This window comes from Pinus tabuliformis, chromosome J (assembly GCF_031772625.1).
Source record: "Pinus tabuliformis cultivar Carrire ecotype Pingquan chromosome J, CPIR1, whole genome shotgun sequence".
Taxonomy (NCBI): Eukaryota; Viridiplantae; Streptophyta; class Pinopsida; order Pinales; family Pinaceae; genus Pinus; species Pinus tabuliformis.
Window position 1 is genome coordinate 823,913,532 of NC_142295.1, and position 144,179 is coordinate 824,057,710.

General features: G+C 34.1%; 1 pseudogene; it reads left to right on the forward strand.

The window, feature by feature from the left end:
* Positions 1–10,391: 10,391 nt before the first annotated feature.
* Positions 10,392–102,176, forward strand: LOC149229243 (putative beta-D-xylosidase 7; annotated as a pseudogene).
* The last annotated feature ends 42,003 nt before the right edge of the window (positions 102,177–144,179 follow it).

Below are 144,179 nucleotides of genomic sequence, written 5' to 3' on the forward strand. Positions count from 1 at the left end.
TTAAGACTCTTCGACATGCCATGCCACTTCATAACATGTGTATCACTCCCTAACACACATTGACACTTGGCATGTGTTGGCACTTGGCAAGTCTTAGCATGTCTAGCATTCATTGAGATGCCTTGGTATGCTTTGGCATGGTTTAATATTAAATTTATTTGAGATCAATTATTGGAAAGTAGATGAGAAGTAACAAAGGAAGATTTGGCACTTGGCACCTATTGGCACCTAGTGTTGGTGTGCCTAGCATGCCCCTCTTCGAAAAGGTAAATTGATGACTTATTAACTCTCTTATGTGTTCATTTCATTTTAGTTTAACTTGTTTCTCCTTTTTGTTGCCTTGACAGTCCATGGTACATATTTTCATACCCTTTCACATCTTGGCATGCCTTGGCACTTGACACGTATTAACATATTAGACATGCCTTTGAATTATATGGCACATGTTAGCATTCCCTAGTATGCCTTAACACTCATGCCCTCACAACTAGCCTTACATTTTTTCACACTTGGGAACCCAATCAAGTCCTTAGCTACTACAGTTCATGTGACATTAACCTACTTTAGCCACAACAACTTGACCAATTATACCTACTACAAGTAGATTGTGCCTTGTTCACCTAAGAACTGCCTATAACTCATCTTAGGCCACTCATGTCCAATCTCAACTTGTCCCACTTAAGAAATTACCAAGACAAGGATCACATCTAGCCATGTCCATAAAACAACTAAGCAACATAGCTTACACAAGCAATATTTCACATGTATGTCCAGTTCATATAAACAGTAGAGAATTAACTAAGTGTTTGCAAGAACCACAAGATGCACAAGACACACAAGATATAAGTCGGCACAAGTCGAGTGCCCCAAAACTTATACACAACAATGTACAATATGAAATTGTCTAAAATAGTTTAAAACATGAGCATTTGGCCAAAGTGTGCCACATGTCATATAAAAATATTAGATAAAGGAAAAATAGTGTTGTGCTGAGCATAAAGCTTTCCTTTTTCTAAAACTGCTATGTCGAGCCCCTTATCGCAACCCTAGGCTTGCCTCCTGCAATCCTATTATGAACTTCTTCTAACACACTTCGTCCTTGGAACACTTGAATTCACTGACACTCCCTGGCACACTCTCTTATTTTTTCATTTCCATACATTTTGACCTAGTTCTCCCTTGTGATGCCTCAACACTCCTGAACACTCCTCATCATGCATTGAAATTTCCTAGCATGTGTTAGCATGCCTTTTCATTCCTTGGCATGCCCTGACCCTCCTTGGATATCAGGCCCTCACAACTACCCTTACATAATTTGCAACTTTCTAACCCAACCAAGTCCTCGCTTGACTACAAGAGCTTGATCAAGTTACGGTTACCACAGCTAGTCTATGTTGTTGAATTGTGTAGCTTGGTAGGTACTCCATAAGCCTAGTGAGATGGGTTTGTCAATTTGGTCACAAAAGAATTTGTGGTTAAAGAACCCAAGCGAAGGGGTTTTGGACCCAAGATAGGGTTTCAAATCTAAAATAAAATTAAAAAGGAAAATTAATATTTCCTAAGGTCTAAGTGGATAAAACCCATAAGTTCTAGAGGGTTCCTAAGATGCCTAGCTAGGAAAACATATTTAAGGAGGCCTTAGTATGAAGGCAAGAAAATCAAGTGAGAAGGACCTCATTTTATCAAGGAGGCGAGGAGAGATGTAGTCCTAAAGTAGGTCGAGTTAGAGGGTTGAGTAAGGGTTGCTAAAGGGAGGCCATGATCATCCACCAAGAGCAAGATCATCATGTGAGGGTTCACAAGAATGTTGCATACCTTAATGGGTTCAAGCTAGGAAGTAGGATGGAATATTGTTGGTTCTCTTTTGGAAAATCAAGCTCAAGAGAGGTGGCTCATGAGAATTTGGGCATGTGATTTCAGTGGTGTTTCTATGTGAAGGCCACATCAAATTATGAAATAGTAGAGAGGGTTGAGACCCTGTCTTGTGGTGGTTAGTAGGCTGCAAGTTTTGTGATAAAGACCAACACAAATGGAGGAGTACCTGCACTATAATTTAGGGCCATAATAGAAGTAACCGTATGTGTAATATTGACTAAGGTAATCATAGTTTAAGGGTCGTATAGATCTAAAGTTCAGGTCAAGATTCAATAAAAGAAATGCCCAGAATCTATGGATCCATATGAGCTAGGTCGAGTCCGTTATGGAGGTAAGAGTTATTTTTTCTATAGGTTGATAGGGTTTGTTCTAAAGAAATTAGAACAAAATTATAATGCCCTAGTTACGGTGGTTTCCTAGCATGTTCAGTCCATAAGGTATGACCTTAAGACTATGACAAATCTGCATATAATAAGAGGGGTCATGACCCTTAGAGTGAGGTTTATCTTTGCAATATAAACCACAAATCTCGAAGATGGTTTGCATGAGTATGTGTGGAGATAATAGACCTAAAGGAGGGTGGAACCAGAGTAGAATATTGAGCAGAAGAAATGTGCCATATGAGAAATGGATTGACATGAAGAGGAGTTGATTTTGGTGGATTATCCATAGAGTTTTGGATAGAGATCTAAAGAAAACTATAAGTAGTTAGTCAATGGACTATTATTGGATAATTTGTTACCCTAGTTCAGTCACCTACAGATTTTTAGAATGATGATAAGAGGAGTAGTTAATATTTTTTCATAGATTGGACAATAGAAATTTATACACAAGAATAGTGATTTTGAGAGGACTCAAATCACTATTAGGTGGCATATTTGAAGAGCCCTAGATGAGGGTAGTGTTGTGGGCCCTAGATCAATAAAATAATTGACTGTGGTTGGGAAAATTGATGGCAGTCCAAATACAATTGAATGGTTGTTAGGTCTCTATCAAAGAAGAGCCCTAAGTCCTGTACTTGTGAAGGACAACAAGTCTAGAAGAAAGGTAGGTGTATTGAGCCTAAGGAAGTGTATACTTTGAAGGACTAAATTAGTATTCAAGTGGGCTATAAAACTAGCCCTAGTTTAGTGTATTGTAGAGGATTGAGTTAGTGATAAGAAGGGTAGCCTCCATAGCCCTAGACTTTTCATCTTGGAGAAATAGTATGGAAAAAGTGGGCAGACCAAAGAATTGTCACAAATGGAGTTGTGAAAAACTGTTCAAAGACCCTAAGTTTTGCATGCCTTGGAGGAAAAAGGAGGTAACTATAGGGTAATGTTTGTTGAGCCGAGTTCAGTAACCTAAAGGATTTGAGTTCATTTGTAGAGGAATATTGAGGAATTGTAGAATGGGAGGCAATAGGACTTTCCAAATGTGTTCAATAAATGTGGATTGAAAGGGTTGTGTGTGGGCACTATCAGCAAGTAGGTCAAGTGTTGTCCTTTTCAAGGTAGATTGGTTGTCAAAGGACTAACACCAAGTCCAAGTTGTATCCCTTGTATCAGTGTGATTGTAAACAGGCATGATCCCTGGTATGGTAGCTCTAGCCTATTCTATTATAATTTGTAATATAATGAATAAGGTTTTGAAAAAGTTAAAAATTATCATGTGCACTAGTTGATTCCCTATGTGTGTAGATTTTGTTCTGCAAAGTAGATGTGTTGTGGCACTTGAGTGTGTTTGCATCAAAGATTCTTCGATCAAACCTAGATTCTCATGTGTCATGGAAATTCAATATATGCCTTGTTCACCTAAGAACTACCTATAACTCATCATAGGCTACTCATGTCCAATCTCAACTCGTCCCACTTAACAAGTTACCAAGGCAAGGCTCATCACATCCAACCATGGTCGTAAAACAATTAAGAAACACAATTTACATCTTGACATGCCATAGCACCTGGCATGGCTTAGAATTCCTTAGCACCATGTGGCATGTGTTAACATCCCCTGCCTTCCTTGGCATGCTTTGACACTCCCTAGCACACCGTAGCACTTCCTGACACGCCTTGGTATTTTAACATACCTTGGTACTACCTAGCATATAACCTTGTCATCCATCCTTAACATAGGTAGAAATCATTGAAAATCCCTATCACATACATTTATTCAATCATTTCCATGCATTTTGACCTAGTGCTTCCTTATGTTTCCCTAACACTCCCTTATAACACTCCCTAGCATGCATTGGCACACCCTACCACCTACCACATCTTAGCCCACCACCCTAGCACTCTATCATTCCTTGGCACTACCTAGCATACTTTGTCATTCTCTCCTTAGCACACCTATAGCTCACTAACACTCCGAATCACAAACTCTTATTCAATCCTTTCCATGTATTTTGACCAAGTTCTCCCTTGTGTTTCCCTAGCACTCCTTAGCACTCTTTGGCATGTGTTGGTACATCCTAGCACCTATGACATCTTGGCATGTTGCCATGGTCTCTAGCATGATTTAACACTGCCTAGCATACCTTGTCACTCCTTCATTATCACACTTGCAACTCACTAACACTTATAATCACAAACTCTTATTTTTTCATTTCCATCCATTTTGACGTAGTGCTCACTTGTGTTTCCCTGACACTCCCAGCTAACGCTTCCTTGCATGCGTTGGCACATATTGGCCACATGTCGCCCTAGCACTCTAACATTCTTCAGCATTGCCAAGCATGGATTGTCACTCCTCCTTAGAACACTTGGAACTCACTGACACTCCTTGTCACACACTCTTATTCATCCATTTCCATGCATTATGACCTAGTGCTCCCTTATGTTTCCCTAACACTCGCTAACACTCCTTGGAACATAATGGCACACCCTGGCACTTGGCACATCTTATCATGCTTTCATGGCACTCTTTCATGCCTTGGCACTACCTAACATACCTTGTCAATCCTTCCTTAGCACACCTATAACTTTCTAACACTCCCTATCACATACTCTTATTCATTCATTTCCATGCAATTGAAACTAGTCCTCCCTTGTGTTTCCCTGGAAATCCCTAGCATGCATTGGCACCACATCCTAGAACCTAGCACATCTTGGCATGCCTAACATGCCTTAGAATTTCTAGCATGTGTTATAACTTCCTGTAATTCCATGCGCACCTTGGCACTCCCTAGTTGTCATGCCCTCATAGATAGCCTTACTTTTTTTGTGACTTGGGAACCCAACCAGGTCATTTAAAAAATAGTGTTGTGCCTAGCCCAAAGCCTCCCTTTTTTTGAAACTACTTCATCCATCCCCTTATCACAATCTTAGGCTTTCTTCCTACAATTCATATTCTTAAATTCTCCTAACACACTTCATCCATGAGGCACCTAGAATTCACTAACACTGCCTCTCAAAATCTCTTATTCATTCATTTCTGTGCACTTTGACCTGGATCTCCCTCGTGATGCCCTGACACTCCCAAACACTCCTCGAAATACATTAACACTATATGGCATGCGTTAGCATGACTTTTCATTCCTTGGAATGCCCTGACACTCCTTATATTTCATGCCCTCATAACTACCATTGTTTTTTTTAGACTTGGAAACCCAACCAAGTCCTACCTTGACTACAACAACTTGACCAAGTTACATTTACTACAACTAGACTATGCCTTTTTCACCTAATAATGGCGTATAACTCATCTTAGGCTTATCATGTCCAATCTTAACTCATCCCACTTAACAAGTTACCAAGCCAAGGCTCACATCCAACCATGCTTATAAAACAACTAAGAAACACAATTTACATCCTCACATGCCATAAAACCTGACATGTCTAACAATCCCTTGGAACTACATGTAGCTATTAGCATCCCCTACATTCTTTGGCATGCTTTCACACTCCTTGGCACACCCTATCACTCCCTGGAATGCCCTGGCACTCTAGCATGCCTTGGCACTGCCTAGGCTATAACCTTGTCACTCCCTCCTTAACACAATTGGAACTCGTTGACACTCCATATCACGCACTCTTATACGTTCATTGAATTTTTAGCTAGTTATCCCTTGTGTTCCCATGGAATTCCCTAACACTCCTTGACACATATTAGCACACCTTGGGACTTGGCACATCTTAGCATGTCACCTTAACACTCTAGCATTCCTTAGAACTACCTAGCATACATTGTCACTCTCTCCTTAGCATGCCTAGAACTCATTGACAATCCCTATCACACACTCTTATTTGTTTATTTCCATGCGTTTGAAACTAGTGTTACCTTGTTTTTCCCTAGCACTCCATAACTCTCCCTATCATGCATTGGCACACCCTAGCACCTGACACATCTTGGCATGTTTCCATGGCCTCTAGCATGCCTTAGCACTACCTAACATACCTTGGATCATTCCCTCCTTAGCACACCTGGAACTCACTAACACTTCCTGTCACAAACTCTTAATCATTCATTTGCATGCATTATTTTCACCTAGTGCTCCCTTGTGTTTCCCTAGCACTCCCTAACACTTCCTAGCACATCTTGGCACACCTTAGCACCTAGCACATCTTGGCCGCATGATACCCTGGTACGTTAGCATGACTTACCATTGCTTAGCATACCATGTCACTCCCCTCTTACCATACCTGGAACTCATTGAATCTCCCTTATCACACACTCTTATTCATTCATTTACATGCATTTTCATGGCCTAGTGCTCCCTTGTGTTTCCCTAGAATTCGCTAAAACTCAATATGCATTGTCACACCTTGGCACTTGGAACATCTTGGTATGCTTCCCTAGCACTCTAGCATGCCTTGGAACTACCTAACATATCTTTTCACTCCCTCCTTATCACACTTGGAACTCATTGACACTTCATTTCCATCAATTTGAAACTAGTGCTCCCTTATGCTTCCATGACACCCGGCCCTAACACTCCCTAGCATGTGTTCAAGCCACATGTTGGCACTTGGCACATCTTGGCATACCTTAGCACTTGGCATGACTTAGCATGCCTAAAATTCCTTGTAACTATCTAGCATGTGTTAGTACTTCCAATAATTCCATGGCACACAATGGCATTCCTCAACCATCATGCCCTCATAGATAACCTTACTTTTTTTGTGGCTTGGGAAGCCAACCAAGGCATTAGAAAAACAATGTTGTACCCAACCCAAAGTCTCCCTTTGTTTGAAACTAATTTCTCTAGCCCCTTATCACAACCATAGGCTTGCCTCATGCAAGTCCTATTATGAACATCTCCTAGCACACTTCATCCTTAGGACACCTAGAATTCGCTGACACTCCTTGGCACACACTCTTATTCATTCATTTCCATGAATTTTGACCTAGTTCTCCCTTGTGATTCCCTGGAACTCCCTAACAATCCTTAGTATGCATTGACATTTTCTGGCATGTGTTAGCATGCCTTTTCATTCCTTGGCATGCCCTGACACTCCTTAGTTATCATGCCCACATAACTACCCTTTCTTTTTTGGGACTTGGGAACCCAACCAATTCCTTCCTCGACTACAACAACTTGACCAAGTTATAATTACTACAACTATATTATACCTTGTTCACCTAAGAAATGACTATAACTCATCTTAGACTACTCATGTACAATTTCAACTTATCCCACTTAACAAGTTACAAGTTTCCAAGTCAAGGCTCACGTCCAATTGTGGCCATAAAACAACTAAGAACCATAGTTTACATCTTGACATGCCATAACACCTTGCACGTATAACAATCCCTTGGAACTATGTGGCATGTGTTAACACCCCCTACATTCCTTGGCATGCTTTGGCACTCCCTATCACACCCTACCACTCCCTGACATGCCCTAACAAGTACAATCCCTCGTCTCCCAAGGTGAAAGAGAAAGGTTTTGTCCCAACGGTGACGACTCCTCCTATCCTTTCTGCAACTATCTCGACTGCCCCTACTATCTTGATGACTCCGACTCTAGACCTCACTATTATTGTTTGTATGATCGTTGATGGGGCTTCCAAATATCATAGATCTGATCAACCACTACTCGATGATGCCGCCCTTAGGTACTCTCTCTTCATTTGTTTCTTTATCTTCTATTGTTAGCTTCATTTTGGATTTGGGGAAAGATTGGAATACAACAAAACATGCACTCCCTGTATATATGTTATTGAAAGCAATTATAAGTTTGTGTGGCTAGGGTCATGTGGTAGATATCAACTTCTTCAATGAATCCTAGAAGTCACATCCCTTGGGTAGGTGACTTCAAGAACAAATCGAATCTACTTTCCATTGCAGCTAATAATTGGCCATGGTTAGCTTGATAGGAAAAAGGGTATTGTAGGAAAGTCTTATGCATTTTTTATAGAATGATTATATCCATAGATCAAATTCCATTTGTACATGTTGATGTAGAACTTTGATGGTGATGATAAAAATGTCTTGAAGTCAAAACTTAAAAAGTGTATTGAGCTTAGTTAACCCAATATGGGAGTGCCATAATTTTGCTAAAGTTCATGATTCTAACAAATAAAAGACAACATATGAATATCCAAGATGAATGTTGAATCCATAATTTGAAGATGTATATGAAGACACCAAGTATGTTCATGAATTTGAAAATAAGATTGCAGAAGTTTACAATTCTAAATGGATTGTAGGATAACCATTTTTGAGATTGAATATTGCATTTATAAGCAGTGAAATCATCATAAATTTCCCCAGGAGTTCCAATATTGTCCATGGTAATCTGCTGAAGCTTCTCATCAATATTGAATGTTATATAATGATGGGATCTCTTGCTCTTCAGCTCCAAAAATGCGCTATTGTTCAATGTTTATAGTTAGGTTGATGTCAAACCCTATAGTACAATAAGTTCCTGATTATTTTGTGTGGTCCCAATGTTTGGCCAAAATGTTTGATTGGTCTCCAATTCATATGTTGTTTGAGATGACAATCCTATAATTAAATCATAATGGAGAAGAATATATGAATAATTTGTTGTATAGATGCTAGAATGTTTCTACAATGAATAACTAGTGGTTGGTTATTATAGTGGTGAAAGATGAATTGAAGCAATATTCTTTTACGCCTAGTGTTAATGGTAGATATTTCTTAGTTGGAATTATGAGTTTTCAACATGGAGGACATAATGATGTTGTAGACATAATAGAGAGTTTTTGGAATTTCATCCAAAAGCATGGTAATGATATTCCTTGTGGTAGCAATGGAGATTGGTTGGAGATGGATAAACAAGGTACACCTTTTATTATATTGAATCAAAACCAAGACCATGTGGAAAGATGAATCACATATTATATTTGGAGGAAGTCTAACATGTTGTGTGTAGATTATGTATATTGTTCATTGATGTTTTTGAGCTTGATATTAGCTAGATTTGGTACTTAGGAGGAGTATTGTAATAACATGTGACATTATAAAAGCTTGTACTTATTGCATGCATGATATGGAGCATGTAAATAATATGTAACCATATCTATCTATGTATTATGTAAAGGGCATATCATTGTATGACTCTTGTAATAAGGCATACCCATTATCCATGTGTCCTTGATGATCAAGATAGCTTGTTTAATATAGTGCAAAACCTCTGATAGAGTATGGGCCATGTGTCAGTTGAATTCTCTATGAGTGGATTATGTTGGTTATAAACTCTATAGGGCATGATAGGTCTAAAAACCTGAAGTTTCCTATACATTTAGGTGGAGTTCATTGAGAACATGAATGAACCATGTATTCGAAGGAGTTCTTAGTGGGTTAGTAGTTGCAATATTTATGTACCCATGTATTTTGGTGGATTGTCGCTCCCACCAAGCATTGTGGTCCTGTAAATTGTCTGGAAAGCATTGTATTTTAATTTTGAAGCATTGTATTTATTTACTCCCCAAGAGTATGATTGTACCACACAAGCTTGCATTAATGTGGGATGGAAATAAGATAATAATGAGAATAGTTAGAGGTTGTAGGATATAATGTCTTTTAAATTTATTGTAAAACTATATAGATGGCGAATATATAACATTGTTGTTGTATTAATACAATTCAAGTGCATGAGAAATATATTAGTTGGCAGTGGTGAGGTAATAAGGACGTTTCAAATCTCTTAAATCCTTTTGCATGAAGGAGCAAAGGTACCCACTCACTCGTATCTCCAAACACATACCTCTAAACTATTTCTATTCATTTCTTGTATGATTTATCTGATCAGTAAAGTTAGAAAGTACCACCTGAACAGAATGCCTACTGCATATACTAATCCTAGATATTTTCATTTTATTCTTCAATTTTTGTCATGGCAGTGAATCTGGTAGCGGAGAAGTTTTGGGGCAATTAAACTCTGTCCGTTTGCAATGTCATGACAACTGACACATCTCCATGGGTTGTTTGATAGATTGGAATGAGAAGAAAGTCATAAGTATGATTGTTGGGAGTTAGCTTATGAGAAACCACAATAAGTAACTGAGGTGTATTCATAAATAAGCATGATATGAGCTTGAAAGTGCTCTCTATGTTGTCATCACAAGATGGACGTGTATGCACGTTTCCACACAGCCTTGCAAGGAACGGCTCTTGGCTTCATCTACAAGCTTCATTATGTTTTCAAGAAGTGTTGGGGTTCTCTCATTTCCCATTATCCAGGTTGGTTTCTGCTTCCTTGGATGAAATTTAAAATTAATTTGTTTTCATTGCTTCCACTTTTAGAAAATGTGAGGGCTGAGTGAAGTTCAAAATTTTCTAAACCTGTTATCCCCACCTAACTATGTCTTACTGTTGATTGCATCTTCAAACTAGTGGCAGTCCAGCCTAAAACTTATTGACATCCTTCTCTGCACTTTAGTAACAAACAATTTGCAATAATATTCATTTTACAAGTTATATGTTGTTGTATATGATAAGAGGTTAAGTATATTCAGAAGTGCAATGTTAATGTAAGTCTTCAATGTTGTCAACAATGGATCTTGTAAGATAAGTGGCAGGGTTGGTGATATTTTCCCACCGAGGTTGGAATCCCCTCACACATATTTTACCTTCGTAGATTGCATCGTTGTGGTAGTGGGTCCTCTTAAGAGTTTGTAGACATAAGCATAAATCCTTGGTAACTTTGGAAGAAGTGATACCCTCATTCAAGGTTGACCGTTTAGCAGTCACCAATGTTGGTCATGATTTAGTTGTAGAAATAAGAGGGGAAACAATGTTTAATTTGATAGGTGATGTTGTCTCTGCATCGATGTGGGTCGCACTATTCTCCATATGTGTTGTTGGTTTTCTCCATACTTATTTACCACCAATTTCACTTTCAGGCTATTGTATTAGAATTTATAAACATATAAACACATAATATGAATTTATAAGGACATTTTGATGGTCAAAGGAAATTCCAGACTTCTGCAATAAGTTTTCAATGTGATATTCTCCTCTCTCCCATGGTTCGAATCCCTAAGGACATATTTCACCCCTTGTGGGTTGCCTCGTTGTCTCATTTGTGGTAGAGGCCATCTCAAGACATTGGGGACACGTGCAAGCCTTTGGTTACTTTGGTAGAGTACATAGCTCCATCCATTCCTGAAATTTGGTGGGTACCCTAGCTTTACTTGGTCAAATACAAGAGTGATTTGTCCATATTTGTTTTAAATGGTGTTCTTATCATGTCACTTATTTTATTGTGTCACATTTTCTTCTTTGCCCCAAGCCAATTTTAAGGATAGGGTAATTTCTATGGTGGTTAATATTGACTTAATGCTACATTAATGTCATTTATAGGTGATTATTTAGTTTAATATGTTGGTGGTTATTGTTAGTGTTATGAAAATTTCAAGCCCTAGGTGATTAATGTCATTATGATCTCAAGCAAACACATATGTTAACTTAGGAAAAAATAAGGCACTCTCACAAAAAGATTAATGAATAAAATTTGAAATGAAAAAATAGTTGAAAGAAAGTTTCCACATTAGAGGAGGTTAGAAAAGGTTGACACTTACCAATTTTAAGTAAAACGTATAACAAAAGGCATGAAAAATCCAAAACTTTGTCAAATAAAAATAGGGAAGTATAATGAAGAGCATGAAAAAATAAAAACTTTGAAGAGAGAGAAGTATAATGAAGAGCATGAAAAAATAAAAACTTTGAAGAGAGAGAAGTATAATGAAGAGCATGAAAAATAAAAAAATTCATCAAAATTTCATTTGACAGGCAGAGGGAATTTGAAATTGTAGGTGTTCTACATGGAGTTTCCCACTGGCATCGTGCCATTCAATTCAATGGTCTCATTCATACAGCTACCAGTTTTCCTCAAGTCATACTAACCGCTGCATCCTTTAATGTCAAACTCTGGTATCGCATTGCCCAGGTTTGGATCTTGCCATTTTATTTCTATAATGTAATGAGTGCCTATATCTCATCTCAGTTGGTTTGAATCTTTCCATTTTATTTCTATAATGTAATGAGTGCCTATATCTCATCTCAGTTACCAGTAGAGGAAGGAACCCTTGCCATTTCCATTGTATTCTATAATGCTATGAATACCTATAACTCATCTCACTTAAACAAGGACATATGATTTGTGGTTGTGCAGGCGATTGGCATTGAAGCTAGAGTGATATACAATGCAGGGCAGGTGTCAAGGCTTACGTTCTAGGTGCCCAATATCAATATATTCAGAGATCCTCGATGGGTCTAGGGTCAAGAAACTCTAGGAGAATATCCCCTACTATCTAGCAGGTACTATGTTTCCTACGTTAAGGGATTACAGGGCGATCCCCTTTCTTCCTCTTCTAAGACAAATGTTCGCTCTTCTACTCATTTGAGAGCTTTTGCTTGCTGCAATCATTTCACAGCTTATGACATGGATAACTAGGAGGGCCATACTCGCTTCTCTTTCGATGCTCTGGTAAAAATCTATTACCAACTCTACATTTCCATATTTTCTCTGTTTTTTCATGTGAGGAGGTAGTAGCCTTCAGGGCGAGGATAGATATAGTCTCCGATGGCCTCCAAGTTGTAGGGTTTTATGTTGATCAGTACACCTAGTGTGCACCATTACCCACTTAGGTCAGTCGTACTGTGATCAGCCATTACAGTCCTCCACACGCAGGCATACATCTCTCTCACTGTGGATTGCACCTCCATTGTTTACATGTCTGCATGTTCAGTGGTATGGAGGACTATATTTATCCTCCTTAAACTTTTACCGACATAATGGTTTATTTGTTATAGTTTTCAAATTTAGTGCATTCACTTGGAAACACCAGCATCATTCCCTCTAACCCTAAGTGACAAGGAACTAGTGACCTTGTTTTCTGGCCTTGGACCTACAACAATCAAAATTGTTTATAGTATCCTTACCAGATCATTTTATACAGTCCACTGGAATTGTTTTTACCACTGTAAAATCCTCCTATTAAGTGATGGTGGGGATTAAAATACAGATTGCAAACTACAATTTTTAGCTTTACCCAGTGTTGAAAATCTCCCCAAATACTTGCTTCTCTATACACAACCAGGTTTAATGGTAAAGTTCCACTATGCATATCTGGGTTCACACAAATTGCTAAGGTTAGCAACTGGAAGTTGGATTTGAATGGGTTTGTGCTAATTCAAGAGAGTTTTTTAATTTAATGTTTTTGAGCAGGTGAGAAAATAAGACTTGTTGGATACATATCAACCGTTGTTCAAGAGTTGTGTGGAGCAAGGGCGTGCCAGTGGTATCATGTGCTCTTTCAACAGCCTTAATGGAGTCCCAATGTGTGGTGATTCCAACCTTCTCACCAGCACTGCGAGACGTGACTGGGGATTTCAAGGGTAATGTTTCCTCAGATGTGTTAGATGCAAAGTATAATTGTTTGGGGTGAATGCCACTTCTTTGATATGAATTTTGTCTTTAAATTACACCATAGCATACTCTTAAGTTGTTGGCATTATTTACACTTCTGATCGGTATACACCAACTGCAGAAGATGTTGTAGCAGACATTCTGAAAGAAGGTAACTACTCATATAAACATTGAAGCATACAAATTCATATAAACTAACATACTTGTTTTTATTCTGAAAGCAGGCAAATACATACAAGTTAGTTTAATAGACACCCATCTTATATTCTGAAAGCAGGCAAATACATACAAGTTAGTTTAATAGACACCCATCTTATATTATGAAAGCATCAAGACAGATATATCTTAACTCAGGAGTCAGATTTGATATACACTTGGAGATTCTGAAGTTAGAGGTTGCATATTGTCAATCCCAATCTACGACCACTATGTTTTAAAGAGTTGTTTGTGTAACTCAAGGTATGCACCCTTGAGCTTCACAGCCTCCAGCAATATACATAAAATTACAGAAAACAGGTAAGTGCATATACATCAGGACGGACCCATTTTAACTTAGGTTTGATATACACTTCGAGGTTGTGAAGCTAAAGCTTTCATATATACAACCCCATGGGCCACACTGATTTAATAAGATTTTTCTGTCAACTCAAGATACGCATCTTCGAGCTTCCAAACCTCATGCTGCATATCGCACTTGGGTTTATGTCGTGGCTATATTTCAATACACCCAATAAACATTTAAAACAATGCACCTTTATAAGCCCAAAAAATAGTGGTAAAGAACCTATCTCTAGTTGCAATCATCCATCAATTTTATTTTAGAAAGCCTTGTCTTCAGTTGAATTGTTTTCTCTATAGTAGGAGTACCATGCGGTTATTGATAAAACAACAACTGCTTCTTCTTCTTATTGTAGTATTACCACATGTTTTTTTGTCAGGAATGGATGTCGACTGTGGAAGTTATTTGCGAAAATACACAATGTCAGCAATAGAGAAAGGAAAAGTGAATGAATCAAATATCGACAGGGCCCTTCTGAATTTGTTCTTTGTACACATGTGTCTTGGGATTTTTTATGGTGATCTCAACCATCAATTGGAGGGAAAACTTAAAATGCAGGTTGTGTGCTCTGTTGAACATCAAATATTGGCATTGCAAGCTACAAGACAGGGTATTGTGCTTCTCAAGAATAGCAGAAAACATTTTCCCTTGTCGAAAACACGGACCAAGTAATTGGCTGTCATTGGGCCTAATGCCAACAATGCAACTACTCTCCTAGGAAACTACTATGGTCAGTCTTCCTAGAAAAAAAATCGTTCATAAATACCTGTTTCATTCTGCAATCTACACGTGAATCATTCATAAATAGTTATTTCATTCTGCAATCTACACACATGTGACCGTATGTATAGGTAGTGAAAAGTACTTATCCTCTCTCCTACTGCTTGTGAATGTCCAGGTCTTCCATGTCACACCATAACACCGATTCAAGGCCTGCAGAGATATGTTAGGGACACTCTGTATTACTCCGAGTGTGAGGACCTGGCATGCATTTCTAAAAATTTGTTCGGTGAAGCTGTAGAGACTGCAAAGAAAGTGGATGAAGTGGTTGTAGTTGTTGGCTTAGACCAAACCCAAGAAAAGGAGGAACAAGACCGAATAAAATTGACTCTACCAGGCCAACAAGAGAAATTAGTGTATCAAGTTTCTCATGCTTCCAAAAGACCTGTGGTGCTTGTCATCCTCTCTGGTAGGCTAGTGGATGTGTCGTTTGCAATAAATGATCCTCAAATCTCTAGCATTATTTGGGCAGCCTACCCTGGTCAAGCACTTGTAGAGATTATTTTTGGTGACTACAATCCAGGTATTTTATCATCCCATCCATTTATTGTTGTTTCAAAGCATACTATTGGGATTTTATACTTCAACACTATTTTTTTTCCCATCATTCACATGGTTTGGCTATTATTTTTTGTTATATCTTTGATTTGATAAGTTAAATTTGTTATGAGAGACATCATCATACATAAACAGAGAAGGCCATGGTAGCAATGAAAGCGTTTGGTTTTCATTTCTATCATAAAGGTAGCTCTCCAAAGGGTCTCTAAGTTCTTAAATTTAGTCCTCCCCATTTGTTGCGGTTTTAATTAGAGTGGTTTGTTGATCTGTGTGCTAAAGGATGTTATTTTTACAAAACAATGCTACATGTACTCACAGGATCCTACCAGTGGAAATTAAAGTTCTCTCAAAAATAGGGGCAACATATTATTTTTGGAAACCCATCTATTCACACACGGTATTCCACTTTTCTAAATAGTAGCCATCCCATTTACCACCAGCAATCCAGGTTTTCCATAAAATTTGATGAGACTATAACCTTTTGTTAAATTGTCTAAATTTCTTGGCAAGAAGAGTCGATAAACTTTAAAAACATAGATTTAGGCCCTCATGGGCTTTTTTATAGTAGCCATTATACTATTTTTTCGTATGGTCTTACTGGCCAAACCTTGTTCTTTTTCTGAAATTTAAACAAAAAGAGAACCAAAATGCTAGTGACATACTACCATGGTTAACAATTGCAACAAAAAATTCTGATCCAATATCCTACAATTGGCATCAAAGAATAGTAAAGTAACAAAAAATTCTGACCCAATATCCTACAATTGGTATTTCAATTTGCTTGATCATGGACTGCTTCTTCTTGTGCTTGGTGCTCTTCTTTAATAGGACCAAGGCCTGATTGGATCTTCCAACAAAAAGATTGAGCTATTGGTTCCATTTGACCTCCACATTGGCGATAGTTGCATTATTTCTGAAGATTCCATTCAGAGTGATTATGAGTTGTTCCTTAATTTTGGAAAACATGGTTCCGGAATCCATCAAATATGTTGGGAGTTAACCAACGATTATGTCGTGGCCTTTTCGCCATCCAAAGATTGATGCTAAAATTGGAAGGCTCTTGAAGGCTAGAATTTCATCCCTTCTCTCCTTGTCCTTGATGTAGGAATGTCTCTAAGGTAGGTCGTTTCATGTAGGATTTTCATTCTTGACATGTTGTTTTGTGCTATTTAGTAGTGCTTATCCAATTTTGTTTTAAAATTTGAGTGTGATTTATTTTACTTAATTTACAGGGAATGGAAATGAGCTATTGGTTCCATTTCACCTCCACATTGGCGATAGTTGCATTGTTTCTAAAGAAGCCATTCAGAGTGATTACGAATTGTTCCTTAATTTTGGAAATCATGGTTCCGGAATCCATCAAATCTTTTGGGAGTTAACCAACGATTACGTTGTGGCCTTTTGGCCATCCAAAGATTGATGCTAGAATTGGAAGCCTCTCGGAGGCTAGAATTTCATCCCTTCTCTCCTTGTCCTTGATGTAGGAATGTCTCTAAAGTAGGTTGTTTCATGTAGGATTTTCGTCTTGACATGTTGTTTTCTGTTATTTAGTAGTGCTTATCCAATTTTGTTTTAAAATTCAAGTGTGATTTATTTTACTTAGTTTACAGGGAATGGCAATGATTATACTTCGTTTACAGGCAATTGTAGTGATTTTTTGCTTAGTTTATAGGCAATGTTAGTGATTTTTTTAATGATTTTAAGAATTGTTTAGTTCATGTAAGTAGAAATTGTCGGCTATATTAGAATTTGTTTGGTTTCCTTGTGAATACAATATATGGAGAAGGTGGACTACTCAAACATTTAAAGTGATTAATTCGATATTAATTCTAAATTCAGAGTCAAATGCATCTTTTACAACAAAATTATGAGTTGTTGCAGCAATTGAAAGAAGTTTATACTAGGATATTTTAGTGTTATTGCAACAATCTGTAAGAAAATATCTAGAAAAATTGTTTGAATAATAACTATTTTCTATATCTCTAATGTCCTTGAAATCCAGGGACACCTCATGACTGCACATCTCCTTGTTGGCATGCTGATATTTTTTTTAATCAATTTATTTTGTTGATTATTTTTTAGTTCCAAAGCCGAGTAAAGAAAAAACTAGTGTAAAATGAAATATACTACCAATGGTAATATGGAACAAAGCATCAAAATTCTCTTGTCCCTTTGGCACTGGCCTGTATTTTTGTTGTTATCTTTTTGTGAATTTGGGATTTGTATACTGTCAGTTTCTTTTGATGAAAGGAAAAACATACTACAGAAAAATTGAAGTACTTGGATGAGATGTGTATGTTTGTACTGTTTAGGTGGGAGATTTCCTGTGACATGGTACCCTCAAGACTTTGTGAAGATACCAATGACAAACATGAACATGTGTCCTAATCGACATACAGGCTATATAGGTTGTACATATAGATTTTACATGGGGAAGAAAGTGTTTGACTTTGGTCAGGGATTGAGTTACTCAGCATACTCATATGAGTTCTCTTCCACAACCATCAAGAATATTGATTTGAATGTGACAATGGAGCATGTTGAAGCCCTTGGTGACACAGGAAAATCTCATGTCAGAGTGGAGAACACCCCTTGCAGTAAGTTAAAATTTAGATCCTCCATACTTGTGTGGAACCATGATAACATGGATGGGAGGCATGCTTGTTTTTGTATTCCAAGTCCCCTGCAACCCACAAAGGAGCCCCATAAAAGCAGCTAATTGGATTTCACAGTGTTCATGTCCCAGGTAAACAGACAGCCAAAATTATGTTTGTGGTTAAACCTTATGATCACTTTAGTACTGTTGAAGAGAATGGGCAAATACTTTTGGCCATTGGTTCCCATTCCCTAATTGTTGGTGATACCTAGTATCCAGTTTCACACTTCAACATAAATCCATAATAATACTACCACCTATAATGGTGATCTAATTAGATTTAGGACAATACTCACATTGTCTTCCATCTCTGGGAAGTAAAATGGCTTCATGACAATATTTTCATTGTCCTCTGGGAAGTAAAATAACAGTGGCGTTTATGGTTTTGAGTAGGCTGGATCCTTGTGTAATATTGAGACATCTACAGGCTGTGTAACTGCTATTTTTGTGCAATTTTCTCCACACTTGGGACTTGTGCACCCTTCCCATAAATGTTATAAATAGGAAGCTGACAATCCTTGACCACACTAACTGACATGCCCTCCAGTCTGTACGTGTCTAATCTTCAAAGAAAGGCATTGAATTTGGTAGTCTTTCCATGATCTCATTCTTGAACATAGAAAATTGGTAAACAATTGATACCCAATGCTTGTTTATTTCATCAAACTTATTGATGAAGTGTCCTATATTATCATCATCACTATTCTCCTCAGCGAGTATTTCTTCCATAAGTATATCTCAGTTACTTTTTTTCCCATGAATTTTTTTTATGAAAAGGTTGGAAGGATCTAGGCTGAACCGCACCCCAAATCGATATGGGAAACGAGTAGAGTATACTAGAGAGAGCGCTTATTTCAAGAGGAAATAAAAATAGACATTTTCATAGCCTTTTGGCCAAAATAGGTGCTGAACCTGTCTACAGACTGCCCTAGAAGATACCTTTTACAGTCTTCCATAAGGATTTATCTGGGAATTTCATTCAAATCATCAAAAATGTATCTTGGACTCTTGGACATACAGGTCCCTAAGTATCATGGTTGTCTTATTCAAGAAATAAACAAGAATTTTATCATCTTTTTGAAAAATTAAAAAAAAAAAAAAAATTGATTCTGAGACAAGAGTTCCTTCTCTAAATTGTTTCTCTATCAGGACTCCCTCTTGCAAAAACAAAGCATCTTTTGAGAATTGGTTTTCCTTTGTATCACTCCTTGTAAATGTTGGTAAACAAAATTACTTGAAAATTTATTTTTATCTATAAAACTTTGATCCTGATTGTATTCAGTACCAAATTTGTTATCATCTTATGTCCACTAGCCCAATCAATCAGCAATTTTGGATCCCTTAGAATTTGCATTGTTCCATCACCTCTTTATAGAACTACTCTTAGTAATAGCCACACCGCATACAACTCAGTTTTGTGGTCAATGCGTTGCCCAGCTCCAAATTTTATAGAAAAATAATGAGTTATTTCAAAATAAAATACATCGAAAGCCACACTTACCTAGGGGTTTCTTGACATGCACCATCAAAGTAACCCCAAGCTGTAGAATGATCTATGTTGGATATTTCAGAACTCTCTGAGCTTTTGGAGATTTTGGCTTCCAGCATCCCCCATAGCCAGTTCTTATTTAATGAGCCACCAATCTTGGATGAGGTTCTTTACCTTGAAATAATGCATTGTTTCTAGCTAACCACAATCCCCCACAAAACAAAGCATGGAAAATATCTATGAATGGAAATATGTTTATCAAGATGTCAATGCTCAAAACAGCTCACTAAAGAGTCTTTGTCCCACTTGTTCTTGCCATTTGTTATTTGCAAAATTTCTTTCCACACCAGCTTTGAGAAAGGACAAACGAGTGATTCACTGATTCACTTTCTGCCTTATATAAAACATACCATCTGGTCCATTCCAATTTATTTTTCCCTATTGTCCCATGTAATAATTTTGTTTGCCAATGCTAAATAATTTTTTTTTCTTGTTTTAAGTGGATTTTCAAGTTTCCAAACTGCCTTCCACCACTTTGGTCTTCAAGAATTCTTACCTCATTTCCAAATTTTAATGTGTAAAACAGATGCTTTATTTTTTGACCACTTAAGCCCATCTTCCTAATATGACAAAGTTATGGTGTTGTGATTTAGACTGTTGACAAACAAATTCCATTAAACAACCTTTTCCCCCTATGTGTAGCTCCTCTTCTTCCTTCCACCTTTGAAACCATATTTCTCTTGAATTTGAAGCTATATCCCTAATCTTAAATACCCTTAAGTCATGAAGATCTGACAGAAAAGGTTTTGACATCCTGAAATCACCATTGCACCCTTTCCATGGATCCTGCCCAACTCTTACTTTATTTCATTTTCCTATTTTTCATGCAATCCATCTTTCATCTTAAGGGAAATATTTAACTAATGTTTTGCAAACAATTAATGCTCTGTAAGAGATTTTTTGTGTACCCTTATTCATTCTTCAGTGGACCCTTCCTTCGTGTATATCCACTTCATGACTTTGCCTCCCAGTCCTTCATTAGAGAACAACCTCCAAAGGCTCTTTGCTACCAAGGCTTGGCTAAAAACATAGATTTCTTGAGACCCCATCCCTCTTTTTTCTTTTAAGTTAGCTATCTTTGACCACTTCATCAAGGGAGTGCCTTCAGTTTCCTTCTTTTCAATCCACTGAAAGCTAAAACATATTTTCTTGTTCTTGTCTAGATGAGAATACAAGATTAGTTCAGCAGAAAGAATGGTGTAATTTCAGCGATAACTTAGCCATATGCATAGGTCAGAGAAGCTCAGGTCAGACAGATCTCGAGAAGTGAAGTTGTTGATGATGTTGCTTCTGAAACAAATCCAAATCAACAAAGAAGAAAAGACAAACAATGGGTATATTATGCATTATTTGTTGTAACTGATGAGAAGAAGATCACATGGAGGGTGAAGATGAAGTTGTTACATGAGGTGGTGCTTCCTTAGAGAAGCAAACAAAAAATTATGTTGTGTTGTATAGGCAAGATATGGAGGAAATGAGTTTAGTGAACAAGCCAAGTCCTATGTGCATGGTAGAAAGGATAAATTTTCAGCTAACAGTGGCTCTTATATGGCTGGTGAGTCAGTGGTAAGACAGAGGGATGGTGATGTGATGTGTACTTCGTCAACTTTGTTGGATACAGTGCAGTTCCAGTTGTTTGAAGAGCTTATTTTGGAGCGTATTGCAAACATCTAGCTTGTCTAAAGGTTTGATTTTTTCGGTGTTTGAACAAACATGTAACATGACCATTATGGAAGCGTTATTTATAATGGTCATAATTATAACTTGGGCCTAATAAAGGCTTCCTGAGCAACAAGGTCATCACCATCAAATAGTGCTAAACCAGTAGAACTTAACTTTGTTATAGAGTCAAGATTTTCATCAAATACTTCATCATGGGTTTGATCCAGTGCGGCTACTTGACCAACTTCAAATATCCCTTCTTGATCTGGAATATTAGTGTAGTCATATTTAGATCTCTGTTCCTTGCCCTCTTCTGGGAAACCATGCACATCATCATAGTGAAGAACTTCAAGGTTCTCTTTCAAATTTGGCATACGGTTATCTTCAAGACGATCCAAAACATCTAAAAATGCATCATATTCTTAAGTGGCCTTGAATACCTTCCTATTGCAAGGTTTTTAATAGGTCTTCATAAGTGTCTTCAAAACACTGAAATCTTAGACCCCAACGGTTGATAAGTTCTGGAATGAAAACCTTGAGAGATGATATGCATTTTTTATTGTAGAAGTACCTGGCCCAGTCCATTTTCTTTTTCCCTGAAGAGTATCAAAATAATATTAGTAAAAGATCCTCATGTATTTCACTAAATGTGATAACTGGTCACTTTTTACCCTCTGCAAAATATTCTGAACAAAAAAAAAAGGTGTGTTACATATGACTTCAACTCATTCACAATCCTTTCTATATCTTTCTTGAATGCATTGCTCTGCAAATGCTGACACATAACACTTTTGTCGATGAAGAAGGCCAGGTACACTTTGTGCGCAGAATCATCTAATCCCTTAAGACAGTTGAGCATAAGAGTTGAAGTGGCACACTATTAAAGTGGGTGCCTTCCATATTGTCTCTAAAAGTAGTCAGACATACCATGCGAGTCTTGATTTCTTCTCTTCATCATGCATGATATGTTTGCAACTGAAAAACAATTCCCTTTATTGCATGGATATGGATTGTTTGCATGATCTCCAGGAAAGTATTCCCTTAATTAACAGAATAATCCATAATGTCATCCCTTGCCCTTCCTATCTCGTACATAAATATATAAAAGCTTAGTTAAATTGAAATAATTTTATGTATTTGTTTTGGTATATACAGAACCTTCCAAGGAACAAGTTCAATATAGGCATTGTTATGTTCCAGAATGTGATTATGTCCTTAATAATGTAAGAATGTATTGTTCTCATTGTCTTTGTTTTTGAGGCTACATAATGTATTGGGGCAACGAAATGGAAATTTTTTCTCCCCAAAAGGTATGATTATGAATATTTACTATCATGTTTTAGAATTATCAAGTCTTGGGTGTTCCTTCTGGGCCCCTCACACTACTATTACACTCCAAGGTGTGCTCTCTAAAAGGCTATAGTCTATAAGATTCCTCTAGGAGACCTACAAATTGACTTAGAAGGTAAGAAAAATAATCTTCCACCACTCATTTTACAATGCACAAATATTTTTTACCTTATCTCAAGAGTATTTCCCAACAATTATTTAAAAGACATTAGGTTCTTTGAGCTCAATATTCATTTCATTAATTTTTTGCAGACTTGCACAATGATATTCTCATTGAACTATTTGGAAAGGGAAGCTTGTAAGTTGTGACCGTGGAAAGTAATTCTATTTATTTGATTCCTTTCATGTTTAAATTAGGAAAAAATAACCATGAAACCAACCAAATGTAGTTCACTGTGACTTCACTACATACTGCTAACGATTAAAATGTATGAAGCATTTGTGTACATGCTTACAAAATATAGATAGAGACCAGCCATCTTGATAATGCGGATAATCATTATCATGATTGTAGAGTATTCCAAGTTGAGATGGGTCCTGCACAAATCCCTGAACTTTAGAATTAATGAAGAAGTCACCATCAAGGTTTGATATTATCTAGTACAACTTTTCTGTGAGATTCTTTGATGTCAGATAAAATTCATGAACTTGGCAATCAAATGTATCAAAAGATGGATTCAAGCCACTACTTATGTACCAGTTTCCACTAAAATCTGCTTCCAATGAACCATGCTTTAATTGCTAGCAAAAAGATCAACCTTCGAAAGCTTAAGTGGTTATTTTGAGCATCATATAAAACATATGTAAGTGGTTAATACCAGATTGTTGTCAAGCAATGACCTAAGCAATTAGTGTTGTCAACTCTGTTAATGAAAATAAATAGTCCACTTGGTGTTTGAATGTGCAACAACAAATTCCAAATTGCACGTATAGAAGTTATAATACATCGTGGGTTGAAATTTCACATGCATCACTCTACTTGTTTTGGAAGCACATGGAACCATTTGTAATTTTTCCCATCCATACATTTTTTTCATAATCCTAGTGGATAAGATGCATGATGCTTTTTCTATCCTCATTAGCAAAAACAAATTTCCACTTTAGCCTCCAAAAGGTGAACAATGGCATAACTCCAAGGCAATTCCAAATCCTTGAGAGGGCCAAGAGCACAAGATACCAGGAATTTCCAAAGTTTGCAGTATCCAATGCACCTTTTCTTGGAAGAAAATTTAGTGTTGATCCTCAATGTCTTGCTAGTAGTCTCTTGCAGACAAGCAGTCCAAAAAGATGTGTTTCACTTGTCTCTAGTTTAATCACAAATTTAGCAAAGCCCATTTGTCAACATGCTCTTATCCAAATAGGTCTTGGATGGCCTTGGATGGTTGATGACCAACCATGCAAGGACCCAGAGCCAAAAACTATGAAGCCTGTGAATCCACTTATCCTCGAGATTGAAGGGTTGAGAACAATTCAGAATCCACTCAAACCCAAAACCACTGACAAAAGCACAACATAAAAGTGAAAATGACCCCATAAATGATAAGAAATAAGGAACCACTAAATAATACCCCTAATGGTTTCCAAAAATGTGTATTTATACTATAGAAGTATGGTAGAACTAACCAATGAGAAAGATAGGATTCTTATAGTAGTACTTTGCAACACACTGGATAGTCAACTTTGATGCCTTGTTTGACACTACTCCAAGGTAACTTAATGTCTGTGAATTCTTTAACCCACATGTTGGCATGCTTTCTAATCATCTGAGACCTTGCTTCCCAATGAGACATTCTTATACCCAATTGCAACCAATCATTGAATCAATGACAATTTTTTTCTTAATTGTGGCCCCACGCCTCATCTTGACTAAATTATGGCTCCTTTTGTCTGTATACTTGATCATAATATTTAAATATAATTATATTTCCACCATAGCTAAATAAAAGTAGTTACCATAGATTCGAAATAAATATTTATTTTTAGTTCTCTACGTGTGTGGATAATTGATTATTTTGCATGATAGGTTGTCAGAGCTTTGCCAAAAGTAAAAGGCCTAGTTAGTTTATGTTAGAACTTAGAACCTAGAAATTCCTTGGAAAACTGGGATGCCTAATAGTGTTCTTAGGGAACTTTTTATTATACCTAAAAATAAATTGCAAAACTCTGTTTCTTTTGTTTCAAAGTGATAACTAGACTCTAGAAGCACACTACTTTTGAATTAGAAAAGAAGAGTGTAGAGGTCACAACGATCAAAACAATTCCTTGAGAATCACATGTAACTTTACTAGATGTATTCCATTCTTGAAGTGGAAGGAGCCAAGTATGAAATCTTCTAAAAACATCTATACAAGTACTTTTGTAAATTATTTCTTAGTTTAGATAAAAGTTACTACCAATATTCCAAATCCGTAGTGATTAAAAACTGTCTTGTTATGTTGCATGGCTTATGTAATGGAACTAAGAAAAACTAGGGATATATGATGTAAAGATTTGTCAACCTGTGATCATCTTGGCAACAGATTTATAGGTAATATATTTTTGGTTTGACATAGTCAAACATTTTGATATAGAGATTTAAATAGTATTTTACTAAAAATGTACTGTAATTTACAGGTTGGGAACTACTGAACAAAGTGGTGATATTATTCGGAGGCCTACCTCTTCTCCAATTTTTCCAAGGTTAATGATTTCAAATGTATATATTCTAATGAATTTGAAAGAAATGTGATTGAAATTTAGAACGAGATCTTTGCTTTTCTTCTTTAGTTAAATATTGTGTTGTTTCACAACACTGGAATTTCTGGCATTTGTTTCTTGAAGATATCATCTCTCTTCTGAGTTTCATAAATTATAGTTGCATATTTTTATTGGTTTCTTTCTCTCAATTAAATAGTGAAGCAAATGTTATTCCTTGTCCTTTGTTATTCTTTATAGAATTCACATCAGCCATGGATGTTTTGAGGCTTTTTGCAGATCAACATGAGAGTAGATATGTGACTGTTTGGAAGGAGTAGCATTGATGTTTTTGAAAATATGACGACATTGGTCATACAATTAAGTGTCTATAAGGCTATGACATTGCATGATAAAGGCTAGGGTTGAAACACAATGGGCACACATAAATTGTGGTCAGAGCAAACATACAAAATCTTGTGGCATGGCATGATTGAGGTAAATGTAGGAAAAGTGATGCAGACACAAAATTATGGCCAAAAGCAAGCACATTGATGGATACACAAAATTGTGGACAAAAGAAAGCACACAGAACATCAAGGTAGAACAAGTATTACTACAAAGTTGGTGTCATTGAGAATATTTACCGGGTGGGCAAAGAGAGGTATGCATTCGAGTTCTGTTGCACGTGAATTTTGGAAAATCTTAAGCATGTGTTGGTTTTGGTTACAAGGTTTATTAATTATTTACTATGAAATTGAGCTTGACAATGGCTCCAAGTTTTGGTGGTGAGAATGATGCTGTCAGCACTAGGAAATGAATACACCCTCTTGTTTGGTTGACCTTTTTTGGCTTATATTTCAGATTGTAGACTGAGCTTTGACAATGGCTACAAGTTTTTGTGTTGAAAATGGTGGTCTCAACACTAGGAAATGAATACCCTCTTGTTTGGTCAACCTTTTTTGGCCTATAGTCAAATTGTAGACTAAGTTGTAGGAATGCAATTCAAAAACCTTTTCTGGAAATTTAATGTCATTAATGGTAAAATTCTTTATTAGATCTCATGTGATGAAGGATATTAGAGGTGCAAACAAGAAGCCTGAATTTACTGACAATAGTAATGCATTATTTATCAAGGTTAGCATCTAATATATAAGTAATATAACATAACATTAAAGTTGATAATAATTACCATTAAGAATAGTTAAGTTAAAGTGTTAAATTTCAGACAATGTTAAGCAAATTATGGACTTAGACATAATCTAACCTATGCCTAGGTGGTTGAAAAAAAAAAATCGATCATGAGAACAAATTTTAGAATTTACAAACTTCAAATTCATATTGTCGGATTTTATGAACAACGAAAGCACATGAATTAAAACCACTCAAAATTGCATTTGCATTCTATTTGTGAACTATAAATAAGAAATGTATAATGCATAAGGCCTAAATACAATCTCAACAACCTACACAATGGTGCACCCTAGGTTTCCTTCATAGAATGAGGAAGACAAAGAAGTACAATGCATCTAGACAACCATTTATGTACATAATTGAAGGTGAGAAAGCTAGTGCGTGCATGCATTAAACCCTTAAACTAATGATCAATTGTGGCATTATTTTCTTGGGACATATTTTTTAGACCCCATAGCCAGTAGGATTCAAGCATGTAGCTCATTATTAATAATTGCATCATAATATTCAATGTTTTTCACTTTTTTGCATGCAAATTAGTTTTTTAGAGAGATTTTTATGCTGTCACAACAGATTTGCATGATTCCCAAGGTGAGAAATCAATCTTTGGTGAAATTGCATATTTTAGGTTTGATAATTATAGGTCATTTATAAGCTATAAATGTCTTCAAAGTTTCACTTCTAATTGAGTTTTCAACTGAACATATTGAGTATTTTATATATAACTATTTTTCCTTCCACCCACTTTTCATAACTTCGATAACCATTAGGTAGATATCTATAGCTTCGATGTTATTTCACTTGTCTAGTAAAAGATTGCTAAGACCAAAAAAGTTTTATAGTTTATTGAAAGTTGTAGAATTTACAATTTATAAAACTTCAAGGTCTGATTTTCTAAATTATTATTCTTTAAAGGGTGCTAGCCCAACGGAAGAGTGTAGAATTTTTCCTACAAATCAGCTAGTTTTGATACCATGTATAACTTTTTCTACAAATAAGCTAGCTCTGATACCATGTAGAAATTTCCCACCTATAGATCAACCTGGTAATGCAATGTACTAAAGTAAAACACTTGATCTACTTCTACAAACAATTTAGCGGAAGCTTAATCAACCATGAACAACATCAATAAGAACACATATAACTAACAAGAAAGAATCAATCACACATAACACAGAAGAATTTACCTGGGGAAAGCACCTACCTAAAACCCCATCTTTGTATTATCATACAAGTGGAAATATAGTCTATATTACATAAAGCCTTAGCTCAGAAGCTATCCAGCTCTAAGTACAATCCCTCTGCTACTCATAGACAGTGAATGGCTTCTCACAAATCTTCTCCTCTGCCCTCCAAGCCTCATATTTCCTTGTGCAGTTTCCTTGAGGTCCAGTGTTGTCACCTGTGTGAATTGGCCTCTTCACACACTCACTAACCTCTGATCTAACTGCACAAACTTGAAGGACATAAATCCTCATCATGGATGAAATTCCTTTATAGGAAAAATATTCATCCAACTGATAGTACACTGTCCCTTCTCTAATCTCAACTGGGTCTCTGTCTGAACTGCCTTGCATCAGTTATCCATGAGATAATACTCAATTATCTAAAAATAATAGTTGTCACATGCATGCAAGCATCAACAAATTGTATCTCATTAATTTAACAACTTGTTAAATTAATCTAACTAAACTTGACTAAGTTAAACTAAGTCAACTAATCCTCTCAATATAGAACTCATCCTTAATCCATTAATCAGTGGAGCAAATCAAGGACACATTCCCCAATCAGTGGAGAAATTATTGCATGTTCTCACAAAGACTTCAAGTTTGATTTTCCTTAACTAATTAACTCATGGAGAATTAATTAATTAATATTCAAACTGTTGGTAAGACCAAATTCGAATTTTACTTCCTATTTTAGACCAGGGACTGTCTAAAAATAGGAATCCAACTTGAACTGCTAAAAATAGAACTTCTAATTTTAACACTTCCATTTTTCATTCTCTGTTGCCCAACCCAGTACTGATGCCCAAACTGCTATTTTTAGCACTTCTACTTTTAGCAATTTCTTGTTGCCAATTTTCAACACTCCCTCTCAACAAGAAAGGCTTCCTCTCGAACCCGATCTTGTACCTTCGGGATGTTTTGCATGCAACACTTCTACCAAGTGTGCTTGCTCCAGCAACTCTCGGAACAAAACAACTCCCAACTAAAATCTCTGTTGGGATAGAAACATACTCTGATGTTGAAGCTCTACCTATTGCTGACTAGTGCTTCCTCTTTGACCTCTGCACTACTGCAACATCTCCATGTATCTCGCACCATTGCACCCTTCTATATGCTACCCTGCACTGTGCAACACACGTGTGCCTTTCGCATTGTTGCAGCCTACATGTTCTACGTTGTCCTGGGATTCCCTGCACTGTAGCTCTCTCTGCCACTCCATGTGCATCTATCTCTACCCAATCAGTCAGTTCCTGCTACTCTTCATCGGGGCTCCCGTAGCAAGGTCTCATCCAAGAGGTTGGGTACCTCAAATATGTTGCCTCTCCTCCTTGGGACAATCACTCCACATCGCCCCACCTCCTACTTGGAGGTATGGATGCATGTGATCCCTCTGCCCACTTGGATCAAAGTTTCCCCATACTGGAGGTCTCTACATGAGTAGATGTCTCTACGTAATCTCCTCTCAGCTTCGCCTGTTGTGGCTGCTCCACAACCTCCTGAAGTTATTGCACCAATCGTGGCTACTCCACAATTGTCTAAGACTTCTTTTGGCGTTGCATGTTAAAAGGTAATATACTCTCCCTCTCAACCACCAAGTCTCTAACCTTTGCCTTGCTCCTCAAGGCTTTGCTTTCATCCTGTACCTCAAGTGCATACAGGTTCTTGGCTAGCACACCAATCTATTTCCACTTTCCCGCCGTCATGAAATTTTCTAGAAAAAAGAGATAATTTTAAATCAGTGATATCTCCCTCATCCGAACTCCGATTCAGCCGATTTTTTTTTTTTTTGGGGCATTTTTCTGCAAGGAATCCAAATCTTCTATTTGTTTCTAAAAATTTTGTATAGAAATTTTCATATCTACTCTACAAACTCTCAGCCCAAAACTCAAAACTTTGAAATCTCCTCTTCTTATATATTATTCTTCCTTGATCACCTGTGCTCTAATACCATGTAGAACTTTTGTAGAATTTTCCTACAATTAAGCTAGTTTTGATACCATGTAGAACTTTTTCTACAAATTAGCTAACTCTGATACCATGTAGAAATTTCCCACCTGTAGGTAAACCTGGTAATGCAATGTACTAAAGCAAAACACTTGATCTACTTCTACAAACAATTTAGCAGAAGCTTAATCAACCATTAGAAACATCAATAAGAACACATATAACCAATAAGAAGGAATCAATCACACATAACACAGAAGAATTTACATGGGGAAAGCATCTACCTAAAACCCCATCTTTGTATTATCATACAAGTGGAAATATAGTCCGGATTACGCAAAGCCTTAGCTCAGAAGCTATCCAGCTCTCAATACAATCCCTCTGTTGTTCATAGACAGTCAAAGGCTTCTCACAAACCTTCTCCTCTACCCTCCAAGCCTCCTATTTCTTAGTGCAGTTTCCTTGAGGTCCAGTGCTGTCACTTGTGTGAATTGGCCTCTTCACAAACTCGCTAACCTCTAATCTAACTGCACAAACCTGAAGGGCATAAATCCTCATCATGGATGAGCTTCCTTTATAGGAAAAATATTCATCCAACTGATAGTACATTGTCCCTTCTCTGATATCAACTGGGTCTCTGTCTCAACTGCCATGCATTAGTTATCCGTGAGAGAATACTCAGTTATATGAAAATAACAGTTGTCACATGCATGCAAACATCAACAAACTATATCTCATTACTTTAACAACTTGTTAAATTAATCTAACTGAACTTGACTACGTTAAACTAAGTCAACTAATCCTTTCAATATAGAACTCATCTTTAATTCATCAATCAGTGGAACAAATCAAGGACACATTCCCCACTTAGTGGAGAAATTATTGCATGTTCTCACAAAGACTTCAAGTTTGACTTTCCTTAACTAATTAACTCATGGAGAATGAATTAATTAATATTCAAACTACTGGTAAGACCAAATTCGAATTTTACTTTCTATTTTAAACCAAGGACTATCTAAAAATAGGAATCCAACTTGAACTGCTAAAAATAGAACTTCTATTTTTAGCACTTTCATTTTTCATTCCCTGTTGCCCAATCTAGCACTGATGCCCAAACTACTATTTTTAGCACTTCTATTTTTAGCAATTTCTTGTTGCCAATTTTCAACACTCCCTCTCAACAAGAAAGGCTTCCTCTCAAACCCAATCTTGTACCTTCGGAATGTTTTGCATGCAACACTTCTACCAAGTGTGGTTTCTCCAACAACTCTTGGAACAAGAAAACTCCCAACTAAAATCTCTGTTGAGCTAGAAACATACTCTGATGCTAAAGCTCTACCTACTACTGACAAGTTCTCCTTCTCTGACCTCTGTACTACTACAACATCTCCATGCATCTTGCACTGTTGCACCCTTCTCTGTGCTACCCTGCACTGTGCAACACACTTGTGCCTCTCACATTGTTGCAGCCTGCATGCTCTGCATTGTCTTAGGATTCCCTGCACTGTAGCTCTCTCTGCCGCTCCATCCGCATCTGTCTCTACCTAATCAGTCAGTTCCTTCTACTCCTCATCAGGGCTCTTGTAGCAAGGTCTCATTCAAGAGGTTGGGTACCTCAAGGATCTTGCCCCTCCTCCTTGGGACGATCTCTCCACATCGCCCCACCTCCTACCTAGAGGTATGGCTACATGTGATCCCTCTGCCCACCTGGCTCGAAGTTTCCCCCTACTGGAGGTCTCTACATGACTAGATGTCTCTACTCGATCTCCTCTCAACATCGTTTGTTGTGGCTACTCCACAACCTCCTGAAGATGCTACACCAATCGTTGCTCCTCCACAATTGTCTGCGACTTCTTTTGGCACTGCATGTTGAGAGGTAATATACTCTCCCTCTCAACCAACTTGTCTCTAACCTTTGCCTTGCTCCTCAAGACTTTGCATGCATCTTGTACCTCAAGTGCATACAGGTTCTTGGCTAGCACACCAATCTATTTCCACTTTCCCGTCGTCACAAAATTTTCTAGAAAAAGAGCTAATTTTTAATCAATGGTATCTCCCTCATCCGAACTCCGATTCAGCTAATTTTTTTTTTTGGGGGGTATTTGTCTACAAGGAATCCAAATCTGCTATTTTTTCTGAAAATTTTGTATATAAATTTTCATATCCACTCTGCAAACTCTCAGCCCAAAACTCAAAACTCTGAAATCTCCTCTTCTTATATATTGTTCTTCCTTGATCACCTGTGCTCATAGAATTTTTGTAGAATTTTCCTACAAATTAGCTAGTTTTGATACCATGTAGAACTTTCTCTACAAATCAGCTAGCTCTGATACCATGTAGAAATTTCCCACCTATAGATCAACCTGGTAATGGAATGTATTAAAGCAAAACACTTGATCTACTTCTACAAACAATTTAGCAGAAGCTTAATCAACCATGAGCAACATCAATAAGAACGCATATAACTGATAAGAAGGAATCAATTACACATAACACAAAATAATTTACTCAGAGAAAGCACCTGCCTAAAACCCCATCTTTGTATTATCATACAAGTGGAAATATAGTCCGAATTACACAAAGCCTTAGCTCTGAAGCTATCCAGCTCTATGTACAATCACTTTACTGCTCCTAGACAGTGAAAGGCTTCTCACAAACCTTCTCCTCTGCCCTCCAAGCCTCATATTTCCTTGTGCAGTTTCCTTGAGGTCTAGTGTTGTCACCTGTGTGAATTGGCCTCTTCACACACTCACTAACCTCTGATCTAACTGCACAAACTTGAAGGAGATAAATCCTCATTATGGATGAGCTTCCTTTATAAGAAAAATGTTCATCCAACTGATAGTACATTGTCCCTTCTCTAATCTCAACTGGGTTTCTGTCTGAACTGCCATGGATCAGTTATCCATGAGAGAATACTCAGTTATCTGAAAATAACAGTTGTCACATGCATGCAAGCATCAACAAACTGTATCTCTTTAATTTAACAACTTGTTAAATTAATCTAACTGAACTTGACTAAGTTAAACTAAGTCAACTGATCCTCTCAATATAGAACTCATCCTTAATTCCTCAATCAGTGGAGCAAATCAAGGACACCTTCCCCAATCAGTGGAGAAATTATTGCATGTTCTCACAAAGACTTCAAGTTTGATTTTCCTTAACTAATTAACTCATGGAGCATAAATTAATTAATATTCAAACTGCTGGTAAGACCAAATTCGAATTTTACTTCCTATTTTAGACCATGGACTATCTAAAAATAGGAATCCAACTTGAACTGCTAAAAATAGAACTATTTTTAGCACTTCCATTTTTCATTCCCTATTTCCCAATCCAACACTGATGCCCAAACTGCTATTTTTAGCACTTCTATTTTTAGCAATTTTTTGTTGCCAATTTTCAACAAAGAGCACTTGTATTACAAGCAAGGGGTTGGTGGTTCGATTCCATCGTGCCCTTATATTGATATAGAATGATGACAATTAATTTTTTTTGGTGATGAAATCTCTTTTGACCATCACCAATGAGCTTATGGTGACATTTTTTTGAGCCTCACCAAAATATGAAATGGTGACGGTCAATGAATGCCACGATATATATGCATCAATAGTGACAACCATGAAAGGTCCATCACTATAAATCATTATTGTTCATATGAAATGGTGAGGGTCAGTGTCTATCATTATAATCATTATTTGTGACAAATTTTGAATGTCACGACAACACCTATATTTTTGGTGATGCCACCTTTGGTGACATTCATTTTTTTGGTGACGGGGGCTAAGGTCCGTCACCATTGCTCATATGAAATGGTGATGGTCACTATCTGTTACTATAAATGATTATTGGTGACGAACCTTGAATGTCACCACAACACCTAGACTTTTGGCGACGCCACCTTTGGTGACGTTTAGTTTTTTGTGATAGAAACTCTTTTGACTGTCACCAATGAGCTTATGGTGACATTTTTTGACCCTCACCAATGTCTTTTTTTCTTGTAGTGTATTATCCTCTTGGAAATTTTGATTCAACTTATTTAACTCAATGAGCACATATGCAAGTAGATGGATGTAAAATTGCACTTGAATATTGTTTCTGACTCATACATTTTTTTCTCCCCCAAATATGAATCCTTTAACAAAGCATATGTGATTTTAAGAAGTCTTTCCATTACCTTGCATCTAGATAGCCACCTAATTTGATGAATTTATAAGACCTATAACTTAATGATTTGAAACGATTCCATTCTCTCTTTTAATTCTCCATGTCTTTTAGTTGATTTCCCAAGCCATGAATAAATTGTATTTGCAAATTTGTCAATATATTGAAACTCTGGAAAATGAGATGAAGTATATTTGGTTGTTAACGCTTACCTATTGGCTATGTATTGGATATATAATAAATGAGGAGCATATTGATGAAGCTTAGAAGATAAACATTTATGAATACTTAGTCATGGCAGATGCACCATCCAAGCCAAAACTAGCTAACTTCATCAAAGATAGATCCATTTTTTCTAAAAGAGTTCTCACTGCATCATACATGCACTGAGTTGTTCCATCCTTTATTTCAAGCAAACATATAAACTTTGTTACACATTGACCTCTTTTTCCATTTGTCAAATATGTAATAATATACAATTAAATGGTGTTACATAGTTCGATCAATGCTTTCATCAACTAAAATTGTGTAAAATGGTCTATGTAAAATCTCATCTTTTAGTTTGTTCCAATACACCTCTTTATAAGCTTGAAGAAATTATTTTCCTGTTGTTGTATTTGTGTATTCAAAATATTCATCTATTAGAGGCATGTGTGGAGTGTATTTATACATATTCAAGTCACATATTGACTTATACATTTCTAAATATAAATCATGTATGGCAACAAAATACATTTTTTCAATCACTGATATAATTCTCTCCTTCTCAACATCTACCATTAGTTCGACATGTTTAGTAATTGGAATATTACTTTGTTTTCTTTCTCCCTCCAAAAGTTGTAAAGAGAATTTATGAGTTTTTGATTCTGCATGGCCACTTAGACCACTAACTTGAAGAGTGGTACTTCCCTCTTTTGCAAATGGAGTGTCTCTTTTAAATTTAACACACCAAGAACATTTTATCCTTTCATTATCATTACAATATTTTACAACATAAGCCCATGGAAATCTTGTCTTCCATTTAGATTTGAATATTCTTTTGCATTTCTTTGATGGGTTTTCTCTTTCAACAAGCTCTACACTATTTGATTCATCATCTTCATGTAGATGAGCATCAACTTCATTTTGAAGATTACATGGTTGATTAGAATGTTGTGGGAGACCAAACGCATCAACAATTGATAAAAAATAATTAACCTTCGACCAACAGGATACATTTTTCAAAATTTGCACATATTCAATCAATAAAAGTAATAGAATAAGTAAATACATATTTATTAGCGAAATAAATAAAAATAAATTCATATCAAAACAAAACAAAACAATTATAACTTTTTTAATATAATAGATTATTTATTGGATAATCTTATATATATGAATAAAACTTTTGATTTTTTTTCAAAATTTAGGATTACAAAGATTTTATGGTTTTCCAATTATGTTGTTTTGTAAAACACAACTTAGAATTTCATGTTAAACTTCGAAAAATTGTAAACACATCTTAGAACTTCATTTAGTCAAACACATTTTAGAGCTTTATGTCAAATGAAAATAGATTCGTCCACCCTCCCTAATCTCTCAAACTTAGTCATGTTTATTAGGTTTATATCGCCATTTGAAACTCAATAATAGAATGAGTTTTTTTTATATTTAAATTTATATGGCTAATAATGAATTGAGAATTTTGAATGGAGAAAAATACCAAATCTTAAATGTTAGAGTGATAAATCTAAATATTAAATGCTAGAGATATAAATTTAAATACAAATCTAATTCTTAATTCTCACTACACCATATTTAATAAAGAAAACCAACAGTCTGACTCAAAACAATAATGAATTTCAAACCTCACGAATTAAAAACATAAATTTCAAACATCAAGACTTGTTTTAAATAAATAATAATAAATTTCATTTTAAAGCGAGATTGAAGAAAATATTGCAGAGGATTTAGAAGAAATTTTCATTACAAAACAAGTTTGAAGAAAAAATGCAAAGGATAAATACAATATCTCTCTCTCTCTCTCTATAATTGTATGTAAATTTTCCTCAGTATTATTAATAAAATTGGTTGGGTTTTGTTGTGGCGTATTCAATAAAAAAAAATTGATTACTGATTGTCCAAATTTGTTGGGTTTTGTTATATTTTTTAGAAACTTATTTTTGGGAATTTTTTTAAGAGGTTTTGGCAGAAAAAAATTTAACTAAATTAAAATGGATGTTTTGGTGGTTTCAGAGCTAGCTTTCATTCCAGCTTGAGGGTTTACATCCCTGGACGAACCCTACATGGAGACATAGCTTGGGCTACAGAATGCTTAGTGAAAACATAATAACCTTCCAATGGAAATAAGAATTACGCAGGGAACATCCAAGCATTATTGAGAAAGCATTAGGTATTTGGAGAGATCCTGACAAGGGATTTTATAGAACTAGAGGAAAGAGTGAAGTTAGTTATAATAACTCCTTACAAGCACCCTAAGAAATTTAAGGAAGATATTGAAAACACTATATAGGATCTATTGGATATGGAGCACATAAGGCCTAGCTCAAGCCCATTTTCTCTTCTTTAGTTGTGCTAGTCAAAAATAAGGATGGGTCCATGTGGTTGTGCATAGAATACAATTCCTTTAACAATAAAATGATCTAAAAAAGTACCTTATACCTACAATTGACAAGCTATCAAACAATCTACATGGGCTAGTTTATGTTTCAAAAATTGATCTAAAGTCAAGTTATCAGTAAATCAGGGTACGTGAGCAAGATGTACATAAAACCACTTTCAAATGTTGTTATGAACATTATGAATTTTTATTCATGCCAATTTTTATTGACCAAAGAACTTATAACTTTATAGTCATGCCATTTGGCTTGACCCACGCACTTGCAACTTTCCAGTCACGCATGGGCCATGTTTTCAAGAATTAGTTGTGGAAGTTTCTACTAGTATTTTTATTATCTCTTCATATAACAAAACTTGGGAAGAACACCTAAGACACTTGGAGGAAGTGTTGTGTATATAGGAGGAATAATCCATTTTTCGCAAAGGAGTCCAAATGTGAATTTGGAATGACATAGATTCTATATCTAGGACATATTATCAATGAGCAAGGGGTACAAGTGCATGAAGAAAATATCCAAGTTATAATTGATTAGCCCACAATTATGGGCTTATGCAACTATTATAGGTGTTTTTCCAAAGGATATTCACAAATGGTGGTAGCTTTAACAAATTTAACCAAAAAGAGGGCTTTTAGATGGTCTAAAGAGGCACAACAAACTTCTGAGTGGTGTAAGGAGGTGTTGAGCACTTGTCTAGTCTTAGCACCTCCTGACTTCTCACACTCTTTTGTACCGTAGTGTGATGCATTGATGGAAGACATGGAGCCATGTTGATGTAGGATAAGCACCCAATAGCCTTCAAGAGCTAGAAACTTGGGGAAATTGAAAAACTTTATTCCATCTATGTTAAAGTATTGTTCGTTTTCATGCATGCATTGGTGAAATTTAGGCAATACTTGGTGGAAGGAAGGTCCATGGTCAAAACCGACCACAACAGTTTGAGGTACTTCCTACAGCAAAAAGATATGAATGAGAGGATACAAAAAAAGGTTAATGAGATACAGGTGCATGATTTTTATATTGAATATGTAAAAGGGAAGAAAATGCAATATTGAATGCCCTCTCCAGGAGATCAGCAACATGTTCTCTCATGGAGACCAGTAACATGTTCTCTCAAGAAGATCACTACCAATTGGAAGGCACTTTTGCTAGTGGAGTATTCCAAAAATTAATTTTCCATGCAAATCAATTGATAGATTAGTCCAGGATGATAGGTATAGGGTATTATATGACGTCATTTTATACAAAGGCGAGATTTATCTAGTCCCTGAATCGACACTCAAAAGAAAATTCTTAAAGGTTATCCGTAATTCACCTCTAGTTGATCATCAGGGATACTTCAAAACATATCGACAGATAAGGGAAAGGTTCTCTTAGGATGGACTCAAAGAATATGTATGGAGACATGTAACAAAGCGTAGTACCTATCAGTAGAATAAGGAAGAACATACTCATCAAGTAGGATTGTTGTAGCCATTACCCACCATAAATAAAAGATGGAAAAGTATTTCCATGGATTTCATTACAAGGCTTCTAAGGGTACAAGGCAGAGATTGCATTCCAATTGTATTTGGTAGATTGACCTAGTTTGCACACTTTATGGTAATCCCATTAGATTACAATGAAGGGCAAGTAGCAGATTTATTTTTCAAGGAGATCATTAGACTACATGGAGTACCCAAATATATAGTCAATGACAAGGATAGTTGATTTCTCAATGCCTTCTAGAAATAAATTGTATATATTGCAATGTATAGAATTAACCTCAAGCACTAGTTATCACCTATAGAAATATGTTTAGACATAAATCATAACCAAATGGGTGGAAAGTTATCTGTGAAATTATATGATCAGGCAATAGAAGACCTAGATCTGGTGATTGCATTTCGGGGAATACTACTACAATACTACTCACCATATGTTTACTAGTATGACACCAATATAAACACTATACAAGTATGACACTCCTTCATTTGCTGAGATGGAATTCAAGCATAACAAGGCTCCAAAAGAAAAGCATTGCTTGCAGGAAAAGCAAGGCATCTTCGAAGTCCTTGAGGAGAACTTACAAGTTGCATAGAATTAGTAGAAGATGAATGCATATCACAACAGGATTGAGTGCAATTTCCAAGATGGATATTTACTTTTCTTGTGATTATAACCATATAGGAAATCCTCCCTAAAGAGGAATGGAGTAGAAAAAATGAATTCTTGGTTTTATGGAACCTACAAAGTCATACGAAGGATTGGGGAAGTAGATTATGAACTACAGCCAAAGAAGAGAAAGATTGACAATGTATTCTACATTTTGTGTCTCAATAAGGTGTTAGGGAAGCTAATAACAAGTTCAATTGAATTACTTTAATTGGACAAGGAAGGGAAATTGATCCTAATCCCATAGGAAATTTTGGATACTAGGGATAGAAGATTGATGATTAGAACCATCATGGAATATCTAGTTCGATGGAAATACCTAACCATAGAAAATGTTGCATGGGAAGGGAAAGAGGTATTGCAGCATCCCAATTTACAGTTGCTTGAAGACAAACAATTTTGGGAAGGGAGGACTGCAATTTCCCTTTCCAAACAATAATAGCAAAATTGATTGAGTTAGTATCCTACCCAAATTCATGTAGGTTATAATCTAGAGAAAAGAGGATCGGTTGGTTTAATTGTTTAATCAAAGGTAACATTTTAATAATTAAATAAAAGTGGTAAGTCACTTAATAAAAATAAAGTGAACCATGGTATTTCCAGCCACCCATGGTATTTCAAGAGGAGGAAATGATTATAAAAAAAATGAAGGAGGCTCAAGGGGGATTATGTGTGGATGTTTTGAGAATTGAATTTGGAGCTCTAGTAGCTTATAAAGTGAGGCAAAATCCTCATGGAAATCTCAGTTTGGTGATGAAACTATCCACCCTAGTTGGTGGTGATTAGTTTAGGTGGTGAAAAACCCACCCTAGCTAGACAAGACGGAGAACCACTTCAGGTTCTCCATTGGTGTTCATCAAAAAAGAAGAATCAAATATTGGGGACCAAAAGAAGAGATGAGATGCAACAATGTGCATCTCTTCAAGGAGGGCGAGTTAGTAGAAAATTGCACCACTTGAAAGAGGGCCAATTTACTTGGCAAAAAATAAGGCTAAATTGTTTGTCAAAGATTGAATTTTCTAATGGTCGAATTGTGGAGGATGAATTATCCTAGAGTTGTGGAGGACGAGTTAAGAGGGTCGAGTTGCTTTTCTAAGGGCGCAGTCACCTATGGAGACAAACAAAAAAATAGAGTACTGAAAATCCTTGAACTGGTTTGATTCATTTTAGAATAAAGAAAAGCAATTTTCAAGAGGTTGGCTTACTAAGGTAATTTATGAGAAAGGTTGAGTTGTTCCAACCATATTGTAACTTTTGAAGAGGTTGAATTTGAGCTAGTCGAATTTCCCAAAGGATTTGCAACCAAGGTTCAAGCTAGAGAATTTCTAACTTCTGAAGAGGTTGAATTCGAGTCAGTCGAATTTGCCAGAGGATTTGCAAGCAAGGTTCAAGCTAGAGAATTTCTAAAGGGAGGTTGAGTTATCTCCAATGGTTAGTTTTTCCAAAAATAAATTGATGTAAATTTTCCTCAATATTATTATTATTATTATTATTATATGTGTGTGTGTGTATGTGTATGTGTAAATTTTATTATATTTTTTGGAAAGGTTGTTTTTTTCTTGAAAAAAATGGTAGAAAAATATAAATTAAAATAAATAAATAAAATATTTCCTAATGTATAGCTCAATTAGTGATCCTCATGATATTAAGTATTTGCTCTGAGATGCTCTCTACATCCCAATGTGATGGAGATGTCGTCGAGTCACGCCTTAAATAAAATAATTCAATTCGCACCTTAATTTTGCATAAACTTTATATAGAGAGATAAAGTATTTAAAAGAAAAAAGAAAGTTAATTTACTTTTTTAGAAAGAGGGAGATATGTAATTTCTTCCACTTAATAAGGAGTTGATAGATATCATTGAAAAGTAATATCATAATATTTCATGATGTGTAATTCTTGACATATATATATAACAATAAAATCTAAATTATTTGAAATCTATATATAACCAGAATATTATACCACAGGAAAAAACTATTTATCTAACAACATGATGTTGTCAACAATGTAAACTTTGAAACGGGAACTATAAACTCAAAACGAGAACTCTACCCAAAAAACCCTAAAAAACAACAATGTAAACTTTGAAATGGGAACTATAAACTCAAAACGAGAACTCTGCCCAAAAAACCCTAAAAAAACATGAAAAATAGTGCTGAAAACGAAAAGTGTGTATACTAGAACAATGGTTTTTTTGAGGGTCAATTTTGAACATATTTTAAAAATGGTAGTGAGAACGAATTTTTTGTGCAAAAATTGTGCAAAACCAGCTTGAAAATGAAAAGTGCTAATAATGTAACGATGGCTTTTTTTTTTTAGGGTTAATTTTCAACATTTTAAAAAAAATGCCAATAAAACCGAATTTTTATATGCAAAAAACACCCTCAAAATGAAAAGTGTTGATGCTCGAATAACACTTTTTTTTATGGTAAATTTTCAACATTTTGAAATAATGGTGTAAAAAATTTTGTTATGACTCTGAAAAACATTAAAATTTCAAAAAAATAATGAAAACATAAAATAAAAACAATAAAAACAATAAAAAAAAACACAAAAAAATAAAAAAAAAATATCAAAATGAAAATAAAAATATATATTAAAAAAATTTTAAAAAAATCAATCATAAAAATGTGAAAAAAAAAAAAAAAAAAAAAAAAAAAAAAATTCAAGAAATAAATAATAAGAAAATCATATTTTCAAAAAAATAACATTTTTTTTAATGTGGTAAATCATAAAAAAATTTGGAAATTTAATAAAAATAATAATAACTATAAAATTAAGTAAAAAGGGGAAATTTTAAAAAAGCATTAAGAAAAACTAAAAAAAATAAATTAAATTAAAAACAAACTAGATTTTAAAAAAAAGAAAAATAACAAAAAAAAACGAAAAAAAAAAAATTTAAAAACTACAAAAATTAAGATTATAAACATTTTCAAAAAACCCTAAAAAACAAAAATATGTTGAAACTAAAAATAAAATAAAAACCCGAAAAACAATTAAAATTTAAAAAAAAATACATATTTTCAAATAAAACATCATTTTCACAAAAACATTAAAATTAAAAAAAGTTAAATATATTTTTTATATTTTTTAAAATAACATTCAAAATATATATATATATATATATATAATTAAAAAAAAAAAATTAAATATATATATATATATATATAATAAACATATTTATCAAAATTTATTTTTTATTAAAAAAAAACAATTTTATTGGCCTCCGCCCCCACTTGCGGCAGGGCGGTGGCTATTCGGTTCCGAAAATCAAATAGCCACTTCCCGGCCACCCCCACGGGCGATACCACTCAACCGCCTGTAGGGGTGGTCCGGTGGTGGTTATCTGATTCTCAGAATCAGATAGCCACCGCTCGGCCGCCCCCAGCGGTGGCTATCCGATTCTCAGAATCAGATATCCACCTCAAGGGCAGTGAGGGGGTGGTTATCTGATTCCAAGAATCAGATAGCCATCACTTGACCGTCGGTGGGGGTGGTTATCTTATTCACGGAATCCAATTCTCAAAATCGAATAGCGATCACTCGGTTGCACATGGGGGTGGCTATCCGATTCTCGGAATCGGATAGCCTGTGGCTGGGCGGTGGCTATCTGATTTTCAAAATCAGATAGCCACTGTCCAACCACCCCTACGGGTGGCTGGGCAGTGGCTATCCGATTCTCGAAATCAGATAGCCACCGCCCGGCCACCCGTGAGGGTGCCTGGGTGGTGGCTATCTGATTCTCAGAATCAAATGGCCACTTCTCGGCCGCCCGTAGGGGTGGCCGAGCGGTGGCTATTCGATTCCAAGAATCGGATAGCCATCCCCATGGGCAGTCGGGTGGTAGTTATTCGATTCCAATTACCGGAACTAATACTGTTATCCGTTCAATATTTGCAATATGTGATTTTCACATTAATTTTTAAGTTAATCATTATTTTTTGAAGAAAAAAAAATGATTATTATTCTTTTGACATAAAATTCATAAAATAAATAAATAAATAGCCCGTCGAGGTGGCTATCGAGGTGGCTATAAAAATGATTATTAGCCCGTCGAGGTGGCTATCCAATTCTCAAAATCGAATAGCAATCACTCGGTTGCACATGGGGGTGGCTATCCGATTCTCGGAATCGGATAGCCACCGCCCAACCACCTGTGGCTGGGCGGTGGCTATCTGATTTTCAAAATCAGATAGCCACTGTCCAACCACCCCTACGGGTGGCTGGGCAGTGGCTATCCGATTCTCGAAATCAGATAGCCACCGCCCGGCCACCCGTGAGGGTGCCTGGGTGGTGGCTATCTGATTCTCAGAATCAAATGGCCACTGCTCGGCCGCCCGTAGGGGTGGCCGAGCGGTGGCTATTCGATTCCAAGAATCGGATAGCCATCCCCATGGGCAGTCGGGTGGTAGTTATTCGATTCCAATTACCGGAACTAATACTGTTATCCGTTCAATATTTGCAATATGTGATTTTCACATTAATTTTTAAGTTAATCATTATTTTTTGAAAAAAAAAAATGATTATTATTCTTTTGACATAAAATTCATAAAATAAATAAATAAATATATATATATATATATATATTATTTAACCATTTTTAGTTAAAATTTTCATATAAAAATTGTGATTTTAACATGTCAATTCTAGCAAAAAATTATCAAAACGTGTAGTTTTTTTAGTTATATCTATGTTAAAAATTGTTATTTTTATGTCCATTGTTAAAAAATATTGTTTTTTATAAACAATTATTTCATGTGGATTGAAAAATTAATTAAGAATGTATAAATACCTAGAATATCGAAAATTCAAAATATCGACCTTCTAATTTAAAAATGCAAAACAATAAAACCCTCACTACAAAAAAAAATTAAAACTAAAATAAAAATAAGACCACTTCAAAAATTATTAAATTTACAAAATAATTATTTAAAATGCAAAACAATAAAACCGTCACTACAAAAAAATTAAAATTAAAATAAAAACAAGACCACTTCAAAAATTATTAAATTTACAAAATAATTATTTACATTTAAAATAAAAAAATAGATTTTTTAAAAAAATCTGATGCAGAATTGCCACTTTTTTAAATCAGCATGAAAATCAATACCATTCTAAAACACAATATACATAAAAAAAAAATTAAAGCGCCAAAACTATTGTACATCACCCCTTTTCAAATCATGTCCTTTTTTTTCTCTCTCTACAAAACGAGTAACATTATCAATTCTCGTTTCAAATTTTACATTCTTTATCTATCAAACAAAATATAATATAATCTATAACAGTCTGTCAGCTGTCCTTTCTGGCTGCAATTACATCATTTGCTACTCTAGCCCATTGGAAATGGGCGACAGGCAAAACTCAACCTGTGAATGATTTGCAAGGTGGTCAATGGGAGCAGGTTTGAAAAGACAACGCAACGCAACCTAAAAGCTCAAAAGTAGATATGACGAATCCAAATTTCACAAGTCACGGTTTTGGTTTTGGTTTTGCGTTGCCATTCACATTAAGTAAAACAGCACAAGTGACGGGGTCGCACAGAGATCAGAGAACCGAAATGATTGCGTGTCAAATGAGACCCGAGAGGTCGGAAAAATAGTATATAAAACTATGAGTGTACATTCATTTTATGTAGACCATGAGTATAAGTTACATGACAAATATTTAATCGGAAAGATTTTAATTTTTATGATGATTTTAGAATATTTGTTTGTTTCAGAGTTACTTTAATATAAAAAAAGATACATTAACCAGAAGTAAAGCATTTTTCATGATTAAAATCTTACTTCTTTACACATCAACCAATATAATTTCGAGTGATCTGAATGTATTTTTAAGTGATAATATATATAAATATATAATTAATATCCAATAAATAATAATTATTTATATTGTTAATTTAAGAATTGAATTATAATAATTTTTGGGTTATATATATTGTTAATTTAACAATTGAATTAGAATAATTTTTTGGGATATATATATAGTTTAATTTATAAAAAAAATGTTTTTTTTCCAAATATATTTTCTGGTTAAGTTTTAATCAAAATTTAACACAGATTTTTAGAAACTTAAATTTAAATTATTTAATCTATATAATTTGAGTATTCAAAAGTTTTTTAGAGTGTTGAATCATTTATGCATTCAAAAATGTATTTTTTGATTAATTCCTATGAAAAAGGGTTATTGTTAAACTACTCCTATATATATATATATATATATATATATATATATATATATATCATCCAAATTATCACAATCAAACTCACATCAAGCTCCTTGGTTAAGATGAGTGATCCTTTCATGTAAATCCCCTAGACTCCACAGAATCTAACCAGCCATATGAAACAAGCAAAACATTAAAAGAGATGAATCATTTTCTTACTCTTAAGATGTTGATATAAATAATGCATTGTCTCAACTAATTGATTTAAGCTCATTCTGATAATTTAATAAAATGAATGTGCAATAAAGTTAATAATTATAATTTAATTTTAGGGTTATGGATCCATCTCTATGTAATAATTTTTGAAGGCATATTATTTTTATATATTTTTTTAATTTAAATTTTATAAAAAAAAAAACATATTTTTAATTCTTGTTTTTAGACTATTGTGATTTATATTAATTTTGATAAATTCTTTCCGATTAATCACATCATAAAATCCACTTAAATAATATAAAAAATAATCCAAAATAAATTACATACATCATATAAATAATAACAAAATAAAATATAAAAAATACAAAATAAATTGTATACATAATATAAATAATAAGAAAATTACATTTAAAAACTATATTATTAATTACATTTAAAAACTATATAAATAATATATAGAATATTATTTTTAGAATTAATATTTTAAAATAGTGTCCACACTTCAAGTAAACAGGTGCAGTTCATGGTTTCACTAAAGTAACAAGTCACTTCACACCTCATTATAAAAAAATGTTATCATATAATATTAAATAATAATATACATATATATATCAAATATTAGTTAAAAAGGGAAATTAATTTAATGCTTTTAATTATTTAATATATAAATTAGAATTCAATAATAAAATAAATGTATATCTTAAAAATTTAAGCCCTATCCATATTTAAGGAAATTTCAATTTAAAATACATTTAAACCCGTGGAACATGGATGCAATATTTCCCATAATAATATATTTAAAATTTATCCGATGACTCTAAAAAAGATTCCTCTCTTTATATTTATTTCTTCAAATTGACTTGCGCAACTTAGACAACAACAGAGATGGTTCTACCGGGGTTGTGACCTCTGCCACAACATATTCCTAAATTGATAACAGTGGGTGTATGCGCTTTCTTCGGTCTCCCATGTGGACTGGAATGTGGGGGCTCTCTCCTCTTAATTTTATTAATGGTAACACCAATTTCAATTACTTTTTTTATTTTTGACAACGCGTACTTATTAGGCAACCAGAGTCAGAACGCATTATACGCCTAACTACTTTATATGATTAAACACAGTTTTTATGATGCTGCCTATGACAATGTCAATACTTTATTTCTGCATGTATTTTTGGATTCAAATTATACCTTTCGTGAGAAATTGAAATCAATGATGTTTCCTTTGCCTATCTCTATAGTTTATCTTTTAGCCTCTATTTTCAAAAACAAACCTTCCTTTCTTGAAATTGTTGCAGCCTACAAATTTAACTAAATAAAGCAGCTTTTATAAAAGGCCTCTTCCTATGTCAATGGTATATTTCTGACTCTTTTAAATTCAACCTTCATCTCTATTGAAATTGTAATTGGCTTTACAATTAGTCCCGGTAAATTTAACTTTTACCTTTCTTGAAATTGTGGTTCGATTTATAATTGATTATGACAACATTTATGTGTTTGTTTAAGAATTTCATATCAAAATCGTAATTGGATTTATAATTAGTACTGGTCAATTTAACTTTTACCTTTTTTGAAATTGTGGTTGGATTTATAATGGATTATGATTAACTTTTACCTTTCTTGAAATTGTGGTTGGATTTATAATGGATTATGATAACATTTAAGTGTTTGTTTACGAATTTCATATCAATTTAAGAAAATTACAATCTTTATTATTATTTTTCTAAATTGATATATATCTCTTTTAATGTTTTTTTAAGTTATCAAAAAACCTTTTTGTTGTTTATTTTATTTTTGAAAGTCAGAGGGTTAAGTGCTTCACTCTAAATGCTTTTGTAATATTCCTTTATACTTCAATCCAGATGTGAATTCTTTGGTATTTATTTCAAAATAGGGTTTGAGTTCCCACTCTCAATGATTTTGCATATGCATTTTTGTGTAAGTGTTGTAGATTTTAAATTTTGGACCATGACCTTTTTTGTTTACCTGGTTTTGAAAAGGAGTTGTCTTTAGTATGATTTTTTGGATTTTTCAGTGTTGGAATCCGGTGAAAAAAATTGAGGTGAATTCTTGATTTGTGTTATTTAAACTAGTTTTTTGATTGTATATATAGATTCAACACCATGAAAAACCATTAGGGCACTTCAATTGTGCAAGGATTACCCATCAAACTTGTGATTTCAATAAATTTCTGCCGGATTTTAGAGAAATTAGACCAAAAAAAACCCATCGGAAAAACTTCCAAAAAGTTGCACTAAAGACAACTCGGTTTTGAAAATGTTCACGTGCATGTGCTTTTGAAGACAATAATTATGCAAATGGACTTTTCTTGAGAGTATGTTTGCATTTTAAAAGTATTTAAAAGACATTAGGTTCTTTGAGCTCAGTATGCATTTCATTAATTTTTTGCAGACTTGCACAATGATATTCTCATTGAACTATTTGGAAAGGGAAGCTTCTAAGTTGTGACCACGGAAAGTAATTCTATTTATTTGATTCCTTTCATATTTAAATTAGGAAATTAGGAAAAAATAACCATGAAACCAACCAAATGTAGTTCACTATGACTTCACTACATACTGCTAACAATTAAAATGTATGATGCATTTGTGTACATGCTTACAAGATACAGATAGAGACCAGTCATCTCAATAATGTGGATAATCATTATCATGATTGTAGAGTATTCCAAGTTGAGATGAGTCCTGCACAAATCGTTGAACTTTAGAATTAATGAAGAAGCCACCATCAGGGGTTGATATTATCTAGTACAAATTTTCTATGAGATTCTTTGATGTCAAATAAAATTCATGAACTTGGCAATCAAATGTATCAAAAGATGGATTCAAGCCACTACTTATGTACTAGTTTCCACTAAAATCTGCTTCCAATGAACCATGCTTTAATTGCTAGCAAAAAGATCAACCTTCGAAAGCTTAAGTGGTTATTTTGAGCATCATATAAAACATATGTAAGTGGTAATACCATATTGTTGTCAAGCAGTGACCTAAGAAATTAGTGTTGTCAACTCTGTTAATGAAAATAAATAGTCCACTTGGTGTTTAAATGTGCAATAACAAATTCCAAATTGCACATATATAAGTTATAATACACCATGGGTTGAAAGTTCATATGCATCACTCTACTTTGTTTTGGAAGCACATGGAACCATTTGTAATTTTTCCCATCCATACATCTTTTTCATAATCCTAGTGGATAAGATGCATGATGCTTTTTCTATCCTCGTTAGCAAAAATAAATTTCCACTTTAGCCTCCAAAAGGTGAACAATGGCATAACTCCGAGGAAATTCCAAATCCCTGACAGGGACAAGAGAACAAGATACCAGGAATTTCCATAGTTTGCAGTATCCAATGCACCTTTTCTTGGAAGAAAATTGAGTGTTGATCCTCAATGTCCTGCTAGTAGTCTCTTGCAGACAGGTAGTCCAAAAAGATGTGTTTCACTTGTCTCTAGTTTAATCACAAATTTAGCAAAGCCCATTTGTCAACATGCTCTTAGCCAGATAGGTCTTGGATGGCCTTGGATGGTTGATGACCAACCATGCAAGGACCCAGAGTGAAAAACTATGAAGCCTATGAATCCACTCATCCTCGAGATTGAAGGGTTGAGAACAACTCAGAATCCACTCAAACCCAAAACCACTGACAAAAGCACAACGTAAAAGTGAAAATGACCCCATAAATGATAAGAAATAAGGAACCACTAAATAATACCCCTAATGGTTGCCAAAAATGCATAGTTATACTATAGAAGTACGATAGAACTAACCAATGAGAAAGATAGGATTCTTATAGTAGTACTTTACAACACACTGAGTAGTCACCTTTGATGCCTTGTTTGACACTACTCCAAGGCAACTTAATGTCTGTGAATTCTTTAACCTACATGTTGGCATGCTTTCTAATCACCTGAGACCTTGCTTCATAGTGACACATTCCCCTTGCTTCATAGTGACACAGTCCTATACCCAATTGCAACCAATCGTTGAATCAATGGAAATTGTTTTCTTAATTGTGGTCCCACACCTCATATTGACTAAATTATGGCTTCTTTTGTCTCTATACTTGATCATAATATTTAAATATAATTATATTTCCACCATAGCTAAATAAAAGTAGTTACCATAGATTCCAAATAGACATTTATTTTTAGTTTTCTAAGCGTGTGGATAATTGATTATTTTGCATGGTAGGTTGTCAGAGCTTTGCCAAAAGTAAAAAGCCTAGTTAGTTTATGTTAGAACTTAGAACCTAGAAATTTCATGGAACACTGGGATGCCTAACAGTGTTCTTAGGGAACTTTTTATTATACCTAAAAAGAAATTTCAAAACTCTGTTACTTTTGTTTCAGAGTGATAACTAGACTCTAGAAGCACACTACTTTTGAATTAGAAAAGAAGAGTGTAGAGGTCACACCGATCAAAATAATTCCTTGAGAATCACATGTAACTTTACTAAATGTATTCCTTTCTTGAAGATGAAGGAGCCAAGTATGAAATCTTCTAAAAACATCTATAGAAGTACTTTTGTAAATTATTCCTTATTTTATATAAAAATGACTATTGATATTCCAAATCCGTAATGATTAAAAACTGTCATGTTATGTTGCATGGATTATGTAATGTAACTAAGAAAAACTAGGGATATATGATGTAAAGATTTATCAACCTGTGGTCAGCTTGGCAATGGATTTATAGGTAATATATTTTTGGTTTTGTTATCACTCTGATAATTATTTTGAAGTAAAAAGAAAGAAAAACCAAAGGTAACCACAAACCACTTTTGGAGATCAGGACCTAGCCTTCCTGATGCTCAGAGAGGGCTCTCTCTTTAAAATTTAACTTTGTTTTAGTTAAGATGTTTTTAGGCTAGTTATGATTGTTCAAGGGGTTTTTGATTTGTATTTGAGATTGGGTGGTGGGATCTGCTTAGACAGATGGATAAAATGATGTCTTTTAGACCATTGGGCTATGGAGTCAAACAATAAGGAAGCAAAACTGGATTAACTCACTAAAGGGAATGTTCTAAGGGAAAGATAGAAGAGTGTTTTTTCAGATATTTGAGACAGAGGGGTGAAAGGGTTTCACTCAGGGTGAGAGAGCAGTTAAGGGTTCTCAGACCTGGATAATGAATGAGGAATGAAGGGATAATCAAGATCAAAGGGCAATTAAGAATCCTTTAACCTGGATATTTAAGAAATCAATCTAAACCAAAGAGAAATTAAGAATTCTTTAATTTAAATATCAGAAGAAAACATTTAAATGCATAATTGTTAGGATGGACTGTAATTAAACAAGTTCTGAAGTATTATTCCATTTATAACATTTAGATTTAGAAACACATTAAAGATTATGAATAAATTTGAGAAAAATAACAATAACACATGAAAATACTTGTCTGAAATTCACTCAACAAATGAATCCTTGGAAATATCTGATCTTTATTTATCAATCCAATTTGTTGGCTCAGCAAATGATACAATAACCTTCTGGGTCTTCTGATCAAAGTCTATAGAAATGTCTAATAGAATCCACCCTTAATACTTCAAATTATGAAGTATTTATACAAAAGGATTTACAAAAATATCTCAAACTGTATTGAGAATTAATTTAGGAGAAAGAAATATCTTCATGCAAGAAGATAGAGATAGCTATTGAACTGTTTCATGTTGTCCCTTTTATTTTGGTTCTACTGGCTTTGATCTTTTTCCCTTTAATCTGCTTTTTTTTTGATCTTTCACGCTAGATGCTTCATTTACTTTAGCCTTTCATCTAATACACTTTCATCTGATACACTTTGACTCTGCTGATCTGTCCACATCCTTTTACCATGTTGTTTTACTTTTACTGTACATTAACCTTTTTACTGCATATTTCTATAGTAAATCAGTTAATTTTTCCCATGTTTCAGCTTCAGGTAATTTTACTTTTAGCATATTTCTATATGTTTGATCTGCCTCTTTGTATTTGGAAAAAGTAGTCTTATTGATAAACAAGTGTTTTACCTCATGCTGGAGGTAAAACAAGTTTTCAAATGTTTAGTAGAGTACTTTTCCTGTTGGCAATGCCTTCATTGATGATGTATTTACCTGATCTTTTGCTACCTCTCTGATTTTCTTGTTGTAATCCTCATGTGTCATCAACTTATCATTTATCACTAAGGGATTGGGTAATCCCTTTTCTCTCAAAATCTGGAACTTAGCCATAAATCTGTCAATGGCTAGCTGCATATTTTGACACTTATCCTCCAAGTTTTGCATCAAGTTCCTCTTGGAGAGGCCCTTTTGACCTCCAAAATTGTCTATGTTATGTCCTCTATTTCCAATTCCTGCAACTCATACTTATTCTTGGTGTTAAGGAATTGGATAATTCTGGTAGCCTCTTCTGGCATTTTTCCTAATTCTGCTTTTACTTTCTGGATGGCCTCTATAGCCAGCTTTATCAAATCTATTTGCTCAAAAATCACCTAAATAGATGGCCAAATATCATTGACAGAGTCAATGATATTGGCCCATAGTTGTTCCTTAGCCTGCCCAAGGGGTTCTTTCAGTGTTAAGTCCTTTTCCAGGGCTTTCAATCTTTCACTCATCCTGGTAGCCTTTTGCACTTCTTCTTTGTGCATGATTTTGGCAAGCTTGTAATCAGTTTCCAAGCTTGTCACTTTCTCTTTGAGCTTATTCATCTATGTTGTTTGTATGGACATTTCTTCCATAGCTTTAACCAATTTTCTTGCTTCTTCACCTGATGTACCTGTTGCTGATGTAGATGATGTAGAAGCTAGTAGTGTTGTGGCCATTGGAGTTATGGGAGCAAATGTGGAAGGAAAAGCCGTGGTAACTATTGGGATGAAATTTACCGAGGTAGTGCCAAGATCAGTTTGTTTTAATTGGATTAAGTTGTCCAATTCCTTTTTTGTCTCCCTCAACTAATCATTGAGTTTAAGGACTAAGTCCATCAACTCTTCATGCTTTGTTTGGCTTTCCAAGACTTCTTGTGTCTGGGGGTGCTGTAGTTGAGGTATCTTCAACTATTTCTTGAGGGCTGCAATGTCATCATTCTTCTTTTTGATTAATTGTTCAGTAGCCTTGATGTCTTTGGGATCATGTCCCAATTCAATTACCAAGTTTTCCAAAGACTTGATTCTGGTGTCTTTGGCCTGTGAGGAGGCCTTTTCCAACTGATATTGGGCCAAAATGTTATTCAGTGAATTCTGCAACTAATGAGTAACCATGGCCTTTCCTATAAGGGTGGAGTAAATCATTTCTCCAGCCTGCTTGTGAAATTCAATTTGGTCAATGGGATGAATATCCCTTTCCAATACTTCAAAGTCTATCTTCTTGAAATCTGTTGATGTTCTCGGTTGTTGTACAATTGGCTTTATGAAGGACATTTGCATCTTTCCTTCCTTGATGTCAAAAGCTGACATCAACCTACTTTGATTAGGGGGTGTAAGCTTGAAATATTGTGCATAGGATTCCGCCTTCAGTTTCTCATTTCTCATTTTAATCTCCTTGAACCTGTCCTTAATGTCCCTATCTCTATCAGCAGGCTTATTGAATGAGGAGACTTCTACACTGAGTTGCCTTTCTAAAATTTGAGTTTTTGATGTAGATGGCTCCTGTGTTTCTCTAGATGGAGTTGTGCCTTTGCTCATGTCTAACTCAGCATCAGTTATTTCTACTGAGCCTTCTGTGTCTTCCTGTTCTGAAACAGGATTGAGCCTAGGCCTTTTGCTCTGGCTAGCTTCATACTGTACATTGGAAGTGTCCATACCTGAGTTGGAGCCTTCCTCTCTATTCCTTTTGGGATTCTTTTCCTCATTCTAAGGAGTTTGCAAAATAGGAGGGGTACTCATGGTTCCTTCTTGCTCTGGTACCTGCAGGAATGAGCTTTCATCAAGTTGTTTCTCTAAATCAAGCAAGGTATTTTCAACATCTACCTTTGTACTATCCCTGTCTATGAGAGTGTTTTCCAACCACTCAGATTGGTTGGCATATCTCTCTATTTCTAGTATAGGGTGATGAATGTAAGGTCCCAATTTGACCTTTTGTCTTAGTTTGGTTATAAACCCTTGAGGGTCATACCTCCACATGAAACTGTTCTTAAACTTCATTTGTTGCAAAATTTGATCTGCTTCCTCTCCTGCCTCTCTAGTATTGCAAATGAAAGGGCCTAACTGGTTCTTGATCTTGAACTGAGTCCTTTTCTTGGCTGAGACAAAGTTGATATCATCAGAGTTCATTATCTACCTATAATACTCTAGAGAAAATAACATCATGGGGAGGTATTTAGGCAGTTTCTACAAGGCAAGCTGGAAACCATAGATTCTTATTTCGATGTGATTTTGGTAAAGGTACCGATCTCCCACCTTACTTTGTTTTGATAACTGGAGCACTCTTTTGATTTCCTGGCTTATTCTGGGTGGAGGGCTTCCTTTCAACATGGTCATGAATGGATGGAAAAAAGAGTCAATGAAGTCTGTGTAGGTGTATGGTGATAAATACCTGTGGAATAGTGGTGTCCAAAATATAACAGGCTGGGGTTGGCCTTTGGTATCCAGCTTCTGGATGGTGAAGGGAAATCTGTCTGACTGATAATACAAAAACATGTGGTAAATTACAGATGAGTACTTGAATACTCTCTTATTGTGCATTCTGGTAAATTGTTCATGCATCCTTTCAACTATGAACTGGGCATAATTGTACAAAGTAGTAGGAGGCTTTCCTGGGGTGAAAATGGACATGAAGGCCAGGATGAGCTCATCAATGTATTCATCTGTGGTATAGCCCAAAATACATGATATCATGGTTACAATTTGCTTTCCCCTTTCAGAGAAAATGGCAGAAACATATGGAGGGGCATCTGTAGGAATGTGTTGCTCCTCTACAATGAAAGTTTGGAATATTTGGGCCAGTCTAGATGGACTCAATTTGGTGTACTGGTCTAACAAATCCCCAATGGAGAGTGGGGTCAGGTTTGGACCTGGTTGGACTTGCAACATTTCATTGATTGACTCAGTTGTAATAGTAAACAAGACTTTTTGGTCTGGGGACATTATAGCTCTCTGGCTGGGAATGTAACAAGCATGGCACAGATGAACAATCTCAGGAAAGACATGTACTTGTGGAAACTGGTATTTGGGAAAATTGGACTCCCAAAGGCCAATGTCATCAATATGGTTTAGATATTTGTCCTTACTCCAACAATGAATTTTGAGCAGGAGTGTATAGGCACTTGTGTCTTTGATTTGAAAATCCTTGTCTGCTAAGGGAAGGTGGTCAAGGTCCAAATGGGGGGTTGTCACTGGTCTGACATCCATGGCAACGGGGGCAGCCATAATTCAGTTCTTGTGGATTTGAATTTGACTTATACAAGTTTATATCAGAGGTTTGAAGGTAATTTGGAAGCTTTCAAAAGGGTTTTGGTATTTTAGTCAAGCACACACTTTAATTTTAAAGTAATTTCAATTAATTTTACTTAATTAAAACACTTTAAAGATTGAACGTTTTCAAATTGAAAGGGTGTCTGGTAATTTCTCTTCAAATACCTAGAATTTGGGTGAATTAACTTCAAATTGGTGTTCTCGGCAACTGCAGAAGTTTGAATGGGCTCTGGTATGGATTGAGAGCTTGATTGGGGTCTCTGCAACTTCTTCAGGAGTGAAATTGAGGTCAATTGGTAATTTCAACGTTTGAAGGTGTCACAATGGCTTGCAGAGGTTTTACAAAGAAATTGATCGAAAAAGGCCAAATAGGGCTTCTCGGCCTTTTTATTGAACAACGGTTATTTTTTGGTGGGTGAATTATGAATGAATAGTGGGCGGTTTTTCAGGTTGGGCAGGGAGGTAGTTTTTCCAAGCCATCACACCGCTTTATCGAGGAGGCAGTATTTTGGCGAGGTCACCCGATCTACCTTAACGCTTGACATGTAGCAGATGGGGGCCTAGGCAATACCACTTTATCGGGCGGGTAAAGGTCAGATATTGGGTGAACCTGATATGGATGTGAACCATTGGATTTGGGCGCTGACGGTCGAATGGCATTCGCATGACAGATTAGCACAGATGAAATGGGCAAAGGTTTTGGGGGGGGCGGGGCTTTAATCCATGGTGGTTTGTGATTATTTACGAGTTAAACATGGGATTAAATGATCGGACGAGGTTAATGAAGAGATTATCTTAACTTTACCAAGAAATGGTGAGTTAAGAGGGTTTTGTCAAGGGCATCGGATAAAAATATAGTTTATATCTAAACTAAGGGTTGGGGTATTATATATGGGAAAAGGTATATTGGGAGCTATATTATTAAGTTAGAAATTAATATGAACTGAAATGAGCGGAGTGAAAATACTACTAAGCATAATGTAATATTTGCATATTTTCTTCACATACACTTATACTTAGGATAAAAAAAAATTGTGGGTATTTTGAGTGAGATAGAATTTAACATGGGGTTTTTTACTTTTCATAGGCAAATGGTGTTTAACCTTAGGAAAAGGGGTTTTATTAGGGTAATGAAGGGAAATGACTTTTATGAAGGGAATTCTAACACTTGATGTCCATAAGTCATTAAGCCGAGGGTCCGGTCCCACCAAAAGTCAGAGAAATGCTTTGAGCCTTTATGACTTGAAGGATTTTTAGTACTAGAACATACTTGTGGATGGGGAAATTAGTAAGTATAGGGATGAAATGAATGAGGGGGAGTCAATTAAATCAACTTGTAAACCTTTGTTTTTGCTTTCTTAATTGCTCATGCATATTGAAACATATGATTAAGCATGATAAATGTGCTTTTGTCCAATCAAATTTATACTTCAACAACCTTTCTTCTACTTACCCATTACTTACCCTAACATTTTTTCTTCACTTATTTGGGTGCATTTAGGCTAGCAGACCCTTATCATTATTTTTTCTTTTGAAAAGTAAACTATCTAATTCTAACCTTATATCTTCCAAGGGCTCAGATTAAGCTGATGAGCCCCTTTTATTTTCTCTACCTATCTAATGATCTACCAAGATTACACTATTTGGTTAGATTTTATTCTCTAACTATAAACATAAAATTCAAAGCATGAAATAGTCAAGATTAAGCAGTTTGACTACCATGGGTTGTGGCATGTATGACAAGCTGCACACAACCATTATTTAAGACAGTAAAGTAGTAAAATAGTAGTGGCATTTAGACTTTCACACTTTCATGATCTGTTTTTGTGTTTGGGGTTCATATATTTTCATTTTTTGATCTTTTCTTATTCTTTTTGTCCTTTGATATTTCTTTTAGGACACACCCTCTTTACATTTTTTAATTTTTAATATGGAAAACATTTGCAGAAAGCAAAGGTATGTACAATATTACAAAGCTTAGCCAATTCAAAATTATTAATCCTATCACTATAGGACTCTAACAGGTTTGACATAGTCAGACATTTTGATCTAGAGATTTAAATAGTATTTTACTAAAAATGCACTGTAATTTACAGGTTGGGAACTAGTGAACAAAGTGGTGATATTATTCGGAGGCCTACATTTTCTCCAATTTTTCCAAGGTCAATGATATCAAATGTATATATTCTAATGAATTTGAAAGAAATGTGATTGAAAATTAGAACGAGATCTTTGCTTTTCTTCTTTAGTTAAATATTGTGTTATTTCACAACACTAGAATTTTTTACATTTGTTTCTTGAAGATATCGTCTCTCTACTGAGTTTCATAAATTATAGTCACATATTCTTATTGATTTCATTCTCTCAATTAAACAGTGAAGAAGATGTTATTCCTTATCCTTTGTTATTCTTTATAGAATTGCTTTTTACAGATCAACATGAGAACAGAAATGTGACTGTTTGGAAGGAGTATCATTGATGTTTTTGGAAATATGACAACATTGGTCATGCAATTAAGTGTCTATAAGGTTATGACATTGCATGATAAAGGCTGGGGTTGAAACACAATGGGCACACATAAATTGTGGTCAGAGCAAACATACAAAAGCTTGTGGCATGGCATGATTGAGGTAAATGTAGGAAAAGTGATGCAGACACAAAACTATGGCCAAAAGCAGGCACATTGATGGATACACAAAATTGTGGACAAAAGAAAGCACACAGAAATCACATGGAACATCAAGGTAGAACAAGTATTACTACAAAGTTGGTGTCATTGAGAATATTTACTGGGTGGGCAAAGAGAGGTATGCATTCAAGTTTTGGTGCACATGAATTTTGGAAAATCTTAAGCATGTGTTGGTTTTGGTTACAAGGTTTATTAAGTATTTACTATGAAATTGAGCTTGACAATGGCTCCAAGTTTTGGTGGTGAGAATGGTGGTCTCAACACTAGGAAATGAATACACCCTCTTGTTTGGTCAACCTTTTTTGGCTTATATTTCAGATTGTAGACTGAGTTTTGACAATGGCTACAAGTTTTGGTGGTGAAAATGGTGGTCTCAGCACTAGGAAATGAATACACCCTCTTGTTTGGTCAACCTTTTTTGGCTTATATGTCAGATTGTAGACTGAGTTGCAGGAATCTATGTGGAAATTAAATTAGAACCCATGGTCGGTGGTTAGGGGTAATCTAGTCTAAAACCCATCATAGTTGATTTTGGGCAATGCAATTCAAAAACCTATGCTGGAAATTTAATGTGATTAATGGTTTAAATTCTTTATTAGATCTCATGTGATGAGGGATATTAGAGGTGTAAACAAGAAGCTTCAATTTACTGACAATAGTAATGCATTATTTATTAAGGTGAGCATGTAACATATAAGTAATATAACATAACATTAAAGTTGATAATAATTACTATTAAGACTAGTTAAGTTAAAGTGTTAAATTTCAGACCATGTTAAGCAAATTATGGACTTAGACATAATATAACCTAAGCCTAGGTGGCTGAAAACAAAATTCCGATCATGACAACAAATTTGAGAATTTACAAACTTCAAACTCATATTGTTGGATTTTATGAACAACGAAAGCACATGAATCAAAACCGCTCAAAATTGCATTTGTATTCTATTTGTGAACTATAAAGAATAAATGTATAATGCATAAGGCCTAAATACAATCTCAACAACCAACACAATGGTGCACCCTAGGTTTCCTTCATAGAATGAGGAAGACAGAGAAGTACAATGCATCTAGATAACCATTTATGCACCCTAGAAATAACATCAAAACACTAACTCTAAAATCATATGGTAGTGCCCCTTCATACATGGAAACTACTACCAAGGATAATGTGCACAATCGAAGGTGAGAAATCTAGTGTGTGCATGCATTAAACCCTTAAAATAATGATCAATTGTGGCATTGTTTTCTTGTGACCTATTTTTTAGACCCAATAGCAAGTAGGATTCAAGCATGTAGCTCATTATTAATAATTGCATCATAATATTCATTGTTTTTCACTTTTTGGTATGCAAATTAGTTTTTTAGAGATATTTTTATGTTGTCACAACAGATTTGCAGGTTATCCAAGGTGAGACAACAATCTTTGGTGAAATTTCATATTTTAGGTTCAATAATTATAGGTCATTTATAAGCTATAAATGTCTTCAAAGTTTCACTTCTAATTGAGTATTCAACTGAACATATTGAGTATTTTATATATAACTATTTTTCCTTCCACCCACTTTTCATAACTTCCATAACCATTAGGTAGATACCTGCAACTTCGATGTTATTTCACTTGTTTAGTAAAATATTGCCAAGACTTTAAAAAGTTTTATAATTTATTGAAAGTTGTAGAATTTATAATTTATAAAACTTCAAGGTCTAATTTTCTAAATTCTAATTCTTTAAAGGGTGCTAGCTCAATGGAAGAGCACCTGCTTTACAAGCAGGAGGTTGGTGGTTCGATTCCATCGTGCCCTGATATTGATATGGAATGATGACAATTATTTTTTGGTGACGAAAGCTCTTTTGACCATCACCAATGAGCTTATGGTGACATTTTTCGAACCTCACCAAAATATGAAATGGTGATGGTCAATGAATACCACGATATATATGCATCAATAGTGACAACCATGAAAGGTCCATCACTATAAATCGTTGTTGTTCATATGAAATGGTGAGGGTCAGTGTCTGTCATTATAATCATTATTCGTGATGGATTTTGAATGTCACCACAACACCTATACTTTTGGTGACGCCACCTTTGGTGACGTTCAATTTTTTGGTGACGGAGGCCAAGGTTCGTCACCATTGCTCATATGAAATGGTGATGGTCACTATCTGTCATTATAAATCATTATTGGTGACAGACCTTGAATGTCACCACAACACCTAGACTTTTGGCAATGCCACCTTTGGTGATGTTCAGTTTTTTGTGACATAAGCTCTTTTGATCGTCACCAATGAGCTTATGGTAACATTTTTTGACCCTCACCAATGTCTTTTCTTCTTGTAGGGCATTATCTTATTGGAAATTTTGATTCAACTTATTTAATTCAATGAGCACATATGCAAGTAGATGGACGTAAAATTGCACTTGAAATATTGTTTTTTACTCATACATTTTTTTCTCCCCCAACTATGAATCCTTTAACAAAGCATATGTGACTTTAGCAAGTCTTTCCATTACCTTGCATCTATATAGCCACCTAATTTGATGAATTTATAAGACCTATAACTTAGTGATTTGAAATTATTCCATTATCTCTTTTAATTCTCCATGTATTTTAGTTGATTTCCCAAGCCATGAATAAATTGTATTTGCAAATTTGTCAATATATTGAAACTCTAGAAAATGAGATGAAGCATATTTGGTTGTTAATGCTTACCTATTAGCTATGTGATGGATATATAATAAATGAGGAGCATATTGATGAAGCTTAGAAGATAAAAATTTATGAATACTTAGTCATGGAAGATGCACCATCCAAGCAAAAACCAGCTAACTTCATCAAAGATAGATCCATTTCTACTAAAAGAGTTCTCACTGCATCATACATACACTGAGTTGTTCCATCCTTTATTTGAAGCAAACATATAAACTTTGTTACACATTGACCTCTTCCTCCATTTGTCAAATATGTAATATAAACAATCAAATGGTGTTCCATAGTTCGATCAATGCTTTCATCAACTAAAATTGAGTAAAATGGGCTATGTAAAATCTCCTCTTTTAGTTTGTTCCAATACACCTCTTTAGAAGCTTGAAGAAACTATTTTCCTGATGTTGTATTTGTGTATGCAAAATATTCATCTGTTAGAGGCATGTGTGGAGTGCATTTATACATATTCAAGTCACATATTTACTTATACATTTCTAAATATAAATCATGTATGGCAATAAAATACATTTTTTTAATCACTTGTATAATTCTCTCCTTCTCGACATCTACCATTAGTTCGACATGTTTAGTAATTAGAATATTATTTTGTTTTCTTTCTCCCTCCAAAAGTTGTAAAGAGAATTTATGAGCTTTTGATTCTGCATAGCCACTTAGACCACTAACTTGAAGAGTGGTACTTCCCTCTTTTGCAAATGGAGTGTCTCTTTTAAATTTAACACACCAAGAACATTTTATCCTTTCATTATCATTAAAATATTTTACTACTTAAACCCATGGAAATCTTGTCTTCCACTTAGATTTGAATATTCTTTTGCATTTCTTTAATGGGTTTTCTCTTTCAACAAACTCTACACTATTTGATTCATCATCTTCATGTAGATGAGCATCAACTTCATTTTGAAGATTACATGGTTGATTAGAATGTTGTGGGAGACCAAATGCATCAACAATTGACAAAAAAAAAATATCCTTCAACCAATAGGATACATTTTTCAAAATTTACACATATTCAATCAATAAAAATAATAGAATAAGTAAATACATATTTATTAGCGAAATAAATAAAAACAAATTCATATCGAAACAAAACAATTATAACTTTTTTAATATAATATATTATTTATTGCATACTCTTATATATATTAATAAAACTTTTGATTTTTTTTTCAAAATTTAGAATTACAAAGATTTTATGATTTTCCAATTATGTTGTTTTGTAAAACACAACTTAGAATTTCATGTTAATTAAACACATCTTAGAACTTTATTTAGTTAAACACATTTTAGAGCTTTATGTCAAATGAAAATAGATTCATCCACCCTCCCTAATCTCTCAAACTTAGTCATGTTTATTAGGTTTATATGGCCATTTGAAACTCAATAATGCATTGAGAAATTTTTGTATTTAAATTTATATGGCTAATAATGAATTGAGAATTTTGAATGGAGAAAAATATCAAATCTTAAATGTTAGAGTGATAAATCTAAATCTTAAATGTTAGAAATATAAATCTAAATACAAATCTAATTCTTAATTCTCACTGCACCATATTTGATAAAGAAAACCAACAGTCTGACTCAAAACAATAATGAATTTCAAACCTCACGAATTAAAAACATAAATTTCAAACCTCACGACTTGTTTTAAATAAATAATAATAAATTTCATTTTAAAGCAAGATTGAAGAAAATATTGCAAAGGATTTAGAAGAAATTTTCATTAAAAAACAAGTTTGAAGAAAAAAGCAAAGGATAAATAAAGGTGTATGGCTGCAATATTAAATACTCTATCGTAAGGTGAGAACAAAGGTAAAGTCCTCACATCAAAACAAATTTGTCTACCTACATCTCAAAGAGCATGAGGGCCATATCATTTTTAATTTTCATTGATAAAATTTTATATTTCTATATGCAACTATGTTAAAACTCTTACTGTACATGTGCTACCTATATCTCAAAAGGGCATAAGCGGCGCATCATATTTTAGTAATGATAAATTATTTTTCTAAAAGTTTCTCATTAATAAAAAATTAGGTTTCTAAATCTGACTCTATTAAAAGTCCACACTGTACATGCAGCATAATGAACAAGCCCGAAATAGCATGGACATAACCTACGAAGGAAACTTCATTCTGAATGTTACGTGCTCAACATTTCAATCATTTTTGTGGTATCATCATCAAAATTTGAGTCTCCTAATGATGATCCCACAAAAAGGATCAAAACATCGAGCATGTAGCATTCAGAATATACTTTCCTCCTCACAAATATTTACCACTACCTATGGCTCTCTTCACAATGTACATAAATACGAATGTTAAATATTAATAATAACACATTCATAATTGATTGCTTTTGTTTATAGGTGGTACTATGCGTGAAAAACATGAACCAAAATTCACGCCCTTGTCTTTGGAGGAGTGGGATGCATACCATTGATAGAAAGGATGAAGCAAACCCTTTTCCTAAGCTACCGGAAGGTTGATACTAGGAATTGAATGAATTATATATCTCTCTTATTAAAAAGTAAATGACTTTTTTTTTATTTCAGTTAATTTTAACTAAATGGATATTGAAGTATTTTATTATTATCAACATTAGAATAATTTGTTTTTACTTTCTTTGAATTGAGACTTGAGTTTGGCATTGAGATGTATTAACCTTGCAAAAGCTAGGAATGAAAATATTGAAAGTCCTTTCTTTCGGGTCCCTATATATACATATATATTTACTAAGTTAATATTGAAACATATTAGTTAACATGGATACTCAAATATCTTATTGAAATCCTATATTGAAATATTTTCTTAAAAAGTAAAAGAATTTTACATTTTTTACACTAGAAAGTGAAAATATAAGATTTTTGTTGTCCCTTTTTACTTTTAAGTACTTTATCTATTTCTAAAGTTGAGGTAAAATTATGTTAACATGGACATCTAAATATTTTACTTATGGTTGAGTGAGAGTGAGATATTTTTACCACATCTTTTTATTTGGTATTAATATCAACAAAGAACCTAGTGAGAACAGTGAGAGTGGGATTATTGATATTTAATAATGATTTTAATTAAAATTAACTAAATATGTATATTTGTTTTCTTATTATACCCCACATTGTTTTTTAATTTAGATATTTGTTTTAAGGGACATGCCTCAACTCAAGGTTGAGCAAGGAAAGAACTACACATATTCCTCATAGTGTGTTGGAAAGAGATAGAAAAAATAACTAAAAATAAAAAAGGTTTTTAATATCCTCATTCATTCATATATATATATATATATATATCTGTGTGAGGGAAACGTGTAATTCCTTCGATGCTTAATATTCAGTGTATATATAGAGAGATATATTATATTCCATGGATATATATTTAGATTAATATGTAATGTATAAAGAAAGAGGGAGAGAGAGAGAGATTGTATTAAATGGATATATGTTTTCTATTTCTTATATTTAAAAAGTATTATTAATATGTTACTCAAAATGAAGAGTCTTGTAATTATTTCTATACTTAGCAAGGATTGGACACATGGTGTAGGCACATAGACATATATAAAACAAGCATAGATCCATATTAATCATAAATATATCAAGTGTTAGAGGGATCAAAGTCTAGAGGTACAAACCTTTCTTCAAGTTTTGCAGCATAAAAGAAGTTTGCACCTCACAAGATTTGATCCCTCTAGGCGCTTGATAAATTGAAGCTTAAGATTGATCTATAAAGGAAATTTGCAGATCAAATGATTTTATCCCTCTATAGATCTGGACTTAAGTTGGATTTATCCTCGTAAATAACATAACATTAAGTTAAATTAAATATATATGTGTTGGAGTGATAACATTTAAAAGAAGGTATTGATTTAAATATATTTAAAATTCAAATTTAAGAGAGATAAAATTTATTAATATATATATAAAAAAATGTGAAATAATTAAAGCATAATATAAAATTAAATGATAATACACTAAAAAAAAAATCAAACATGAACTGTGAGTAGCTAATATATTAAAATACATTGAGCTAAAGCTCAGTTTAGATACATGATTTACATAAGAAAATTGAAACAAGTGGACATGGTCGGAATGATGTATCAATGAACATCTACAGAATTATGACCTTGAATCTTTTGAACAAAATGCTACAATATCTACAATATTCGAATTGTACATTCACTAATATTGACCAAGCAAAAACTATAATTTACAAAGCATCCAACTATTACATTAAACCATGAAGAATTATTCCTTAGATTTGATTTATGAGTCTCCTGATTAACCATTAAGGGAGGGAGACATACACCATTTTCCCCTCCCAGCAAAGTTCACCTTGATTTAGCTTTGACCCAAAATTAGCCATGGCATCAGCCTTAGAGTTGTTTGATCTAAGAATGTGCAAATATTTTTTCTTGGTGATAGACTAATACAACTGATAAATCCACTTGAAAATATGGCTTAAATTTGTATCTTAGAGGGAGGAGATCATGATATAAATGGTGAATTATATTCAAAGAAGCACCAAAAACAATCACCTCTTGAATTTCCAGATTCACAATTTGCCTTAAACCCTGATATAAGGCATATGTTTTAGATATGTTGTTGGAAGTGCTACCTAAACCCTAAGTATACCTATGTTCTTATTTATTCTTAGGGAAGAAAATCACCCCCTCTTCCATCTCTTAAACTTCTATATTTTTAAATACTCAATAAATTCAAAATTAAAATATATTTAAATTGTAATTTCCCTTTCCAAACCATAATAGAAAAAGGGATAAACTTATTATCCTACCCTTTCTTAGCCTATAGTCGAGAGAAAAGTTGATTAGTTGGTTTAATTGTTTAATGAAAGATAACAATTAACAATTAAATAAAAGTGGTAATTCACGTAATAAAAATAAAGTGACCCATGGTATTTCCACCCACCCATGGTATTTCCACCCACCCATGGTATTTCAAGAGGAGCAAATGATTATTAAAAGAAGGAGGCTCAAGGCGGATTATGTGTGGATGATTTGAGAATCGAATTTTGGATTTCTAGTAGCTTATAGTGTGAGGGGAAACCCTTCTGGGTATCCTAGTTTTGATGGTCAAACTATCCACCCTAGCTAGTGGTGATTAGTTTCGAGGGTGAAAAATACACCCTAGCTAGTGAAGAGGGAGAACCACTTTAGGTTCTTCATTGATCTTCATCATAAAATCAGGTTTGAATATTGGATATTGGAAGAAGTGTCCAGTTGCAATAATGTGCATCTCTTCAAGGAGGTCAAATTAGAAGCAAATCGCACCACTTGAAGGAGGGTTGAATTGACAAAAAAAGGAGGGTCAATTTACTTTGTAGAAAATAAGGCCAAATTATTTCTCATAGATTTAATTTGTAGAGGGTCAAATTCTAGAGTTGTGGAGGATGATTTAAGAGGGCCAAGTTTCTTTTCTGAGGGTGCAGTCACCTACGAAGAAAAATAAAATATTGGAGTACTGAAAATCCTTGCACTAAGTCTATTCATTGCAGCATAAAGAAGAGTGATTTTCCATATGTTGACTTCCTAGGGTAATTTCCAAAGAAGGCCAAGTTATTCCAATCAGATCGTAATTTTTGAATAGGTGGAATTGGAACAAACCAAATTTTCTAGAGTATTTGTAGGAAAGGTTCAAGCTAGATAATTTTTAGAGGGAGGTCAGGTTATCTCTAGTGGTTAATTTTTCATGCTTTTCCAAAAATAAATTGTATGTAAATTTCCTTAGTATTATTAATAAAATTGGTTGGGTTTTGTTGTGGCATATTCAGTAAAAAAAATTGTGATTACTAATCGTCCAAATTTTTTGGGTTTTGTTATATTTTTTAGAAAACTTATTTTTGGGAAATTTTTTAAGAGGTTTTGGTAGAAATAAATTAAATTAAATTAAAATGGATGTTTTGGTGGTTTCAGAGCTAGCTTTCTTTCCAACTTGGAGACATAGCTTGGGCTACAGAATGCTTAGTGAAAACATAATAACCTCCAAATGGAAATAAGAATTATGCAGGGAACATCCAAGCATTAGGTATTTGGAGAGATCCCATCGAGAAGGCCTCATGACAGGGGATTTTATAGAACTAGAGGAAGGAGTGAAGTTAGTTATAATAACTCCTTACAAGTACCCTAAGAAAGTTAAGGAAGATATTGAAAACACTATATAGGATCTATTGGATATGGGGCACATAAGGCCTAGCTCAAGCCCATTCTCTTCTTTAGTTGTGCTAGTAAAAAATAAGGATGGGTCCATGCGGTTGTGCATAGAATACATTGCCTTTAACAATAAGAAGATCTCAAAAAAGTACCCTATACCTAGGATTGACAAGCTATCAGACAATCTACATGGGCTAGTTTATTTTTCAAAAATGATCTAAGGTCAGGTTATCACTAAATCAGGGTACGTGAGCAAGATGTAAATAAAACCACTTTCAAATGTTGTTATGAACATTATGAATTTTTATTCATGCCATTTTTGATTGACCAAGGAACTTACAACTTTCTATTCATGCCATTTGGCTTGACCAACACACTTGCAACTTTCTAGTCACGCATGGGCCATATTTTCAAGAATTAGTTGTGGAAGTTTCTACTGGTATTTTTTATTATCTCTTCATATAACGAAACTTGGGAAGAACACCTAAAACACTTGGAGGAAGTTTTGTGTATATAGGAGGAATAATCCATTTTTTGCAAAGGAGTCCAAATGTGAATTTGGAATGACATAGATTCTATATCTAGGGTATATTATCAGTGCGCAAGGGGTACAGGTGCATGAAGAAAATATCCAAGTTATAATTGATTAGCCCACAACTACATGGATTTATGGGCATATGCAACTATTATAGGTGTTTTTCAAAAGGATATTCACAAATGGTGGTAGCTTTAACAAATTTAACCAAAAAGAGGGCTTTCAGATGGTCTAAACAGGCACAACAAACTTCTGAGTGGTGTAAGGAGGTGTTGAGCACTTCTCTAGTCTTAACACCTCCTGAATTCTCCCACTCTTTTGTACTATAGTGTGATGCATTGATGGAAGACATGGGAACCATGTTGATGTAGGATAAGTACCAAATAGTCTTCAATAGCTAGAAACTCAAGGAAATAGAAAAAATTTATTCCATCTATGTTAAAGTATTTTTCATTTTCATGCATGCATTGGTGAAATTTAGGCAATACTTGGTGGAAGGAATGTCCATGGTAAAAACCGACCACAACAGTTTGAGGTACTTCCTAGAGAAAAAAAGATATGAATGAGAGGAAACAAAAAAAGGTTAATGAGATACAGGCATATGATTTTGATATTGAATATGTAAAAGGGAAGAAAATGCAATATTGAATGCCCTCTCTAGGAGACCAACAACATGTTCTCTCAAGGAGATCACTACCAATTGGAAGGCACTTTTGCTAGTGGAGTATTCCAAAAATAAATTTTCCATGCAAATCAATTGATATATTAGTCCAAGATGATAGCTATAGGGTATTATATGACATCATTTTATACAAATGAAAGATTTATGTATTCCCTGAATCAACTCTCGAAAGAAAATTCTTAAATGTTATCCATGATTCACCTCTAGTTGAGCATCCGGGATACTTCAAAACATATCGGCAGATAAGGGAAAGGTTCTCTTAGGAGGGACTCAAAGAATATGTATGGAGACATGTAACAAAGTGTAGTACCTATCAATAGAATAAGAAAAAACATACTCATCAAGCAAGATTGTTGTATCCATTACCCACCGTAAATCAAAAATGGAAAAGTATTTCCATGGATTTCATTACAAGGCTTCTAAGGGTACAAGGCAGATATTGCATTCCAATTGTAGATTGACCAAGTTTTCACACTTTATGGTAATCCCATTAGATTACAAGGAAGGGCGGGTAGCAGATTTATTTTTCAAGGAGATCATTAGACTACATGGAGTACCCAAATATATAGTCAACAACAAGGATAGTTGATTTCTCAGTGCCTTCTAGAAATAAATTGTATATATTGCAAGGTATAGAATTAACCTCGAGCACTAGTTATCACCCATAGAAATATGTCTAGACATAAATTTTAAGCAAATGGGTGGAAGGTTATCTGTGAATTATATGATCGGGCAATATAAGACCTAGATCCAGTGATTGCATTTGAGGGAATACTACTACAATACTACTCACCATATGCTTACTAGTATGACACCATTATAAACACTATACAGGTATGACACTTCATTTTTTGAGATGGAATTCGGGGATAGCGGGGCTCCAAAAGAAAAGCATTGCTTGCAGGAAAACCAGGGCATCTTCAAAGTCCTTAAGGAGAACATACAAGTTGCATAGAATTAGTAGAAGATGAATGCATATCACAACAGGATTGAGTGCAATTTCCAGGATGGAGATTTAGTTTTCTTTTGATTATAACCATATAGGAAATCCTCCCTAAAGAGGAATGGAGTAGAAAAATTGAAGCCTTGGTTTTATGGAACCTACAAAGTCATATGAAGGATTGGGGAAGTAGATTATGAAATATAGCTACCAAAGGAGAGAAAGATTCACAATGTATTCCACATTTTGTGTCTCAATAAGGTGTTAGGGAAGCTAATCACAACTTCAATTGAATTACTTTCATTGGACGAGGAAGGGAAATCGATCCTAATCCCATAGGAAATTTTGGATACTAAGGATAGAAGATCGATTATTAGAACCATCAAGGAATATCTAGTTCGATGGAAATACCTAACCATAGAAAATGTTGCATGGGAAGTGAAAGAGGTATTGTAGCATCCCAATTTACAGTTGCTTGAAGACAAACAATTTTGGGAAGGGGGGACTGCAATTTCCCTTTCCAAACAATAATAGCAACAACGGTTGACTTAGTATCCTACCCAAATTCATGTAGGCTATAGTCTAGAGAAAAGAGGATCAGTTGGTTTAATTGTTTAATCAAACGTAACATTTTAATAATTAAATAAAAGTGGTAAGTCACTTAATAAAAATAAAGTGAACCATGGTATTTCCAGCCACCCATGGTATTTCAAGAGGAGGAAATGATTATAAAAAAAATGAAGGAGGCTCAAGGGGGATTATGTGTGGATGTTTTGAGAATTGAATTTGGAGCTCTAGTGGCTTATAAAGTGAGGCGAAATCCTCATGGAAATCTCAGTTTGGTGATGAAACTATCCACCCTGGTGGCAATTAGTTTCGGTGGTGAAAACCCCACCCTAGCTAGACAAGATGGAGAACCACTTCAGGTTCTCCGTTGGTGTTCATCAAAAAAGAAGAATCAAATATTGGGGACCAAAAGAAGAGACGAGATGCAACAATGTGGATCTCTTCAAAGAGGGTGAATTAGTAGAAAATTGCACCACTTGAAGGAGGGCCAATTTACTTGGCAGAAAATAAGGCTGAATTGTTTGTCAAAGATTGAATTTGCTAATGGTCGAATTGTGGACGATGAATTATCCTAGAGTTGTGGAGGACGAGTTAAGAGGGTCGAGTTGCTTTTCTAAGGGTGCGATCACCTACGGAGACAAACCAAAAAAATAGTGTACTGAAAATCCTTGAATTGGCTTGATTCATTTTGGAAGAAAGAAGAGCAATTTTTGAGAGGTCGGCTTACTAGGGTAATTTATGAAAAAGGTTGAGTTGTTCTAGCCATATTGTAACTTCTAAAGAGGTTGAATTTGACCTAGTCGAATTTGCCAAAGGATTTGCAACGAAGGTTCAAGCTAGAGAATTTTTAACTTCTGAAGAGGTTGAATTCAAGTCAGTTGAATTTTCCAGAGGATTTGCAACCAACGTTCAAGCTAGAGAATTTCTAAAGGGAGATTGAGTTTTATCCAATGGTTAATTTGCCAAGTTTTTCCGATGTAAATTTTCCTTAGTATTATTATTTTTTGTGTGTGTGTGTGTGAATTTTGTTAAATTTTTTGGAAAATTTGTTTTTTTTTTTCTGAAAAAAAAGGGTAGAAAAATATAAATTAAAATAAATAAATAAAATATTTCCTAATGTATAGCTCAATTAGTGATCCTCATGATATTAAGTATTTGCTCTGAGAGGCTCTCTACATCCCAATGTCACGGAGATGTTGTCGAGGCCTTAAATAAAATAATTCAATCCCCAACTTAATTTTGCATGAACTTTATATAGAGAGATAAAGTATTTAAAAGTAAAAAAAAGGTTAATTTACTTTTTAAGAAGAGGGAGATATGTAATTTCTTCAACTTAATAGGGAGTTGATAGATATCACTGAAAAACAATATCATAATATTCCATGATATGTAATTCTTGACATGTAATATTTAAAACAAAAAATATATTAATAAGAAAAAATATTTTACTAGCCATGAATAAAATAATTCAATGTCCATATTAAAATAATTTTATATCAACTTTATAAAAAAAAATCAATTAAAAAATTTATGAACTTTATATAGGAAAAAAATATATCAAATATTTCAATATGCATCTTGAGCAATATATATATATATATATATAGAGAGAGAGAGAGAGAGAGAGAGAGAGAGAGAGAGAGAGAAATATTTTAACATCATATATATAGAGAGAAAAAGAAGGAGATATCTTATTATTATAATAATAGACGCTTTATAATTCAGAATATGAGGTAAATTTGTATTTACTTCAATATTTAATATGGATTTGATATGTAACATTTTAAAAATTAGTAATAATAAAAATAATTCAATCTGCGTAGACAGAAAGACACATACCATAGATAAATAAACACGTAACATTTCATAAAATATTAATAATGAAGATAATCGAATGTAAGAAGAATATATATGTGTGTGTGTGTGACGATCTGTCATGTCACTGTGAATTGAATCTGGGTGGGGAGGATTCCATTTCCTTGTCACCACCTAGGATAATCTGAATTGACTATATATATATATATATATATATATTCCAAACATGAGGGGGCATGTATTGACATTTTAATATGGATAATGTTAATCATAAATAAAATATTTCAATGTCAACTATGTATATAATACATTAAAAATGTGAAAACAAAAAGGTTCTTATAGGTAAAACAGTTTTTAGTGTGCTGGTCAAAACCAACATAGATCCATCTTAACTTTGGATCAAACAAGCATTGAGAGGAATCAAATCTCTAAAGGTGCAAATCTTTCCTCAAATTTTGCACTTAGAAAATATTTGCATCTTGAGAGGTTTCATCACTCTTAAATGCTTGGTAAATCAAAAATTAAAATGAATCTATAGTAATATATAAACAATGAAACTTAAAATTCAAATTTCAATAAACCAAACCAATATATATATATATATATAAAACAATAAAATCTAAATTATTTGAAGTGGGCATGGGCACTCATATAATCTAAACTGCAATCTACCCGAATACCACAGGGAAAAACTATTTATCCAACATCATGCTGGTGTCTATCAAAAAAATATAATATATTCTATAGCAATCTCTCCGCTTTCCTTTCTGGCTGCAATTACATCATTTGCTACTCTAGCCCAATGGGAATGGCCGAGAGGCAAAACTCAACCGGTGAATGATTTGCAAGGTGGTCAATGGGAGCAGGTTTGAAAAGACAACGCAACGCAACCTACAAGCTCAAAAGTAGATATCACGAATCCAAATTCCACAAGTCACGGTTTTGGTTTTGGTTTTGCGTTGCCATTTGCATTAAGTAAAACAGCACAAGTGACGGGGTCGCACAGAGACCAGAGAACCGAAATGATTGCGTGTCAAATGAGACCCGAGAGGTCGTGAAACTAGTATATAAAACTATGAGTGTACATTCATTGTATTGAGACAATGAGTAATAGTTACATGACAAATATTTAATCGGCAAGATTTTATTTTTATGATTTTCTTAAAATATTTGTTTGTTTAAGAGTAACTCTAATATAAAAAAAATAGATTAACCAAAAGTAGAAGCATTTTTCAGGATTAAAATCTTACTTCTTTACACATCAACCAATATAATTTCGAGTGATCTGAATATATATATATATTCAATAATAATTATTTATGTGTTTAATTTAACAATTGATTTTTTTGGGTTATGTATATTGTTAATTTAACCATTGAATTATTTATATTTATATATATTATAGTTTAATTTATAAAAGAAATGGTTTTTTTTCAAAATATATTTTCTGGTTAATTTTAATCAAAATCTAACACATATTTAAGTTTAAATTGTTTAATCTACATTGTTTGAGTGCTCAAAAATTTTCTAGAATGATGTATCCATTTATGCATTCAAAAATGTATTTTTTGATGAATTCCTGTGAAAAAAAGACTATTGTTAAACTACGCCTTTATATATATATATATATATATATATATATATATATATATATATATATATATATATATATATATCACAATCAAGCTCGTAGGGTTACATTAATTGGTGGAGTCACTTTGACTATTGAGAAGTCACATCAAGCTCCTTGGTTAAGATGGGTGATCCTTTCATGTAAATCCCTTGCACTCCACAGAATTTGACCAGCCATATGAAACAAGCAAAAACATTAAAAGAGATGAATCATTGTCTTACTCTGAAGATGTTCATATGAATAATGCATTGTCTCAACTAACAAAATCAATAAGTAAATTTGATTTAAGCTCATTGATAATTTATAATTTAATAAAATGAATGTGCAATAAAGTTAATAATTATAATTTAATTTTAGGGTTATGGATCCATCTCTGTGTAATCATTTTTGAAGGTATATTATTTTTATATTTTTTTTTTTAATTTAAATTTTATAAAAACCTTTTTTTAATTCTTGTTTTTAGACTTTTATGATTTATACTGATTTTGATAAATTCTTTCAAATTAATCGCATCATAAAATCTACTTAAATAATATAAAAATTAATCCAAAATAAATTATATACATCATATAAATAATAACAAAGTAAAATATACAAAATAAATGGTATACATAATATAAATAATAACAAAATTACATTTTAAAACTATATAAAACTATATAAATAATACAGAATATTCCTTTTAGAATTAATATTTTAAAATAGTGTCCACACTTCAAGTAAACAGGTGCGGTTCATGGTTTCACTAAAGTAACAAGTCACTTCACACCTCATTATAAAAAATGTTATCATATAATATTAAATAATAATATACGTATATATCAAATATTAGTTAAAAGAGAGAAATTAATTTAATGTTTAATATATAAATTGGAATTTAATAATAAAATAAATGTATATCTTAAAAATTTAATCCCTATCCATATTTAAGGAAATTTCAATTTAAAATACATTTAAACCCGTGGACCATGGATGCAATATTTCCCATAATAATATATTTAAAATTTATCGTTCTACCGGGGTTGTGACCTCTGCCACAACATATTCCTAAATTGATAACAGTGGGTGTATGCGCTTTGTTCGGTCTCCCATGTGGACTGGATTGTGGGGCTCTCTCCTCTTAATTTTATTAATGGTAACACCAATTTCAATTACTTTTTTATTTTTGACAACGCGTACTTATTAGGCAACCAGAGTCAGAACTTTATTTCTGACTCTATGATTAAACACAGTTTTTATGATGCTGCCTATGACAATGTCAATACTTTATTTCTGCATGTATTTTTGGATTCAAATTATACCTTTCGTGAGAAATTGAAATCAATGATGTTTCCTTTGCCTATCTCTATAGTTTATCTTTTAGCCTCTATTTTCAAAAACAAACCTTCCTTTCTTGAAATTGTTGCAGCCTACAAATTTAACTAAATAAAGCAGCTTTTATAATCTGCCTCTTCCTATGTCAATGGTATATTTCTGACTCTTTTAAATTCAACCTTCATCTCTATTGAAATTGTAATTGGATTTATAATGAGTCCTGGTAAATTTAACTTTTACCTTTCTTGAAATTGTGGTTTGATTTATAATTGATTATGACAACTTAAAGTTTAAGAATTTCATATCAAAATCGTAATTGGATTTATAATTAGTACTAGTAAATTTAACTTTTACCTTTCTTGAAATTGTGGTTGGATTTATAATTTATTATGATAACATTTGAGTGTTTGTTTACAAATTTCATATCAATTTAAGAAAATTACAATCTTTATCATTATTTTTCTAAATTGATATATATTTTTTTTAATGTTTTTTTAAGTTATCAAAAAACCTCTTTGTTGTTTGTGTTATTTTTGAAAGTAAGAGGGTTAAGTGCTTCACTCTAAATGCTCTTGTAATATTCTTTTATACTTAAATTCGGATGTGAATTCTTTGGTATTTATTTCAAAATAGGGTTTGAGTTCCCACCCTCAATGATTTTGCATATGCATTTTTGTGTGTAAGTGTTGTAGATTTTAAATTTTGGACCATGACTTTTTTGTTTAATTGGTTTTGAAAAAAGAGTTGTCTTTAGTGTGATTTTTTGGATTGGAATCTGGCGAAAAAAATTGAGGTGAATTCTTGATTTGTGTTATTTAAACTAGTTTTTTGATTGTATATATAGATTCAACACCCTGAAAAACCCTTAGGGCACTTCAATTGTGCAAGGATTACCCATCAAACTTGTGATTTCAATAAATTTCTGCCAGATTTTAGAGAAATTAGACCAGAAAAAACCCATCGGAAAAACTTCCCAAAAGTCGCACTAAAGACAACTCGGTTTTGAAAATGTTCACGTGCATGTGCTTTTGAAGACAATAATTATGCAAATGGACTTTTCTTGAGAGTATGTTTGCATTTTGTCATGGTTAAGTTGTTTTCAACAATCATTATGTATTTTTTATATAATTAAACATAAAGGGGAATTATTGTAATGTTTAGTTGACTTCGTCTTTTTACTATTTTGTTGACACTGTTGGAAATCCACCAACCAAAGGGGTCTCCCCAATGTGAATTCTCAATTAGACCTCATGCTATTTGGAGTAGGAGTTACATCTGGAGTATCGATCTGGCCAACATAACTCAAACATTTGTCTTAGCTGTAGTTAATAACATAAAAGAGTATGTGCATAACCTTTAAAATCGGCAAGTAAGTTGACAATGTGAAACACCAATTGTAATGTGTAAAAATATACCTTCATGAGAGGGAAGAGTGAGTCTCTAGAAGGAAAGTAATAGTACTATCCTAAGAAAAGCACACAAGAGAAAGACAAAATGTGTCCGTTATCTAGCGAAATAGTTCACAGAGACACAACGAACATTAAAGAAAATACAAGATACATTCAACAAGATAAGTACCAAAGCCAATGAAGTAGTTCAAATTTCTTAGTACATGAACAAAACATATACCTTAAACATCCAAAGAATATTCTTACAATATTCACGATACATGCATAAAAATGTGTCAGCTCGGCAAGCTTTTGATTATTAGGTGAAAGATCCAAGTACATAGTTACAATGGCAAGCCACTAGCTCCAATAGTGGAACATTAAGTCACTTATTGCTTCTCCAAAGAATGATCTTCTCTCCTATGCTACGCTAGAGAAGTCAAGTCTAGCTCTCCAAAGGCGAAGCCTCCAAAATCCATTTGTTTGAGTTATGGGGTTTCTTTTATAACAAGAATAATGACCTTGCATATCCCCTATGACTCATGAGTTACCCTCATGACTCTTTAACTTCTAATGTGAACTTTGGACTTCTATATGACTTTTAGACTTTTCCTAAAGACTCTTTTCTCCATATATGACTATGTGACTTTTCATATTCCACATATGACTCTTGGACTTCCACACATTACATTTTGTCCTTTCCTTTTGATAATTACATCATTACATCCACAAATTATGTGGCAAGACACATGGACATGCATGACACTATGATGACACTTGCATAAGTCACAACTTGACAATGATGACATGGAATTCATGATGAGGTGGCAATGCCAAGTTATTCTTCTTTTTGCTTTGTCTTTAATATTCATAAGAGGTCTACTCAGCACTTGATCTTCATGAAATAATTTCTTTGTTCTTCATCTTCACCCTCCAAGGGGCTAAATGATATGGAGTCTTCATGTGGTCTTGATCTTTGGTCTTCTGTCATAAACTAGTGTCCCTTCATCATCTTGTTTGATGACTTCTTCATTGTTCCGGCTTCACAAGGGTCTTCTAGCATAGTCTCCTTCTCCTCCTTTCCAAGAATCATAATTTCATGTCACAATACAGTACCTACAAATTAAATTCACTCATGACAAGACGACATCAGCCCATAAATCTCCTAGTCTAACCTTCTTCGTGAAAACCACTAAGTTACCTGGAACTAAGTACTGAACATGGAGGAAGGCTCAGGGATTGCGCATTGTGCAGTTCTAGAGGCCAGGAGTGAGGTATTGATGCTTGGAACTAGGCAATGCATAGTTCTAGAGGCTTAAGAAATAGGATTGTGTAGGTGAGGGTCAAAGTGAGGCAGGCTTTCCCATTATGACTACACAATGTGTAGTTTTGGAGGGAGATTGGTCAGTGGATTGCACAATTGCGTATCTCAGAGAAACATAGATACTGACTACTAACAAAGAGTGTGTAATGCACAATGAAGGACTAACTATGGGAGTTGATTGAGCAGTTTCTGAGGGTAGGAGGCAGTAGTTTAACATTTTGATTGTGCAATGCATAGTCCTTGGAGGCAAAGATTGTGCATTGTGAAGTTCCAAGAGGAAAGGGTGCATGCTTGAAGCTTGCAACTGTGCAATGTGCAGTTCAATAGGGCAGAGTGAGCTCAAGTTGGTCAAACATGAGATCTTCTGGAATTTGACTAAGTCTGGGATCAATGAGGTATAAATGAAACCAAAGTCAGACTTGAACATGATCACAACCTTAGAATAATCGACAACACAAAATTGAGCACTTATTACTCAAATTCAACATGATCCCCTTGATGCGACAACAAAACAATACTCTACTCCAAGTGTGACACTTAGGATACACTTTGCGAAAACAGTGACGACACTAGTGAAATAATGATCAATACTTGGTGAATACATATAATGGATGCATTTATGATGGATAGAACATATTATTGCAGGAGAATGCATTAGAACTACACTTCAAGAATGTACTAATGACTCCGTTTGACTGGATATGACACTTCCCTAAGCACAAGATGACACTTGCAAAAGTAAGAGAAAAGTGCAAACGACATTTGCAAAGGCTTAAAGAAATTGAAAGTGACACATGCCAGAGTGAATAAAACCTGAAAATGACACTTGTTAAAGTAAAAGCAAGCAAAAATGACAATCGCAAACATGAAAGCGACTCGTATGAAAACAAAGGTGCGTCAAAGCAGAAGTTGAGAAAACTCACTGATATAGAAGTATAATCGTAATTGAAGTGAGGAATACTATCAATAGAGGGTGTGCATTGATTATTGACATGTGTTGTAAAGTACATTGTGCTTATCCCAGTGAAAGATATAGTCTATTTTATTCCTTGCTTAGCTTCAAACACAATAACACAAGACTAGTCATACCTTAACTTTTCGATAGGGGAGAAGGATAATAATTATACCGATATTTTTAAGCACATTCCTCAATGTCGATCCACCATCAGTAAGCTTGGAAATTACCCCGGAGGAGTTGCCTCAAAGATACACAAGCATCACTTTTCTGCCACCAAGCCTCAACAGTACCACGATGAAGTTGCTTGCTTCACCTTTCTCCGCATGAAGCCTTTCTATTCTTCACCCTTTTTTTCATTTTCTTAAAGATATGCTTGAAGAACTTATTGAACATTTATATCATGGGTGGAAGAGGGATCCCAACTTATTGAATGCAGGGAAGCTTGTTCCTTTTTTAAGGGATTTGAAATATAACCGAAGTTAATATGCTTGATTTAAATTTTTCTCTAAGGGATTTAGAAGAAATATTCATTAAAAAACAAGTTTGAAGAAAAAAAGAAAAGTATAAATAATGGTGTATGGCTGCAATTTTAAATACTCTATAGTTAGGTGAGGATAAAGGTAAAGTCCTCACATTAAGACAACTTTTTCTGCCTACATCTCTAAGGGCCTTTTTAATTTTCATTGATAAAATTTTAGATTCTATATGAAACTATGTTAAAATTCTTATTGTACATGTGCTACCTATATCTCAAAAGGGCATGAGGGGCGCATCATATTTTAGTAATGATAAATTATTTTTCTAAAGGTTTCTCTTTAATAAAAATTTAGGTTTCTAAATCTGACTCTATTAAAACTCTCCACTGTACATGCAGCATAATGAACAAACCTAAAATAGCATGGACATAACCTAAGAAAGAAACTTCATTCTGAATGTTACGTGATCAACATTTCAATCACTTTTGTGATATCATCATCAAGATTTGAGTCTCCTGGTGATGATCCCACAAAAGGGATCGAAACGTCGAGCATGTAACATTCAGAATATAATTTCCTCCTCACAAATATTTACCACTACATATGGCTCTCTTCACAATGGACATAAACATTGGCATATTCTATTTAGTGCTACTTTCATATTCCATTTAGTGTTTCTTTCTATTTTATAACTATTTACAACTATGAGAATATTTTAAAATTCAATAAGAATTTTAAATATTTAAAAATAACAAATTCATAATTCATTGTTTTTGTTTATAGGTGGTACTATGCACGAAAAATACAAGACCAAAATTTCATGCCCTTGTCTTTGGAGGAGTGGGATGGATACCATCGATAGAAGGAATGAAGCATACCCTTTTCCTAAGCTGCCTAAATGTGTGATGAATCTTACCAGATTATGAAATCAAACTAATAATTAAGCAAACTAAACATAAAGAGATATGTAGCAAGCGGAACCAAGCATTACATTAATAGGTGGACATTTGACATAAAATATTTTTTTGAATTCTTGAATTCGTCACTTGGAAGTTGAAGTTGAAACTTGAAGGTACTAGCACCAACTACAATCTTCTCCATACACAAGAAAAACCAAGTTTAAGAAAAACCAAGTTGAAACTGAGAAAAAATCATTGAAGTGTTGGCTTTAAATAAAATTGCAATTGTGTGAAGTAAGAAAATAAATTAATGAGCACAAGGCTCAAATATAGAGTAGCCTTACTTCATCATTAATTTCCCACGTTACTTCATAATATTTTAGAAGTTGAAATGAATATACGAATCAGAAGTTAGAATGATCATTTGGTCTTCAGACATAGGGTTTGTGGAATGATCTCTCAACAACCTCCATATATATTACATTTTTATAATTTTTAATGTTTGTAATAGAAATTGGCACTCTGTTTCCCATCAAAATATTGAATTTTATGAATAGTTTCACTGCAGTTTGTGAATCACCTACCTAAAGGGCACAATCATCTCTCTACTTAAATAATGTTTTATTTGACTTTGATTGGGATTCAATGACATAACTTGTATGAGGTCATCCAACTAGTCTCTTTTATGAAGTTGTCAGAGTGATTTATATGTTGATCTGGACTCTAGACTCTCTTAAACTTAAAAAATATTGACGAGATATTAAAAATATTTCCCTTCTTTTGAAATAAAAATTTAATCTAACCTTTGCAATTTACTAGTGTTTTTGATATTTTAAAATTTTTTCTAAGGGTAAATTTCTTTTAGCCCTTCCGTAAGGAAGGCCTGAGATGGGTACAATTTTGAACGTTGATACTAGGTATTGAATGAATTATATATCTCTCTTATTAAAAAGTAAATGAATTTTTTTAAAATTTCAACCGTTAATTTTAACTAAATGGATATTGAAGTATTTTATTATTATCAACATTAAAATAATTTGTTTTTTACTTTCTTTGAATTGAGACTAGAGTTTGGCGTTGAGATGTATTAACCTTGCAAAAGCTAGGAATGGAAATATTGAAAGTCCTTTCTTTAGAGGTCCTATATGTACATATATATTTACTAAGTTATTGAAACATGTTAGTTAACATAGATACTCAAATACCTTATTTAAATCTTAAATTGAAATATATTTTTAAAAAGTAAAATAATTTTACATTTTTTCACACTAGAAAGTGAAAATATAAGATTTTTGTTGTCCCTTTTTACTTTTAAGTACTGTATCTCTCTCTAAAGTTGATGTAAAATTATGTTAACATGGACATCTAAATATTTTACTTATGGTTGAGTGAGAGTGAAATATTTTTACCACATTTTTATTTGGTATTAATATCAACAAAGAACCTGGTGAGAATAGTGAGAGTGGGATTATTGATATGTCCCTTTTTATTTTTAAGTACTTTATCTCTCTCTAAAGTTGATGTAAAATTATGATAACATGGACATCTAAATATTTTACTTATGGTTGACTGAAAGTGAAATATTTTTACCACATCTTTATATTTGATATTAATATCAACAAAACACCTAGTGAGAAGAGTGAGAGTGGGATTATTGATATTTAATAATGATTTTAATTAAAATTAACTAAATATGTATATATTTTTTTCTTATTATACCCCACATTGTTTTTTAATTTAAATATTTTACTAAGGAATAGGCGTGAATTCAAGGTTGAGCACGGAAATAATTACACATATTCCTCATAGTGTGTTTGAAAGAGATAGAAAAAATAACGAAAATAAAAAAGGTTTTAAATATCCTCATTCATTCATTCATTCATATATATATATATATATATATATATATGAGGGAAATTTGTAATTCCTTCCATGATTAATATTCAGTGTATATATAGAGAGAGATATTATATTCCATGGATATTTATTTAGATTAATATGCAATGTGTAAATAGAGGGGGAGAGAGAGAGTGTGTGTGTGTGAGAGAGAGATTGTATCAGATGGATATATGTTTTCTATTTCTTATAATTAAAAAGTATTATTGATATGTTACTCAAAATGAAGAGTCTTGCATTATTTCTATACTTAACAAGGATTTGACACATGGTGTAGGCACACAGACATATATAAAACAAGCATAGATCCATATTAATCATAAATATATCAATTGTCAGAGGGATCAAAACTCTAGAGCTACAAACCTTTTTTCAAGTTTTGCAGCATAAAAGATGTTTGCACCTCACAAGATTTGATCCCTCTGGTCCCTTGATAAATTGAAGCTTAAGATTAATCTATAAAGGAAATTTGCACATCAAATGATTTGATCCCTCTAAGCATGCTTGATAGATCTGGACTTAAGATGGATTTATCCTGGCAAATAAGATAAAATTAAGTTAAATTAAATATATATGTGTTGGAGTGATAACATTTAAAAGAAGGTATTGATTTAAATCTATTTAAAATTCAAATTTAAGAGAGATCAAATTTATTAATATATAAAAAAAAACAACAAATGTGAACGAATTAAAGCATAATATAAAATTAAATGATAATACATTAAAATAAAAAAATCTAACAAGAATTGTGAATAGATAATATATTAAAATACATTGAGCTAAAGCTCAGTTTAGATATATGATTTACACAAGAAAATTGAAACTAGTGGACATGGTCGGAATGGAGTATGTATCAATGAACATCTACAGAATTCTTGAAGCTTTTGAACAAAATGCTACAATATCTACAATATTCCACTTGTACATTTTCTAATATTGACCAAGCAAAAACTAAAATTTGCAATGCATCCAAATATTACATTAAGCCATGAAGAATTATTCCTTAGATTTGATTTATGAGTCTCTTGATTAACCATTAAGGAAGGGGGACATACACCATTTTCCCCTATCACCAAATTTGACCTAGATTTAGCCTTGACCCAAAATTAACCATGGCATTAGCCTTGGAGTTGTTTGATCTAAGAACGTGCGGATATTTCTTCTTAGGGATAGACTAATACAACTGATAAATCCACTTGAAAACATGACTTAAATTTGTATCTTAGAGGGAAGAGATCATGATATAAATGGTGAATTATATTCAAAGAATCACCAAAAACAATCACTTCCTGAATTTCTAGAATCACAATTTGCCTTAAACCCTGATATAAGGCATAGGTTTTAGATATGTTGTTGGAAGTTCTACCTAAACCTCAAGTATTCTTATGTTCTCCTTTATTTTAGCGAAAAAATTCCGCACCCCCCCCCCCCCATCTCTTAAAAATTTAGATTTTTAAATATTCGATAAATTCAAAATTAAAATATATTTAAATTGTAATGTCACTTTCCAAACCATAATAGAAAAAGGGATAAACTTATTATCCTACCCAGATTTTCGTGGGCTATAGTCGAGAGAAAATTTGATTAGTCGGTTTAATTGTTTAATGAAAGATGACATTTAACAATTAAATAAAAGTGGCAATTCACATAATAAAAATAAAGTGACCCGTGGTATTTCCACCCACCCATGGTATTTCAAGAGGAGGAAATGATTATAAAAAGGAAGCTCAAGGGGGATTATGTGTGGATGATTTGAGAATCGAATTTTGGATTTCTAGTAGCTTATAGTGTAAGGGGAAACCCTTCTGGATATCCTAGTTTTGATGGTGAAACTATCCACCCTATTTAGCGGTGATTAGTTTCGATGGTGAAAAATCCACTCTTGCTAGTTAAGAGGGAGAACCAATTTAGGTTCTTCATTGGTCTTCATCATAAAATAAGGTTTGAATATTGGATATTGGAAGAAGAGTCTAGTTACAGTAGTGTGCATCTTTTCAAGGAGGTCAAATTAGCAATAAATCACACCACTTGAAGGAGGGTTGAATTGACAGAAAAAGGAGTGTCGATTTACTTTGTAGAAAATAAGGCCAAATTATTTCTCATAGATTGAATTTGTAGAGGGTCAAATTCTAGAGTTGTGGAGAATGACTTAAGAGGGCCAAGTTTATTTTCTAAGGGTGCAGTCACCTACGAAGACAAATAAAAAATTGGAGTCCCGAAAATCCTTGCACTAAGTCTATTCATTGCAACATAAAGAAGAGTGATTTTCCATACATTGACTTGCTAGAGTAATTTCCGAAGAAGGCCAAGTTATTCCAATCATATCGTAATTTTTGAATAGGTTGAATTGGAACAAACCAAATTTGCCAGAGTATTTGTGGGAAAGGTTCAAGCTAGATAATTTTCAGAGGGAGATCAAGTTATCTCCAGTGGTCAATTTTCCATGCATTTCCAAAATAAATTGTGTTTAAATTTTCCTCAGTATTATTAATAAAATTGGTTGGGTTTTGTTGTAGCGTATTCAGTAAAAAAAAAAAAATTGTGATTACTGATTGTCCAAATTTGTTGGGTTTTCTAATAACTTTTAGAAAACTTATTTTTTGGAATTTTTTTAAGAGGGTTTGGTATAAAAAAATTAAATTAAATTAAAATGGATGTTTTGTTGGTTTCAGAGCTAGCTTTATTTCCAACTTGAGGGTTTACATCCCTGGATGAACCCAAAGGATAGGAATTATGTGACATGCAAAAGGAGAAGTAAAGGATGATATCTCTTCCACTCTAGTTCAAAAATAAAAATGGGTGATGAAAAAAATCAGTAGTTTAGGAGCATCTTAAATGCCCTAAATGATTTGGAAAGAGAAAAACAAGAGTTGGTGCAAACTATGAGAAGAGGGAGGCAATATTTGGTGTAGTTTTTCATTGAGGTTACTGCCAATATTCATGGAAATCAACAAAATGTCAACAATAGTGGCACAGGAGGGTTGAATGGTCACCATGGGAAGCATGAGGTGAGAAACACTTTTAGTCCCATGCAACATATTCATTATTCATAGAGGTCCCTCTTACCTAAATGTTTAGAAGAAAAACCATCAAAGGACCAAGGGCAACAAAGGTGAGGAAAAGTTTTTATTGATTACCTAAGGGAGTACTGGGCATTAGGAAAGGTGCAACAATGTCCCTCCAAGATTTTTGAGCTATGAAAAATAGGAACAAGCCTAGAGATTATAATTGAGGATCACAAAATTATGATCTTCCAAAGAAATCAAGGAAGATAACCATTCCTTCTTTTGATGGATCATCTAGTTGCACAGCCAAAGTGTGGGGGCAGAAGTTGGATACATACTTCCAACTTAACCCTATGATAGAAAAAAAATCCATACAGTACGCTACACTACATAAAGAAGTTGAAGCTCATGAATGGTGGAAACAAGGATTAACCATTTTGGATCACTCCATTATCACTTCCTACTTGGAATTCATGAAGAGATTTATCAAGTTCCTTGACAAGAAGAATCTCAAATTGCATTTTAGTGGGTTGGCACAACTACGACCAAAAGGTACTCCATATATGTATATTTCATAATTTTAAAAATTGGCAGTGATGGTTATAGATATATTTGAAAGAAAGTTGGTAATGTTGTTCCTGGAAGGATTATCTAAGCCACTACATGAATGAGTTAAGGCTTTCAACCCAAACACAATATAGGATGCTATATCATGAACCAAAGACATGGAAGATGTGGTTTTAAAAGCCCCCTAGCTAAATTCACTCCCCCTTAGAAAAACAAGGAGAACAAATCGTGGCAAGGTAAGAGCAAAGTAGAAGATACCATAGACTAATTAAAGAGGAAATAACTTTGTTATAGCTACAAGGAACCATGGGAACTATTATCACTCCAGGAAACTCATCTAGGTTGCAGCTCGGAGATGCTTGGTAACATATAATCAAGTCAATATTGTTCTCTGAACTATTGGAATGGATGATGGTTTGGATCAAGCCAGATAATCATTTCAACTATGTTTTTACTCAAGACATGCATGAACACCCTCAGCTTACAAGGCGTTAGACCACTAATGCTCAATAGTTTGTAGATTCAATGAATGGATGGAGAATACTGACCATACCGGCAGATGCATATATAAACACATATGAATGACTAGCTACAGGCAGCAAATGAGAATACTGACTGTACCAGCATATGCATATATAACCACATATGAATGGCTAGCTACAGGCAATAAAGAAGCTTGCAAATCTAATTTATCAACACTGAGATAAGATGACAGTTATCTGGCATTAGATACATAAGAAACATGAACAAATTGTTCAAGTGCAACCTTAGAACAGAAGAGAAGATGAACATTGAACATATAACAAAAAAGAAGCTCGTATTTCTAATGAATGCAGATGAGAAGCTTGAATACAAAAGTCTCAATAGTCTCCAGAAGTTGAACCCTTGTTACATATAGTTTCCAGCCTTTTATAGGCCTTTTACAGTGCTCCTAAGCTCTCAAAGGCTTGAAGTTTTAATCTATCCTCTCTGTCCCTTAATTATTTGATTCCTTGAATCAGCAAGCATGGCTCGGAGGTTTTCTCCTTCTGACAGAGAAATAACCACCTTCAGGTAGTTTGATGCACTATCTGGGAGCTCTCTCATGCCAGAGATGCCCCATAATCAATTCTGTTGTGTTGCGTTGTCTGCTCCATGATCGTTTCAGTTTGTTTTGGCTGTGTCGTGTTGTGCTGTCCATGATTACTTTCCGGCCTCTATCCCTGTCTCCCGGCCTCTGTTAGGTAATGGAAAGGGTCTGCGTGCCTATGTGATCTTTTAAACATTTATAATGATCGTTTTCTATTTAATACAAAAAACACAGCAACCTTGTAAAAATACTACCAATGCTTTGTTCTTCTAGACTTGAAAAGTCCTTAATCATGGCCTATCTTCCTATTGGGTTTGCCTTTGCAGTGATATCACATCTTCATCGTTGATTTGGGTGCTCTAGATCCAACGGTTTTGATCTATTTCGAGCGGCTCTTTTGTCCTAGAGTTAACTGCCCAAGGAGGGTGGTTTTCTCTCTCCTCATCTTGGACACGTGGCAGTCGTTGTATGGCATCAGGTGGAGCTCAACCTAAACCACTTATCACCTTTGGCTCTCCTGAAATCCTGTCGGTTTTGTGATTTTCCTTTGTATTGTAAAATACATTAAAATGTGAAAATCTCGCTTTATCAGACTTGAAATGGTGTTCAACTGCCTTAATAAACCCCTTCGGGTCTGTAATGTCGCATTTGCGCTGCTCCCATGTTCCCTTTGTATTTCGTTAAATAACAAAATACATTGAAAATGCGTTAAAAAATGACTTCCTAATGGACCTGAAATATTATATTATAATTCATTTCCAAATACTTTCGGGTCCGAGCTTCATCGCAATCGCAAAACCAAGCTTCCCTGTGTATTTCGTTATATAATGAAAACACATGAAAATACATTGAAAATGGCCAATATGAGGACTTCAAATATTATGAAACATCATATATAATGTCGTTGAGTCCGCATCATTGCATCGCACACATGAAGGTGTAAAGGCTCTGCCCCTTGGTTTCCCCAATTATGGTCCGTCAATGTGATGTGGGCCGTCAATCTTCGTGCTTGATCAACGGTCCACATTTAATCGTTGATCGCAAGCACAATGCCCCTATTGTCTATGTCGATACCTCGGCCGATGCGACCCGCCAATAGTGACCTACCGATCTGATCATTGGTGATCGTTGATTGGCAGTGTCTTGCACCGATTTCCGCTGCCTACTTGTGTCAATTACAATTTTCCACTTAGATCTGGGCCATTGATTGGCCAAATCTAATGGCTACTATGTGTTAGATTGTTTTTCGTGGTTTTGGAGTGTTTTTGCCTCCTGATAGTGTATTTTCACCCTTGCAAGGGCTCTCCTCCTGCACTTATTTTGATCTTTGGATTATTTTAAGCAACTTTGGAAGACTTCAAGAGCATACATGGATCCATTGGCATGGTTTTAAGAAAATTTGGAGACTTTGGGGCATATTTGGATCCATTTTTAGGCCATTTTCCAACAAAGCTAACACTGGCTCCTTCTGGGGATGAAAGCCTCCCTGTGACGTTTCAAGAACTACAGAACAATGTCTTTCCTGTAAAAAACAAGATCAAATCTTCCTCCTAGTGTTGCATTGGGCACGAAGTCTATTTAGCATGAAATAGAAAACTTGATAAACATATTTACAATACCAAGGCTTGAAAGCCTTAACTAAAATAAAGTTTGAAGAATATCCCATTTACTGGGCCATCAAAAGCATCTCCTCCTTCCTTTAATGCATCCCTTTTGAGAACGCAGTGACCAAACTTAAAATTGACCCTTTTTACCTTTATATCAAAGGTTTCTTTCTCTTGGTCAATGTGCATATCAGCAAAATCATCAAAGACTTGCCAAAGCTTATTAATTTGATCATCTACTTCAAAAACTTTCCAGCATTTGACATTATCAGGCAGAGATGGTCTATATTTCACCTCATCTATGTATGCTTTCAGCCTTGGATGTTTTGTTTGGAAGGTTTTGTACACCTGTTGAATGATAAGGTCTATTGCATACTCTGTTATGTCATTTGTGAAATAAAAAGTTAATATAAAATATGAATCAATGTATTCCTCTGTGGGGGACACAAGGACTACACTTGCTCCTGCAGCTTCTTTAGAGCAAGCTCCTTCAAAGAACATGTCTCAGATCTGTGGGCGTTCTTCCTCTGTGATCTGGCAAACTAGTTTTTCAAGCTATGTAGAGGCCAACTGAGATTCTTCAATCTGAAGAAAACAAGCTCAAAAATTAGTGTCAACAACATAGATGGGATAATTAGTGGGATTCCTCTCATCACTGTTGGTACAAGCCAGCTGAGCTTCTTTGTATAACCTCTTATTTTCACCTCCAAAAACTAGGACAGTAGCATAGGATAAATCATTTTGCAATGTTCCACCCAATATCTTGATCTAACTTCTAGAAAATAACATGCCAAACTTGTGGGGTACATCTGCTACCACAATATCCATCATCATGCTCTTCATGGGCAGCTCTATGGCTAGAGTTTTGAGGATGGTAGGATCAACTACTGGTTGCTTCTGCTTATTAGCTTGTTGTTTTGCAGGAACAACAGCTTTATGAACAGGAGTTTCCTTGACATTATTCTTCTTTGACTTCAGATTATATCTTTGCTAATCCTCAGTTTGTAGAACAGCTTCACTATCCCTCTTGGCTGATCTGGTCATTAAATAATAGCCTTTCATAGGCAGCTAAGGTCAAAAAATGGGCACTACCTTTGTCTTCCATACAATGGATCTCATCCTCTTCTTCAAACTAATTTTCTTCCATGACTGCATTCTGAAAAGGGGTCTTCACCCTTTGGTCTTCATTGGCATCTTTGTTTCTTTGCAAGATCTGCAACTGGTCATTTGCCCTTCTATATGGATTTGGATTTGGAGGAGAAAAGGTATTAGGAACCCTTCCTTTCCCAGAATGCTTCTCAACCTTTAATTTGGAAACTTCAGAGGCTAATGACTCTATCATCTTGGCCATTTTATCGATCTTGGGATCTGAAGATGATGAAGGCTCACCCCTCTATCTCCTTCTATCAGCATTACCTTTGAGATTTTATGCAGCCATGATGTTTGATTCTACTTCTAGGGCTGCATCTTGCATATCAGCCAAAGAAGCACATCGCCTCTCCCTCAACAGTAAGCAGAAGTCAGAATCAAAGGCACTGGCATAGATGAGTCTAGTAGAGGTAGTGGTGGGTTTTACTTTAGCTGGTATCTTGCTGTACATGCGGTTAAATCTCTTATTAAAATCAAACAGCAGCTCACCATTTTCCCTCTTTAAGTTCCCAAACTCAGTGTGGTAGTAGAGGAGATCCTTCTTATCCCCCCAATTCTTTAGAAATGCATCATCTACAGCCTCAATATCTGTTATACATATTGAGGTCAGTTATATGAACCATTTTCTAGCCTCTCCATCTAGACTTTGGACAAAGACTCTCATCCAAACATCATCTTCACTAATGTCTAGGTTATCAGCATGGCTATAGAATGACTCAAGGTGTTCTTCAGCTGTAACGCCTTCAGTCCCAGTGAACTTAAGCATATACTTCTGATATTCTCCAGTAGGCATAGCATTCAAAGGAGTAGGAAGTATTAGAGGTCCATACCTAGTAGCTATGATTCTTTCCATTTTGGTAGGTGCTTGTGGGCCTGCCATAGTTGTGGTGGCTATGGGGGTACTGGAAATCTGAACAATATAGGGTTGAGGAGTGACTGATAAGACTAAATGAGTATGATGGATAGGAGGTGAGGTTTCCTTTGGGCTTACAACAAAAGAGAAACCTAAAGAATAAGGAGATTTATGAATCTCTAAGATTTTTTCTTCGCTGCTAGTATTAGAAGCTATACTCTCAACATGTATTTGTTCTATTACAGGCCTTTCTTGAAGAGATATAGGAGATTCTTTAGGTTTACCTAAACATGATGCTCCTTTCTGCAATACCTTTCTTTCTTTGATGATATTTTCAGGGTTAGGTACTGGGTTAGCTTGTGGCTTCTGGGGATTTCTCCAAGTATGCCTCACAAACTGAGCCAGAACTATGAAGTGGAGTCTCCAAGAGGTTCGGCCTCCAGTAGAGTCGCCAGATAGATGGTTACAACCAAAAATGTGCCCAGAATTTGTTTATCATCAAAGCTGGATCTCTATCATTTCCCAGGGAAGCTGAGCTTCAGTTTCCTCTCCCCGGCAACGGCGCCAATTATGTTATCACTCCAGGAAACCTCCTAGGTTGCAACTCGGAGGTAACATATAATATTAAATATTTTTCTCTGAACTATTGGAATGGATGATGGTTTGGATCAAGCCAGATAACCATTTCAACTATGCTTTTATTCAAGACATGCATGAACACCCTCAGCTTATAATACTTTAGACCATTAATGCTCAATAGCTTGTAGATTTAATGAATGGATGGAGAATACTAACCATACCGCTAGATGCATATATAACCACATATGAATGGCTAGCTACAGGTAGTAAAGAAGCTTGCAAATCTAATTTATCAACGCAAAGATAAGATGACAGTTATCTAGCATTAGATACAGAAGAACATGAACAAATTGTTCAAGTGCAAGCTTAGAACAGAAGAGAAGATGAACATTGAGCATATAACAACAAAAGAAGCTTGTATTGCTAATGAATGCAGATGAGAAGCTTGAGTAGCAAGGTCTCAATAGTCTCCAGAAGATGAACCCTTGTTACATTTAGTTTCCAGCCTTTGTAGGCCTTTTACAATGCTCCTGAGCTCTCAAAGGCTCGAAGATTTAATCTATCCTCTCTGTCCCTTAACTGTTTGATTCCTTAATGGGCAAGCATGGCTCAGAGGTTTTCTCCTTCTGACAAAGAAATAACCACCTTCAGGTAGTTTGATGCGCTATCTAGGAGCTCTCTCGTGCCAGAGATGCCCCATAATTAATTTTGTTGTGTTGCGCTATCTGCTCCATGATCGTTTCAGTTTTTTTTGGTTGTGTCATGTTGTGTTGTCCATGATTACTTTCTAGCCTTTGTCCCTATCTCCCGGCCTCTGTTAGGTAATGGAAGGGGTCTGCGTGCCTCCGTGATCTTTTAAACATTTATAATGATTGTTTTTTGTTTAATACAGAAAACACAACAACCTTGTAAAAATCTTGCCAATGCTCTGTTCTTCCAGACTTGAAAAGTCCTTAGTCATGGCCTATCTTCCTATTGGTTCTGCCTTTGCAGTGATATCACATCTCCACCATTGATTTGGGTGTTCTAGATCCAACGGTTGTGATCTATTTCGGGCGGCTCTAGTTTTCTCTCTCTTCATCCTAGACACGTGGTAGCCGCTATATGGCATCGGGCGGAGCTCAGCCTAAACCACTTATCGCCTTTGGCTCTCCTGAAATCCTGCCAGTTTTGTGATTTTCCCTTTGTATTGGAAAATACATTAAAATGTGAAAATTTTGTTTTATCGGTTTTGAAATGGTGTTCAACCACCTTAATAAACCCCTTCGAGTCCATAATGTCGCATTGGCGCTCCTCCCATGTTCCCTTTGTATTTCGTTAAATAATGAAATACATTGAAAATGCATTAAAAAATGACTTTGTTATGGACTTGAAATATTATATAATTCATTTCCTAACCCTTTTGGGTTCGGGCTTCATTACAATCGCAAAACCAAGCTTCCCTGTGTATTTTGTTATATAACGAAAATACTCGAAAATACGTTGAAAATGGCCAATCTGCGGACTTCAAATATTATGAAACATCATATATAATGTCATTGGGTCCACATCATCACATCGAACACATGAAGGTGTAAAGGCTTCGCCCCTTGGTTTCCCCGATTTCGATCTGCCGATGCAATGTAGGTCATCAATCTGCACTCTTGATCTACATTCCATAGTTAATCATCGATCACAATCGCAATGCCCCTATTGTCCACGCTGATACCTCCACTGATGCTACCCGTCGATAGCGACCTGCCAATCCAATCATCAGCGATCACTGATCGGCAGTGTCTTGCACCGATTTTCGCTACCTACTTGTGCCGATTATGATTTTCCACTTAGATCTAGGTCATTGATCGGCGAGATCTAATGGTTGTTGTGCATTGGACTGTTTTTCATAGTTTTGGAGTGTTTTTTCCTCCTAATAGTGTATTTTCGCCCTTCCAAGGGCTCTCCTCCCACAGTTATTTCGATCTTTGGATGATTTTAAGCAACTTTGGAAGACTTAAAGAGCATACATGGATACATTGGCATGATTTTAAGCAAATTTGGAGACTTTGGGGCATATTTGGATCCATTTTTGGGCCATTTTCCAACAAAGCTAACACTGGCTCCTTCTAGGGATGAAAGCCTCCCTGTGACGTTTCAAGAACTATAGAACAATGCCTTTCCTATAAAAAACAAGATCAAATCTTCCTCCTAGTGTTGCATTGGGCATGGAGTCTATTTAGCATGAAATAAAAAAACTTGAAAAAACATATTTACAATAACAAGGCTTGAAAGCCTTAACTAAAATAAAGTTTGAAGAACAGCCCATTGACTGGGCCATCAAAAACATCTCCTCCTTCCTTTAATGCATCCCTTTTGAGAAAACAGTCACCAAACTGAAAATTGACCCTTTTTACCTTTCTATCAAAGGTTTCTTTCTCTTGGTCAATGTGCATATCAGAAAAATCATCAAAGACTTGCAAAAGCCTATTAATTTGATCATCTACTTCAAAAAATTTCCAGCATTTGACATTATCAGGTAGAGATGGTCTATATTTCACCTCATCTCTATATGCTTTCAGCCTTGGATGTTTTGTTTGGAAGGTTTTGTACACCTATTGAATGATAAGGTTTGCTTCATACTCTATTGTGCCATTTGTGACCTGAAAAGTTAATATAAAAGATGAATCAATGTATTCCTCTGTGGGGGACACAAGGACTACACCTACTCCTGCAGCTTCTTTAGAGCAAGCTCCTTCAAACAACATGTCCTAGATCTGTGGGCCTTCTTCCTCTGTGATCTGGCAAATTGGTTTAATTAAGCTACGTAGAGGCCAACTAAGATTCTTCAATCTAAATAAAACAAGCTCCAAAATTAGTGTCAACAGCATAGATGGGATGATTAGTAGGATTCCTCTCATCACTGTTGGTACAAGCCAGCTGAACTTATCTATATAACCTCATGTTTTCACCTCCAAAAACTGGGACAGTAGCATAGGATAAATCATTTTGCAATGTTCCACCTAATCTCTTGATCCAACCTCTGGAAAGTAACATGCCAAACTTGGGGGGTACATTTGCTACCATAATATCCATTATCATGCTCTTCATGGGTAGCTCTATGGCTGGAGTTTTGAGGATGATAGGATCAACTGCTGGTTTCTTCTGCTTATTAGCTTTCTATTCTACAAGGACAGCAGCTTTATGAACAGGAGTTTCCTTGACATTATTCTTCTTTGACTTCAGATTATATCTTTGTTGATCTTCAGTTTGTAGAACAACTTCACTGTCCCACTCTTGGCTGATCTGGTCATTGAATAATGACCTTTCATAGGCAGCTAAGGTAAAAAAAGGGGCACTGCCTTTGTCTTCCATACAATGGATCTCATCCTCTTCTTCAAACTTCTCTTCTTCCATGACTGCATTCTGAAAAGGGGTAATCACCTTTTGGTCTTCATTGGCATCTTTGTTTCTTTGCAAGATCTGCAACTAGTCATTTTCCCTTCTATATGGATTTGGATTTGGAGGAGCAGAGGTATTAGGAACCCTTCCTTTCCCAAAATGTTGCTCAAACTTTAATTTGGAAACTTCAGAGGCTAATGACTCTATCATCTTGGCCATTTTATTGATCTTGGGATCTAAAGATGATGAAGGCTCACCCCTCTATCTCCTTCTATCAGCATTACCTTTGAGATTTTATGCAGCCATGATGTTTGATTCTACTTCTAGGGTTTCATCTTGCATATTAGCCAAAGATGCACATTTCCTCTCCCTCAACAGTAATTAGAAGTCAGAATCAAAGGCACTGGCATAGATGAGTCTAGCAGAGGTAGTGGTGGGTTTTTTCTTGAGCTAGTATCTTGTTGTACATGTTGTTAAATCTCTTATTAAAATCAGACAACAACTCACCATTTTCCCTCTTTAAGTTCCCAAACTCAGTGTGGTAGTAGAGGAGATCCTTCTTATTCCCCCAATTCTTTAGAAATGCATCATCTACAACCTCAATATCTGTTATACATCTTGAGGTCAGTTATATGAACCATTTTCTAGCCTCTCCATCTAGACTTTGGACAAAGACTCTCATCCAAACATCATCTTCACTAATGTCCAAGTTATCAACATGGCTATAGAATGACTCAAGGTGTTCTTTAGCTGTAACGCCTTCAATCCCAGTGAACTTAAGAATATACTTCTAATATTCTCCAGTAGGCATAGCATTCAAAGGACTAGGAAGTATTAGAGGTCCATACCTAGCAGCTGTGATTCTTTCCATTTTGGTAGGTGCTTGTGAGTCTACCATAGTTTTGGTGGCTATGGGGGTTACTGGAAATCTAAATGACAGAGGGCTAAGGAGTGACTAATAATACTAAAAGAGTATGATGGATAGTAGGTGAGGTTTCCTTTGGGATTACAACAAAAGGGAAACCTAAAGAATAAGGAGCTTTATGAATCTCTAAGACTTTTTCTTCACTACTAGTATTATAAGCTATACTCTGAACATGTATATCTTTTATTACAGGCCTTTCTTGAAGAGATATAGGAGATTGTTTAGGTTTACCTGAACCTGATGCTCCTTTCTATAATACCTTTCTTTCTTTGATGATCTTTTCATGGTCAGGTACTGGGTCAACTTGTGGCTTCTGGGGATTTCTCCGAGTATGCCTCACAAACTGATCCAAAACTATGAAGTGGAGTCGTCAAGAGGTTCGGCATCTGGTAGAGTCACTAGATTGATGGTTACAACCAAAAATGTGCCCAGACTTTGTCTATCATCAAAGCTATATCTCTGTCATTTCCTAGGGAAGCTGAGCTTCAGTTTCCTCTCCCCGGCAACAGCGCCAATTATGTTATCACTCCAGGAAACTCTCCTAGGTTGCAACTCATAGATGCCTGGTAAAATATAATCTTCAATATTGTTCTCTGAACTATTAGAATGGATGATGGTTTGGATCAATCCAAATAACCATTTCAACTATGCTTTTACTCAATACATGCATGAACACCCTCAGCTTACAAGACTTTAGACCACTAATGCTCAATAGTTTGTAGATTCAATGAATCGATGGAGAATACTAACCATATCGCTAGATGCATATATAAACACATATGAATGGCTAGCTAGAGGAAGCAAATGAGAATACTAATTGTACCAGAATATGCATATATAACCACATATGAATGGCTAGCTACAGGCAGTAAAGAAGCTTGCAAATTTAATTTATCAACGCAGAGATAAGATGACAGTTATCTAACATTAGATACAGAAGAAACATGAACAAACTGTTCAAGTGCAAGCTTAGAACAGAAGAGAAGATGAACATTGAACATATAATAGCAAAAGAAGCTTGTATTGCTAATGAATGTAGATGAGAAGCTTGAGTAGCAAAGTCTCAATAGTCTCCAGAAGTTGAACCCTTGTTACATTTAGTTTCCAGCCTTTTATAGGCCCTTCACAATGTTGCTAAGCTCTCAAAGGCTCGGAGTTTTAATCTATCCTCTCTGTCCCTCAACTGTTTGATTCCCTAAATGGACAATCATGTCTCGAAGGTTTTCTCCTTCTGACAGAGGAATAACCACCTTCAGGTAGTTTGATGCGTTGTTTGGGAGCTCTCTTGTTCCAGAGATGCCCCATAATCGATTTTGTTGTGTTGCGTTGTCTGCTCCATGATCGTTTCGGTTTGTTTTGGCTGTGTCATGCTATGTTGTCCATGATTACTTTCTAGCATCTGTCCCTATCTCCCAGCCTTTGTTAGGTAATGGAAAGGGTCTACATGCCTCATGATCTTTTAAATGTTTATAATGATTATTTTCTGTTTAATACAAAAAACAAAGCAACCTTGTAAAAATCCCACCAATTCTCTATTCTTCCAGACTTGAAAATTCCTTAATCATGGCCTATATTCCTATTGGGTCCGCCTTTGTAGTGATATCATATCTCCATTGTTGATCTAGGTGCTCTAGATCCAACGATTGTGCTCTATTTCAGGCGACTCTTTTGTCCTCGAGTTAACCGCCCGATGAGGGGGTTTTCTCTCTCCTCATCCTGGACACATGGCAGCTTCTATATGGCATCGGGTGAAGCTCAACCTAAACCACTTATCACCTTTGTCTCTCCTGAAATCCTGTCGGTTTTGTGATTTTCCCTTTGTATTGGAAAATACATTAAAATGTGAAAATCTCGCTTTATCGGACTTGAAATGGTGCTCAACCGCCTTAATAAACCCCTTCGGGTCCGTAATGTTGCATTGGCGCTTCTCCCATGTTCCCTTTGTATTTCATTAAATAACAAAATACATTGAAAATTCATTAAAAACAAATTCCTTACGAACCTGAAATATTATATAATTCATTTCCGAACCCTTTCGGGTCTGGGCTTCATCGCAACCACAAAACTAAGCTTCCCTTTGTATTTTGTTATATAATGAAAATGCTCTAAAATACATTGCAAATGGCCAAACCGCGAACTTCAAATATTATGAAACATCATATATAATTCTGTCGGGTCCGCATCATCGCATCGCACACATGAAGGTGTAAAGGCTCCGCCCCTTGGTTTCCCCAATTGTGATCTGCCGATGCGATGTGGGCCATCAATCTACGCGCTTGATCGACGGTCCACATTTAATCGTCGATCACAATCATAATGCCCCTACTGTCTGCACTGATACCTCCGTCGATGCGACCCGCCAATCCAATCATCGGTGATCGCTGATCAGCAGTGTCTTGCGCCAATTGCCACTCCCTGCTTATGCTGATTGGGATTTGTCACTTAGATCTAGGCCGTTGATCAGCCAGATCTAACGGTTGCTATGTGTTCGACTGTTTTTCATAGTTTTTGAGTGTTTTTGCCTCCCGATAGTGTATTTCTGCCCTTCCAAGGGCTCTCCTCCCGCACTTATTTCAATCTTTTGATGATTTTAATCAACTTTGGAAGACTTCAAGAGCATACATGGATCCATTGACATGATTTTAAGCAAATTTGGAGACTTTGGGGCATATTTGGATCCATTTTTGGGCCATTTTCCATCAAAGCTAACAGGAACCAGGATATAGATGTATGGGGAAACGTAAGGCTCATTTTATAAAGGTACTATCTAATAATGAAGAAGAAGAGGAACCAAGAGAAATTCTAGAAGATGGATAATATTGAAATGGCAATGAAGAACCACTGTGGGTGGATATGAAGGGAGTTACTATAGCCAAGCTTTATTGTGTTCCCAGGTATAACACTTTTAGAGTTAAAGGGGTTATGTAGGGTCAGAAAGTCACTATTATTATTACACCCACAATTTCATAAATGCAACCTTGGTAGCCAAAAGGCAGATGACTACGAAATAGTTTGAGGGATTTGACATTGAAGTAGCAAGTGGTTGTCATCCATTGTGTACAAGGAAGGTCTCATTATTAGAGCTCAATATGGGGAATTATTCCCTTACTAATGAATTCTATGTGGTGGAATTAGCCGACACCAATCTCTTTTTGGGAGTCGAGTGGATTATTTATATAGGAATGCATTAGAAAGACTGTCAAACTATGGAGATGGAGTTTTCATGGTTGATGAACAAAGAGGGTTATTGAGGGGAATGACCAATGGTGCTCTAAGGGTTTTCATGGAAAAAAATATGGAGGCCATAATTCAACATGGTGACATAGCTTGGGCTACAAAACTCTTAGTGAAAACATAATAACCTCCAAATGGAAATAAGAATTACACAGGGAACATCCAAGCATTATTGAGAAAGCATTAGGTATTTGGAAATATCCCTTCGGGAAGGCCTCTTGACAAGGGATTTTATAGAACTATAGGAAGGAGTGAAGCTAGTTATAATAACTCCTTACAAGCACCCTAAGAAATTTTAGGAAGAGATTGAAAATACTATATTGGATCTATTGGATATGGGGCACATAAGGCCTAGCTCAAGCCCATTCTCTTCTTTAGTTGTGCTAGTAAAAAACAAGGATGGGTCCATGCGGTTGTGCATAGAATATAGGGCCTTTAACAATAAGAAGATCTAAAAAAAGTACCCTATACCTAGGATTAACAAGCTATCACACAATCCACATGGGCTAGTTTATTTTTCAAAAATTGATCTAGGGTCAAGTTATCACTAAATTAGGGTATGTGAGCAAGATGTACATAAAACCACTTTCAAATGTTGTTATGAACATTGTGAATTTTTATTCATGTCATTTTGGATTGACCAAAGAACTTACAACCTTCTAGTCATGCCATTTGGCTTGACCAACACACTTGCAACTTTCTAGTCACACATGGGCCATATTTTCAAGAATTAGTTGCGGAAGTTTCTACTAGTATTTTTTATTATCTCTTCATATAACAAAACTTGGGAAGAACACCTAAGACAATTGGAGGAAGTGTTGTGTATATAGGAGGAATAATCCATTTTTCGCAAAGGAGTCCAAATGTAAATTTGGAATGACATAGATTCTATATCTAGGGCATATTATCAGTGCACAAGCGGTATAGGTGCATGAAGAAAATATCCAAGTTATACTTGATTAGCCCACGACTACATGGATTTATGGGCATATGCAACTATTATAGGCACTAGTACAAAATGACTAATTAGTTACTAAAAAAACAACTAAAATTTGCATATAAATGACCATTTTTCAATCGGTGACCAAAAGTAGCTAATTTACAACATCTTATAATGCGACCAACTTTTAGTCATTTTTAGCTTAGTCATTAATTGGTTTCCTCAATTTCACCATCTAGTAGTATATTTAGTCATAAATTTGGTCATTAATTTTTCCTTGGTTTAGTCATTAATTATCGCAATTAATGACCAAATATATAACAAAATATATTACTATATGGATCCTCGAGAAAACCAATTAATGACAAAAGAAATATGACCAAAACGTTGGTCGTGTTATAAGATAGTGTAAAGTAGCTACTAATAGTCATATATATGCAAATTTTAGTCATCATTTAAAATCAATTAATGGTCAAAGAAATATGACTAAATTTTAGTCGTGTTATAAGATGTTGTAAATTAGCTACTAATAGTCGTATAAATGCAAAATTTAGTCATCATTTAATAATAAAAAATTATCATTTTCAATATTCATTTATCTTTTTTTGGTATTTTCATATTCATTATATAAACCACTGATTTAGTAGTTTCTATTCATTTCATTTATTCATGTTCATCATTAATTAATATAAACTACTAATTTAGCAGTTTATATTGATTTTATGTGTTTATTATTGATCACCATAAATTAATTAATATGATTTTGCGACTAAATTTTAAGAAAATGTCCTACAATGTGCATGTTTATCTAATATGATAACGCAAGTTACATATGTTAATTACAATACAAAATAATATCAAGTGTAAATAAAAATAATTTCAACCATATAAATTGTACTATATAAAATATCAAGTATTATGAGTTTCCAATTTAATATGGATTAGACTACAATTTACACATAAAATATTGGTTCATCATTTCAAAACATTATCACTATGTTGCCAAAGCATTGCAAGTGAATTCACCAACTCTGAAGGCTTGACCATCGGTCTCTATGAGTGTGTCTTATTCAAGATATTCGCTCTAAGGGTATCACTAGACAGATTATCTTCTCTCTCTCATTTTTCATTTGTCGCTCCAGTGTTATTGTTCTCCTCTTTCTTCAATTGTTGCTTCTTACCATCAATATTGATTTCCTCTCCTAAAAATGAAAGAAGATACAATGCAGAGTATAAGACATGAAATACGATGAATAATTGAATATAAAATAAAGTAGACTATAAAATATTTACATGGCATAGACCTCAACATTTGATAGTGGCCACTATGTGGCTAGATGACCTATATAAACAAAGAAAATAAAATGTCACCATAGAAAATGGAATTGGAGGGGGATTCATCATGCATGCTAGGATTTTTTGTGTGTGCACACATCATATTGCTCACTTCTAATTGTATAAAAAACAAAGAGTATGCACAATGACATGTAGTGACATGTGGGTGTCTATTTGACTCAATGATATGCTTGATTTTTTAACCCATTCCAATCCTACCACAATGAAATTAAGAGAGACAAGGACACAAGAAGGACTATCAATAAATGAAATTAGAGACTTTAGAATGCAACTCAATTGTACCTAAATGTAACGATAAGTATTTGCATCTTCCTGGTCACCGATGAGCATCAAATCACATTGTGAAAAATTCCTTGCATTATGATAATTTGGTTTCACCTGCACTAATCCTCTGTAGTAGTCCCTTGACTTTCCTATAGATATAATTTTAGAAACAATCCTGCTCCTGCAATTCTTTCTTATATGGATCATCTTTGTTCCCCCCTATTGATATTTATTTTTCAAGGCAGTAGAATAGAACTCTCCAATTTCATCATTGCCTTTAAAAACAATGCTTGATTATTTCCAGGTGATTGTTGAACCAATCTCTACTTAGGTCCATGAAATCCTTGATTTGTCTCCATCACAAAAACCTCTTTTCATAATAAAATTATAAATCCCACATATGCATTCCTCGTCCCCGACATACCAATTCTTTAAATTGGAATACTTTATCATTGCTCCCTCGGTGCAATAGAGATCCACTACTGTGGCATGGAGATGTCATAAAATGGTATAATTTATCCTTTAATATATGTCACAGAACTCCTCTCACCTCACAGAACTCCTCTCATCTACAAAAATAAGAGTCCTCTCAAAATTCTTGGTCTCCATATCATTCATCCTGAAATAAGTGGATATTTCCATGGGTGAAAAAGTGTGCTTGGAGATTTAATAGAAGGAGCTATCACTAAAAAAATAAAAATACAATGCAGCATAATAGTTATCAGCAAGAGCAACAACCCTGCCAAGCTACTTCCTAACTAGATAAAGATACTCTTAAATTACCTCTTATAACGAACAGAAGATAACCTCAACTACCTATAGAGTCTACCTATGCATGGTAGCAATGAAAACATTGTCGAAAACAACATCTACAACAACGTTGGTCAATCTCTTCTTCTAGTCAAGGGCATGCCCAACTTTTGAAAAGTATCAAGTAGGTCAAGGTCCACCTGATCTCATCTCCTGTTCTTGTTCTACTCTCTCTCTGTTTAGGTTCAGAATAATACCAAAGGTCTTCGAAATTGATGGGTGGGTAAAAGTTGTCAGACCATTGATTTCTTCCATTTTTAATCATTGTCTGTAAGAATTGAATCTAAATTACAAAAGTCATTCAGGTTCCTTGTTTTTAGCTAAAATTAACCTAATCTTTAGAGAGTTGTAAGGTTTAATGGATCTAAGTATATTCGACTTAAAATATAGTAACATGGTTTAAAATTGTAGGCATTGAGATCAGAATCTAAGGATGAAATAGAAAAGATTTTATGTTCATGATTACAAGAAATTTTAATTTCATGTAACAAAGTTTGAAGAAGGTCTAGTATTTGCATCCTACTAGAAAATTTTCTTACATCACTTGCCCTTTTAATTTGGGCATGGTAGAGTCCATTACACAAACAATCAACCACAAAAAAATGTGAAAAGAAAAAATAAAATTTCATGCATTCTAACCCTAGAAAAGTTAGGGAGGAACGAACTGATATGTACAATAAGGACATGCAAAATGCTTACTTGTCCATTGTCTTTTGATGAATTGTTGGCTGCAATCAAGACCTGCATTATCATAATCATTAAACTCTCAACTCTAGATAAAATTTATGATTTTATCATATAAATCCTCAAAATTATTTACCCATAAGAACAAAAATCCTCTTTAGTAAAAAGGAAGAAGAGAGTCCAAATTCATACCCACGTACAAATTATCAAAATATCATAATCATTAAACCCTCAACTCTAAATAAAATTTATGCTTTGATCATATAAACCCTTGAAATTATTTACCCATAAGAACAAAAATCCTCTTTAGTAAAAGGGAAGAACAGAGTCCAAATTATACCCATGTACAAATTACCAAAATATCCACGCCCAATGAACTTGCACTTATCATAATCATTAAACCTTCAACTCTAGATAAAATGTATGCTTTGATCATATAAGCCCTCCAAATTATTTACCCATACAAATAAAAATCATCTTTAGTAAAAAGGAAGAACAGAGTCCAAATTCATACCCTTGTACAAATTACCAAAATATCCACGCCCTGTGACCTTGCCTTTGCTCCATCTAATAGTTGATGCTCTCCCAAGGTGTTTCCCATGCAAACTCCATCTGGGGTTTGAATCCCATGAAATCCATAGATCACATTGATGGTCTTCCTTCTTCTGGACTCCTAAGGTGTTTCCCATGCAAACTCCATCTAGGGTTCAAATCTCATGAAATCCATAGATCACGTTGATGGTCTTCCTTCTTCTGGAATTTCCACACATATATAGACAAGGCAAAGAAAAATACAGTGCTACAATGTGATGTTGTAATTTGTGAATATTTTATTTGAACCCAGAGCTAAACTGGAAATGAAAAAGAAAATAAATATTTATAATAGAAAAAATAAAAAGAAATATTTATAATATAAAATAAAATATATAAATTGCAATTGGGTTAAATGATTTATTTTTAATAAGAATTTGTTATTTTTTCGTAAGAAGCTAAATTAAAAAGAAGAAGAAGTTAAAAATGATATTGGGATGACTATCCCGAATGCAGGTGATTAATCGCGCTGGTACAGTGCAACAAATCTGGGCTGGCAAGTGGCGCGGCCACATGGCCACCCACGCTTCCAGCCAGAAGCCCACCGCCATAATTAATGGCGTTTTAATGCTGTGTGAAAGCTGAGGAAACCTCACTTTGATCCATAAGATGGAGATTTCGGACCGCCTTCCCCCTATTACGCCTCCTTTGAACTGTAACTGCCTCCCTGCTACTGCAGAGCCGAGCTTGCGCACGACAACAGGGAGAAGGTGCCAAATCCTCTATTGTATTGAAATGGTTGAAGGTGCCCACTTCTCACATAATCTGCTTTGCTGCTTCGACCCTGAATTCTGCTTCTGAACTTCGAATTCCCCATTCTCCTGCTCCCACTGGCCATTCTATCCCTCGTCCTGCTCCTCCTAGCACCCGTCGAACCATCTCCAGCCAGGCAAATATGCCTCGTTTGCGGCACAGGATGCGATGTAGAAGGGGCAGCAGTAGAGGCAGAGCAACTTGCCCTCCCTCGTTGTCCCTCCCTGACTCTATTCCTTCGGATTCCTCCTCTCCCTCGACAGAGGCTCACTTCACGGATCGGTATCCCGCCACCCGCAGTGGTAGGGGGCGTGCTCAGACGACTGGCTCTAGGCATGTTGCAGATGCTCATCAACCTCCTAATGCCTCTGTCCCGACGATGCAACCCTGCCATTCTACCCAGTTCTAGTTTCGTTGCACGCTGGAGCGCCCGTGCATTATTGCTACCATTTCTGTTGCTTTCAGAGAGGAGCCACAGAGCTCTGTCATCCCGGCTCGCATCATTCAGGAAAGGACCGACACCAGCAGAAGGAAAACTCCTGGTAGCAGCTCTGGGACTTGCAGAACACATGGTGAAGCTCTAAACCAAACAGACGCAGCTCCGGGACACAATACTCCAGGCGGAAATACGAATATGGAAGCAACGACGAGTGAGAAACAGCACAACGAAGATGACTTAGAGGCTTACAGGTGTCTAATTGTGGAGGAACCTCTGCCACCTAATGACACCTAGCAGGCCAAGGTTTATTTCAGGTTTCTTTGAGCACCCGGTCACCAACTTAGGGGTCTTTTCTGATGTTTGTTGTTGTAATTGTTGTCAATTTTGTTGTTTTGTTCAAAAAACTATTCCACAATGCTATTACAGGCTGGTTCCCCTGCGTGGGCAGCACACTTCTCGAGTTTTGGACTGGTTTCCCCAATGAGGGCAGTCATTTTCAGTTATTGTTTGTTAAAACATGGTAAAATCTGAGACAGGTTCTGCAGAGGCCGGTGCCTCCATGTATTATTTTTTGTTACATTAATAGAATTAGTCATATTTAGAAAGAAAAAAAAAAAAGATATTGGTATGACTGTAAACAGTTAAATATGACCTCAATTAATAATAAAAAGTTATCAATTCAAAAGAGTGAAGGGAACTCTACTTGAATGGTTCATGAGGCACAATACTTGCTAAGGTTTTGCAAATGGGGTAGCAAGCTAAGTGGGCTTGATTGTGGTGAAAACTCCACACTTAAGCATGCTTGAGCCAGAGGCGATCTAGGATGGGTGACCTCTCGAGAAGTCCTGGTTATTGGGTGCAAGCCCCGGAAGTGATAATTGATGCTATGTGATTCATTTCACTAGTTTCAATCCCACTTCTTCACCCCTGTGAGCATCACCCGATGCAATGAGTGCTAAGTGGACTATTCAAAAATCATTTAGTCAGTTACGACTACCTCTCATGAAAATGGTCATACATTAATGACTTACTTAACGCAGTTGAATCCGAAAAAATGATATCTAATATAATGCACTACGAAAACCCCTTAATACTTAAAACCTCTCATGAAAATGGTCATACATTAATGACCTAATTAACGCAGTTGAATCTCAAAAAATGATATCTAATATAATGCACTACGAAAACCCCTTAATACTTAATATATATATATATATATATATATATATATATATATATATATATATATATATATATATATATATATATATATATATATATATATATATATATATATATATAATAAAATTTAATTTGTTATGTTTTGATTTTTTATTAACTTGTGAATAGGCTTTGTTACAATACCATGGGCCAATACCATGGCTTATCAATACTACAGGTCCAAAAACACAACTTATTTCACAACCAAAATATTTTACAACAATATGACAAGATTCTTACGATAGATATTATTAACTTGTGAAAAATAGCCTTTGTTACAATACCATGGATTATCAATACCACATGCCCAAAAAACATGAATTATTTCACAATCAAATATTTTATAACAATATGACAAGATTTTTAACCGAAAATATTTCTATAAACTCAAATTATGGATCACAAAAGCTTAAATTCAAATATGACAAGATTTTTAACCATGGATATTCACCCTCACTTTACCATGGATATTAACTTGTAAATCCACTTTGTTACAATACCATGGGCCAATACCATGGCTTATCAATGCCACATGTCAAAAAACCATAACTTATTTCATAGTAAAAATATTTTATTTTAATTTAATTTTACAATATTTTTAAACTGATTCTAAAAGGGAAATGTTACAATTTGAGATATATCTAAACCCTCTATCCTCACGACTACTAAATTAAGGTTTTAATAAAATTAAGCTAAGATGGTTCTATGTCAATTCTTTATATATATATATATATATATATATATATATATATATATATATATATATATATATATAGAATCAACATAGATTCATGTTAGCTAAGGATAATATATTAAATATAGTGCGTGATTTTTTTTTAAGTTTTTTATTATTTTATTTTCTTTGACATGATTGATCCAAAATATAGGTTTAATATTTTACAACCAATACCATGAGCCAATTCCATGGCTTAATACTATAAGTCCAAAAACCATTAACTTATTTCACAACTAAAATATTTTACAACAATATGACAAGATTTTTAACCATGGATATTCACCCCACATTAGGGTACATATTATTAACTTGTAAAAAATAGCCTTTTTTACAATACCATGGGTCAATACCATGGACTATCAATACCACATGCCCAAAAAACATAAATTATTTCACAATCAAAATATTTTATAACAATACCACATGCCCAAAAAACATAAATTATTTCACAATCAAATATTTTATAACAATATGACAAGATTGTTAACCATGGATATTCACCCTCACTTTACCATGGACATTAACTTGTAAATCTACTTTGTTACAATACCATGGGCCAATACCATGGCTTATCAATACCACATGCCAAAAAACCATAACTTATTTCATTGTAAAAATATTTTATTTTATTTTAATTTCACAACATTTTTTTAATTGAATCTAAAAGGGAAAATGTTACAATTTGAGATATATCTAAACCCTCTATCCTCACGACTACTAAAAATATTCTCATAGAAATTAAAATAAGGTTTCAATAAAATTAAGCTAAGATGGATCTATGTCGTTTATATATATATAAAGAACGAACATTGTTCAATCATAGCTAAGGATCCAAGGGATGAGAGCAAGCAAATTGACTAATTATAATAGATTAAATATAGTGCACGATTTATAAAAAATTTTCATTATTTTATTTTCTTTGACATGATTGATCCAAAATATAGGTTTAATATTTTACAACCAATTAATTTTTTCTAATTTAGATAATTACTTAAACACAATACAATGTGATCAAATTCAAGAGAGAGTTGGAGAGGGGGTGGAAAGAGGGAGCGAGATGGTGAAAAAGTTGGAGGATAGAGAGAGAGAAAAAGAGAGTGATGGGGGCAAGAGAGAGTGAGGTGGGAGAAAGGGAGCGGGAGGAAGGAAGAGAGAGGAGAGAGAGAGAGATGGAGTTGGAGTGGGAGAGAGAGGGAGGAAAGAACAAACACATAGAGAGATAGAGGTGGAGAGAGAGAGAGAGAGGAGTGATAAGGGAGAGATGGAGAGAGAGTGAGTGAGAGAGGAGTGGAGGGAAGAGAAAGAAGAGGAGAGTATAGAGATAGGGAGAGAAGGGGAAGGGAGAGAGATGGAGAAGGACAGGGAGGAGGGGAGACAGTGATAGAGTTGGATGGAAGAGAGAGAGAGGGGGGAGTGATTTGGGGGGGAGATATAGAAGGAGGTGGGAGATAAGGGATAGAGAGGAAGGAAGATAAATATGAGGAGAGAGAGATGGAATTGGAGGGGGTGGGAGGAGGAGGGAACAAGAAAAACATAGAAAGAAAGGTGGAGAGAGAGATGTGTTAACAAGGGAGTCATGGAGAGAGAGTGAGGGAGAGAGGAGAGCGGCAGGGAATAGAGAGAAGGATATAGATAGAGAGGGAGAGAAGGGGAAGAGAGAGATAGACAGAGAAGGGGAAGGGAGAGAGAGAGTGTGTGTGTATGTTTGTGGGGTGAGATAGAGACAAGGAATAACAAAGAGACACAAATACAAATATAGATATTATATAGCATTATATAACCAACCTAGATCCATATTAACCCTATAACTATCAAGTGCCAAGAGAGATCCAATCTCTCGAGGTGAAAACATTTCCTCAAGTTTTGCACTAGAAAAAAAAGTTTGCACCTCAAGAGATTGGACCCCTCTCAACACTTGATAGATCCGAGAATAAGATGGTCGATTTACGTCGGTTAATATGAAATTAAAGTAGTTTTTATTTGATATTATAGTCTTAAAAATTAAAATTTCCCTTCAAATTAATTTCAAATTAGAACTAGATCCAATTAGATTCAACGAATAGATTTTTAAAAAATACATAAAATATTTTTTTTACTAAAAAATATATTTTTAAAATTACAAATTATTAGAGATACATAGTGCAAAGTTGGCTCACCTTTACACCATGTGAGGATGAAGAAGTGTTTAAGGAGGGATAATGTTTCAACCAATCCTTAACAACCTTTCAATCCCCTATCACTTGTAAGTTTAGTTTGCTTGACACAATTAAGATGACTAACATAAAAAAATGATTCATATTATTGTAGTACTTGTTAGGTAGTTGTATTTTTTTCTTAGACTAAGTTAGTCATTAATATTAGCCATTTTTAATTGTATTACTTATTAGCTAGTCACATATCTTAACCGTGACTAAATTAGTGATTTGTGTTAGTCATTTTTAGTTCGATCACTTAATATTGTTCATTTTTTGTAGTATTTCACACGGAAAAGCTATGGTGACTAACTTTTTTATTCACCTAGTCACTAATTGCTCATTTTGTACTAGTGAGGTGTTTTTCCAAAGGATATTCACAAATGGTTGTAGATTTAACAAATTTAACCAAAAAGAGGGCTTTCAGATGGTCTAAAGAGGCACAAGAAACTTTTGAGTGGTGTAAGGAGGTGATGAGCACTTGTCTAGTCTTAGCACCTCCTGAATTCTCACACTCTTTTGTATTGTAGTGTGATGCATTGATGGAAGACATGGGAGCCATGTTGATGTAGGATAAGCACCCAATAGTCTTCAAGAGCTATAAACTCAGGGAAATAGAAAAATTTTATTCCATCTATGTTAAAGTATTGTTCGTTATCATGCATGCATTGGTGAAATTTAGGCAATACTTGGTGGAAGGAAGGTATGTGGTCAAAACTGACCACAATAGTTTGAGGTACTTCATAGAGCAAAAAGATGTGAATGAGAGGCAACAAAAAAGGTTAATGAGATGCAAGCGTATGATTTTGTTATTGAATATGTAAAAGGGAAGAAAATGCAATATTGAATGCCCTCTCCAGGAGACCAGCAACATGTTCTCTCAAGGAGATCACTACCAATTGGAAGGCACTTTTACTAGTCCAAGATGATAGGTATAGGGTAGTATATGACATCATTTTCGACAAAGGCAAGATTTATCTAGTCCCTAAATCGACTCTCAAAAGAAAATTCTTAAAGGTTATCCATGATTAACCTATAGTCGATCATGAGGGATACTTCAAAACATATTGGCAGATAAGGGAAATGTTCTCTTAGGAGGGCCTCAAAGAATATGTATGGAGACATGTAACAAAGCGTAGTACCTGTCAGTAGAATAAGGAAGAACATACTCATCAAGTAGGATTGTTGTAGCCATTACCCACCATAAACCAAAAATGGAAAAGTATTTCCATGTATTTCATTACAAGGCTTCTAAGGGTACAACACAGAGATTGCATTCCAATTGTATTTGATATATTGACCAAGTTTGCACACTTTATGGTAATCCCATTAGATTACAAGGAAGAGCAAGTAGCAGATTTTTCAAGGAGATCATTAGACTACATGGAGTACCCAAATATATAGTCAATGACAACGATAGTTTATTTCTTAGTACCTTCTAGAAAGAAATTGTTTATATTGCAAGGTACAGAATTAACCTCGAGCACTAGTTATCACCCATAGAAATATGTCTAGACATAAATCGTAAGCAAATGCATGGAAGGTTATCTGTGAAATTATATGATCGAGCAATAGAAGACCTAGATCTGGTGATTGCATTTGGGGGAATACTACTACAATACTACTCATCATATGTTTACTAGTATGACACCATTATAAACACTATACATGTATGACACTCCTTCATTTGTTGAGATGGAATTCAGGGATAGCAAGGCTCCAAAAGAAAAGCATTGCTTGCAAGAAAACCAGGGCATCTTCAAAGTCCTTAAGGAGAACTTACAAGTTGCATAGAATTAGTAGAAGATGAATGCATATCACAACAGGATTGAGTGCAATTTCCAGGATGGAGACTTAGTTTTCTTGTGATTATAACCATATAGGAAATCCTCCCTAAAGAGGAATGGAGTATAAAAAATGAAGCCTTGGTTTTATGGAACCTACAAAGTCGTACGAAGGATTGGGGAAGTAGATTATGAACTACAAGTACCAAAGGAGAGAAATATTCACAATGTATTCCACGTATTGTGTCTCAATAAGCTGTTAGGGAAGCTAATCACAACTTCAATTGAATTACTTTCATTGGACAAGAAGGGAAATTGATCCTAATCCCATAGGAAATTTTGGATACTAGGGATATAACCATCAAGGAATATATAGTTCAATGGAAATACCTAACCATAGAAAATGTCGCATGAGAAGGGAAAGAGGTATTGCAGCATCCCAATTTACAGTTGCTTGAAGATAAACAATTTTGATAAGGGAGGACTGCAATTTCCCTTTCCAAACAATAACAGCAAAAATGATTGACTTAGTATCCTACCCAAATTATTTTAGGCAGAGTATCAGTTGGTTTAATTGTTTAATCAAAGGTAACATTTTAATAATTAAATAAAAGTGGTTAAGTCACTTAATAAAACTAAAGTGAACCATGGTATTTCCAGCCACCTATGGTATTTCAAGAGGAGGAAATGATTATAAAAATAATGAAGGCTCAAGGGGGATTATGTGTGGATGTTTTGAGAATTCAATTTGGAGCTCTAATAGCTTATAAAGTGAGGAAAAATCCTCATGGATATCTCAGTTTGGTGATGAAACTATCCACCCTAGTTGGTGGTGATTAGTTTCGGTGGTGAAACATCCACCCTAGCTAGACAAGACGGAGAACCACTTCAGGTTCTTCGTTGGTGTTCATTAGAAAATAAAAATCAAAGGTTGGGGACCAAAATAAGAGACAAGATGCAACAATGTGCATCTCTTCAAGGAGGGCGAGTTAGTAGCAAATTGCACCACTTGAAGCAGAGCCAATTTACTTGGCAGAAAAGGCTAAAATGTTTGTCAAAGATTGCATTTGCTAAGGATCAAATTGTGAAGGATGAATTATCCTAGAGTTGTGGAGGATGAGTTAAGAGGGTCGAGTTGCTTTTCTAAGGGCACAGTCACCTACAGAGACAAACACAAAATTAGAGTACTGAAAATCCTTGAATTGGGTTGATTCATTATAGAAGAAAGAAGAGCAATTTTCGAGAGGTCGACTTACTAGGGTAATTTCTGAAAAAGGCTGAGTTGTTCCAGCCATATTGTAACTTCTGAAGAGGTTGAATTTGAGCTAGTAAAATTTGCCAAAGGATTTGCAACCAAGGGTCAAGCTAGAGAATTTCTAACTTCTGAAGAGGTTGAATTCGAGTCAGTCTAATTTGCCAGAGGATTCGCAACCAAGGTTCAAGCTAGAGAATTTCTAAAGGGAGGTTGAGTTATTTCCAATGGTTAATTTGCCAAGTTTTTCCAAAAATAAATTGATGTAAATTTTCCTCAATATTATTATATATGTGTGTGTGTGTGTGTGAATTTTGTTATATTTTTTTGGAAAAGTTGTTTTTTTTCAAATTGTAGAAAAATATAAATTTAAATAAATAGATAAAAAAATTCCTAATGTGTAGCTCAATTAGTGATCGTCCTGATATTAAGTATTTGGTGTGAGAGGCTCTCTACATCCCAATGTGATGGAGATGTTTGTGGAGTCATGTCTTAAATAAAATACTTCAATTCCCACCTTAATTTTGCATGAACTTTGTATAGAGAGATAAAATATTTAGAAGTAAAAAAAAAGTTAATTTAGTTTCTAGGAAGAGGGAGATATGTAATTTCTTCAATATAATAGGGAGTTGATAGATATCATTGAAAAATAATATCATAATATTCCATGATGTGTAATTTTTGACATGTAATATTTAAAACTAAAATACATTAATAACAAAAAATATTTTATGGCCAGCCATAAATAAAATATTTCATTGTCCATATTAAAATAATTTTATATCAACTTTATTAAAAAAAAAAAAGTAATTTCAATTAAAAAATTTATTGACTTTATAAAGGAAAAAATTATATCAAATATTTTGAGCAAAAGATTTTACATCATATATATATATACATCTTGAGTAAAATATTTTAACATCATATAGAGAGAGAGAGAAAGAGACATATACCTTATTATTATAATAATAGATGTTTTATAATTCAAAGTATGAGGTAAATTTGTAGTTACTTCAATGTTTAATATGGATTTGATATGTAACATTTTAAAAATTAGTAAGAATAAAAATAATTGAGTGTGTGTAGAAAGAAAGACACATACCATAGATAAATAAACACCCAACATTTCATAAAATATTAATAATGAAGATAATTCAATGTGTATGTGTGTAGAGAGAGGGGTCTCAATGTGTGTGTGCATTTTATAAGAGGAATACGTGTGTGTGTGAAGATTTCTCATGTCATTGGGAATTGAATCCGGGTGGAGAGGATTCCATTTCCTTGTCCCGACCACCTAGGATAATCCGAATTGACCATGTGTGTGTGTGTGTGTTTTCCAAACATGAGGGGGCAAGTATTGACATTTTAATATGGATAATGTTAATGATAAATAAAATATTTCAATGTCAACTATGTATATACATTAAAAATGTGAAAACAAAAAAAATTCTTATAGGTAAAACATTTTTTAGTGAGGTACAAATCTTTTGTCAAATTTTACACTTAGACAAATATTTGCATCTTCATAGATTTGATCACTCTTAATGCTTGATAAATCAAGAATAAAAATAAATCTATACTCGCATATGAACAATAAAATTTAAAATTAATAAACCAAACCAAAATATATATAATCTAAATTATTTGAAATTAAGATGGGCACTCATATCATCTAAACCAGAATATTATAGCACAGGAAAAAACTATTTATCCATTGTCTATCAAAAAAATATAATATAATCTATAGCAATCTGTCCACTTTCCTTTTTGGCTGCAATTACATCATTTGTGAATGGCCGACAGGCAAAACTCGACCCGCGAATGATTTGCAAGGTGGTCAATGGGAGCAGGTTTGAAAAGACAACGTAACGCAACCTACAAGCTCAAAAGTAGATATCACGAATCCAAATTTCACAAGTCACGGTTTTGATTTTGCGTTGCCATTCACATTACGTAAAACTGACGGGATCGCACCGAGTGAATGAGTGTCAAATGAGACCCGAGAGGTCGTAAAACTAGTATATAAAACTATTACTGTACATTCATTGTATTTAGACCATGAGTATTAGTTACATGACAAATATTTGATCAGAAAGATTTTATTTTATGATGATTTTAAAATATTTGTTTGTGTAAGAGTTAGTCTAATATAATAAAAATATAGATTAATCAGAAGTATAAGCATTTTTCAGGATTAAAATCAATCTTCTTTACACATCAACAAATAATTTCAAGTTAACCAGAAGTAGAAACATTTTCCAGGATTAAAAACTTATTTTTTACACACAAAAAAAAATAGACTAACCAGAAGTAGAAGCATTTTTCATGATTAAAATCTTACTTCTTTACACATCAACAAATAATTTCACGTTAACGGAAGCATATTTCATGATTAAAATTTTCTTTATACATCAACAAATAATTTCAAGCTATCTGGATTTTTAATATATATAATAATAATTCTTATATATATATATAATTTATAAGGTAGTTTAATTCACAGAAGAAAAAAAAAATTTCAAAACATTTTTTTTTTTTTTTTTTTTTAATTTTAATCAAAATTTGATAAGGTTTTTTAAAGACTTTAGATTAAATTGTTTAATCTACATAATTTGAGTGCCCCTGGAGTTTTTTAGGGTGCTGAATTCATTTATGCATTTATAAACAATAACAAAAATCTTTAAATTATATCACCAGTTTAGTGAATCCCTGTGAAAAATGTTATTTCCTCTATAAGTTAGACTATGCCTATATATATATATATCTATATATATATATATATATATATATATATATATATACCCAAGTTATCACAATCAAACTCTTAGGGTTATGGATTTCAGAGATCTGTGGCTTGAATCTTTTGGATCAATGACCGGAGAATCCACAGTTTTAACATTTTTGTACCAACGTTTCAAATCCCAAATGGGATCCATCATCAGGATATGAGAATGATGATGACAGAAGAGCAACAAAGAAGTAATAAATAGCGATGAGGATGTCGGCTGTCACTTTAGGGTTATATTAATTGGTGGAGTCACTTTAGCTATTGAGAAGTCACGAGTTCAATTCTTGAGACATTCTAGATCAAGATCTTTGGTTGAGATGGGTAATTCTTTCATGTAAATTGCCGGGACTCCACAGAATTTGACCAGCCATATGAAACAAACAAAAACATTGAAATAGATGAATCACTATCTTACTATTAAGATGTTAATATAAATAATGCATTACCTCAACTAACAAAATCAATAAATAAATTTGATTTGAACTTATTCTGATAATTTAATAAAATGAATGTGCAATAAAATTAATAATTATAATTTAATTTTAAGATTATGGATTCATCTCTATATAATAATTTTTGAAGGCATGTTATTTTTTTAATTTTTTTGATTTAAATTTTATAAAATTCATATTCTTAATTATTAAATCCACTTAAATCACATTAAAAAAATCTAAAATAAATTATATACATTATAAATAATAAAAAAACAAAATACAAAAAATAATCCAAAATAAATTGTATACATAATATAAATAATAACAAAATTATATTTGAGAATCATATAAATAATACAAAATAATCTTATTAGAATTAATATTTTAAAATAATGTCTACACTTCAACTAAACAATTCTTGTAATTAATAATTTCACTGAAATAACAAGTCACTTCATTATTAAAAAACGTTATCATATAATATTAAATAATAATACTATATATAAATCTTTCAAATTAATCACATCTTTAAAATTGGATCGACTTTTTTAGAATTAATTAGTCAACTGAAACTTAGACAACAGAGATGGTTCTATAGAGGTTGTGGCCTCTGCCGCAACATATTTCTAAATTGATAAGGGTGGGTATATGCGCTTTGTTCGGTCTCCCATGTGGACTGGATAGTGGGGTCTCTCCTCTGGATTTTTAATTGTAACATCAGTTTCAATTACTTTTTAAATTTTGACGACGCGTACTTATTAGGCAACCAGAGTCAGAACACATTATACGCCAACTGCTTTATATGATTAAACACGCAGTTTATATGATGCTGCCTCTGACAATGTCAATACCTTATTTCTGCATTTCAAATTCAAACCTTCCTTTCTTGAAATTGTTGCAGCCTACAAATTTAACTAAATAAAGCAGCGTTTATAATCTGCCTCTTCCTATGTCAATGGTATATTTCTGACTGTTTTAAATTCAACCTTTATCTTTATTGAAATTGTACTTGGATTTATAATTAGTGCTGGTAAATTTAATTTTTACCTTTCCTGAAATTGTGGTTGGATTTATAATTGATTATGACAACATTTAAGTGTTTGTTTAAGAATTTCATATCAATTTAAGAAAAGTACAATCTTTATCCTTATTTTTTTAAATTGATATATCATTTTTTAATGTTTTTTTAAGTTATCAAAAAAACCTCTTTGTTGTTTATGTTATTTTTGAAAGTTAGAGGGTTAAGTGTTTCACTCTAAATGCTCTAGTAATATTCTTTTACATTTGAATTTGGATGTGAATTCCTTGGTATTTATTTCAAAATGGGGTTTGAGTTTTCACTTTCAATGCTTTTGCATATGCTCTTTTGTGTGTAAGTGCTATAGATTCTAAATTTTGGACCATGATTTTTTTTGTTTAGTTGGTTTTGAAAAAGAGTTGTTTTTAGTGTAGCTTTTTAGACTTTCCAGTATTGGAATCCCATGAAAAAAATTCAGGTGAAATTTTGATTTGTGTTATTTAAACTGGTTTTTAACTGTATATATAGATTCAACACCTTGAAAAACCCCTAGGGCACTTCAATTGTGCAAGGATTACCCATCAAACTTGTGATTTCAATAAATTCCTGCCAGATTTTAGACAAATTAGACCAGAAAACGCCACCGAAAAAGCTTCCAAAAAGTCGCACTAAAGACAACTCAATTTTGAAAATGTTCACGTGCATGTGTTTTTGAAGACAATAATTATGCAAATGGACTTTTGTCGAGAGTATGTTTGCATTTTGTCATGGTTAAGTTATTTTCAACAACCATTGTGTATTTTTTATATAATTAAACATGAAGGGCAATTATTGTTATGTTTATTTGACTTTGTCTTTTTACTATTTTGTTGACGGTGTTGGAAATCTATCAACCAAGTGGGTCTCCCCGATGTGAAGTCTCAATTAGACCTCATTCTATTTGGAGTAGCAGTTACATCCGAGGTATCGGTCTCGCCAACATAACTCAAACATTTGTCTTAGCTGTAATTAATAACATAAAAGAGTACTATGTGCATAACCTTTAAAATTGGCAAGTAAGTTGACAATGTGAAACACCAATTGCAATGTGTAAAAAGAGACATTCATGAGAGGGAAGAGTGAGTATCTATAAGGAAAGTAATAGTACTATCCTAAGAAAAGCACACAAGAGCAAGACAAAATTTATTCGTTATCTAGCGAAATAGTTCACATAGACACAACGAACATTAAAGCAAATCCAACACACATTCAACAAGATAAGTACCAAAGTCAATGAAGTAGTTCAATTTCCTTAGTACATGAACAAAAAATATACCTTAAACATCCAAAGAATAGTCTTACAACATTCACGATACACGCATAATAATGTGTTATCTCATCAAGCTTATGATTATTAGGTGAAAGATCCAAGTACACAGTTACAATGGCGAGCCACTAGCTCTAATAGTGGAACATTAAGTCACTTATTGCTTCTCCAAAGAATGATCTTTTCTCCTATGCTATGCTAGAGAAGTCAAGGCTAGCTCTCCAAAGGCTAAGCCTCCAAAATCCATTTGTTTGAGTTATGAGGTTTCTTTTATAACAAGAATAATGACCTTTCATATCCTCTATGACCCTTGAGTTACCCTCATGACTCTTTAACTTCTAATGTGACCTTTGGACTTCTCTATGACTTTTGGAATTTTCCTAAAGACTCGTTTCTCCATGTATGACTATGTGACTTTTCATATTCCACATATGACTCTTGGATTTCCACACATTACATTTTTTCCTTTCCTTTTAATAATTACATCATTACATCCACAAAGTATGTGGCAAGACACATGGACACGCATGACACTATGATGGCACTTGCATAAGTCACAACTTGATAATGATGACATGGAATTCATGATGAGGTGGCAATGCCAAGTTATTCTTCTTTTTGCTTTGCCTTTAATTATCATGAGAGGTATGCTCAACACTTCATCTTCATGAAATACTTGCACTTTGTTCTTCATCTTCACCCTCCAAGGGGCTAAATGATATGGAGTCTTCATGCAGTCTTGATATTTGGTCTTCTGTAATAAACTAGTATCCCTTGATCATCTTGTTTGATGGCTTCTTCATTGTTTCTACTTCACAAGGTCTTCTAGCGTAGTCTCCTTCTCCTCCTTTCTAAGCATCATCATGTCATGTCACAGTACAGTACATACAAATGAAATTCACTCATGAGTACTGAACATGGAGGAAGGCTCAAGGATTGCGCAGTGTGAAGTTCCAGAGGCCAGGAGTGAGGTATTGATGCTTACAACTAGGCAATGCATAGTTCTGGAGGCTTAAGAAATAGGATTGTGTAGTTGAGGGTCAAAGTGAGGTAGGCTTTCCCACTGTGACTACACAATGTGCAGTTTTGGAGGGAGATTGGTCAGTGGATTGCATAATTGCATATCTCAGAGAGACATAGAGACTGGCTACTAAAAAAGAGTGTGAAATACGCAGTGAAGGGCTAACTATGGGAGTTGATTGAGCAATTCTGAGGGTAGGAGGCAATAGTTGAGCATTGTGATTGTGTAATGCAAGGTCCTTGGAGGAAGAGACTACGCATTGTGAAGTTACAAGAGGAAAGGATGCATGTGTGAGGCTTGCAACTATGCAATGTGTAGTTCAATAGGGCAAAGTGAGCTCAAGTTGATCAGGCATGAGATCTTCCGAAATTTGACTAAGTGTGGGTTCAGTGAGGTATAAATGACACCAAGGTCGAACTTGAACATGATCACAACCTTAGAATAATCAACAACACAAAATTGAACCCTCAGTACTCAAATTCAACATAATTTCCTTGATACGACAACAAAACAATACTCTCCTCCAAGTGTGACACTTAGGATACACTTTGTGAAGGCAATGACGACACTAGTGAAACAGTGCTCAATACTTGGTGAATACATATAATGCATGCCTTTATGATGGATAGAACATAATAGTGCAGGAGAATGCATCAGAACTACCCTTCAAGAATGTACTAATGACTCCCTTTGATTGGATGTGACACTTCCCTAACCACAAGATGACACTTGCGAAAGTAACAGAAAAGTGCGAACGACATTTGCAAAGGCTTGAAGAAATTTAAAATGACACATGCCAGAGTGAAGAAAACATGAAAATGACACTTGTTAAAGTGAAAGCAACCAAAAATGACAGCCACAAACATGAAAGCAACTCTTGCGAAAACAAAGGTGTGTTTAAGCGGCAGTTGAGAAAACTCACCGAAATAGAAGTACAATCATAATTGAAGTGAGAAATACTATCAATAGAGAGTGTTTATTGATTTTTGACATGTATTTTAAAGTACACTATGCTTATGGATTACACAGACACTATCACTAGTGATTGTGCAAGCCTTACCTTCAAGAGTTGTGCAATTTTTATCTAAGATTGCATAGAAATATGTGTGTTCATGAATTTATCGAAGACAGAACATGTGCCAGTAAGTGAATTTGACACTTAGAATAAGACTTAATACTTTCTAGACGACCATGAAGTGACAATGGAATGATATATGAAAGATCCTTAGTAAGCTCCAAAATTGAAGTGTAAGAAAAATTTTGGAGGGTGTTTGTCGCAGCGAAAACACTTGGCATCACACTGGTACAACTTCAACTTCTCTGCTCAAGTTTCATATTTAAGTGCAAGGTCTCAATATTTCAGGAAGTATTGATTCACCATGTGGAATTCCTCAACTTTTCCACTTATCCCGGTTAAAGATATAGTCTCTTTTATTCCTTGCTTAGCTTCAAACACATTAACATAAGACTAGTCATACCTTAAATTTTCGATAGGGGAGAAGGATAATAAGTATACCGATATTTTTAAGCACATTCCTTAGTGTTTCTCCACTGCCAGCAAGCTTGGAAAGTACCCTGACGGAGTCACCTCAAGGAGACACAAGCATCACTTTTATGCCACCAAGCCTGAATAGTACCATGATGAAGTTGCTTGCTTCACCTCTCTCCAAAGGAAACCTTTCTATTCTTCACCTTTTATTTCATTTTCTTAAAGATATGCTTCAAGAACTTATTGAAAATTTATAGCATGGGTGGAAGAGGGATCCCGACTTATTAAGATCATGGAAGCTTGTTCCTTGTTTAAGGGATTTCAAATATAACTGAAGTTAATATTCTCATTTTAAATTTTTCTCTATAAGGGATTTAGAATAAATATTCATTAAAAAAACAAGTTTGAAGAAAAAAAGAAAAGGATAAATAAAGGTGTATGGATGCAAATTTAAATACTCTATAGTTAGGTGAGAACAAAGATAAATTCCTCACATCAAAACAACTTTATTTTCCTACATCTCAAAGAGCATGAGGGCCATATCATTTTTAATTTTCATTGATAAAATTTTATATTTCTATATGCAACTATGTTAAAATTCTTATTGTACATGTGCTACCTACATCTCAAAAGGGCATGAGGGGCGCATCATATTTTAGTAATGATAAATGATTTTTCTAAAGGTTTCTCATTCATAAAACTTTAGGTTTCTAAATCTGACTCTATTAAAAGTCCCCACTGTACATGCGGCATAATGAAAAAACCTAGAATAGCATGGACATAACCTAAGAAGGAGAACTCATTATGAATGTTACGTGCTCAACATTTCAATCACTTTTCTAGTATCATCATCAAGATTTGAGTCTCCTAATGATGATCCCACAAAAGGGATCTAAACATCGAGCATGTAACATTCACAATGTAATTTCCTCCTCACAAATATTTACCACTACATATGGCTCTCTTCACAATGGACATAGACATTGCCATATTCTATTTAGTGCTAATTTCATATTCCATTTAGTGTTTCTTTCTATTTTATAGTTATTTACAATTATCATAATATTCTAAAATAAAATACGAATGTTAAATATTAATAATAATAAATTCATAATTCATTTTTTTTGTTTATAGGTGGGACTATGCGTGAAAAACACAAGACCAAAAGTTCACACCCTTGTCTTTCGAGGAGTGGGATGGATACCATTGATAGAAAGGATGAAGCATACCCTTTTCCTAAGCTACCTGAATGCGTGATGAATCCTGCCAGATCATGAAATCAAACTAATAATTAAGCAAACTAAACATAAAGAGAAATGTAGCAAGCGGAACCAAGCATTACATTAATAGGTGGACATTTAACATAAAATATTTTTCTTTAATTCCTGAATTCTGTCACTTGGAAGTTGAAGTTGAAACTTGAAGCTACTAGCACCAACTACAATCTTCTCCATACACAAGAAAAACCAAGTTGAAATTGAAAAAAAATTGTTGAAGTGTTGGCTTTAAATAAAATTTCAATTGTGTGAAGTAATAAAAGAAATTATTGAGCACAAGGCTCAAAGATAGAGTAGTCTTACTTCATCATTAATTTCCCACCTTACTTCATAATATTTTAGAAGTTGAATATACGAATCAGAAGTTAGAATGAACATTTTTTCTTCGGACATAGGGTTTGTGGAATGATCTCTAAGCAAGCTCCATATAGATTACATTTTTATAGTTTTTAATGTTTGTAATAGAAATTGGCACTTTGTTTCCCATCAAAATATTGAATTTTACGAATATTTTCACTACAATTTGTGAATCACCTACCCAAAGGGCACATTTGTACACGAATCATCTCTTTGCTTAAATAATGTTTTTATCTAACTTTGATTGATAGGAGTCGATGACATAACTTGTATGAGGTCGTCCAACTAGTCCCTTTTATGAAATTGTGAGAGTGATTTATATGTTGGTTTGGACTCCAGACTCTCATCAACTTAAAAAAATATTGACGAGATATTAAAAATATTTCCCTTCTTTTGAAATAAAGAAATTTAATCTAACCTTTGCAATTTACTAGTGTTTTTGATATTTTAAATTTTTTTCTAAGGGTAAATTTCTTTTAGCCCTTCACCTAAGGAAGGCCTAACATGGGTTCAATTTTGAATGTTGATACTAGGTATTGAATGAATTATATATCTCTCTTATTAAAAAGTAAATGACTTTTTTTTTTTAAATTTCAGTTAATTTTAACTAAATGGATATTGAAGAATTTTATTATTATCAACATTAAAATACTTTGTTTTTTACTTTCTTTGAATTGAGACTTGAGTTTGGCGTTGAGATGTATTAACCTTGCAAAAGCTAGGAATGGAAATATTGAAAGTCCTTTCTTTAGAGGTCCTAGATATACATATATATTTACTAAGTTAATATTGAAACATATTAGTTAACATGGATACTCAAATAGCTTATTTAAATCCTACATTGAAATATTTTTTTTTAAAAGTAAGAGAATTTTATATTTTTTCACACTAGAAAGTGAAAATATAATATTTTTGTTGTCCCTTTTTACTTTTAAGTACTTTATCTCTCTCTAAACTTGATGTAAAATTATGTTAACATGGCATCTAAATATTTTACTTATGGTTGAATGAGAGTGAAATATTTTTGCCACATCTTTATATTTGGTATTATTATCAAAAAAGAACCTAGTGGGAACAGTGCGAATGGGATTATTGATATTTTATAAAGATTTTAATTAAAATTAACTAAATATGTATATCTTTTTTCTTATTATACCCCACATTGTTTTTTAATTTAGATATATTTTTAAGGGACACACGTCAACTCAAGGTTGAGCACAGAAATAATTACACATATTCATCATGGTGTGTTTGAAAGAGATAGAAAAAGTAACTGAAAATAAAAAAGGTTTTTAATATCCTCATATATATATATATATATATATATATATATATATATATATATAGAGAGAGAGAGAGAGAGAGAGAGATTATATTCCATGGATATATATTTAGATTAATATGCAATGTATAAAGAGAGGGGGCGAGAGAGAGAGAGAGAGAGATTGTATTACATGGATATATGTTTTCTATTTCTTATAATTAAAAATTATTATTGATATGTTACTCAAAATGAAGAGTCTTGCATTATTTCTATACTTAACAAGGATTTGACACATGGTGTAGGCACATAGACATATATAAAACAAGCATAGATCCATATTAATCATAAATATATGATCCGGATTTAGAGAGGAACGCAACAAATTACAGAGATAACCATAAATACAGAGATGAGATAACCATAAATACTGAGATGCAGCGTAAATAATACTTCATTTCATTACTGTAAAATACTGAAATGTGCTTACAAACAGAAATGGAAATAAATCAGCTAGGGCGATGGTAGCTTATCTCTGAGAAGAGATGTAGCGTCTACATGCCTCTGAACTGTTCTCCCAAAACTGTGTTACAATGAGGCTCAAAGGCCTATTTATTGTTGAGAAACAATGGAAAACCTTTCACATCCCGAAACCTAACCCTAGAAGATGAAACGCCAAATTGTGGGCCCCGTTTGGGTAAATTGGTACATCAATTTCCCGGGGTCGTAACTTTGGCATACGATCTCCGTTTGACGCATACAATAGCTCGTTAGAAAGATCTATCCGAGCACTACCACTTTGGGAGGCAACATCGGTCCATGGGCCCATGTTGCCACAGATTCCCAAAAAAACGTCGTTTAGGGCCTCAAAACGGCTCCAGAAGTTCAGGACCCGAAAAACTACTAAAAATAGTAAACTGTGCTGCAATTTAGGAAAATGAAAAGACTGAAAGAGATAGTTGTGGGGGTCCAAATGGGATAGGTGGGTAGCCACCAGCATCCACCTGGATCAATATATGAAGTGTCAGAGGGATCAAAAGGCTAGAGCTACAAACCTTTCTTCAAGTTTTGCACCATAAAAGACATTTGCACCTCTCAATATTTGATCCTCTAGGCCCTTGATAAATTGAAGCTTAAGATTGATCTATAAAGGAAATTTGGACATCAAATGATTTTATCCCTCTAAGTGTGCTTGATAGATCTGGACTTAAGATGGATCTATCCTCGTAAATAACATAAAATTAAGTTAAATTAAATACATATGTGTTGGAGTGATAACATTTAAAAGAAGGTATTGATTTAAATCTATTTAAAATTCAAATTTAAGAGAGATCAAATTTATTAATATATAAAAAATAGAAAACAAAAAATGTGAAATAATTAAAGCATAATATAAAATTAAATGATAATATATTAAAAAAAAATCTAACAAGAATTGTGAATAGCTAATATATTAAAATACATTGAGCTAAAGCTCAGTTTAGATACATGATTTACATAAGAAAATTGAAACTAGTGGACATGGTCAGAATGGAATATGTATCAACGAACATCTACAGAATTTTGACCTTGAACCTTTTGAACAAAATGCTACAATATCTACAATATTCCACGTGTACATTTGCTAATATTGACAAAGAAAAAACTAAAATTTACAAAGCATCCAAATATTACATTAAACCATGAAGAATTATTCCTTAGCTTTGATTTATGAGTCTCCTAATTAAAAATTAAGGAAGGGGGGCATACACCATTTTCCCATGTCCCAAAATTTCACCTTGATTTAGCCTTCACCCCAAATTAGCCATGGCATTAGCCTTGGAGTTGTTTGATATGGGAACATGCAGATATTTCTTCTTGGGGATAGACTAACACAACTGATAAATCCACTTAGAAATATGACTTAAATTTGTTTCTTAGAGGGAAGATATCATGATATAGATGGTGAATTATATTCAAAGAAGAACCAAAAACAATCACCTCTTGAATTTCTAGATTCACAATTTACCTTAAACCCTGATATAAGGCATAGGTTTCAGATATGTTGTTGGAAGTGCTACCTAAATCCCAAGGATACCTATGTTCTTCTTGATTCTTAGGGGGAAAAACCCCACCCCCCTTCCTTTCCATCTCTTAAAAAATTAAAATTTTAAATATTCGATAAATTCAAATTAAAAATATATTTAAATTGTAATGTCCCTTTCCAAACCATAATAGTAAAAGGGATAAACTTATCATCCTACCCAGATTATCATAGGCTATAGTCAATAGAAAAGTTGATTAGTTGATTTAATTGTTTAATGATAGATAACATTTAACAATTAAATAAAAGTGATAAATCACTTAATAAAAAGAAGTGACCCATGGTAATTCCACCCACCCATGGTATTTCAAGAGGAGGAAATGATTATAAAAAGAAGGAGGCTCAAGGGGGATTATGTGTGGATGATTTGAGAATCGAATTTTGGATTTCTAGTAGCTTGTAGTGTGAGGGGAAACCCTTCTGGATATACTAGTTTTGATGGTGAAACTATCCACCCTAGTTAGTGGTGATTAGTTTCGATGGTGAAAAATCCACTCTAGCTAGTGAAGAGGGAGAAACACTTCATGTTCTTCATTGGTCTTCATCATAAAATAAGGTTTGAATATTGGATATTGGAAGAAGAGTCCAGTTGCAGCAGTGTGCATCTCTTCATGGAGGTCAAATTAGTAGCAAATCGCACCACTTGAAGGAGGGTTGAATTGATAGAAAAGGAGGGTCGATTTACTTTGTAGAAAATAAGGCCAAATTATTTCTTAGAGATTGAATTTGTAGAGTGTCAAATTCTAGAGTTGTGGAGGATGATTTAAGAGGGCCAAGTTTCTTTTCTAAGGGTGTACTCACCTACAAAGACAAATAAAAAATTGAAGTACCGAAAATCCTTGCACTAAGTTGTTTCATTGCAACATAAAGAAGATTGATTTTCCATACGTTGACTTGCTAGGGTAATTTCCAAAGAACGCCAAGTTATTCCAATCAAATCGTAATTTTTGAATAGGTTGAATTGGAACAAACCAAATTTCCAAGAGTATTTCTAGGAAAGGCTAAAGCTAGATAATTTTCAAAGGGAGGTCAAGTTATCTCGAGTGGTTAATTTTCCATGCTTTTACAAAATTAAATTGTATATAAATTTTCCTTAGTATTATTAATAAAATTGGTTGGGTTTTGTTGGGGCATATTCATAAAAAAATGTGATGGCTGATTGTCCAAATTTGTTGGGTTTTGTTATATTTTTTAGAAAACTTATTTTTGGGAATTTTTTTAAGAGGTTTTGGTAGAAAAAAATTAAGTTAAATTAAAATGGATGTTTTGGTGGTTTCAAAGCTAACTTTCTTTCCAACTTGAGGGTTTACATCCCTCAATGAACCCAAAGGATAGGAAATATGTGACATACAAAAGGAAAAATAAAGGATGATATCTCTTCCACTCTGGTTAGAAAAACAAAATGGGTGATGAAAAAAATCAGCAGTTTGGGAGCATCTTGAATGCCCTAAACAATTTGGCAAGAGAAAAACTAGAGTTGGTGCAAACTATGGAAAGAGGGAGGCAAGATTTGGTGTAGTTTTTCACTAAGTCTACTGTTGGTATTCATGGAAATCAACAAAATGTCAACAACAGTGGCACAAGAGGGTTGAATGGTCATGATGGGAAGCATGAGGTGAGAAACACTTTTAGTCCCACACAACATGGTCGTTATTCATAGAGGTCCCTCTTAGCTAAATGTTTAGAAGAAAAACCATCAAATAACCAAGGGCAACAAAGGTGAGGAAAAGTTTTTATTGATTACCTAAGGGAGTATTAGGCATTAGGAAAGGTGCAGCAATGTCCCTCCAAGATTTTTGAGCTATGAAAAATAGGAACAAGCCTAGAGATTATAGTTGAGGATCAAAATATATGATCTTCCAATGAAATCAAGGAAGATAACCATTCCTTCTTTTGATGGATCAGCTAGTTTCACAGCCAAAGCACGGGTGCAGAAGTTAGATACATACTTCCAACTAATCCCTATGATAGAAACAAAATCCATACAGTACGCTACACTACATTAAGAAGTTGAAGCTCATGAATGGTGGGACCATGGATTAACCATTTTGGATCACTCCAGTATCACTTCCTACTTGGAATTCACGAAGAGATTTATCAAGTTCCTTGACAAGAAGAATATCAAATTACATTTTAGTGGGTTGGCACAACTACGATAAAAAGGTACTCCATATATGTATATTTCATAATTTTAAAAATTGGCAGTGATGGTTATAGATGTATTCGAAAGCAAGTTGGTAATGTTGTTCCCGAAAGGATTATCTAATCCACTACATAATTGAGTTAAGGCTTTCAACCCAAACACACTATAGGATTCTATATCACGAACCAAAGGCATGGAAGATGTGGTTTTAAGAGGCCCGTAGTTAAATTCACTCCCCCTTAGAAAAACAAGGCGAACAAATCGTGGCAAGGTAAGATAAAATTAGAAGATGCCATAGATGAAATCAAGAGGAAATAATGTTGTCATAGCTACAAGGAACTGTGGGAACCAGGATATATATGTATGGGGAAAGGTAATGCTCATTTTATAAAGGTATTATCTAACAATGAAGAAGAAGAGGAATCGAGAGAAATTCTAGAAGATGGACAATATTGAAATAGCAATGAATAACCACTGTGGGTGGATATGAAGGGAGTTACTATAGCCAAGCTTTCTTGTGTTCCCAGGTATAACACTTTTAGAGTTAGAGGGGTTGTGCAGGGTCAACGAGTCACTATTCTTATTACACCCACAATTTCATAAATGCAGCCTTGGTAGCCAAAAGGCACATGACTACAAAATAGTTTGAGGGATTTGATGTTGAAGTAGAAAGTGGTTGTCATCCAACGTGTACAAGGAACGTATCATTATTAGATCTCAATAAGGGGAATTATCCCCTTACTAAAGACTTCTATGTGGTGGAATTAGCCGACACCGATCTCTTGTTGGGAGTCCAATGGATTATTTCTATAGGAATGCATTGGAAATATTGTCAAACTATGTAGATGGAGTTTGTCACAATTGATGAACAAAGACGGTCATTGAGGGGAATGACCAATGGTACTCTAAGGGTTGTCACGGAAAAATATATATATATATATATATATATATGGAGGCCATAATTCAGCATGGAGACATAGCTTGGGCTACAGAATGCTTAGTGAAAACACAATAACCTCCAAATGGAAATAAGAATTACGCTAGGAACATCCAAGCATTATTGAGCAAGAATTAGGTATTTGGAGAGATTCCATTAGGAAGGCCTCCTGACAAGGGATTTTATAGAACTAGAGGATGGAGTGAAGCTAGTTATAATAACTCCTTACAAGCACCCTAATAAATTTGAGGAAGATATTGAAAAGACTATATAGGATCTATTGGATATGGGACACATAAGGCCTAGCTCAAGCCCATTCTCTTCTTTAGTTGTGCTAGTCAAAAATAGGGATGGGTCCATGAGGTTGTGCATAGACTACGGGGCCTTTAACAATAAGAAGATCTAAAAAAAGTACCCTATACATAGGATTGACAAGCTATTAGACAATCTACATGGGCTAGTGTATTTTTAAAAAATTGATCTAAGGTCAAGTTATTACTAAATCAGGGTACGTGAGAAAGATGTACATAAAACGACTTTCAAATGTTGTTATGAACATTAGGAGTTTTTATTCATGCCATTTTGATTGACCAAAGAACTTAAAACTTTCTAGTCATGCCATTTGGCTTGACCAACACACTTGAAAATTTCTAGTCACGCATGGGCCATATTTTCAAGAATTTGTTGTGAAGTTTCTACTAGTATTTTTTATTATCTCCTAATATAACAAAGCTTGGGAAGAACACCTAAGACACTTGGAGGGAGTGTTGTGTATATTGGAGGAATAATCCATTTTTCGCAAAGGAGTCCAAATGTGAATTTGGAATGACATAGATTCTATATCTAGGGCATATTATCAGTGTGCAAGGGGTACAGGTGCATGCAGAAAATACCAAGTTATACTTGATTAGCCCACGACTACATTGATTTATGGGCATATGCAACTATTATAGGTGTTTTTTCAAAGGATATTCACAAATGTTGTTATCTTTAACAAATTTAACCAAAAAGATGGATTTCAGATGGTCTAAAGAGGCACAACAAACTCTTGAGTGGTGTAAGGAGGTGATGAGAACTTGTCTAGTCTTAGCACTTCCTGAATTCTCACACTCGTTTGTATTGTAGTGTGATGCATTGATGGAAGACATGGGAGCCATGTTGATGTAGGATAAGCACCCAATAGCCTTCAAGAGCTAGAAACTCGGGGAAATAGGAAAACTTTATTCCATCTATGTTAAATTATTGTTCCTTATCATGCATGCATTGGTGAAATTTAGGCAATACTTGGTGGAAGGAAGATCCATGGTAAAAACTGACCACAACAGTTTGAGTTACTTCCTAGAGAAAAAAGATATGAATGAGAGGCAACAAAAAAAGGTTAATGAGATACAGGCATATGATTTTGATATTGAATATGCAAAAGGGAAGAAAATGCAATATTGAATGCCCTCTCCAGGAGACCAGCAGAATGTTCTCTCAATGAGATCACTACCAATTGGAAGGCACTTTTGCTAGTGGAGTATTCCAAAAATAAAATTTTCATGCAAATCGATTGATAGATTAGTCCAGGATGACATGTATAGCGTAGTATATGACATAATTTTCTACGAAGGAAAGATTTATCTAGTCCCTAAATCTTCTCTCAAAAGAAAATTCTTAAAGGTTATCCATGATTCACCTTTAGTCGATCATCAGGGATACTTCAAAACATATCAACAGATAAGGGAGAGGTTCTCATGGGAGGGCCTCAAAGAATATTTATGGAGACATGTAGCAAAGCGTAGTACATGTTGGTAGAATAAGGTAGAACATACTCATCCACTAGGATTGTCGTAGCCATTACCCACCATAAATCAAAAATGGAAAAGTATTTCCGTGGATTTCATTACAAGGCTTCTAAGGGTACAAGGAAGAGATTGCATTCCAATGGTATTTGGTAGATTTACCAAGTTTTCACACTTTATGGTAATCCCGTTATATTACAAGTCAGGGAAAGTAGCAGATTTATTTTTCAAGGATATCATTAGACTACATGGAGTACCCAAATATATAGTCTATGACAAGGATAGTTGTTTTCTGAGTGCCTTCTAGAAATAAATTGTTTATATTGGGAGGTATAGAATTAACCTCAAGCACTAGTTATCACCCATATAAATATGTCTATACATAAATCGTAAACAAATGGGTGGAAGGTTATCTGTGAAATTATATGATCAGGCAACAAAAGACCTAGATTCGGTGATTGCATTTGGGGGAATACAACTACAATACTACTCATCATATGTCTACTAGTATGACACCATTATAAACACTATACTGGTATGACACTCCTTCATTTGTTGAGATGGAATTCGGGGATAGCAGGGCTCCAAAAGAAAAGCATTGATTGTAGGAAAACCATGGCATCTTCAAAGTCCTTAAGGAGAACTTACAAGTTGCATAGAATTAGTAGAAGATGAATGCATATAACAACAAGATTGAGTGAAATTTCTAGGATGGAGATTTACTTTTCTTATGATTATAACCATATAGGAAATCCTCCCTAAAGAGGAATGGAGTAGAGAAATTGAAGACTTGATTTTATGGAAACTACAAAGTCATACGAAGGATTGGGGAAGTAGATTATGAACTACAGCTACCAAAGGAGAGAAAGATTCATAATGTATTCCATATTTTGTGTCTCAATAAGGTGTTAGGGAATCTAATCACAATTTCAATTGAATTACTTTCATTGGGCAAGGAGGGGAAATCAATCCTAATCCCAAAGGAAATTTTGGATACTAGGGATAGAAGATTGATGATTATAACCATCAGGGAATATCTAGTTCGATGGAAATACCTAACCATAGAAAATGTTGCATGGGAAGGGAAAGAGGTATTGCAGCATCCCAATTTATAGTTGCTTGAAGACAAACAATTTTGGGAAGGGAGGACTGTAATTTCCCTTTCCAAACAATAATAGAAAAAGGGATTGACTTAGTATCCTACCCAAATTCTTGTAGGCTATAGTCTACAGAAAAGAGGATCGTTTGGTTTAATTGTTTAATCGAAGGTAACATTTTAATAATTAAATAAAAGTGGTAAGTCACTTAATAAAAATAAAGTGAACCATGGTATTTCTAGCCACCCATGGTATTTCAAGAGGAGGAAATGATTATAAATAAAATGAAGGAGGCTCAAGGGGGATTATGTGTGGATGTGTTGAGAATTGAATTTGGAGCTCTATTAGCTTCTAAAGTGAGGGGAAATCCTCATGGAAATCTCAGTTTGGTGATGAAACTATCCACCCTAGTTGGTGGTGGAAACATCCACCCTAGCTAGACAAGATGAAGAACCACTTCAGGTTCTCCATTGGTGTTCATCCAAAAAGAAGAATCAAACATTGGGGTCCAAAAGAAGATCTGAGATGCAACATGTGCATCTCTTCAAGGAGGGTGAATTAGTAGCAAATTGCACCACTTGAAGGAGGGCCAATTTACTTGGCAGAAAATAAGGCTGAATTGTTTGTCAAATATTGAATTTGTTAAGGGGAAAATTATGGAGAATGAATTATCTTAGAGTTGTGGAGGACGAGTTAAGAGGGTTGAGTTTCTTTTCCAAGGGCGCAGTCACCTATGGAAACAAACAAAAAATTAGAGTACTAAAAATCCTTGAATTGTTTTAATTCATTGTAGAAGAAAGAAGAGAACTTTTTGAGAGGTCGGCTTATTAGGGTAATTTCTTAAAAAGGCTGAGTTGTTCCAGCCATATTGTAACTTGTAAAGAGGTTGAATTTGAGCTAGTCGAATTTGCCAAAGGATTTGCAACCAAGGTTCAAGCTAGAGAATTTATAACTTGTGAAGAGGTTGAATTTGAGTCAGTCGAATTTGCGAGGGGATTTGCAAATAGGTTCAAGCTAGAGAATTTCTAAAGGGAGGTTGAGTTATCTCCAATGGTTAATTTGCCAAGTTTTTCCAAAAATAAATATATATAAATTTTCCTCAATAATGTGTGTGTGTGTGTGTGTGTGTGTGTGTGTGTGTGTGTGTGTGTGCGTGCGTTTGTGTGTGTGTGTGTGTGTGCGTGCGTTTGTGTGTGTGTGAATTTTGTTATATTTTTTTGGAAAAGTTGTCTTTTTTTTTTTGAAAAAATATAAATTAAAATAAATAAATAAAATATTTCCTAATGTGTAGCTCAATTAGTGATCATCGTGATATTAAGTATTTGGTGTGAGAGGCTCTCTACATCCAAATGTGACGGAGATGTTGTCGAGTCACGCCTTAAATAAAATACTTCAATTCCCACCTTAATTTTGAATGAAATTTGTATAGAGAGATAAAGTATTTAGAAGTAAAAAAAAGTTAATTTACTTTTTAGGAAGAGGGAGATATTTAATTTCTTCAATATAATAGGGAGTTGATAGATATCATTGAAAAATAATATCATAATATTCCATGATGTGTAATTCTTGACATGTAATATTTAAAATGAAAATACATTAAAAACAAAAATTATTTTACTGTCATCCATAAATAAAATATTTCAATGTCCATATTAAAATAATTTTATATCAACTTTATAAAAAAAATAAAATAAAATAAAAAATTCAATTAAAAATATTATTTACTTTATATAAGAAAAAATTATATCAAATATTTCAATATGCATTTGAGCAAAAGATTTTAAAATCATATATATATACACACACACACACACATCTTGAGTAAAATATTGTAACATCATATATAGAGAGAGAAAGAGAGGGATGTCTCATTATTATAATAGTAACTTGGAGGAAGTGTCTTCTTACAAGTACCTAGGAATTGATATTCATCACAAGCTCAACTGGAACTATAGCATTGAGAAAAGAATTAATGGGGGGTGGAAAGCTTATTTTGGTCTTGAAAATAATTGTAAAACAGCAAACCTCATAATGTGGGATAGAGAGAAGTTACTCTTTGAAACTTTAGTCACTCCTGTTATCTTATATGGATGTGAGGTTTGGGATTGCAGCATCTCTAGAGAATCCTGGAGAAAGATTAAGCAAATCTAGAAGCGTTTTATAACGTATAACCTAAAAATTAAAAGCAATACACCCTATCCTATTCTCCTTATTGAAGTGGGTCTTTGACCTATCGAGAGCCTAGCTATGACTAGGCTTCTGTTATACAAACACAAACTCAATAATATGGGAGACCATAGACTTTCTAAGCTAGCTTTAAATTCCAGCCAAAACCACCTAAGGCTCAAACAAGGTTCGTACAAAGACACCAGGGCCTGGTTAAACCATTGGGAGATTGACAAGAATGTTGCATTGCAAAACATTAATAACATTAAAAATATTGTTACTTCTACGTTCAAAGAAAAAATGTGGTGTGAGAAAGATTTAGCAGCTAAAAGAAAATTAAGATATTATAAGGAGGTCATCAACCCCACCCTAAAATATCAAAAGTGTCTCCCTGTTTTAACTAGCTCAAAGAAGAAAATTAATATATCCAAGATTAGAATGAACTCTCATGAGCTCCATAATGAAACAGGTCGTTGGGCAGTTCCTTAAACACCATGGATGGAAAGGATCTTCCATCTCTATGAGAATATGAACATCGAGGATGAAAATCATTTCTTCTTAGAGTGCCCCGCGTACAACCACATTAGATCTCAGTTTCATAATCTTTGTTGCAATACTGACCTTCCTAGCATTTTACGATGTCAAAATCATAGTGAGCTCGGGAGGCTTCTCTTCTAGCTTTTGGAGCATAGAAATAAAATCTTAAATCAAACTAAATAATTCGTTTCTTTATGTCTGATAGACCAAAGTTTGGTCTCAGTGGACGTTAACCATCATCATCATCATCATCAATAATAGATGCTTTATAATTCAAAGTATGAGGTAAATTTGTAGTTGCTTCAATGTTTAATATGGATTTGATATGTAATATTTTAAAAATTAGTAATAATAAAAATAATTCAATGTGTGTAGAAGGAAAGACACATATCATAGATAAATAAACACATAACATTTCATAAAATATTAATAATGAAGATAATTCAATGTGTATGTGTGTAGAGAGAGGGGTCTCAATGTGTGTGTGTATTTCATAAGAGGAATGTGTGTGTATGTGTGTGTGTGTGTGTGAAGATCTGACATGTCATTGGGAATTGAATCTGGGTGGAGAGGATTCCATTTCCTTGTCCCAACCACCTAGGATAATCCAATTGACCATAATATGTGTGTGTGTGTGTGTGTGTGTTTTCCAAACATGAGGGGGCATGTATTGACATTTTAATATGGATAATGTTAATCATAAATAAAATATTTTAATGTCAAATATGTATACAATACACTAAAAATGTGAAAACAAAAAAAAAACTTATAGGTAAAACATTTTTTATTGTATTGGTCAAAACCAACATAGATCCATCTTAACTTTTGGTCTGCCAAGCACTGAGAGGTATAGGTGCAAATATTTCCTCAAATTTTACACTTAAAAAATTGTTTGCATCTTCATAAATTTTATCACTCTTAATACTTGGTAAATCAAGAGTTAAAATAAATCTATATTGAACCATAAAATTTAAGATTCAAATTCCATTGAGCCAAACTGCAAATAGAAAAATCATATAACACTAAAATCTAAAATATGTGTAAGTTGAGATGGGCACTCATATAATCTAAATTGTAATTTACCCTAATAATATTATAACACATGAAAGAACTATTTATCCAACATCTCTCCGCTTTCCTTTCTGGCTGCAATTACATCATTTGCTACTCTAGCCCAATGGGAAATGGCCGAGAGGCAAAACTCAATCCGTGAATGATTTGCAAGGCGGTCAATGGGAGCAGGTTTGAAAAGACAACGCAACGCAACCTACAAGCTCAAAAGTAGATATCACGAATCCAAATTCCACAAGTCACGGTTTTGGTTTTGGTTTTGCGTTGCCATTCACATTAAGTAAAACAGCACAAGTGACGGCGTCGCACAGAGAACAGAAAACTATGAGTGTACATTCATTGTATTTAGACCATGAGTTTTTGTTTTTTTGTTTTTTTTTTTTTCGAAGGTGGCAAAACCATGAGTATTAGTTACATGACAAATATTTAAACAGAAAGATTTTATTTTATGATGATTTTAAAATATTTGTTTGTGTAATAGTTAGTCTAATATTAATATTAATATTAATATTAATATCTATATATATATATATCAGAAGTGGAATCCTTTTTTAGGATTAAAATCTTACTTCTTTACCTATTAAAGAATAATTTAATTTTAAGAGGAGATTTTTTTAAGTAATAATAAATGATACACCAATAACATCTAATAATAATTAGCTACAGTACTAATTTATTAATTAAATTATAATATTAATTTAATTAATAATTATATTTATATATATTTATTTTAACTTATTGCAATTAAGCTCTTAATATAATCGATGAAGTCATTATTTGTTTTTTTGACATTCTAAATTAATCTAATAATAATTATCTATATTATTAATTTAATAATTAAATTATAATATTTTTTTAAGTTATATATAAAAATATTCCAAGTTATCGCAATTAAGCTCTTAGGGTTATATTTATCGATGAAGTTATCATTGGTTTCTCAAGACACTCTAGGTCAAGCTCTTTGGTTGAGCTGGGTGATCCTTTCTTGTAAATCACCACAAAATTGGTTCCTTAGACTCAAAGAGCTGGGTGATCCTTTCTTGTAAATCACCACAAAATTGGTTCCCTAGACTCCACTAAATTTGACCAACCATATGAGACCAACAAAAACATCGAAAAAGATGAATCATCATCTTACTATTAAGATATTAACATGAACAATGCATTGCCTTAACTGACAATATCACAATATCAATAAATAAATTTGATTTGAGCTTATTTTTAATAATTTAATAAAATTAATAATTATAATTTAATTTTAGAGTTATATATCTATTTCTATATAATAATTTTTTAAAGCATATTATTTTTATAACTTTTTATAATTTAAATTTTATAAAAATCATATTCTTAATTGGTAAATCCACTTAAATCATATACAAAATATAAAAAATAATCCAAAATAAATCATATACATAACATAAATAATAACGAAATAAATTATATACATAATATAAATAATAACAAAATTACATTTGAAAACTATATAAATAATATGCAATATTCTTTTTAGAATTAATATGTTTTCTTTCTATGGGTATGTACACTTAAAAGTAACCAGATGCAATTTATTATAGGAAATGGTTTCACTAAAGTAACAAGTCACTTCACAACTCTTTATAAAAGAGATGTTATCATATAATATTAAATAATAACATATATATTAAATATTAATTAATTTTTTTAATTTTTTGATACATAAAATTAATATATACATTAGAATTCAATGATAAAATATTAATTAAATTAATTAAATATTTTTAATTATGTGATATATAAAATTAATATATACATTAGAATTCAATAATAAAATAGATATATATATATTAAAATTTTAATCCTAACCATATTTAATAAATTTCCATTTAAAATACATTTAAACCAGTGGAACATGGCTGCAATATTTCCCTAATAATATATTTTAAATTTATCCGATGACTCTTAAAAAGAATTCCTTTCTTTATATTTGTTTCTTCAAATTGACTTGGCGCAGAAAAGATGTAAAAATATTTGGATAACATGAAGCTTAGACAACGGAGGTGGTTCTATAGGGTGGGGTTGTGGCCTCCGCCACAACATATTTCTAAATTGATAAGAGTGGTTATATGCGCTTTGTCCGGTCTCCCATGTGGACTGGATTGTGGCGGTCTCTCTTCTGGATTTTTTAATTGTAACATCAATTTCAATTACTTTTTTATTTTTGACGACGCGTGCTACACAGTTTATATGATGCTGCCTCTGACAATGTCAATACTTTATTTCTGCATGTATTTTGGGATTCAAATTATACCTTGCGTGAGAAATTGAAATCAATAATGTTTCCTTTGCCTAGCCTCTATTTTCAAATACAAACCTTCCCTTCTTGAAATTGTTGCAGCCTACAAATTTAACTAAATAAAGCAGCTTTTATAATCTGCCTCTTCCTATGTCAATGGTATATTTCTGACTCTTTTAAATCCAACCTTCATCTCAATTGAAATAGTAATTGGATTTATGATTAGTCCTGGTAAATTTAACTTTTACCTTTCTTAAAATTGTGGTTCGATTTATAATTGATTATGACAACATTTAAGTGTTTGTTTAAGAATTTCATATCAATTTAAGAAAAATATAATCTTTATCATTATTTTTTTAAATTGATATATCATTTATTTTTTAATGTTCTTTTAAGTTATCAAGAAACCTCTTTGATGTTTATGTTATTTTTCAAAATTAGAAGGTTTAAGTGCTTCACTCTAAATGCTTTTGAAGTACTCCTTTACACTTGAATTCGGATGTGAATTCCTTGGTATTTATTTTACAACGGGGTTTGAGTCCCCACTCTCAATGCTTTTGCATATGCGCTTTTGTGTGTAATTATTATAGATTCTAAATTTTGCACCATGACTTTTTAGTCGGGTTGGTTTTGAAAACGTTCATGTAAATGTGTTTTAAAGGTAATAATTATGTAAATAGATTTATTTTTTTATTGAGACTCGGTTTGTATGATTAAGTTATTTTCAATAATCATGTTTTTTTTACACAATTAGGGGAATTATTGTAATGTTTATTGACTTTGTCTTTTTATTATTTTGTTAATAGTGTTGGAAATTTATTAACCAAAGGGGTCTCCTTGATGTGAAGTCTTAATTAGAACTCATGTCGTTTGGAGTAGGAGCCTCATCCAGAGTATCGGTCTAGCCACCATAACTCAAACATTTGTCTTAGTTGTAATAAATAACATAAGAGAGTATGTGCATAACCTTTGAAATCAACAAGTAAGTTGATAATGTGAAACACCAATTGCAATGTGTAAAATGAGACTTTCATGAGAGGGAAGAGTGAGTCTCTAGAAGGAAAGTAACAATACTATCCTAAGGGAGGCACATAAGAGCAAAAAAAAAATGTTAGTTATCTAGCGAAATAGTTCACATAGATACAACAAACATAAAAGAAAATACAACACACATTCAATAAGATAAGTGTCAAAGCCAATGAAGTAGTTCAATTTTCCTTAGTACATGAATAAAACATATATCGTAAACATCCAAAGAATAGTCTTACAATATTCACAATACATGCATGAAAATGTGTCGACTCAACAAGCTTATGATTATTAGTTTAAAGATCCAAGTACACAGTTACAATGGCGAACCACTAGCTCTAATAGTGGAATATTAAGTCAGTTATTGCTTCTCTAAAGAATGATCTTCTCTCCTATGCTAAGCCAGAGAAGTCGAGGCTAGCTCTCCAAAGACTAAGCCTCCAAAATTCATTTGCTTGAGTTATGAGGTTTCTTTTATAACAAGAAGAATGACCTTTCATATCTCTTATGAATCTTGAGTTACCCTCATGACTCTTAGACTTCTAATGTGACCTTTCGACTTCTATATGACTTTTGGACTTTTCCTAGAGACTCTTTTGTCCATGTATGACTATGTGACTTTTCATATTCCACATATGAATCTTGGACTTCCACACATTATATTTTGTCTTTTCCTTTTGATAATTACATAATTACATCAACAAATGATGTGGCAAGACACATGGACACACATGACACTGTGATGATACTTTCATAAGTCACAACTTGACAATGATGACATGGACTTCATGATGAGGTAGCAATGCCAAATTTTTCTTCTTGTTGCTTTGTCTTCAATCTACATGAGAGTTCTTCTCAGTACTTCATCTTCATGAAAGATATGCTTTGTTCTTCATCTTCACCCTCCAAGGGGATAAATGATATGGAGTCTTCATGTGGTCTTGATATTTGGTCTTCTGTCATAAACTAGTGTCCCTTCATCTTCTTGTTTGATGACTTCTTCATGGTTCCCACTTCACAAGGGTCTTCTAGCATAGTCTCCTTCTCCTCCTTTCTAAGCATCATCCTGTCATGTCAAAGTAAGGTACATGTAGATGAAATTCACTCATGAAAAGATGACATCAGCCTGGAAATATCCTAGTCTAAGCTTCTTCATGAAAACCACCAAGTGACCTGGAACTAAGTATTAAACATGGAGGAAGGCTCAGGGTTTGTGCAATGCACAGGTTCAGAGGCCAGGAGTGAGGTACTTATGCTTGCAACTACACAATGCATAGTTATAGAGGCTTGAGAAACATGATTTTGTAGTTGATGATCACAGTGAGACAGGATTTCCCACTATGGCTACATAATGCAGAGTTCTAGAGGGAGACTAGTAAGTGGATTGTACAATTGTGTAGCTCAGAGAGACATAGATATTGATTGCTAATAGAGACTGCACAATGCGTAGTGAAGGACTAATTGGGGGAGTTGATTGAGAAATTTCGGAGGGTAGGAGGCAATAGTTGAGCATTGTGATTGCATAATGCACAATCTTTGGAGGTAGAGATTGTGCATTGTGTAGTTCCAAGAGGAAAGGGTGCATGCTTGAGGCTTGCAACTGTGAAATGCACAATTCAAGAGGGCGAAGTGAGATCAAGTTGTTCAGGCATGAGATCTTCCATAATTTGACTAAGTGTGGGATTAATGAGGTAGAAATGAAACCAAGGTCATACTTGAACATGATCACACACTTAGAACAATCGAAGACACAACATTGAACACTCATTACTCAAATTCAACATGATTCCCTTGATGCGATAACAAAAAATACTCTCCTCCAAGAGTGACACTGAGGATACACTTTACGACGACAATGACGACACTAGTGAAATAGTGCTCAAGCCTTGGGGAATACATCTAATGCATGCCTTTATGATGGATAAAACATATTAGTGCAGGAGAATGCATCAGAACTACTCGTCAAGAATGTCTAATGACTCCCTTTTATTAGATGCGACACTTCCCTAACCACAAGACCACACTTGCGAAAGTAAGATAAAATTACAAACGACACTTGAAAAGGATTAAAGAAAGTGAAAGTGACACATTCCAGTGCAAAGAAAACATGAAAATGACACTTGTTAAAGTGAAAGCAAGCAAAAATGGTAGTTGCAAATATGAAAGTGACACTTACAAAAACAAAGGTACGCCAAAGCGGTAGTTGAGAAAACTCACTGAAATAGAAGTGCAATCGCAATAGAAGTGAGGAAGACCATCAATGGAGAGTGTCCATTGATCGTTGACAAGTGTTGCATAGTGCATTATGCTTATGAAATTGTGCAGTCACTGTCACTAGTGATTTCGTAAGCCTTACATTCAGGAGTTGTGCAATGTCTATATAAGATTGCATAGAAATATGTGTGTTTGTGAATTCATCAAAGACAGAACATGTGTGAGCAAGTGAATTTGACAGTTAGAATAAGACTTAATACTTTGCAAAACATTAGACGACCATGAAGTGACCATGGAACAACAGATCACAAGATCCTCAGTAGGCTCCAAAATTCAAGCGTAAGCAAAACTTTGAAGGTTGTTTGTCACAACGACAACACTTGGAGACACACTGGTATAGCTCCAGCTTCTCTGCTTAGGTTTCATATTTAAGTGCAAAGTATCAATCTTTCAAGAAGTATTGATTCGCCATGTAGATTTCCCCAGCTTTGCCACTTATCCCAGTTAAATATATAGTCTTTTTATTCCTTTCTCAACTTCAAACACATTAGCATAAGACTATTCATACCTAAATTTTCGATAGGGAAGAAGGATAATAAGTATACTAATATTTTTAAGCACATTCCTCAGTGTTTCTCCACTGTCACTAAACCTAAACAGTACCTCAGCAGAGTCACCTCAAGGAGACATAAGCATCACTTTGCTGCCAGCAAGCCTAGACAATACCTCGGCAATGTTGCTTGCTTCACCTCTCTACCCAGGAAGCCTTTCTCTTATTCACCCTTTATTTTATTTTCTTAAATATATGTTTGAAGCACTTATTGAACATTTATATCATATGTGGAAGATAGATCCCGACTTATTGATAGCAGGGGAGCTTATTCCTTCTTTAAGGGATTTGAAAGATAACTGAAGTTAATATGCTTTTAAAGTTTTCTCCTTTCCCTTCTCTACTCGCTTTAGTTGACATGTCGAAACACCATTCAATACAAGGCTAAGTTAGAATGAAGATCCTAATTAATATACGAGCTTCAATGCAGCCAAAGGATTTTCGTCTTGAACAAATCATATTTTTTGTTTGGACATCATTGACTTCAAAGATATGTAAACCTAAATGGATAAGAGATAACATATTATCTGAGCATTCTTCGTCATAACAGTTCCCTTTTCAAAATTTTCCACATTATCTTTTGAGCTAAAAGAAGCATATTTCATGTAGAGTCTTATTAAACAAAAATAAAATAAAAGACATGAAAAATCCAGAAAAGAAGATCAAAAGAACAAAGTGGATGGAGAATTGAACTAAAACAACATGCACGATAAAAAATACAAAATAAAACAAATGTGGAGACTAAATGGAGCCCAAGTGCATGATGAGTATGCAAGGGAACTAGAACACAGCTAGACCTACTCCTAACCTAACAAGCTAGAAGGTTAGGGCTAAGTATAATGATATTTCCAATGTAACCAACATAATTGCTCCTGACTTGCAATTACAAAGATACAACTATTAAAGTTATTAAATCCTATATAAAGTAATGTGCACAAGAAAAGATGAGATCTTGAATAACTTTCACAACAAATTGAAGGTCTTTCCTCTAAAAAAAAGATGTGTCATAGCAACTACCTCTAACAAACGTGTAATCTTACCTTTTTTATGAAAACCATAATCAAACAAACCTTGAAAGCTTCTTGTGAATTCACCTCCATCTGTGTTTTCCTTCTTAATAGACATCGAGAAATATTGGGGCTTATTATTAGCAAAAGGGATTCATAAGTACGATGCTTCCAATTGATCATAGATTGGATCTTGAAATTCTAAACATTCCTCTTGAAAACCCTGAAATCCTTGAAAAGATGAATTTTCAATTAAAATCATAGGATCAGGACGAGAATCTTGTAAGGGAAAATGAATATGATCATTTTCATAAGGCTTTTCAAGATAGTGAGGACCTGACATAACCATCAACAAAGGCTGAAGTGCCTCAATAGCTTGACAAGTATCTGAATGGTGAGATAAACCATAAATATTTATCGATGTAAAACAATTGTCATCAGATATGCTGGTGGGAAAATGATAAGTTGAATGGCAGTTACTAAAATAATTATTATGATCAGATGGAACAATTATGGTAAGAGATTATTGGTTAGTAGACAAAAAAAGACATATCAGTTTGAATAGCTTTACAAATTCTTTGAACAATAGAATAATCTCCCTCACACAATGAATATGACAAACCATATTCTCGTACCTGGTTACAAGCTGCACTAGCATCATAATCATCGAAAGAAGTGAAAAGGAATGTTAGTATAGAAAACACATGAAACCAGTCAGGATATGATGAGTGAAGAGTAATTTGATTCACCAAAAAACTCATGCATTCACTAACACTCAAAACCGTTTCAGGTGTGATGAAGAAAAATATTAGCAGTATAACATTCACAAGAAAAACCAAAAGCTAACTATTCACGAATGTGTATGATAGGCATGATTCCTTCGCTCAAAGATAATATTTGAAATGCTCTGCTTCATGTGTCCAAGCTTCCATGAGAGATATACACTTCAAACCTGAGTTAGGTACAAGAGTCATGCATGGATATGAATCCACTGAAATAGAATCTTCAATCTGATCAGAAATAAAATCTTGAAAGTTAGAAAGACTATATTTGAAATACCAAACATATTTCAAGAAGGGATTTACATCGTGTGAAACTATGCAAAGAAAATAACTTTTCTATAAAACCCAGATATGAATTGGTTTTTGGATCTTACCAAAGTCGCAAGATCTTGGCATAACCATCAACAGAAGTTGAAGTGCCTCAAATTCCTAACAAGTCCCAGAAATTTCAAGGATTGTAAAATCACATTTTGAAGATTGCATTGGATCATGCATGGTGTGTGGATAGCTACTACTAGTAATTTCAATGACACCACTATTATCCAGATGGCAGTTATCTATATCACTTATTTGATCAACTTTTACAATTTCAACAACTAGATTACTCAAGTCAAAAGATTTTTCTAATTGAAAATTATAAGGATGGATAGATTTGATCAATCTCATGAGTAACACAAACATAAGAATTTTCTCCATGCAAGACTGGAAATGACAAGGGATAGAATGGATAATTAAGGATTTGATTTTTTTCTTTTTTCACCATGGATAATCTCACTATCTTGTGTAAATTCAAAATCCAACTCATTAGATGATGAACTTGAAGAGCATGGAGTATATTTTTCACAAGTTAATGCATTACAAATAGTAGGGCACAAGGGATAGTGAGATGAAGAGGAAGTTTCCATAAGAACATCTTCTTTGACCAAATCAGATTCTAGATCTAATTCTTTCAAATCAAAATCTTCTCGAGAAATTGAAATATCAATTGGTGCACTTGGGCATTCATCATCATACACATCAACAAATTCATCATCATCAGAATGATGGTTAACCAAGGCTATATATTGATTAAGCAAACTAACTTCATTTGATTGACTATCAAGATTAGTAGATTGAAAATCATCAAAGAATGAAGGAACAACCCCTTGAAATAGAGGGCTTTTAAAGAGGTAAGAGAGATCAAAATTATATTCACCTTTATGCTCCTATACCTGTGTAATATGGCCACCTTGTACTTCATCATAATTTGAACTAGCAACTTGAAAATCAAGAAAGTTTGAAAAACTAGGTGGTGGGGCAGATTGATCAAGCGGATCAAGGTACAAAGGGTCATGGCATGTAAATGGTAGAGGATGATAGGTGCCCCTTAAAGAAGTAATACTTTCAGTGGAACCATATTCAAGATTGAGGTTAAGAGTGCTAATATCATCTTGAGGAATGGAAGGATTAGTCTTCACCCTAGGTTCCATGAACCATTCCAAAGTTTCCTCCATTGGATATGAATCATGGGAAGTGGATGAAGGTTGAAGAGATGGATCAATAATCTGATTTTCATATTTTCTTATTTAAATAGGTTCAACACAAGGCACAGAAAAAGTAGGAGGATAAGGAATGAAAGGAATAGTAAGTTCCTCATCTGAAATTAGTTGTGTCTCATGTATTTTAAAAGTTGGGAGAGTCAAATCATCAGGGGGTTCAGACTCACCATGTAAAGAGATGTGAACCAAATGCTCACAATTTTGTTTAAAGAAATCCTAATCCATATCTTCTTCAGGAAATTTGCATAATTGAAGGAATCGATTAGAAAAATCCTCAATTGACTCACCAAGGTTCATTATTAGTTTATTAATCCTTTTAAGGGAATCCTGATAATCATACTTATCAAATGCAAAATGAAGCTCCTTGTTGAAGTGTTCAAAAGAATGGATGGAAGAATATGGTAAGGTATGACACCATCAGTTAACTAAACCTTCAAGGGTGAGGAAGAAAATTATAAGAGAAACATATTCAGAATCGATTTCATAAAATTCAAAAAAGTAGAGAAAATTAGATACATGCCCGACTATGGATATTTCACCCTCACCATCAAACATCAATTGGGACAGGTTATAAAGAGATTCATAGGGGATTAAAAGTTAGCTACTAGATCTATTGGAAAAACACTCTAGGAATATGATTTTGGAATGAGCCATTTAAGATAGGAGATCCAAAAGAGACTCAATGAGCACAGCTTGTCATTTGGTCCTCTTTCTAGCAGCAATTGTTAACGGTGTTGGAAATTCCTCAAACAAGGGAGTCTCCCCAATGTGAAGTCCCAATTAGAACTCACATCATTTTGAGTAGGAGCCCCATTTGAAGTATCGTCCCAATGACCATAACTCAAAAGTTTTCCTTAATTGCAATGAATAACATTAGAGAGTATGCACATAACGTTTGAAATCAACAAGTAAGTTTACACTGTGAAACACCAATTGCAATGCGTAAAAGGAGACCTTCGTGAGAGGGAATTAAGAGCGAGTCTCTAGAAGGAAATTAATAGTACTATCCTAAGATAGGCACACGAGAGAAAGAAAATATTCATTAGTTATCTAGTGAAATAGTTCACATGCACACAATGAACATTAAATAAAATACAACACACATTCAACAAGATAAATACCAAATCCAATGAAGTAGTTCAATTTCCTTAGTACATATGAACAAAAAATATACCATAGAAATCTAAAGAATAGCCTTACAATATTCATGATACATGCATGAAAATATGTCATCTCAACAAGATTTTGATTATTAGGTGAAAGATCCAAGTACATATTTACACTGGAAAGCCACTAGCTCCAATAGTGGAACACAACATTAAACATGCAGTACTCAAATTCAACATGATTCCCTTGTTGTGACAGCAAAATAATACTTTCCTCCAAGTGAGACACTTAGGATACACTTTAAAATGATAGTGACAACACTAGTGAAACATTGGTTAAGACTTGCGGTATACATCTAATGCACACCTTTAAGATGGATAGAACAAACTAGTGTAGGAGAATGGATCAGAACTTCCCTTCAAGAATGTGTTATTGACTCCCTTTGACTGGATGCAAGACTTCCCTAACCACATGATGACACTTTCGAAAGTAATAGAAAAGTGCAAATGACGGTTGGAAAGGCTTAAAGAAAGTGAAAGTGACACATGCCAAAGTGAAGAAAACATGAAAATGACACTTGTTAAAGTGAAATCAAGAAAAAATGACAATCACAAATGTGAAAGCAACATTGTCGAAAACAAAGGTGTGCCAAAGCGAAAATTGAGAAAACTCACTGAAAGAGAAGTACAATCGAAATCGAAGTGAGGAAGACTATCAATGGATAGTGCACACTAATTGTTAACACATGTTACGCACTACATTGTGCTTATGGATTGCATAGTCACTGTCACTAGTGATGGTAAAACCCTTACCTTCAACATTTTTTCAATGTCTATCTAAGCTTGCATATAAATATGTGTGTTTGTGAATTCTTCGAACA